The 144,179-nt window shown below is 45.3% G+C and overlaps 1 protein-coding gene across 2 annotated transcripts; it reads left to right on the top strand.

Annotated features, from left to right (window-relative positions):
- Positions 1-75,781: 75,781 nt before the first annotated feature.
- Positions 75,782-136,996, top strand: LOC146782611 (lysophosphatidic acid receptor 4-like). Of its 2 annotated transcripts, XM_085638172.1 has the most exons (5): positions 75,782-76,173; positions 93,013-93,071; positions 95,548-95,649; positions 95,742-95,845; positions 133,657-136,996. In XM_085638172.1, exons 1-5 carry the CDS (start codon positions 76,053-76,055, stop codon positions 133,691-133,693), a joined length of 423 nt encoding a protein of 140 aa, XP_085494298.1. In that variant the 5' UTR covers positions 75,782-76,052; the 3' UTR covers positions 133,694-136,996. The 2 variants fall into 2 exon arrangements, with proteins under 2 accessions (XP_085494298.1, XP_085494297.1); XM_085638171.1 differs by lacking the exon at positions 95,742-95,845 and having other exon boundaries at positions 75,861-76,173.
- Positions 136,997-144,179: the final 7,183 nt, after the last annotated feature.

The raw sequence follows: 144,179 nt of genomic DNA, 5'->3' as shown, positions 1-144,179 counted from the left end.
TTTGTCTATCTTCAATCAGATCCTTAAAATGAATTTGGAGTCTTTGGTCATGCACTGAAATTCAGTGCTGGTGCAATATATCAATGATACGCAGGAACTTTGCAAGGTTGAAACTATTGGCCTGTTAAACCACTTGGCTGAGAATGGACATAAAGTGTCCCTGAATAAATCACATTGAGAAATGTGCAAGAAAAGTGTCGCAAGAGAGAATTTTGACGATCATGCAAATTAATCTGCTAACAACTAAGCCTGGGCAGTGAACTCCGCTCCGCTTGCGGAGTTTGCAGAGTTTTCCGCACGCCGCGTTATGCGGAGTTCCCAAAAACTCCACTCCATGTAGCGGAGTTTTTTTCCTCGATCGCGTTCGTCAACGTCAAGTTGGCAAGCACCTCCCGGCGAGATTTTTCCTCATTCGCGAGCATCAACATCAAGTTGGCGAGCGCGAGCATGGAAAATAAACCTTCCGGCGAGATTTATCAACATGGTGCGGGGTCATGTTTCTCATTGTGAGTGGTCGCGTATGCTCGCAATCGCTCGCGTTGAGAAACTGCCCGTTCACATGAGAAAGCTGCCGCTCGAGCAAAAATCTACTCAAGCGGCAAAAAGGAAAGCAGCACCCGCTTGTGCTGTGCACTGTGCCATTTGCGATGATTGCACAGTGCAGACAAGCATCTAGCACTGAAAATCACCGCAAATTGCATTTTTATATCGCTTGCGGAGCTACGCGGCGGAGTTGTTTTCCACTTTGCTGAGTTTCGAGTAGCGCAACTCTGCAAACTCCGTCCAGGGCTACTAACAACACAGAAAGAAGTCATGATGTTTTTCGGAATGTTGGGCTTCTGTCGTCAGTGGATACCTAACTTTTTTCCTAGTGACCAAGCCCCTACAGAGGCTGACACACAACGATGTGTCAGATCTGGTGCCTTGGGACAATCATTGTCTGGTTGAATTCATGGAGTTGAGAAAAAGCCTCTGTTGCGCTCCGATGCTAGGAATGCCTGATTACAACAAAGCATTTTCCCTCTTTTGTAGTGAATGAGAAGCTTTTTCAGTGTTAACATAGAACGATGGAGGTGCCCGAAGACCAGTTGCTTACTTTTCTGCCACATTAGAACCAGTGGCCGCAGCACTGCCTTGTTGGCTTAAAGCGATGCCAGCGACAGGTGTCAGCCTTGAAAGGTGTAAGAGTATAGTGATGGGTCATCCCTTAACTGTGTATGTTCCACACTCTGTTGAGATTTTGTTGACCAGAACAAGGACACAGCATCTTACGAATAGCCGCCTGATCGGATATGAGCAGATTATAATGTCGGACGATAATGTAAATTTGAAAAGGTGCTCTGTGTTAAATCCTACCACTCTGTTGCCCCTCCCTGACACTGAAAATGAGGAAGGTGATGTGGTGCATGAAGGTCTCGATGTCACTGAAATATGCACTAAGCCTAGAACTGACATACAGGATGAACCACTATCCGAATCTGATTACATAATGTTTGTGGATGTCTCATGTTTACGAGACCATGAAGGAAATTTGAGAATTACTTATGCAGTTTGTACTGTTTCGGGAGTGGTAGAAGCCGCTTGTTTACATGGAGTAGACTTTGCACAAGTGACTGAGTTGACTACTCTTACTAGAGCATGTTGTGTATCAGATCAGTTGAGAGTGACTCTATTTATGGATAGTCAATACGGCTTTGGTGTGATTTATGAATTCGGACAGTTATGGTCCCAGAGGGGATTCATGACGTCTTCAGGGTCCCCTTTCCATTATAGTGAACAGGTGAAAAAACAGTTTGAGGCGTTGCAATTGCCTGGGCAAGTTGCGGTAATGAAATGTTCCTCACATTGTAAGGGAGATGATTATGTGACCGTTGGCAACAGTTATACCAATGAGGTTGCAAGATACTCTGCTTACAATGCGTGTACATTCAACGGAAGGAACGGATGAGATCAATTACAACCTTTTACATATAATTGCTGATACCTGGGAAGAAGTTGAGTGCTTGCAAGAGGAAGTGACTAAGTCAGAGCAACAGAGTTGGGTGCTTTCAGGTTGTGTTAAGAGGGATGAAGATGAAATTTGGGTTTCAGTGCATGGCAGATCTGAGATTTCTGTGTGTTGCCTCCAATGGCACAGCATTATCATTGCCTGACACATGTAGGGAAGGATGCTATGCTGAGGTTGTTTTAGCAGACGTGATTTAACCCAAGATTCAGGCTGATGGCTGAAGCGTTGTGCCACAGATGAGTTGTGTACCAGCAGAACAGTATAGGGAAAAGAGCTGCAGTGACATTGAGCCATATATGGAGGTCAGGTGGTCATTTTAATAGGATGCAGTTAGATTTTATAGAGATGCTTGTGTGTAAGTGCTAGTTGTTGTGTGCATCTTTTCACGATGTGTCGAGGCATATCCTACACGCAGATGTGATAGTCTAACAGTAGCTTAGTTGTTGAGGGTGCTGATTCTGAGGTTTGCCTTCCCAAACTTCTTTGGAATCTGACAGGGGTACACACTTCAATAGTGAAGTGTTAAAGATGTTGTGTGCTGCTCTGCAAATTGACCAAAAGCTGCATTATAGTAATAGACCTCTAGCTTCAGGTTTGGAGGAACAAGTCAATGGAACACTGACATCGAGAGGTGAGTAGTGTGTGCTTCTGCATCATTTAAATGGTTAGATTATTTGCTGCTTATGTTGATGAGTCTGTGCAGCACACCTGATCGTAGGACAGGACTGTCTCCTCATGAGATCCTCAGGGGAAAGGCAATGATATTGCCAGCTGTACATGCCAATGAGTTACAGATAATTTGTTATGCGACTACTGTATGTGACTCGCTGAATGTGATCCATTCTGTCTCACCAGGTTTAAGCTTCTACATTCCCGCCACATCAGAAGCACCTTAGCCCCTGAGACTGGGTCTTGGGGAAGAAGCACATGTGGAAGTCGTGCTTGGAGCCTCAGTGGCGTTGACCCTATCAAGTCATTCTGGTGACCACAATCTCTGGGAAGTGTGGAGGTCTCCCATTACTAGAGTCACGCTGCCACACATTAAGGGTTCAATGGCCCCTTGACAAAATAAAAGCACCACTCCCTGAAGAGTCAGTGGTGGTCGGAAAACCACGGGTGCAGGTTAGTCAAGCCATGTGGGATCAATCAGCAACTGACATAGCACTTGATCAGCCTGAGGAAGGTCTTAGAGAACAGGATGGTGAAGCTGATGAAGGAGAGACAAACCCAGTAGGTGTTGAGGAATCAGATTCAGCCCCCGACGAAGGGCCAAGTGTTATGGAACCCCGAGGGGGCAACAGAAGAACATTGTCCAAAAAGGCAGGAGAGAGGGAGACTGGTTCCACAAGGAGAAAGTGGTCTTCCAGGTATTCCAGAAGAAACAGAGGATTCAGATCTGCATGAAGGAGGTGAAGTGTCAGTACTAAAAAGATCCAAGAGAGCAAGAGTACCAAGTAGACATATTTCCTTGAAAATGACAGGGAGACAGAGTTCTGGGAAATCTGGGATCACTGTGGAAAATCAGTTGAAACTATGGGAACTTGATCTCCAGTTTGAATTTACATTTGAACTTCCTTTATTGGCAAGACTGAGTGCATTGAGGCATCATATCTTGGATGTAGCGGAATTTCCCCTTTTGGATGCAACTGAGTTTCCTCTACTAGTTGATGAACTAAAGAATTTAATTCTGGGACAGATAGTGAATGAAATTGAACCTTATCTTATCAAATACATTGCATACTTATAAAGGGAATGAAGAAGAGTGCCGTGGCCAGAGGCACTGCTGAAGGACAGTAAGGTTGTCTTTTAGAAGAACACGTAGTAGGGCAAAGGAAGCCTCATGAAGAACTTGTATACATTTGGGTTTTGCTGTTTGAATAGGTGGAAATCGACAGAGAAGTCTCTGCAGCTGTTGTATTCTACCGAAGAGTACGATTCCAATGTAGAAATGGAAGCCAATACCAATAATAATACTAATACTGCTGGGTGTAGATACATCATAACAGGCATATTATTAGCTGTAGTCGTTGTATTAATCATTGTACTTACTGGGCTATATTCAGGCACATATAAGACAGCAGAAGTTAGGCCTACTATTACCCCTACTGCTCGCATCCTAATGATAGAGGCCAGCAAGTGTGGGGAGTTTAGGAGTTGCAATCCAAACAGGCTTTATTCGACACATTGGTGCCGATCACGATCCGGTAAAAAATTCCCCCGTGCGACTCGTATCGGGTCTTTTTACCGTACGAATCGTACAAGTGCCGTACGAACTGGCAATCACGATTCGCATGGTAAAAAGTCCATACGAACCGCACTGGGAATCATTCCCCACACGTCCTCGGGTCGGAAAATGTGTCCGACACGTCCTCGGATGATTTACCTTACAAACGTGAAAAGCCAAGTCCGACCGAGGAATCACGATCCATCCCGTGCGTCCAAGGTTACAACCGTATGGAAAAAACACCGTCCGCACCGAACTCCTACAGCAACCATGGAGACATGTGCCCGCATACGCGCCCAACACTCCCCCCAGCCCCCGTACGTCCGACACGTACCCCCCGTATATGTATACCCCCACCCGTCTAGGTACACCCCAGTACGTTCCAGTCGAACCCCCACCCCAGTACGTGTCATAGCCCCGTCTACCCACACCCCAGTACGTTCCAGTCGTACCCCCACCCCAGTACGTGTCGTACCACCGTCAATGTACACCCCCCCACCCCTGTACGTGTCGTACCACCGTCCATGTACACCCCAGTACGTTCCAGTCGTACCCCCACCCCAGTACGTGTCGTACCACCGTCAATGTACACCCCCCCACCCCAGTACGTGTCGTACCACCGTCAATGTACACCCCCCCACCCCTGTACGTGTCGTACCACCGTCCATGTACACCCCAGTACGTTCCAGTTGTACCTCCACCCCAGTACGTGTCGTACCACCGTCAATGTACACCCCCCCACCCCAGTACGTGTCGTACCACCGTCCATGTACACCCCAGTACGTTCCAGTCGTACCCCCACCCCAGTACGTGTCGTACCACCGTCAATGTACACCCCCCCACCCCTGTACGTGTCGTACCACCGTCCATGTACACCCCAGTACGTTCCAGTCGTACCCCCACCCCAGTACGTGTCGTACCACCGTCAATGTACACCCCCCCACCCCAGTACGTGTCGTACCACCGTCAATGTACACCCCCCCACCCCTGTACGTGTCGTACCACCGTCCATGTACACCCCAGTACGTTCCAGTCGTACCCCCACCCCAGTACGTGTCGTACCACCGTCAATGTACACCCCCCCACCCCAGTACGTGTCGTACCACCGTCCATGTACACCCCAGTACGTTCCAGTCGTACCCCCACCCCAGTACGTGTCGTACCACCGTCAATGTACACCCCCCCACCCCTGTACGTGTCGTACCACCGTCCATGTACACCCCAGTACGTTCCAGTCGTACCCCCACCCCAGTACGTGTCGTACCACCGTCAATGTACACCCCCCCACCCCAGTACGTGTCGTACCACCGTCAATGTACACCCCCCCACCCCTGTACGTGTCGTACCACCGTCCATGTACACCCCAGTACGTTCCAGTCGTACCCCCACCCCAGTACGTGTCGTACCACCGTCAATGTACACCCCCCCACCCCAGTACGTGTCGTACCACCGTCCATGTACACCCCAGTACGTTCCAGTCGTACCCCCACCCCAGTACGTGTCGTACCACCGTCAATGTACACCCCCCCACCCCAGTACGTGTCGTACCACCGTCAATGTACACCCCCCCACCCCTGTACGTGTCGTACCACCGTCCATGTACACCCCAGTACGTTCCAGTCGTACCCGCACCCCAGTACGTGTCGTACCACCAACAATGTACACCCCCCCACCCCAGTACGTGTCGTACCACCGTCCATGTACACCCCAGTACGTTCCAGTCGTACCCCCACCCCAGTACGTGTCGTACCACCGTCAATGTACACCCCCCCACCCCAGTACGTGTCGTACCACCGTCAATGTACACCCCCCCACCCCTGTACGTGTCGTACCACCGTCCATGTACACCCCAGTACGTTCCAGTCGTACCCCCACCCCAGTACGTGTCGTACCACCGTCAATGTACACCCCAGTACGTTCCAGTCGTACCCCCACCCCAGTACGTGTCGTACCACCGTCAATGTACACCCCCCCACCCCTGTACGTGTCGTACCACCGTCCATGTACACCCCAGTACGTTCCAGTCGTACCCCCACCCCAGTACGTGTCGTACCACCGTCCATGTACACCCCAGTACGTTCCAGTCGTACCCCCACCCCAGTACATGTCGTACCACCGTGAACCTACACCCCAGTACGTTCGAGCCCCACCCCCACCCCAGTACGTGTCGTACCACCGTCAATGTACACCCCCCCCACCCCTGTACGTGTCGTACCAACGTCAATGTACACCCCCCCACCCCTGTACGTGTCGTACCACCGTCCATGTACACCCCAGTACGTTCCTGGCGCACCCCCAACACAACCTCCTAAGTACGGAGCGCACCCCATGCCCCAACATCACAACCGCATGTACGAGTCGTACAAAGCCACACACAAGGACATAATCGTACAACCAAATGGCCCATGTACACACCGTACACACGCTCAAAACGCACGTACACAACAAGGACAAAACAAAACAACAGAAGAATACACCATTCGAAAGGCACACAGCCACTAAAATAACACAATCACTGACCTGCAACTGTCAAAAACAAACAGAGGCCCAATACACCACCACTCCTTATAACACACCCACCCAAAATTCAAACACTGCCACACCCACCCATGGACCAATGAAAAGGGCCCACACACACAAACCATGAGCCTTTGCAACAGACTCACTGCTGCCAGACACCACAGAACCAGACTACAAGCTACACCACATCTTACACTTGCACACCTTCACACGACCACCCTCACAAACACCCTCTCATCACATTCACACACACACACAACCATCCACACCCCCCCCCAACATCCACACACCCCCCACACCCACACCATCCCCACCCACACCCCTCACCATGCCCACTACCAAGAATCCAAAGTTCAGTCACCGAGAGTTGGAGGTCCTTGTTGATCAAATCCTCAGAGTCGAGCCACAGATCTTTGGAACATTGGTCAGAAGCACCAGCCAGGCAGCCAAAACAGCCATGTGGCAGACCATCGTCGATGCTGTGAATGCTGTTGCGGACACCAGGAGGACCAAGCAGGATTGCCAGAACAGGTGGTACGATCTGCGGAGGAGGGTCAGAGCCAAGAGGCAGGAGGAACACGACCAGGCCAACGCCACCGGAGGAGGGCCCTCCCGCAGAGCCGTACAGTACCATCCCTGGGAGGAGAGGGTGATGGCCATACTGCCGGTGGAGGCAGTTGAAGGAGTAGAAGGACTCCGAGACCCGGGTGAGTACACAAACAACGCACCTCACATGGGGGGAACTGCAACCACAACCAAAATTAATAACAGGCACGCAACCACCACAAGCCATCGCATGACTCAACCACACTCCATGAGCAGGCACATGCCACTGCTGCCACCATGCCCCATGCACCCAGCTGGACAATGTCAAGTCACAGGCCACAGAAGACAACAACACATGACACGGTAACCCGGATGGCGGGAGGCTGGGCACCAAAAATCACATAGTGCGACTCCAAAGCAGACAACAATGCCCTCTGCCCATATGGCCTAGGTCACAGCCAGACAAACACTGTGTCCCAACACAGGAATGACTTGCCAGCAAATGGCGGACGCCTTGCATCAACACATGGGGGTGAAGGCACTGTTTTGCACATGACAGCAGCTAATGAACAGCCAACATTGTGAAAGAGTGGCAGCACACACCACCACAGCAGCAGCGCACAGACACACAGCAGACAAAATGGGTGCCTGGAGATCAGAAACAAACTCACATCAACAGGCCAAGGGCCACTCAAAGATCTGCTAACAGTGTGTGCCCAGGAAGCTGGGCCAAGGTGACAGAGGGTGACACACGGAGGGAGGGAGAGGGGGACAGAGAGGGAGGGAGACACAGGAAGATGGACAGAGGGAGGAGGCTGACACACAGAGGGAGGGAGAGGGGGACAGAGAGGGAGGGAGAGGGGGACAGAGAGGGAGGGAGACACAGGAAGATGGACAGAGGGAGGAGGCTGACACACAGAGGGAGGGAGAGGGGGACAGAGAGGGAGGGAGAGGGGGACAGAGAAGGAGGGAGACACAGGGAGAGCAAATCAGTCCTTTGGTGTGTGGGAATGTCTGCTCGTCAGCAGGTGGACTGCGTGCATGTAGACAAGGGTGGCCAGTGCCAGAACCCCCCCTCTTCATCATGGCAAAACGCAGGGCCATGTCACAACCTGTACACGAGCACAAGGACAGCCACCTGCATCATATAAGTGTGTGGATCCACTCCATGTGCACATGTACAGTGCTACAAGGAAGGCGCAAATGCATGGCTCGCACACACCAGCACACTCCACTGCTGACTGCAGTCACACTTGACGCAGCAAGTAAGACTGTGCCACACATAGTTAAAGGGGCCAAATTGGTGCCCAAGGGACACACCCATGCACAAGTGCACTGTGAGTGGAATGCAAGACAGATCCTAATTCCAAGAGGAAATGTGCCAACTTTGAAACGGATGAAACATGGATGTTGCATGGATCAAAATTAACATTTTCTCTCTCACACACAGGTCAACGTCGTGCTGCACCCCCCAACACTGGGGGGGAACACCCACAGGACCCGGATCTGCCGGAGACCGATCCCACCGGCAGCGACCACTCTCACCAATCTGCGGACGACCCCGACCGACCTGGCCCCTCTGGTGTCCAACCACCTGCAGCACCTGCGTCAGGTACAACCGTGCCAACCACCACCCCCACTCCTGCCACATCCCAGGAGACACCCAGGATCCCTGCCCCAACACCACAATGCAGCCAGGCTCGCCAGGAGGGACACGGTGTCCCGGGCACCCAGGAGGAGGCAGGCGACAACGCCAATGCCACCCCTCAGGCAGTGGCGGCTCCTCCATAGGGGCGTTTGGGCGCCGCCCCCCTGCTTTCACGCAGTGCGAGAAGGCAGAAATATAAATGGTAATAACTACCATTTATGTTTCTGCCTTCTCGCACTGCGAGAAAGCAGAAGTGCCTGGTTGGGGGTGGGCGGTCCTGCTTGAGGGCAGGGGGGGAGTGGCTTGCCCAGTGTTGTGCATAGGGACTGTTTGGTCAGCCCTGGGGCCGATCAAACAGTCCGCATGCACAACAGTGGGCAAGCCACTCCCCCCCTACTCTTGACCAGGACCGCCCACTCTCTCTTTTCTCTATGTAGGCTGCTGCATGCAGCCTACATAGAGAAAATGGCCCAGGTGGGGCGCGCTCAGATTCGCCTGGAGAGTTCTGATTGGTGGAGGGGAGGGAGGGAGGGAGGCTGCGTGTCCCGGCCGATGACGCAAGGAGAGCTGCAGCCGGCCAGCCGGAATTGAAGAACTCACGGCGGGAGTCGGGACCCATCTAGAAGATGGCGCGGGACACGGGACAGTAAGTTTTATTTGTATATTGTTCCACTCCCCCCACCCCCCACGGCACGACGACCCAATTTCAAACCCCCCCACCCATAATGCAGTCCGCGAATGATATCCGGTGATTCTGGGCATAATCTCACTACCGAATACGGCATTGCACGAAAGAGAAGTTAGTGTCTGCCGCCTTGCTGGCTTCAGCAATCAGCACACAAGGACACAGTTGCCTTGGGTGGACTTGCCGACCTAAACTACCATCAGCGAGTAGATTAAGTGAAATAACTAAGTCAGTGTCACTTCTTGTGGCGCATGGAGCAAGTACAGCTTAATTTACGTTAATTAGAGTCCACCCGCTTCTCGCGCCGTGACTGAGGGGATATTTCTTCTTTTTGCTATTTTTTTATAGTGCAAAAACGGCCCGACCTAAAGTTATTTAATCGCTGCTGTCCATGACCACCAATTATATTAAAGAATTTCACATTCAATTTGAAGACACAGGAAGTTTAAGTGATTTGACCAGGATCACAGGATGTTGACAGATGCCGAGACTTGAATCAGTTCCCCAGTTCTGAAGTCAAGCGCCACATCCTTCTTCACGCTTTCACCCACTCCTCCTCTTACGCTTCTTAGGACTGCTCGTGTCTTATTTTAAGAGGACTCTAGGACTGCATGTGACTTATTTTGAGAGGTTCTGGGAGCGACAGAAGGCTCATGTGCTGCTCTGTATGTGACGTATGCAGTCCGTCTTACGTTGTAGTTTGGTAAAATGCCTATGCTCTAGTAGGAGCAAACACAAGAATAGGAAAGTAAGTCATCAAGATCGTAAGTGCTGTTCAAATACTCATTCTGCATCTCAGTATACACTTCGCGTTGTAACCTGACACACATGGCCTCCCGGGAGGAGAAGGAGGGCATTTGCATTTTTCTAGTTTTCCGTTTCCTGTTTCAGGGACATCTCATGCAATCTCAGTGACATCTGCAGCAGAGAAACAGTAGAGGCTTTGAATACTCTTAGGGACAGAACCCTTGACCCTTTCTATACCTCTCACTCTTGTGTCCTTATTCTCTCACCTTAACACAAACTCTCTTTCTCTTCTCTTTCTTGTTCACTCTATCTCTGTTGTGCACCCTTTTCTCTTATCTCTCTCTCAAGTTGCACTGTGCGTCCCTTATTTTAGATCCGGAACAGTGAACACACAAATAATGTGCAGCACTTTTATGTCACACACAAACAGATGACTAAACAGCAATCTAGCGAGCAAGTTTCCAAAGCCAGACAGCTCACTTCAGGCCTGCAAAAAAAGCCCTGCCTGTCAGTGAACAACGAAAGGGAACTGCAAAGTGGGGTGCTTCAGGGAGCATTATTCTTCTAAGCAGAGGGCGGGTCTCACCTGCTCCTAAAATAAGGCCAATATGTTTTTAAACTACCTTCAGACTGCTACTTCCTGATAAATCTCTTTGCACAACGCCGTGGTTTCTCAGCTATGCTTACAGTTAGCATGGCACGTACACATTACCACATACATTGTAAAAAGAGGTACTGTGAAATGAAAACAACACTTTTTGATGTGCAATGAACCACTCCTCCCCATCTTTGACTTATTCATTCAGCTTTTGTCAGGTGTAAGCTATAGAAAGAAGTTGTAATAAGACAATTTGCCACATGCTTTTTTCAAAATTTTCTCTGAGGGTGGAGAGAACGCCCTCTATATTGCTCAGACTCGCTCGCTTCACGATATAACACTCATCTCCAACTTTTACGCCCTACCACTTTGAAATATCACCAGCCGCCACTGCCCTCAGGGGTCCCGGAGACCCGATGTTCCCACAAGTGCAGGCCAGATGCAAGTGGGCAGGGGTGGTGGGAGTGGAGGACGGCGGAGGCGCGAGCCTGACCAGTTGGCTGGGGATCCGGTATTTTCCCATGTCCGTAACATCCTGGACTCATACCGGCAGGACACCACGGGCATGGCCCAGGTTGTGTCCGTCCTCGAGGGGATCAAGGTCCAGCAGGCCCAGCAACATGCGGAGCTAATAGCCTGTCTACAGGTACACCAACGGAGGATGGAGGACAGACAGGCTGAGCAAGTGACGGCGTCCCAGGGGATTCACGCTGCACTCCGTCGGATGGCCGACACCATGGCCGACCCTCCCTGTGCCAGAAGGCGGAGAACATCACCACCCACAGGGAGGGATCATGAGGAGGAGGAGGAAACATCCGACGGAGCATCCCAGACGTCGTCACGGCCTGCTGCTGAGGTTCCCCGCAGGAAGCCGGGTCGTCCACGGAAAGGACCGTGAGGGTGGCTGCTACATCACCATCTCCCAGGACACCTGGCCTGGCACCTGGCCCACTGGAGCAACAGCATCACAGCATCAAGAGACATTCTCTGCCACATGGCCCTGCTGGTCACTGGCTGACCAATGTTGACAAAGACTGTGGCATGGACTCTGAGGATTTCCAATGGCAAGGACACCAACTCCCCTACTGAACTTTGGATTCCCTAATCCCGGAAAGCCCCTCACTTTGTCCCCCCCCCCCCAATAATAAATCACACTATTAAGAGTAGATGCCTGCTGGTAGCATTATTACCTAACATGTGTCTTGTACAGTCTAAACATGCCTGCGTCATCTGTGCACTTCAACCATCCACACCCTGGGGCCTGAGTCTGGCACAGGACACATGGGTCACAGTTTATTAGGCAAGACAGACATGGAGCACCATACACACCCGTGATGGTCAGAACCAGCTGAGGGGGTGGCCGAACAACCGTGCTGACAGACACATTGAGTACAGCAACAGTCATGCGCAGTGGTCAGGGATCCTGGCCCGTGTCCTGGGGGGCACCCAGGTATGTGTAGACAGGTGGCAGAACCATGTCCTGCAAGCTTGAGTCCGGTGGATGCAGAGAATGGGGTCATGGACAACGTTGGATGCATGGGGATGGCACATGTCACAATACCCACACAGTCATGGACATCATGCCCAATACACAGTCTCAGCACACACACACAGCTTGCATCTTGCCACTCGACACATTGACACATAGCCACAATCAGGGAATACCATGCCAGACATGCAGGATGCACCGTGCCAACACACCAGCATTGACTGAGAAGAGGCACCTTGGAGGCATAGGGACACCTTTATTAGTCATGTTTTTGGGATTGCAGAGGCAACTTGAAGTACACATGAACACATCATGTGGAGTAACATGTGGCTCCAACACTGGCACCCCCCTTCTGCAGCACACATGCGTGATAGCCATGGAACTGGCACACAAGCGTCGGCTAACAGCTAAACACCCACAGCTGCTCACGGAGAGCCTGCCATACACCATACATCCGCTGATGTGGAAGTCCCACGCCATGTCAAGACAATGTTAACCGTATGTGTCCGAGGGCAGTGTCACACACATTGATGCCATCATCACAATCCACTATCCCATCACTGATGACTGACAACCAGGCAGCCCATCTATTCAGGTGTACCCAGCTGCATGTCGTGTCCCATGGGGATGCCACATGTCTGCAGGGGAACCAAACCCCGACCGGGGCAGTGTGCACACATCGTGAACAACTGCCACACCCAATACACCCCAGATGCATCCCTTACCCCATGGAGACTTCCAAACGTGTCCGTGCCTGTAACGCTGAGTCAGCCCACGATGTCATGTCCATGAGGAATAGCAGTGCCACAACAATGCAACCAGCAAACGGCATGCGCAGGTACCTGGGGAAGAGAGACACACAAGAAGTCAGCCACAAAAAGCACAGCCACTTGCATGTGCAGTTACTCGACACATGTATGGATGACAACATGCTAGGTCACAATTATGACTGGGGAAATACTACCATCACTGCCACCATCACTCCAGTGACACACCCACACACACCTCTGACCCACGTGCCATACATGCAGGTGGAGACACACATCACAATGCATGCCACACGGGGACCAATGCGTGCACACTCAGACCCTGGTACTCACCACTAAGCAAAGAAGTCGCGTATGAGCCGTGTCCGGATGTCCTCTTGCGGCTCCACATCCTCCACATCACTAGCCCCATTGCCAAGCCCTTCGTCCTCCACGGGTGGATGGTCCTCGTCATGTTGATTCAGGATGAGTGGCACAGCTCTTTCAACTGCCATGTTGTGCAGCATGCAGCAGACCATGAAGATCTTGCAGACCTTCGCCGGGGCATAAGGGAGTGCACCGCCGGTCTTGTGGAGGCACCGGAATCGGCTCTTCAGTATGCCAAACGTCCTCTCTATCACTCGCCTTGTCCGGCCATGGGCGGTGTTATAGCGGAGCTGGGCCGGCGTGATGGGGTTGCGGAGAGGTGTCAGCAGCCAAGGCATGTTGGGATAGCCAGCGTCCCCTACATGGGAAGCACATGGACATCGTTAGAACTGGTGTAGCGGTCGTGCTGGTCGGCTATGCAGAATACAGGACAGACAGACTGTACCCACCAACAACACATGCCCGTTCGTTGCGCAGCTGCATCATCATATCAGGCATCCCGCTACGCCTCATGATGTAGGCATCGTGTGCTGATCCTGGGAAACGAGCACAGACATGTGAAATCACCATATTGGACAGACACACCACAAGGGCATTGATGGAGTGGTAGTGCTTCCGATTGCGGTACGCCACCTCCCGTGCGTGTGGTGGTACCAAACCTACATGTGTCCCATCTATGGACCCAATGACATGGGGCATCCCTCCCAGGGCATAGAATCCACGCTTGACCTCAGTCATCTGTTCAGGGGTTGGGAACTTGATGAAGTCATCCAGGTGAATCAACATGGCCTCCAAGAAATCATGCAGCACACCGCTGAACATGCTCTGGGACATGCCACCAACATGAGCTATGGTATTTTGGAAGGTACCCGTGGCAAGAAAATGTAGGGCAGCCATTACCTTCAGCTGGGGTGTCAGTGCCGTAGGATACCTGTGCTGCGGTTGCAGGTGTGGTGCCAGTCTCGCCGTCAGCTCCAGAATCAACGGTTGGGTGAAGCGGTAGAGCCGGATCCTGTCATTCTCCTGCATGGTAGCCAAGTCTGGAATTCTTCGGGCAACAGGAGGCGCTCTGCAGTAATTTGGAAGTGACAAGGAAGAGTGAGTGCACTACGAGAACAACACATGTCTACTGAGCACATGTAAATCTGGCAATACACACATGCCACATAGGGAGTCAGGCATGTGCTACATGCCCAGGACACGTATGGATGCACGGTGACACTCCTTCCAAGACCCAGCTACACACGGTGATTGAGAACCTCCCCATGCCACGCCATGGAAATAGCTGTGTCCCAGTGCAAGTGCACTGCCCGACGCAAGACAGGAGTGACATACACCCACACATCAGCAGAAGTGTGATGCCGATTGCAGAGACTGGTAGCGGAACACTGGAGCCACAGGTCACATGACATTACACTAGTCCAGCCCACACACCTTGCCATGAAGGTGCACATGTCATGACTCACCACACATTCCTTGTGAGTTTGCTGACATGGCCTTGTCACGCTACTCCGTGTCCCATGCATACATGTGCACCTCACATCCGATAACACATGTGGCATGGTGTTGGGAACAGTGTGCAATGACAATCTACACACAGCCACATGTTGGTTGCTGCAACGGCTGCAGCTTTTGAGGGTGCTACAACATCAACCTGATGTAAATCCCGGACACATATATGACATAGTCACATTGTGCACTGTGGGTAGTGACAAGTCATGTGTCATGACCCCTGTACCGGGCATCATGGGACACTTCCGTGTGTTGGTGTCCGTGCCATGCCAGTGACGCTCACCCCAAGTGCGCAGTCCCACATGCACACATGTCAAAGGAGTCAAGGGCATGCCTGGCACACATTGCACCCTCACACAGTACACATGTACACATCTCATCATACATCTGGTGCCTTCTCCACTCAGGAGGCATGTTCCACATCACAGCCTGTGACACCTGTGCCCCACACATGTAGTAATGCACAGACGATGCCTTGATGTCCATTCCTGGACAAGTATGTCCATCCATGGACAAGTATGTCCGCCCTATTCCTACATGTGTGTCGCCTATCACCACAGTGATGTGTAAAATCCACCGTACTGCTGCTGAGAGGGCCTGTGCATGTTCCCAAATCACTGTGGGAGTGCTGCCGTATGTGTACCCATCGTGATGGCGAGCGTACAGGCATTCGTACGGTCCGTAGCACTACGGGTACGCATACGTGTGCAGACCCATAGTGATAGTGAGCGTAGATGTGTGTGTACGTTCCGTACCACTACGGGTACGCATACGCGTGCAGACCCATAGTGATAGTGAGCGTAGATGCGTGTGTACGTTCCGTACCACTACGGGTACGCATACGCGTGCAGACCCATAGTGATAGTGAGCGTAGATGCGTGTGTACGGCCCTATCACTATGGGTCTGCACGCGTATGCGTACCCGTAGTGGTACGGACCGTACACTCGCATCTACGCACACTATCACTATGGGTCTGCACGCGTATGCGTACCCGTAGTGTTACGGACCGTACACACGCATCTACGCTCACTATCACTATGGGTCTGCACGCGTATGCGTACCCGTAGTGGTACGGACCGTACACTCGCATCTACGCACACTATCACTATGGGTCTGCACGCGTATGCGTACCCGTAGTGTTACGGACCGTACACACGCATCTACGCTCACTATCACTATGGGTCTGCACGCGTATGCGTACCTGTAGTGGTACGGACCGTACACTCGCATCTACGCACACTATCACTATGGGTCTGCACGCGTATGCGTACCCGTAGTGTTACGGACCGTACACACGCATCTACGCTCACTATCACTATGGGTCTGCACGCGTATGCGTACCCGTAGTGGTACGGACCGTACACTCGCATCTACGCACACTATCACTATGGGTCTGCACGCGTATGCGTACCCGTAGTGTTACGGACCGTACACACGCATCTACGCTCACTATCACTATGGGTCTGCACGCGTATGCGTACCCGTAGTGGTACGGACCGTACACTCGCATCTACGCACACTATCACTATGGGTCTGCACGCGTATGCGTACCCGTAGTGTTACGGACCGTACACACGCATCTACGCTCACTATCACTATGGGTCTGCACGCGTATGCGTACCCGTAGTGGTACGGACCGTACACTCGCATCTACGCACACTATCACTATGGGTCTGCACGCGTATGCGTACCCGTAGTGTTACGGACCGTACACACGCATGTACGCTCACTATCACTATGGGTCTGCACGCGTATGCGTACCCGTAGTGTTACGGACCGTACACTCGCATGTACGCTCACTATCACTACGAGTACGCATACGCGTGCAGACCCATAGTGATATAGAGCGTACATGCGTGTGTACGGTCCGTAACACTACGGGTACGCATACGCGTGCAGACCCATAGTGATAGAGAGCGTACATGCGTGTGTACGGTCCGTAACACTACGGGTACGCATACGCGTGCAGACCCATAGTGATAGAGAGCGTACATGCGTGTGTACGGTCCGTAACACTACGGGTACGCATACGCGTGCAGACCCATAGTGATGGAGAGCGTAGGCATGCATGTACGGGCCGTTGCCATGCATTTGGGGTGCCCTAGGGCCCCGAAACGCACCGTACCTGTGTGTGATGCTCCAAATTACATAGGGGACAAGTATTAAGGCCTACATGCATGCTGGTTGTCATGGAGACCAAGTTCAAAATTCGAAATTGTTCTGGAAGGTGCACAGCAGAAGTCAGTTGGAATTCTTCTACTTTGTTGCAATGTGTTTGTGGGGCTGACATCATGCAGGAGAATGAAACCGATAGAGAACCCACAGACTGCTAGGTTTGAAGGGATTGGTGGAAACATAGGATGCAAATGTGAGTGACCAATCACTCTGTACTCCTGTGCATGAGACTGGGCAGAAGGGCACATATAAGGCAGCCAGGTCCCATGAGGGAGCACTTGCCTGCACATCTTTGCATTCGTCGACCCAGCTGCTGCTACTGATTCCCTGGAACCATGTCAAGGGCTGTGGAGAGGACACAGCCATTCACCCTGGAGGAGAACATGGCTCTGCTGGATGTGATCCTCCCACAGTACTCCATGCTGTATGGGCGACCAGGGTATCAGGTGAGTGCATAGGCCACTGCCACAGACTGTCCCTATGTTGTGACTGTGACTTCTGCCATTGCGTCCAGGTGTAACACACATGCCATGTACTGTCGGGGGGTCCCAGGGGGGGGGTGCCTGATGTCTCCCAGCAGTGCCCTGAGACAGGAGGGGTGGGGGCCTATCACTCACAGCAGTGCACTGAGACAGGAGGGGTGGGGGCCTATCACTCACAGCAGTGCCCTGAGACAGGAGGGGTGGGGGCCTATCACTCCCAGCAGTGCCCTGAGACAGGAGGGGTGGGTGTGATGCACAGTGTGAGCCTTGATCATTGATTGTGACATTGCCATCATTCCACCTGTGTACCCACTGTGGCACGTACAGCTTTTTCCCTCACCAGGGGATGATGTCCCTATGACAAAGGTGCAATGCGTTGGCTGCATGACATGCCTTGTTGTAACCAGCTAATTTGTACCCATATGTCTCTCTGTGACATGTGGCTGGTGTATTGATGTGGTGTCACTTGTTCCTCCTCACAGGTAGGCGCCAGTGCCAAGGAGCAGATCTGGCTGACCGCCGTCAGTGCCGTGAGGGGTGTGGATGGTCGGAGGCGGAGCCTGCCCCAGGTGAGAAAACGCTGGCAGGATATCCGGTGCTGGACGCGGAGGATTGCACGGCTCCTGTTGGGGGACTCACCTGAGAGCCACAAGAACCGCGGCCGCCGCCGTCTGAGCCACCTCCACAGGCGTGTGCTGCCGGTGGTCTTTCCAGACCTGGAGAGGCGCTTACAGGCGATGCAGCAGCCGGAAGGGGGTAGGTACATGTGTGTTTGTTGTGTGTCACCGGCATTTGTAAGGGCACAGTAGCATGAATTCACTGGCAGGGTTTAAAGGTGCTGTGCAGATCCTGTTTGCCCCAGTATAGCGCTGTGCCCCTGCCACCCTTCCCCTCCTTGCAATGTGTTCCCTGGTCTGTGTGTAGTCACTCCTTCACAAGGTGATGTAGGCTGGCGCTTTGTCCACGAGAACAATGACTGTAGCATCATGTGTGGGGGTGGTGTGTAACAGGTTGTGGGACCTTGCCTGTGCACTGTCAAGTTCACTGCATGTGGGTTCCATGTCAGTTGGCACTGATGCTGACTCCAGACATGGGAGTTGGTCTCTCATGTGTCATGCCTTACAGCGCGCATGTCCTATGTAGTGGCCTGTGACATGATGTGCATGAGTGTGCGATACACAAAGTGCAGGGATGGTGACGTGTGTTGCAGTCATTAACATTCAGTAACATGTAGTTGCGTGCCCACTACTGTCCCCTGGGGCACCTTTTCCTCAGTGGTGTATGTGTCATCATAAAAGTGGACAATCTCAGTGTCTACAGCGTAGGTTGTGCTCTGTGCCATAGTCCCCTGTCACCATGTATATAGACGTGCTATTTTGTACAGGTGTCCACTGTGCAGCCTGACCTGATTGTCCTTCTTCATACTCACAGTTGCCAGTGCCTGTGTGTCTTGTTATACTCATCTGAGGATGGGCACTGGTACCTCATTATTTGTTCAGGCGCACCTTGGCTGTTTGGCGTACACTCTTGCTTTTTGCCTGCCCCTGTGTGTATCAGCCAGACTATGAGATGTTGGTGCCACCTGTGTCTCAACAATTTGCCTCGTGTAGGGTCTTGTTGGTGCGGGCAATGCCTATGTGTCAAATCCTGATTTCTACTTGCTGGGTCTGGGCAGTGTGTGATGTGTCTGTACACACACGCAATGTGCAGTGACCGAGTCATGTTGGGCATGTTTTCAGCATTACCTATGCAGCATGTGTCTCAAGTTCATGGATATGGTCCCTGGTCATCGGTATTTTCGCCAACGCTGTGTGGTGCAGATGCAGTGCTGGATTGTCCCCAGGGCCTGGGTGCTATGTCAGACTCCGTTTCCTGTGTTTAGCTATTGTCTCATGCTCTCCATGGTATTTCAGTGGCATGGTGGCTCAACCAACTGTGTGTTTCATGCCCTACATCGGTACCTTGTTCAGTAGATGTTAGGGATCTTCCTTTTCAGGCTATGCAATGTTACCTATGTAGATTGGACTCATGTGACAGATGTGTACAGCTGTCTGATTAATTTCTGTCTCTCCACCCTGCCCACAGCATCGTCGGGGGACACAGAGGGAGACATGGACACAGACCAGGCGGAGGGACCGAGCACCAGTGCCAGCCGTGACATCGGGGCTGGCACATCGAGTGGGACAGAGGCGGAGGAGAGTGTGGCCGAGGACCTGTCGACTGGTACATCAGACTACGAAGCTGACAGGTCCGAGGAGGATGTCTCCGAGTGGGCGGAGGCTGCACCAGCAGCTGACAGCGGAACAACACCTCGCCCCGCCCCCTCAGTTTCCATCAGCCACCTCCCACTTGCTCGTGTCCCTTCCCAGCGTGCCCGGTCACAGCATGTCTCCTTCCTGCCAGGCACCGCACCCCCTGCCCCTGTCTCCACTGCTGCCGCCAATGCAGAGTCTGTGGACATCCAGCGGCAACTGCAGGTTGGTCAGGCTGTGATCCTTAATGTCCTCCATGCCCACGGCAAAACCCTCACCAACATCGAGGCTTTCTTGGAGGGCATTCATTCATCGCAGGCTGACCAACGCAACTTGCTGAGGTCCATCGACTCCACACTGACTGCAGCAGTGGGTCTCCTGCAGCGCGACCTCCCCCCACCTACCCCTGCCCCATCCACACTTCCCACTCCCATGCCTGTCCCACGTACACCCAGACGTCGGCATGCACCCACATCAACGGACACGGGCACCACACCAGCAGGGAAGGTCCACCGCACTCCTCCTGACACGCACACACAGGGTGAGGTAGGCACACCCACTGGGTCGGGGGGCAAACGTGTGACACGCAGCCATAGTGGGAGTCCGCATTCCACCCAGTCCACTCCCTCCAAATCCCCTCCCCTCAGCTCTCCTGGCCACATCTCCCCCAAGGACTCCTTCATGGCCGCTCTGTCCCTGAGCCCCACAGTTACACCACCACGCAAGCGGTCAAGGAGGTCCACGGTCAGGGTGGTTGAGTCTCCCCCCCTGTCTCCACCCTCCCCCGGTGGCGCTGCGACCCATCCCTCTGACCCCCCCCCCTCCTTGGGGCCTGAGGTCCCTTCGGGTGCAGGGGACTCCCTGGAGGACCTTGCAAAGGTGTGTAGTGCCATCCTGGCCTCCGCCTTTGGCACTGACCCACCCCCTGTGGTGGAGTCCTCCATCCCTGCACCCACAACGCCGCCCCTTTGCCCTGATGTCCCTGCGGTGCCTCTTGCTTCCCCCCCCCCCTGATGCCCTCACCAGTGTGGAAGACGATGCCATTTGACTGTGCAGGCAAGGTAGGGGACACGCATCCCACTGTGTCCCCCATCCAGCTGAGAATCATTGACTGCCCTATGGGCTTTGTGAAGATTGAACTGCCTGCGATCCACGGACATTGTGCTCATGCTGAATAAAGCTTAATTTTGTTTTCATTATCACACTACTGCTATGCTGGTATTGGTGTTGGTGGGGCTGCTACATGGTTTTGGGTGGTGTGTAAGGGTTTGGGTGTGTGGGATATGTAGTAGTGTACTGCTCATTGGTGGGACCCTGGGATCTGTGTGCCATCACATGGTGTTGGCTAACTTTCTTTGTTCATGTAAGCAGTTACTGCATGGTGCACTTGTCCCAGGGTGTATTCCTTCCTCTGTGTACCCAGCTTTCTTCCCTGCAGGGTGTTCCCAATGTTTAGCGCAGAGCTGTGTCTACATGAGCTGTGTGTAACGGAGCCCTTCTACTTTGGCCATGCATGCAGGGCCATGTCTCCACCTGCAACAATCGTGGCATCCTTGATGATCACTGTACTTGTGTGTGGAGTCTGTTGACATGAGTTCATGGGGACATGTTCCCTTGTAGCCAGTATGCATGTGGATAATTCTGGCCTCACACACATGTGTTACACCCCTCCTGTCTCAGGGCACTGGTGGGAGGACTCTGCACACACCCCTCCTGTCTCAGGGCACTGCTGGGAGTGATAGGCACCCACCCCTCCTGTCTCAGGGCACTGCTGGGAGGACTCTGCACCCACCCCTCCTGTCTCTGGGCACAGCTGGGAGGACTCCACACCCACCCCTCCTGTCTCAGGGCACTGCTGGGAGTGATAGGCCCCCACCCCTCCTGTCTCAGGGCACTGCTGGGAGGACTCCACACCCACCCCTCCTGTCTCAGGGCACTGCTGGGAGTGATATGCCCCCACCCCTCCTGTCTCAGGACACTGCTGGGAGGACTCCACACCCACCCCTCCTGTCTCAGGGCACTGCTGGGAGTGATAGGCACCCGCCCCTCCTGTCTCAGGGCACTGGTGGGAGGACTCTGCACACACCCCTCCTGTCTCAGGGCACTGCTGGGAGTGATAGGCACCCACCCCTCCTGTCTCAGGGCACTGCTGGGAGGACTCTGCACCCACCCCTCCTGTCTCTGGGCACAGCTGGGAGGACTCCACACCCACCCCTCCTGTCTCAGGGCACTGCTGGGAGTGATAGGCCCCCACCCCTCCTGTCTCAGGGCACTGCTGGGAGGACTCCACACCCACCCCTCCTGTCTCAGGGCACTGCTGGGAGTGATAGGCCCCCACCCCTCCTGTCTCAGGGCACTGCTGGGAGGACTCCACACCCACCCCTCCTGTCTCAGGGCACTGCTGGGAGTGATAGGCACCCGCCCCTCCTGTCTCAGGGCACTGGTGGGAGGACTCTGCACACACCCCTCCTGTCTCAGGGCACTGCTGGGAGTGATAGGCACCCACCCCTCCTGTCTCAGGGCACTGCTGGGAGGACTCTGCACCCACCCCTCCTGTCTCTGGGCACAGCTGGGAGGACTCCACACCCACCCCTCCTGTCTCAGGGCACTGCTGGGAGTGATAGGCCCCCACCCCTCCTGTCTCAGGGCACTGCTGGGAGGACTCCACACCCACCCCTCCTGTCTCAGGGCACTGCTGGGAGTGATAGGCCCCCACCCCTCCTGTCTCAGGGCACTGCTGGGAGGACTCCACACCCACCCCTCCTGTCTCAGGGCACTGCTGGGAGTGATAGGCACCAGCCCCTCCTGTCTCAGGGCACTGCTGGGTGGACTCTGCACACACACCTCCGATTTCAGGATATGTACGCTTGGCACATACACGGTGGGGGTACGCTCAATGCATTCGAGGTGAGGGTACGAGTCTACTTACACTGGTGTGGTGGGGGTAGGCTCCATGCATACGCGGGTGAGGGTACGGGTCGAACTTACACTGTTGGGGTGGGGGTACGCTCCGTACGTCCACGGGTGGGGGTACGGGTCGTACTTACACTGTTGGCATGGGGGGTACGCTCCTTGCATACGCGGGTGGGGGTACGGGTCGTACTTACACTGTTGGGCTGGGGGGTACGCTCCTTGCATTCGCGGGTGGGGGTACGGGTCGTACTTACACTGTTGGGGTGGGGGTATGGTCCGTGAGTCCGCGGGTGGGGGTTCGAGTCGTACTTACACTGTTGGCATGGGGGGTACGCTCCATGCATACGCGGGTGAGGGTACGGGTCGAACTTACACTGTTGGGGTGGGGGTACGGTCCGTGAGTCCGCGGGTGGGGGTTCGAGTCGTACTTACACTGTTGGCATGGGGGGTACGCTCCATGCATACGCGGGTGAGGGTACGGGTCGAACTTACACTGTTGGGGTGGGGGTACGCTCCGTACGTCCGCGGGTGGGGGTACGGGTTGTACTTACACTGTTGGCATGGGGGGTACGCTCCTTGCATACGCGGGTGGGGGTACGGGTCGTACTTACACTGTTGGGCTGGGGGGTACGCTCCTTGCATTCGCGGGTGGGGGTACGGGTCGTACTTACGCTGTTGGGCTGGGGGGTACGCTCCTTGCATTCGCGGGTGGGGGTACGGGTCGTACTTACACTGTTGGGCTGGGGGGTACGCTCCTTGCATTCGCGGGTGGGGGTACGGGTCGTACTTACACTGTTGGGGTGGGGGTACGGTCCGTGAGTCCGCGGGTGGGGGTTCGAGTCGTACTTACACTGTTGGCATGGGGGGTACGCTCCATGCATACGCAGGTGAGGGTACGGGTCGAACTTACACTGTTGGGGTGGGGGTACGGTCCGTGAGTCCGCGGGTGGGGGTTCGAGTCGTACTTACACTGTTGGCATGGGGGGTACGCTCCATGCATACGCGGGTGAGGGTACGGGTCGAACTTACACTGTTGGGGTGGGGGTACGCTCCGTACGTCCGCGGGTGGGGGTACGTGTCGTACTAACACTGTTGGCATGGGGGGTACGCTCCTTGCATACGCGGGTGGGGGTACGGGTCGTACTTACACTGTTGGGCTGGGGGGTACGCTCCTTGCATACGCGGGTGAGGGTTCGCGTCGTACTTGCACTGTTGGCATGGGGGGTACGCTCCATGCATACGCGGGTGGGGGTACGGGTCGTACTTTCACTGTTGGGGTGGGGGGGTACGCTCCTTGCATACGGGGTGGGGGTAGGGTCCGTACATATCCGTCCCCACGCTATGTGATGTTTGTGCGGCCCGTACCCAGGCCTTTGCCACGTGGGTGCGATCCGTCCCGCCATTGTTGGGGTGACGTGTGTGGGCGTGGTCCGACTCGTACCCACGCTCTTCAGGCGTGGGTACGGGACGTACCTGTCTGGTTGTGTTGCCGGTTCGCGTGGTGACGGACTTCCGTTGTGGCGGTCGCTGGCTTATCAGGACACGCCCCCACCCCCTCGTGGTGACCAGGGCATGGGAGTCAGGTATGTCCAGGCCATGTGTGGTGTGTGACTTATGTGGTTGTTTTGTGGCCTGCCCTGTTCGTGCCACCCCCACCCCACCCCACTTTCCCCCCTCCCTTAGTTATTCTGACCTTCTGCGGCGTCTGCGTCGTAACCTGTAGAGGAGGTGTACTGCTATGAGGGCAGGGATGACTCGTAGGTTCGGGTCCATGTCTGTCCGTCGCGTACTGGTACTCCTTGCTCGCGTCGTCCTGTCGCATACGGGTCCTCCTTGATCGCGTCGTCCTGTCGCGTACGGGTCCTCCTTGGTGGCGTCGTCCTGTGTGTCCGTCACGTACTGGTCCTCCTTGTTCGCGTCGTCGTCTGTCCGTCGCGTACTGGTGGTCCTTGTTCGCGTCGTCCTGATTTCCCGGCAGTTTTTGGCTGCCGCAAAATATTCACCGTGCGGGGTGACGTCGGTGCGAATCGTGATTCCTGGGTCGTGAATGGCTGGCTGCGAGCGTCCCGACGTCAGGTCGGCGCTTTCCCGGATCGCATTGGTAGGTGTTTTTTTGTTCGGTCGGGCTTTTTTACGATTCATACGGTAATGGTGTACCCGTGCGAATCGTAATTCCTTGTTTGTGAAAATTGACGACCGGGTACGCGTCGGGGGGAGATTGTGCTCCGTCCGACGGTTCGTACCCGGTTTTTGCAGGATCGTGATCGGCACCATTATGTCATAAAAGCACATACATAGAGCAAAATAAAACATAGGTGATAACAATACATCAGCACAGTAAAAAATAAAGCCTGAATGGTAATACCTCGTCACCATATAAGATCTTTTAAACTTTAAGAATTCATTGACTTCAGATATTAAAACTTAATTTAAAACACAATTAAAAATTCATTTTTGGGGAATTGCAAAGCATATTTACACTAGGCTGGTTCACATAATAGGTTGGCTTCTTCCATCTTATCTGAGTTAAGTACAGTTAGACGCTACTTAGTTAGCCTTTGGAAGGCAAAGGGAATTTATTCTTATGGCCACGACCACCACAGGAATTTAGCCATTGCTATGGCAGTCGTTGGTAATGTGTCTGTTCTAAGGATTCGACCAGCTTCACTAGCCCTATGAGCTTCCAAATTGGTGACAACCAAACCCGACGTGGTGCATCGTACCCAGTACAAACAAACAATAAATGGGCCAATGACTCGTTAATAAGATGACATACCGGACAAGTTTCATCAGTAGAATTATCCCTTTTGGAAGTTAATGCTCTTAGTGGCAGTGTGCCCGCTCTAAACTGGAAATATAGTTTCCGGTGGAGTGGCTTTGTAATTAGGTCCCAATAGGGTTCCAGCCTTGGTATTTGTTTATTTTCCAAGAAACGTCCGGTTAGCGAGAACGCCTCACTGTTTCTGAGTATGTTCACCTGGACCCTTTCCCAATATTTCTCCTTCAAGATCTTTTTAGTGGGAAATTTGGCATTTTTTCGGTCCTCCCACAGTGAAATCATACCAATACTTGCTAAACTGTCACTCACCGCCCATAACCATTTTAATCGGTGAGAGTTATCTGCCCTGATTACTGCGAGAAACCCAAGCGCGTACACTTCTAGTCCGGGAGAATTCTATAGCCTCCGCCAGTACAGAAGGGGACGCAGTTTGGCTACATCTGCAATAAATTTCCTCCCAAGATCATAGTGCAAGTTGGAGTGCTCTGTGGTAGCCCGGTGATTTTCATCAAGTATCTATTTTGCGCCAGTGTCAGCGCGGAAAGATTCTCGCACCACCATAGCTCTGAGCCATATAGGGCTGAGCTAATGACTTTCGGGTTGTAAATCTCAACTACCGGGCTGATTGGCCTTGAATGAGATGAATTATGTTCCCTATGCAGGACCCCCGACAGTTGCCTGTGCTTAAGAGATGCCAGGTCAATCTGGTGGTTCCATTTCAAATCATCCTGAATATTAACCCCCAGATATGTAAACTCTTTGACTTGCTCTATGTCAAAAGCTAGAGTTCTTCCCTTACGCTCGGGAGCAGAATGACGAAAGTTCCCAATGCCTCTCCTGGCCTTCCCAGTGCCACGCTCTTATGAACTAGCGAGTTCATCAAGGAATTCCAAGGGGGGGAAAGGGGATGGGACAGAGAAGAGACAGTCACTTGTCATCTTTTTCTTTCTTCAGAGATTACGCCCTTCTATCTTCTTCCTATCTTCTTGTGGGCTGACAGGAGTATATAAACTGAAAGAAACGTTTATTATAAATAGTTATTATTTTCCTTCACAAACCCTCCTTATTCTACAATATTGTGAACTCTTTTTTTTCTGTGTACCTACCCTGTCTGTAAGTGACCAATGCTTCTCTTCTATTCTTCTTATCTTAATTGTGTAAGTCGTCTGTGGGCTGTAACTAGAATGTCATGTGTAATCTTCTGTTCTTTCTCAACACTTATTCCTTCTTTTTTTTTTTACTTTCAGATTTCTCACCCAAATGCCCTGGAAAATGTCTCAACTGGATTCTGTAACGGTAAGTATTACTCCTGAAACTATCCTACAAAAACTGTAGTAACTGACTCAATTCACTTTACTCATGCTGCCCTAGTTAATCTCTGTGTCTTCTGTCTATTGGATATACTTGAAACCTTGTTGTATTAGCGCCGCTAGATATTCCTAGATATGTATCAGGAATCCTAATATAACCTGTGCTGAATGTGAACCTTCCGCCCAATACGGTTGAGCGAGAAAAGGAAACTGCACTTGTCCACTATATTCTTATTACTGTATATACGTGGGTAGTGCGCACCTGTAATTAATTCCGCGCTGCCTCCTAAAAAATCACTGGTTAATGCGCGCCTCTTAAATAATCACTGGGTAATGCGCGCCTCTTAAATAATATCGCACTACCTCATAAATCAATACTGCGCTGCCTCAACACTCGCCGCTTTCATAAGCGCGACGACAATGTGACTCTATTCTTCAGATATCGCTCATGCGTGTGACTGGAGCTGGAACAATGCGCATGACAGAAACTGGAACACTACCTCAAAATGTGCCGGCTTCCAACTTTAAAACTACAATGAACTGTCTTACTTGAACGCCTTATCTCCTCATCTCCTACAAGGCTTGTGAACTCAAACGCGAAGAAACATTTCCCTGTCTAAATTTGCGACGAAAAACTCCGAGCAACCTTCTCTCCACAGTATCTCGGTGAAGTGGGCCACGGTAACGGCCCGCCACCTGCATCTCGGTGAGTGTGATGAAACGCTAGAACGCTAACCTGCTGCTCCAGCGTTACAGTCTCAGCGGCCATCTTAGACTCAGTGTTACCTTTAGGTAATCTCTGGGTGCAGCGCTTTTTCCTTAGATGGTTAGTTTTAGGGACGTTAATCCTCACGGAAGATTTATCTTTTACTCTAGGCCAGACGATCCTGACAGTACCCCCCCTCAAAGAGCTTCCTCCCTGCTTGGGTTTATTTGGAAATCTTCGATGAAATTCCTTAATTAATCTAGGGGCATGGATATTTGAAGATAATTCCCAAGATCTCTCCTCAGGCCCATAATTCTTCCAATCCAACAAATAGTACAGAAGTCCCTTTTATGTTTTAGAATCTAGTACTTGCTGTACCTCAAATTCTTCTCCTTCCTCTGTTTGTATTGGTTTTGGTTTTTTTTTAATTCGTAGATCCTTTGAAACCTTTTTAAATAAGGAGACATGAAACACGGGATGAACCCGCAAACCTTTAGGCAACCTTAACTGATAATTTAGGGCACTGAGTTTTTTCTCCACAACATAAGGGCCTACGAATCTTGGCTGAAATTTTATGACTCCCTTAAGTCTAAGATTCTTTCTTTTCTTCTTTTCTTATCTGCATAAAGTTTGTAACTTTCCTTTGCCTTAGTTAAATTTTCTGTGGCTAATCTATGGACTCGTGTCATGTGTTCAACTAGATCTGTTACTGCTGGCACATCTACTTCCTGGAAATTTAGGGATTGAGGGGGGTGTCTACCTGTGTTCATATAAAAAGGTGAGTAACCTGTGGACATATTTTTCGCATTGTTATGCGCAAACTCAGCAGCCCACAGGAAATCCGGCCAATCACCCTCCTGCTCTAACAAGCACAACCTTAAGTACTGCTCTAATTCCTGATTGGTTAGTTCAGTTTGGCCATCTGTCTCTGGGTGATAACTAGTAGTGTACCTAGTGTCTATACTCAATTTCTTGGTAAAGGCCTTCCAGAAATGGGATAAGAACTGGGAACCCCTATCTGATATCAAAACCTTAGGTATTCCATGGGCTCAAACTATGTTCAGACTAAACGTATTTGCTAAAGTTGCCGCTGTGGGAACCCCTTTCAAAGGTATAAAATGGGCCATTTTAGTAAAGGCGTCCACACACCCCAACATTGTATCAAAATCCTTACTAGATGGTAAATCAACTATTAAATCTAAGGTTATGGTATGCCATGGGTAAGGTGGAGTGGGCAGGGGTTGCACTAACCCCTGAGGAGCTTGCCATTCTGACTTTCCCCTAGCGCAGACCTCACAAGTGGTTACATAATGTCGTACATCCTTAATCATACTTGGCCACCAAAAACGTCATCTCACTAGATCTTCAGTCTTCGCAATGCCCTTATGTCCTGCCAATATGTCATCGTGACTTTCCTTCAGGCCTTTTGCTACATTTCTAACGTATGGCAGATAGAGAGCTCCATGATGATACAGTAAACCTTCTCGAATCTCTCGCCCTGGATCTTCTTTCACCCAAGTTTCTTTTTCAGCCAACGACATCGAGTACTGATTTCTTTCTTCCAGCGATTCTTGCAAGACTGCTCCAATCACTTTTTCAACAGGTAAAATAGTCTGAACCTTGACCTCTTCAAAAACTCCTTCAGTTCCCCTTCTGGGCAAAGCATCTGCCTTACCATTTTGGGAACCTGGACGATAGGTAATGACGAAGTCATAGTCAGCGAAATATAATGACCAATGTAATTGTCTAGGAGTTAAAGCTCTCGCTGACTTTAAAAATTTCAAATTTCTATGGTCTGTATAGATGGTAACCACATGTCTGGCCCCCATCAAATAGTGCCTCCAATCCATGAACGCATCCTTAATGGCTAATAACTCTTTCTCAGTAATGGTGTAGTTGACTTCCGCTGCAGTTAGTTTCCTAGAACGATAAGCCACCGGGTGAAGTTGACCTGTAATCTTGTGTCTTTGGGAAAACACTCCTCCCAAGGCCAAATTAGAGGCATCTGTTTCTACAAAAAATGGCTCTGATGGATCAGGATGAAGTAATATTGGTGCTGTGGTGAAGTCTTTCTTTAATTGATTAAACGATTCTTCTGCTTCCTTAGTCCATTCAAATTTGACACCCTTCTTAAGTAATTTCGTCATAGGAATCAACTTCTGAGAACATTTTTGAATAAACCTTCTGTAAAAATTAGCAAATCCTATGAAACTTTGGATTTCTTTCACTGATTTAGGAGATTCCCAGTCCAACACTGCCTTGATCTTGTTTTCATCCATGGTTACTCCACTAGGGGCTAGCACAAAACCCAAAAACTCCACAGAGGTGACGCTAAATGCACATTTCTCTAATTTTACAAACAGACTGTTCTCCCGCAATTTCTGCAGAACCTTTTTAACGTGTTCTTCATGTTCTCCTACGGTGTTTGAGTAGATTAGTATATCATCTATGTACACAATTGCGTTCCGATCAATGAATTCTTTCAACACATCATTGATAAAATGTTGAAAAGCGGCTGGACCGTTGCATAAACCATATGCCATTACTTGATATTCAAAAAGCCCATGCTTGATCCTGAATGCCCTCTTCCATTCATCTCCTTCTCGAATGCGAACTAGATGATATGCCCCTCGAAAATCTAATTTGGTGTAAATTTTAGCCTGCTTCACCTGATCCAATAATACTGCAATTAAAGGCAAGGGATATCGATGTTTTACTGTTATCCGATTTACTGCCCTGTAGTCAATGCAATTTCTCAATTCTCCATTCTTCTTCGGAATAAAAAAAAGTGGAGAAGAGACTGGGGATTGTGACGGTCTTATAAATCCATTCTCTAGATACTTTCATATGTACTCCTTCAGATGTTTATCTTCTCGCTCCGTCAAGGCATAAATTCTGCTACAGGGAAGATTGGATCCAGGTTCCAAGTCTATTTTACAATCAAAATCTCTGTGCGGAGGAAGCCTTTCTGCTTCCACTTCACTGAAAACATCTTGAAACTCTGCGTATTCCTCAGGCAGTTGAGTTGTATTTATCACACAAATTGTAGATTCTCTTAAATGAAATGCTGGCGTTTTTTCTTTATCTCTGTGGCAATCTTTATAACAATTTTCCTTACAATACTCTGAGTTCAAGGTTATTGAACGAGCTCCCCAATCGATGGTAGGGTTGTGCTCTGTAAGCCATGGCAGACCCAATGTCAATTGGAACTGTGGGGCATCTATCAAATTGAATTGTAGTAGTTCTCTAGGTCCTTCTTCTGTTTCCAACTCCACTGATTCTGTATGACTTACTATGGGTCCTGATGATAGGTTTGTTCCATCAACAGCCCGAACATTAATCATCACGGGAGATTTATCTTTTACTCTAGGCCTGACGATCCAGCCACTCTAGCGGCAATTCATTCATTAAAATACCCCCTTTGTAGGCTCTATGCGGATTAAAGACCAAAAGTTTAGTTTTCAACACATTGACCTCCAAGCCTTGCTTCGTACAGTTAGAGTTAGAGCTCTCTGGAGACCACTAGGGGTCCTGGAGATGATCAATGTGTCGTCCGCAAACATTAGTATGGGGATTTTTTCACCTGATAGATTTGGGGCATCCGTGGGGACAGATCTCAAACACAATACTATCCGTTAATAAATAGGGAAAATAAGGTCAGCGCCATCATGCATCCCTGCCGCACTCCTCTCTCTACGGGGAGAGATTCAGTGAACTCCCCCTGCTTGCCCCATCTAATTTTGGCAGTATTTTCCTCATGCAATCTAATAATGAGTGTAAGTAGTTTAGGGGGCATCCCCAGTTCTTGTAAAGTACCCCACAGTTTGGCACGAGGCACAAGATCAAACGCTGACTTAAGATCAACAAAAGCGGCGTACAGACTAGCCTTGCCCAAAGTCGGTGAGTAGACAAAATATCGGAAATGTAATATCGATATACAGAAATATCGAAGTAAATATATCGATGGGATAAAATATCTCTATTTTTTATATCTATGTAAAAAATGTCGATAATGTTATGTGTAGTAAAATATCGAGGTATAGTATATCGAAAGACATAATATCGTGTTGTGAAAATATCGAAAAAGTATAGTATTCTGTGATTTTGTTAATAGTTAAAAATTATTGTTTATAAGTGTTGGAAAATGTTTATTTAAGTGTATTTAAAATAATAATTTTGTTTATATTAATATTATATTTTTAATTTTTATATATAATTTTAGGAGCGGGATGTTGGGTTTATAGGGGATAAGGGTGGGGAGTGTTTTAAAAATATATATTTTAAATAAAATATTTTAAGAAATATTTTTGGAATTCGAATTTAATTTGTGAACAAAATTGCTATATTTACATTTTAATTAGGAAATAAATTTTATTAGTGGGATGTTGGGTATATAGTGGATAAGGGTGGGGAGTGTTTTATAAATAAAAATTAAATTTAAATTTTTATGAAATAATTTCAAAATTAAATTTTAGAATAAAATTGAAGTTAAAAAAATTTAATAATATGAATAATGTAATAAGTGGGATTTAGGGTTCATAGGGGATAAGTTTTTGGAGTGTTTTAGAAATATATATAAAAATTAATATTTAAAATTTGGTATTAAAATTGAAAATGTACAATTTTAATAAGAAAATAAATGTAATAAGTGGGATTTTGTGTTTATAGGGGATAAGGGTGTGGATTGTTTTACAAATATATATAAAATGTAATATTTATTATTAAAATTTACATTTATAATAGTTTTTTTAATTAAAATTTAAAATTTGTAAGGAGATAATTATTTTAATAAGAGGTATTTAGGATTTATAGGGGATAAGGGTGGGTAGTGTTTTGAAATTAATATTTTTTTTAAAATTTAAAAAAAAAATAGTAAATATTAGCACAAATTTCTAAATTTACCAATGTAATATTATCAATTTTTTATAATATTTTAATTTAGAAGTGTGATGGCGTAGCGCTGGGGGTACGCACCGTACATACACGGGTGGGGGTACGACTCGAACGTACTCGGGTGTACATACACGGGGGTTCGACACGTACTCGGGTGTACATACACGGGGGTTCGACACGTACTCGGGTGTACATACACGGGTGGGGGTACGACTCGAACCTACTCGGGTGTACATACACGGGGGGTTCGACACGTACTCGGGTGTACATACATGGGGGGGTTCGACACGTACTCGGGTGTAGATACACGGGTGGGGGTACGACTCGAACGTACTCGGGTGTACATACACGGGGGGGTTCGACACGTACTCGGGTGTACATACACGGGGGGGTTCGACACGTACTCGGGTGTACATACACGGGGGGTTCGACACGTACATGCGGGGGCTGGGGGGGGTACGGCGCTTACCGGGCCACCTACTCTGGTCGTTTCGCGCCGTACTTCGCATTTGCGGCACTTTTTGGGTGCCGTGAAAATATTGCCGTCCGGACTGCTGTCGGTTCGAATCGTAATTCCTGGGTCGTGAAACGCTGCCTAGAAGCGTCCCGACGTCACGTCGCAGCATTCCCGGATCACATTCGTATGCATATTTTCGTCGGTCGGTGTTTTTTACGAATCGTACGGAAATGGTGTTTCCGTGCGAATCGTAATTCCATGTTTGTAATGTTTTACAACCGGGTACGAGTCGGACGGAGAATACGCTCCGACCGACGGTTCGTACCCGGTTTTTACCGGATCGTAATCGGCACCTTTATATGTTTTTGTTGGATTAATACATTTTTTATATGTATTTTTTGGCAGTTACATTAATTTGTTAGAAAGGGGAGTGGGAATAGTAATTTATTTATGGTCAGTGTCCAGCATCTACTCTAATTTATTGCAGATTGGAGTGGGAATAGTACATTATTTATGGTCACTGTCCAGCATCTAATCTAATTTATTATAGACTTGAGTGGGAATAGTAAATTATTTATGGTCAGTGTCCACCACCTACTGTAATTTATTATAGACTGGAGTGGGAATAGTAAATAATTTATGGTCAGTGTCCAGCATCTACTGTAATTTATTATAGACTGGAGTGGGAATAGTAAATTATTTATGGTCAGTGTCCAGCACCTACTCTAATTTATTATAGACTGGAGTGGGAATAGTAAATTATTAATGGTCAGTGTCCAGCACCTACTGTAATTTATTATAGACTGGAGTGGGAATACTAAATAATTTATGGTCAGTGTCCAGCATCTACTGTAATTTATTATAGACTGGAGTGGGAATAGTAAATTATTTATGGTCAGTGTCCAGCACCTACTCTAATTTATTATAGACTGGAGTGGGAATAGTAAATTATTTATGGTCAGTGTCCAGCACCTACTCTAATTTATTATAGACTGGAGTGGGAATAGTAAATAATTTATGGTCACTGTCCAGCACCTACTCTAATTTGTTATGGACTGGAGTGGGAATAGTAAATTATGTATGGTCAGTGTCCAGCACCTAGTTCAATTTAGTATAGACTGGAGTGGGAATAGTAAATTATTTATGGTCAGTGTCCAGCACCTACTCTAATTTATTATAGATTGGAGTGGGAATAGTAAATTATTTATGGTCAGTGTCCAGCACCTACTCTAATTTATTATAGACTGGAGTGGGAATAGTAAATTATTTATGGTCAGTGTCCAGCACCTACTCTAATTTATTATAGACTGGAGTGGGAATAGTAAATAATTTATGGTCAGTGTCCAGCATCTACTGTAATTTATTATAGACTGGAGTGGGAATAGTAAATTATTTATGGTCAGTATCCAGCACCTACTCTAATTTATTATAGACTGGAGTGGGAATAGTAAATTATTTATGCTCAGTGTCCAGCACCTACTCTAATTTATTATAGACTGGAGTGGGAGTAGTAAATAATGTATGGTCACTGTCCAGCACCTACTCTAATTTGTTATGGACTGGAGTGGGAATAGTAAATTATTTATGGTCAGTGTCCAGCACCTAGTCCAATTTATTATAGACTGGAGTGGGAATAGTAAATTATTTATGGTCAGTGTCCAGCACCTACTCTAATTTATTATAGATTGGAGTGGGAATAGTAAATTATTTATGGTCAGTGTCCAGCACCTACTCTAATTTATTATAGACTGGAGTGGGAATAGTAAATTATTTATGGTCAGTGTCCAGCACCTACTGTAATTTATTCTAGAGTGGAGTGGGAATAGTAAATAATTTATGGTCACTGTCCAGCATCTACTGTAATTTATTATAGACTGGAGTGGGAATAGTAAATTATTTATGGTCAGTGTCCAGCACCTACTCTAATGTATTATAGACTGGAGTGGGAATAGTAAATTATTTATGGTCAGTGTCCAGCACCTACTCTAATTTATTATAGACTGGAGTGGGAATAGTAAATTAGTTATGGTCAGTGTCCAGCACATAGTCCAATTTATTATAGACTGGAGCTATTGTATTCTATTGTACAGTGGAGTGGGAATAGGAAATTATTCATGTTTACTGTTCAGCATCTATCTACTACAATTTATTGTAGATTAGAGTGGAAATAGGTAATAGTTTATGTTTTGTGTTTAAAGTATTTATTATGTTTTGTAGTGATAATAGTATGTAAATTGTGTATATTTGTTATTATTGATTTAATTAATTTAAATAGCATTGGAAGTGTAGAATTAGTTGTTTTTACTTTGGAACATCTAATGTAATTATTGTTAAGTACAGTGGTTATAGTATATTTTGAGGTTTAATGTATGGTATTTTATTAAATTAAATTAAATTGATATAGCAATAGTAAAAAAAAATTTAAGTGTATATTAATTGGATTTTATTATTATATATTGGATTTGTACTACTTAATGAAATATTTATAGTTTAGGATAATAAATATAGTTAAAGTTGTAATGCGATATGTTTATTGATATATTTAATGTGATTAGTAGGAAAAACATTTGAATATTTTGTTTTGGAATAATGGGTAATGGTATTTTGTAATTTTATAATATTTGTACTTTTTTTTTTTTGTAAAAACAATTTTTTTACATATGTTCAATATTGATAATAGAAGGTAAATATAAATAATCACAGAACCAGAATTAATAAGACAAGAACATAGTTTTTATTGTAGTTTTTGTAAATTTTTATTGTTTATTTATTTGAGTAGAATCATTCAGAAATATCATTATTTACATTGTAATTCAATTCAAACATATTGAATATAGGTCAGAAAAAATGTTATGTACATTTACTATATTTTGTACACATTTTTAATACATTTACATTATTTATAATGTAGTACAATTGTGTGTTTTAAATTAAATGTAAAATAGCAATAGGTTTTGAAAATATTTATACCAAACGTTTGGCAAATCTTTTCATATATAAACATTTTTAACATTTTCATATTTGTAGTACAAACATGTGATAAGTTTTTTATTAATATTAATATGTAAAATATTAATATTAATTTTTTTAACAATGTTTTGAAAACAAACACATTTTTAACATAAATAAAATTTTATAATTCATGCAAAATATTTCTAACAATTTTTCATACATTGTTTTGTATTTTATTCTTTTTAGAAATTATAATAATAAATATTTTAATTTTTGAAATATTTATTTTTATAATTTTACACATGATGAAAATTTTTAGTCAATTTTTAGGTACATGAAAAAAAGAGGTCTATTTTAACTAAATAGTAGAAAATATTTGGGTGTGAATTTACATTTTACCTGATTTAATGAGGGTTTTTTTGTTATAGTTAAATGTTTTATTATGTTTTGGGTGCTCTATTTTGTAACCCGGTCATGTTGTTTTGGGTCATTTGGGTTGAAGGGAAGCTCGCGGTTGGGAGTTACTTCGCGTCGTGACAGGTAAGGTTTGTTTTATATGTTTTACATGGTTAAAATTTTATTTTGAGCCTAGTTAGATACTGTTTAGTGTAGCTGTATATATATTAGTTATATTTGGAAATGTTATGTGTTAGGGTTGCGTGTTGTGTTTTTACGTGTTTTTAACGTTGTGTAGGCATGTTTCGAGACTTCGGTTTAAGGTGTTTATTTAGAACTGTTTTAAATCTAGTACTATTGTTAATAAGTGTTTATGTGTTGTTTTATGTGGGTGGGAATGTATGTGGCTTTGTTTTTATAGTTTCTTTTCTAGGTTCTTCGTTTCGGATGGAGTTGTTTTTTTTTTTAAAGAAGTGTGTGTTCGTTTTATTGAACAATATGTTTTTTACACTTCTTTAAATGTTTCGGTTTTCATGGAGCGTTTTTTACTATTTTTATCTATTTTCGGGCTTTTTATGGTTTTCCTATGGATATTTGGTGCATGGATTATGGATTAAATCGACAGTTGTATTTTTCCATTTTTTTTTTGGAACCTTTTTTTTTATGTTTGGATTGTGTAAGCAGGAAATGGATTTTTCAGAGTTTGGAATACACTTGGTAAGTTAATTTATAATTATTTATTGTGGGTGGGTATTGTTTATTATTATTGTTTATTTTTATTTTATTACAAATATTATTAATGTGTGTTAATATATTTTTGACAATATGTATAAATATGTTACACACAGTAATTATTTTTGTGATAAGATAAATATATTTTATGTGTTTGATATGATTGAAAATGAGTAATCAGTCATTTATTTGTATTGGTCTTTTAAAGAAGTGTTTTAGCTATGATGTTTAGGTATTCTAGGCCTTTGGTAGTAGGGTACAATTTTACTTGTTGCTCTAGATATTTATACATTTGTTTAGAGGTTTTTGGAGTTAGCTGAGTTATGGATTGTTCCATTCGGAACTCTTGATAACTCTGTTCTTTTTGTAGGCATGATATAAATCTTTCTAGTGTTGGTTTGGTTCTGCCTGTTGATTGCAGGAAGGCGTTATGCCATCCTTCAACTGCGTTATTAGTTTTTGATTCTCCATTTAATGTGCTTCTGTATACGTTCCACCAGGGAATTAAGAATTTAGGATTTCTTCTTTGGCCAGATCTATGTAGTCTGCCGACCCATGTATCTTCAAAATAGTCCAATAGTGGACTTAGTTTTTCTTCATTTTGTTGGTAGAAGGTGCTGTCTATTAAAATGTTGTAATGTTCTGTTACGTCTGTGTCAGGTACATAAGCTAGTGCTATTAGTTTTTTTATTTGATATGCGAAAGCTGAATTAGTTGCATATTCAATGCTTAGGGCTGATTTTTGCATGTGTCTCCATAGGCACTGATTAAAATGATAGTAACAGCCTTGGATGGAGGTATGGGGGTGTGTTTTTAATATAGTATTAATCATTGCATGTTCAAAATCTAGGATGATTTTTTGTGGGGAAAAGTTGTTTGTTTTTTGTTTTATTGTATTTAATAGTTCAGTGTATGTGGAGTTATGTTTGTTTGGTAATAATGTGTAAATTAATGGTATATTGCAATTGTGATATAGGACGTGTATTGTATATAGTTGGAAAAAGGGTTTGGGACATATGGTAAAAGTCCCATCCATCATCCAGTTTTGTGATTCTTGTAGTTTACAGAGATTATTGGCTGTTCCAAATATTATTATTCTTTTGTCATTGTTTTTATTATCAAATATGACAAATGGTTCTTTGTTTAAAGTTATACTTTGTTCTGGACTTAGAATAACTTCAGTATATGTGTGAGGAATTGGGGTTGAAGTAGTAGTGTTTTTTTTAGTACGTGCTATAGTTCTTTTGAGTGAAGTCACAGATGGCATTTGTGTTGTGGCAGTTTTAGGAATTTTGGGAAGCTGCTCTTTTAAAATTACACTTGTAGGTTTTTGAGAACTTGTGCTAGCTTCCTTTATAGTTTCCAATGCAGATCTGACTTCTATTTCAATAATGTTTGGTGGATGGTTATGTTCTCTAGTGTACAGTACTGTTGTTTGTCGTGTTGTAGCACGCCCATAGCACTTATTAGAGTAGTATTTAGTGCATTTCCAGTTAACTTTTAAACCATACACTTTTTCCTGTGTGTAAGTGTATCCCATATAGCATAGTAACATTTTTCCCTTCTGGCTTGTTATGAATTCTGTTCCTTCAGTCATTTTGATGTAGCTTTATCTATGAAAAATATATATTATAGTTATTATATATGCTCTTGTTTGAATTTCAGTAGAAAAAAACTAAGATTTAGTTGCAATATACTTACATAGTTGGTTTTGATGTGTTTGAGTAGAATCCTTTTTCTTCTTTATTTGTGGAGTTTTCTTCAAGTATTTTCTTTCTGTGGAAAATAAAAGTACATTTGTTTTAAGATTTGTTTCTATATTTTTATAGGGAATGGTTAGGGGATTTGTATTTGGGATTTAATTTGGGTGGTTTCTAATCTATTAGTTGATTTTTGGTTGTGAAATACTTACTTTGTTAGTTGTATCTTTTTTGGTGCTGTTCTGTATTTTCTTAGTTTCTTTTGGAGTTTCCTGTAGTGAAAACATGAAATAGAAAGAAGACATTTATTTATTTATAGTCTATATATAGTGTAATTACAATTTATTAGCTTTGAGTCTTAATGACTATAATATAGTTAACTTACTTGTGATAGTTTTAAATATTTGCTGTATGTTGATTTCCTTATATCTGCAGTTGCAATCCAGTAGACTTTCTTCTTCATTACATTTATTTTTTTTGGTTCTGGAATGTGAATGAAGTAGAACTTCTTTTTATAGTGCTTTGTATGTTTTATTGGTCAGTTTGAATTTGGAGTGTTTTTATTGGTTAGTTCGAATTTTTTTAATTTTAATTCTGGTAGTTAGTTTCCTAATAAGGAAAACGCTAATTAGTGGTTTAGTGGTGTATTATTCTATATGTATTTTTCTAAACATTATATTATGTATTGTATGCATGAATTGATAAAGTATAAATCAATAATATTGTTTTTTAATGTAGGAAGGTTGTTAATAATGTTTTAGTAAATACTTACGTTTTGTAATCTATTTTTAAATGTAGTAAATATATTCTTGTTTAATATTAATTTAGTGTAGAGTTAAAAGACATTATTTGGTGTTTATGTTGTGTGATTTTAGTATTTAATTTAATTTTATATAGTCGATATTAGTAAAATGGAGATATTTTAGTGGTCGATATTTTAGTTTACGATATTTTGTAATGTAGTATATGTTTATTAACGAGCGTCGATATTTCAGGATTCCGATAATTGTGTTTGCGATATTTTGTGTATCTATATTTATGTAGCTCGATATAGTGTGTTCGATATTTTTGTAAAGTTTTAAATAAGTATGTGATGTCGATAATAATGTGATCGATAATTTTGTATCGATATATTTGTAAGTCGATTTTGTGTTTTTCGATATTTTGTCAGTGATTCCCCAAAGTCATTGTGCTCCAATATAGCAGGGTCAACCTAAACACTTGATCAATAGTGCTTATATAAGCCCTAAAACCAGCTTGCAGTGGAGATAAGACATTCAATTCCTCAATCCACTCTTGTAATTTATTAAGCACTAAGCGCCCCATTACCTTCTGTAGGCAGTCAATTAAACTGATGGGCCTATAGTTCCCTGGGCATGATTTGTCCCCTTTTTCATAAACCGGAATCATTTCCGCTCCTTTCCAGGATGCTGGGACTGGGGCTCCCTGAGCAATGGCATTGGAGAACAGTAGGATATATCTGCCCCATCTATCCTTGTCCTACAGGAATACATCCCCGAGGATGCCATCAGGGCATGGAGCCTTTCCTGGCATTATGGTGTTAAGTGCCGCTTCCACCTCTGCCCTGCTTAAGGCCCCGTTCTGATAGAATGATGTGGTTATATGTTGTAGTATGAAGAAGACTCTTGAAGCAATGTAGACGAGGTAAGTACAGCCTTTATTTCCTGTCATCCGCTCTCCTGACACTGGAGAGTTCTCCTGTCAACATTCTACTGTCACGTCTCGGGGGACCATACCAACATGGCAATGGCAGAGGGGTGTGCGGAACATACCAAATATGATCAGAAACTGAGATTACAACACATCTCCCTATATATATATGGAAAACAAGACATTCATCAACTCACGTAATTCGCATTGCACAATTCACCATAACTTAAGGTTGAAATGATGCAGCTATTCTGTCCTTACTCCACATCTGACCATTCTCTAGGCGAACCACATTCTTGCCTTCTTTTTGCACCCTTTGGTGTGCCTGATACTTGCTCAACCCTGGTTGTACATGTGTGGGCTTCTTAACAACCACTGTGGAACCCCTCTTGTACTCTTGAGTTTTGACTCCATGACTCTGGTCATACCACCCTTTGTACTTCCATTGGTGTTGGGATCTCAGCTGCTTACTCACCCCATGGTCTAGGTTCACCTTGTTTCCACCCCTCAACCAGTGCGGGACCAGTTTGGTACACCGTTCCCTTCCTCTTAAGTTAACAAAGGGAGACACTCCCGTGACCAGATTAGGGGTAGTGTGGTATGCCCAAATGCACTCTCCCAACGAATCTTCCACATTGAACCCACTAGAGATGGCCAACTGAATGTGCTCTTTAATGAATCTGTTTGTTCTCTCCACCAAACCATTAGCTCTCGGACAATAGAGTGCAGTTCTCTCGTGTTTTATGTTTAACTCTTCCAGAAAAGTGGTCATAGCTTCTGAGGTAAACTGCACTCCATTGTCTGTAACCAATGTTGCCGGAATGCCTTCATACACGAATACATTCTTCAAGAATGTGATTAGGTTACTCGTGGTAGTCTGCGATGTAAACTTAAAATTTACCCAATGGGACGTGTAGTCTACCAACACAAACATAAACCTCTTCTGGGTACCTAGAACTTCCATGGGACCAATTATGTCTACTGCCAATTTGGTCCAAGGAACTTCTGGCACTTCTACAGGGGATAAAGGAGCTTTGCGTGTAACTTTGCTCTTATCGCTACTTGCACAGCTATTGCATTCCTTTACTTTGAGTTCGATCATGGAGTCCATCCTTGGAAACCAGAAATAGTTCCTGACTTTGTTTTTGGTGAGGCTCCTCCCCAAATGACCCTCATGGGCCAGGTCAATTATCTTGTCTCTCAAGTTGCAGGGAGGAACAGCTCTGTTTCCCCGATGTATCATATCTGACAATAACGACAGTTCATATCTCACTTCCCAAAATTCTTTTACCTCTTCTGGAACCTGAGAACGATGTTCAGGCCAACCATTGAGAATTAACTGTCTGAGGATGCTCATCTCCTTGTCACCCTTTACACCTGCATCCCACTCTTCCTTAGACAAAGAAAAGAGATGCAAGGAAAAAATAGGAGCAGCCAAATGTTCCTCTTTAGCATACTCCAAGAGTGGTGACCTTGACAAATAATCAGCGATTACATTCTTTGGACCTGGCAAATACTCTACTTTGAAGCAATAGTTTTGTAATCCCAGGACCCATTTCGCTATACGTGGGGAATTATTGTGTGCATTTTTTGGCGAAAACATGAAGGTCAAAGGCTTGTGGTCAGTGTGTATAACAAATTGTATCCCCCACAGGAAACATTTAAAATGGTTCACTGCCCAGAAACACGCCAATGCCTCCCTCTCAATGACGGAATAGTTCTTCTCCGCAGAGTTGAGTGACCCTGATGCAAACGCAATAATGGTAACTTGCCCCTGTTCATGTTGAGAAACCATTGCTCCCAACCCTTTGTTGGAAGCATCTGTGGTCAGGACAGTTTTCTTGCGTGGGTCGAATGCACCCAGCGCAAGTGACTCTAGGATGCTCACCTTTATTGCCTTTACCGCCCTGCTGTGTTTTTCCTCCCACACAAATTCTTTTTCCTTTTTCAACAGTTCACGCAACTCGTCACACATATCTGCAAAATTCCGTACATACTTAGACATGTATTCAGCTAGTCCTAGGAATGATTTAAGTTCTTCCTTGTCAGCAGGGTTGTGGGCGTCCATAACTGCTTGAATCAAACTGTATTTTGGTTTGAAACCATCTTTAGATATAGTATGACCCAAATAGTCAACTGAGTCCACCTTGATTTTACATTTCTCCAGTTTCACGGTTAATCCTGCACTGGTTAACCTTTGACACACCGTGTTAAAAATGGCATCATGTTCTTCTTCCGTAGCCCCATACATCAAAATATCGTCTTGGAAACATAATGTGTTCTTGATACCATCCAACACCTGTTGCATCACTTTCTGGAAAATAGATGCCGCCGAGGCTAAACCAAACGGCATCCTTACAAACATGTAAGCCCCAAACGGCGAGGAAAACGCCGTAAGCGGTCTCGACTCAGGGTGTAACTTGACCTGGTGGTAGGCCATGGACAAATCGATGACTGAGAAAAAACACCCTTTACCCATCGTGCTCATCATTTCATTTATATTGGGCAGAGGAAACCTCTCCACCCAGATGTTGTCATTTAGGCTGCGTAAGTCAACACAAACGCGGATACCCTTATCATTGGCCTTTGACGCTAGAACCAGGGGGGCCAACCATTCGGATGCATCTATGGGTTGTATAATCCCCATGTCACATAGTTTGTCCAGTTCGTTTTTCAGGACTTCTCTCAGGCGCAACGGCACAGGGCGCGCCCTATGAACCACTGGTTTTGCGCCTTTCTTAACTCTGATTTTGTGCTGGAAATCTTTCAATTTCCCTAACTTTTCAGTAAATAAGTCAGGAAAAGCGTTTTGTAGACGACAGCATTCGTTGTTTTCGGGAGTGTCTACCAAGATGACTTGTTCTTTGTTATTAGGATCTAGGATAATGCCCAGTACTTTTTGGTGCTGCCATCCTAACAGGTTCGCGCCCTTTTCGACCACATACACCTTACCTACCATGGATCTGCCTTTAAACTCTATGTGGCTACTCAACATCCCCACCAGGGGAATGGGGTCTCTAGTGTACCCCTCAGGAGAAATGTCGGGAGAATGTAGCATGCTTTTACTGCAACCTAGAATTTCCTCAAAGTCCTTTGCATTTATAAGCGTATACGGGGAACACGAATCAGCAAACACTTCAATGGCTTTGTTGTCTATGTGTATAACACATTTAGGATAGTTGGGCTTAGTTGTTTCGTCGCTGTCCTTGACCTGGAAAATGAATCTTGCTTGTGTTTCTCCAACGGGATTGCTGACCCTAGAAGTGTTACTCGACCCCTCCCTGCATACTCTGGCCAAATGTCCTCTCCTATTGCATTTTTTACACATAGCACTGCGTGCTGAGCAAAATGGACTGTTAGCTAATTAGTTACTGCTTCCACACCTGTAACATTTCAAATTTTGACTTCCCTTGTAGGTGGGCAGATTCTTCACGCCTTCCCTATTATGCACTTTTAACACTTCCCCTTCAAACTCCTCACACTGAATGGGAGCGACCACTTCTTCTTTTGCTTTCATTTCTCTTACACACTTGGCTGTGTGCTCAATCGATTTGGCAATAGCAATGGCATCCTTCAAGGACGGATTTTTAGCAAGTAATTTTTCCTGCACCTTCCCACTGTTTGTACACCTTACCAGTTGGTCTCTTATTAACGAATCATTAAGCTCACCAAAATCACACAATTGCGTCAGTCCTCTAAGAGCCGCTATATAATTATTAATAGATTCGCTCTTCCCTTGCACCCTGCTAAAGAATTTGTGGCGTTCAAGCACCACATTGACTTTGTCACCAAAATGAATCTCCAGTGTTATGTCATACACATCTGCATCATCCTCTTCCTCCAATTCTGGCTCGGGTAGAGTTTCGTAAACTTTACGACCATGCACCCCCAAATTATGCAATAGAATATGTTGTTTACGCAATGGAGAGAACCTTTCTCCACCCATCGCAATCAAATAGGATTCAAACAACTTTGTCCAGTCCTTCCAATGAATATCTGGATCGCCACAGTCATTTAAAAATGATGGCGGTTGGCTCATTCCAGGCGTACCCATCTTGTGTGATGGAGGGTTACCTGGCTGACGTAGCTGGCCTGTATTAGTATGAGGATACACCCAAAGGACCTAGGAGGGCAGAGAAGGCAGAAGGGTGCACTTTGCTGCAAGACCACCAAAAGCTAGCGGAAATCCACTCCAACAGGGGCTTACAAAAAAATAATCTAGCACCAAGGGTCTATCACAACTTTCGTATCTCCCTGTGACGGTAAAACAAGGAGAGACAACCCCATGAGGTCATAGATCAAAGGCCATACGTCACCTTCCTGACTGACATGACTTGCCCGACCCTGTGGGATCCCTGCTGGAGCTACACGATAGGGAATATTAGTGGAGTAGCGCACAGTGTGTGCGCATCACAGGAGATATTTCAGAAGGCACGTAGAATGTGTGCCTATCGGCGGCATCTATTTTCCAGAAAGTGATGCAACAGGTGTTGGATGGTATCAAGAACACATTATGTTTCCAAGACGATATTTTGATGTATGGGGCTACGGAAGAAGAACATGATGCCATTTTTAACACGGTGTGTCAAAGGTTAACCAGTGCAGGATTAACCGTGAAACTGGAGAAATGTAAAATCAAGGTGGACTCAGTTGACTATTTGGGTCATACTATATCTAAAGATGGTTTCAAACCAAAATACAGTTTGATTCAAGCAGTTATGGACGCCCACAAACCTGCTAACAAGGAAGAACTTAAATCATTCCTAGGACTAGCTGAATACATTTCTAAGTATGTACGGAATTTTGCAGATATGTGTGACGAGTTGCGTGAACTGTTGAAAAAGGAAAAAGAATTTGTGTGGGAGGAAAAACACAGCAGGGCGGTAAAGGCAATAAAGGTGAGCATCCTAGAGTCACCTGCGCTGGGTGCATTCGACCCACGCAAGAAAACTGTCCTGACCACAGATGCTTCCAACAAAGGGTTGGGAGCAATGCTTTCTCAACATGAACAGGGGCAAGTTACCATTATTGCGTTTGCATCAGGGTCACTCAACTCTGCGGAGAAGAACTATTCCGTCATTGAGAGGGAGGCATTGGCGTGTTTCTGTGCAGTGAACCATTTTAAATTTTTCCTGTGGGGGATACAATTTGTTATACACACTGACCACAAGCCTTTGACCTTCATGTTTTCGCCAAAAAATGCACACAATAATTCCCCACGTATAGCGAAATGGGTCCTGGGATTACAAAACTATTGCTTCAAAGTAGAGTATTTGCCAGGTCCAAAGAATGTAATCGCTGATTATTTGTCAAGGTCACCACTCTTGGAGTATGCCAAAGAGGAACATTTAGATGCTCCTATTTTTTCCTTGCATCTCTCTTCTTTGTCTAAGGAAGAGTGGGATGCAGGTGTAAAGGGTGACAAGGAGATGAGCATCCTCAGACAGTTAATTCTCAATGGTTGGCCTGAACATCGTTCTCAGGTTCCAGAAGAGGTAAAAGAATTTTGGGAAGTGAGATATGAACTGTCGTTATTGTCAGATATGATACATCGGGGAAACAGAGCTGTTCCTCCCTGCAACTTGAGAGACAAGATAATTGACCTGGCCCATGAGGGTCATTTGGGGAGGAGCCTCACCAAAAACAAAGTCAGGAACTATTTCTGGTTTCCAAGGATGGACTCCATGATCGAACTCAAAGTAAAGGAATGCAATAGCTGTGCAAGTAGCGATAAGAGCAAAGTTACACGCAAAGCTCCTTTAACCCCTGTAGAAGTGCCAGAAGTTCCTTGGACCAAATTGGCAGTAGACATAATTGGTCCCATGGAAGTTCTAGGTACCCAGAAGAGGTTTATGTTTGTGTTGGTAGACTACACGCCCCATTGGGTAAATTTTAAGTTTACATCGCAGACTACCACGAGTAACCTAATCACATTCTTGAAGAATGAATTTGTGTATGAAGGCATTCCGGCAACATTGGTTACAGACAATGGAGTGCAGTTTACCTCAGAAGCTATGACCACTTTTCTGGAAGAGTTAAACATAAAACACGAGAGAACTGCACTCTATTGTCCGAGAGCTAATGGTTTGGTGGAGAGAACAAACAGATTCATTAAAGAGCACATTCAGTTGGCCATCTCTAGTGGGTTCAATGTGGAAGATTCGTTGAGAGAGTGCATTTGGGCATACCACACTACCCCTAATCTGGTCACGGGAGTGTCTCCCTTTGTTAACTTAAGAGGAAGGGAACCGTGTACCAAACTAGTCCCGCACTGGTTGAGGGGTGGAAACAAGGTGAACCTAGACCATGGGGTGAGTAAGCAGCTGAGATCCCAACACCAATGGAAGTACAAAGGGTGGTATGACCAGAGTCATGGAGTCAAAACTCAAGAGTACAAGAGGGGTTCCACAGTGGTTGTTAAGAAGCCCACACATGTACAACCAGGGTTGAGCAAGTATCAGGCACACCAAAGGGTGCAAAAAGAAGGCAAGAATGTGGTTCGCCTAGAGAATGGTCAGACGTGGAGTAAGGACAGAATAGCTGCATCATCTCAACCTTAAGTTATGGTGAATTGTGCAATGCGAATTACGTGAGTTGATGAATGTCTTGTTTTCCATATATATATAGGGAGATGTGTTGTAATCTCAGTTTCTGATCATATTTGGTATGTTCCGCACACCCCTCTGCCATTGCCATGTTGGTATGGTCCCCCGAGAGGTGACAGTAGAATGTTGACAGGAGAACTCTCCATTGTCAGGAGAGCGGATGACAGGAAATAAAGGCTGTACTTACCTCGACTACATTGCTTCAAGAGTCTTCGATTACAACATTATAGTACCCACTTCTTCAACTGTACTTGCAGCATATTGGGGTTTGAAGTGGTTCACCCAGTCAGTCTGTGTCACATAATTTTGGGGCTGACTGGCCTGCCCTCCTCTATCCCATTTGAACACATTCCAGAACTGTTTGGTGTTTTTCGTTGCGCAGGCCTCCCTCAGTTCCTGCCATCTTTTGTCGTCCCATGTTCTCTTCGCCTTTATTTGGGTAGCCTCATAAACCTACGGGGCTCTTCGCACAACCAACGGGTCACCTATTTTGATGGCATTCCCCAGATCCACACGTGCTTGACGACAGTCTTTGTTAAACCAATGGCCATCCTTCCAATTTGTGGCCTTTTTATTCCTACCCTGCATGAAGAAATGAGTATGCAAGTGGGTAAATAGATTCTTATGGGTGCGAGTAGCTTGCTCTAGGGCCAAAGAATTTACTACACAGACCTCTAGCTCGCTTATTGCACCAACCATGCCCTTTTCAATGCTTTCCAGCAATTCAGGCGTCTCAATTATTTTAGCCCATTTGAGGCGTCTCATATCGTTGGATAGAATGACTTAACTAGAAGAGCACTTGTTTACAATTTGGGTAGGTATCTTGTGCTTGGTCAGATCCAGGGTCACACACAGGAGATTATGATCACTTTCTAACCTGTCTATGACCAACATATGCTTAAGGGCATTCCAGAGTGCCAAACTAATCAGGACGTACTTGTTATATCCTAAGTATTACATTATATATGTAATCAGCCTAGGTCTCCTAGCTGCTCAGCCAGAGTGACAGATGGTGACGGAATGTTGGTGTGACTGTGATGCGTGGAATGCCTGGGTGCCTGAGTGGATGTGTGGATGACAGTTGGAGATGGGCTGAGCAGCTAGGCAGGCTGCTCCTTGTGGGGCTGGTGTAAGAGATGTAGGAGCTGGTACCACACTAGGCTGGCTGGAGTCAAGACTGATATAACTTGGACTGAAACTGAATAAAGAAGACTTAAATATACATCCTGGCTCCTGGTGTCTACCTTCATAGGACACAACATATTTTTGCGATGAGCGGACCTGGACCCAAGCGTACTTAAGGATAGTACAGAAACCTAGAGACTACAAATAAACTAAAGGAACCAGCAAAACTACAAGAAAAATAAGCATCTACATGAAGCAGAATGGAGTCAAAGGCAAGCCAGCCCCACCAGTGTCCATGTCATCGGACGGCCCCAACAACCATGTGTGTCCAGCCTGAACTTACTCCATGGTTTTGACCACAGGTATGGTCTGTATGTTAGGGTATGAATCAACTCACCCTACCACTTCCTTTTGTATCTGCTGTATGGATGTATCTACAATGTAAAGGAATTGTGGCTGTTCAAGATGTGAGTTATAGTCTAACTCAGCGATGAAATTTCACAAGAGCAATGCAAGAGCGGTCTGGTGTTGATCAGTCTAGTGCTTTGTATCAAGGAGTGCACTATTAATGACATTTAACATAGTGGAAATGTATTTGATTCTCAAAGTTTCCACAAACTGGATTGAAGTTGCAGCATACATTTATAATGGACAGCGTGGAACATTTCTCTCATTTTGTTTTGGTCAGCGTGGTATCTGAGGGTAATCTTCAAAAAGCCAAAGGAAGCAAAGGAAACGCGACGTCTGACTCTGATGCTATCTACTGGTGTATCTCTGCATTCATGAAACACACAGTGCTTTGTTCTATCAATATGGTTTTGGTGCCGGTGGTTCGAGCCGTCTGTGAAGCGAGTCATGCGTGTAATGGGGACTTGTGGTAACACGTTGTCTGTTAGCTTTGACTGCCGGCGGCAGTAGGCACCAGAAGGGGGCAGAAGGGGGCTTCTGTTAAGCGCTCTGTGAAAATTATGGTGAGTTTTTTTACATTATCTTACTACCATTAACAAACTGCCCTCAGCCTTTTGACTAAAACAACCGCTTTCTACAATTTCTAAATGTAAAATATGCGCATGCCACTCACATTACACTTGGAGTTGCGCGTGTTTCCTCTTCGAACTTCTGTGAGGTAGATGATTCCAGTGCGGAGCTCAGTCGTTAGACTCTTTCGAGCTCCAGCGTGCCGTGAGCCATCCGGCACGACGGCTAATGCGTGCTGCCATCTTGGGGCTGGCACATTCTACATTATTGTCCTCTTCCCATCTTAATTGCCAACCACGCTGCTCTGTTTGTGCTGCGATATAGTTAACAGTAAAGTTTGTACAAAGGAGTAAAAGATCGTCGCATGTCAAGAGTGACGGACAGGGCGGCGCGGGCTTGTTTACGACAAGCAGCTGAGTAGCGGTCCTTTCACTTTTCTGTTTTTCCGGACTGTGTGGCGGATGTGTTTTCCATCAAAACGAAGGTACATCTAGTGTGGCAGAAGTGTTCTCCAGCAAAGAAAAGGTTCACTACCCTTTTAAGCTTTTGGCGGTCTTATTCTCAAGTTCCACAATCCAGCGTGTGGTGTGTCCTGAATGGCTATCGTTGTATGAAGAGCTATGGAAAGATAACGCCGGTGACATTCATTTGTGACTTTTGTATTTACAGTGACGAGTTCCTTACTTGTTCTGTTTAACAAGCTTCAGTACGTGCGCAGGTTGAGAGCTATGTATATTTAAGGGGGTTTCATGGCTCTATGTTTGCCAATCCATTGTGCACCGAGTAGTATTTCTGGGGGTGAGATCGCTCACCGGCGTAGGACACAGTTTAGTAGTGTTCTACTGTTATTGGAATTGTACTTGTATTCACCATGCAATGTTATTATATTACGTGATGCCACAGTTTTACGCCCTTTAATTGGTTGCGACGTCCTAGTCTCCTGGTGGGAGGTCATCACAGGTTACTCCTTACATGAGGGTGGTTCTGGTCTTGGTGCGTGGTTTCCCATCTCTATGTACTGGGGTCACATCACATATGTGGTTTTGTGTCGTGATCAATGTGTGTAAGTCGTCTTGCGCTGCACCTCTTATTTGTTAGTATGTGTGTAAGTCGCCCTGTGCTTCAGATGTTGTTGTGTGTAAGTGGACCTGCGCTTCAGGTGTTGTTGTGTGTAAGTCGCCCTGCGCCTCACATGTCATCCTGTGTAAATCGCCCTGCGCTTTAGGTGTTGTTGTGTGTAAGTCACCCTGCGCCTCACTGTGTGTACCCTCTATGTGGTCCCTATTGTGGTACACGTGTATCTTGGTGTTAGTTCACCCTTGTTGTCTGCTTTTGGCCTCGGGTGTTAGTCGTGGGGTGTGTCCACCCCCTACTACATTATTCTAATGTTTTTTTGTGAAGGATGGGGTTATATTTAGTATTGCTTGACAATTTTTATTCCTTCCTAAAAGTACGCAGTCTCTCTGCATTTTAACATTGTTTGTGTTTTAATAATTTTATACTTAATAATTTTCATGAGGGAGGATAGGAGATGTTGATGCATGTTTTTACTATGTGGTATTTTGCCCATTTTTGTTTGCATTGTTCACTCTCTGGTGATGTTTTGAATTTATTTTCATCCCTGAGTTATGAACAGTTCCTCTTTCCTGTGTATAGTTTTCTTCTTTAGAATTGTAAATTTGTTTTCTTCTTAAAAGGAAAGGGATAATGTTATATCCTAAGTATTACATTATATATGTAATCAGCCTAGGTCCTTCTAGCTGCTCAGGCAGAGTGACAGATGGTGACGGAATGTTGGTGTGACTGTGATGTGTGGAATGCCTGGGTGCCTGAGTGGATGTGTGGATGACAGTTGGAGGTGGGCTGAGCAGCTAGGCAGGCTGCTCCTGGTGGGGCTGGTGTAAGAGATGTAGGAGCTGGTACCACACTAGGCTGGCTGGAGTCAAGACTGATATAACTTGGACTGAAACTGAATAAAGAAGACTTAAATATACATCCTGGCTCCTGGTGTCTACCTTCATAAGACACAACAATAATCTAACCTGCTAGCGCAGTACCCGTTGTTAAATGTTTTAGCCCCCAATCTATCAGAAGGTGTGCGTCCATTCGCAGCCCGCAAACCCTTCTCCATACAGAAGGAGTCAATTTGAATAGCCACATCCGTTCACCTGGGAATGTGGTCCAGCTCCCACTTAGGGATACCCCACCTATCATCTTTCTCATCTGTGAGATTGACCTCCTCCCTGGTGAGGGGCTCAAATGCTGAGTTGAGATCCCCCCCAACTACAATGTTTGAGGTTTCCAGGTGTGGATCAAGGAGTTCGTCAAGGGCCGCCAAAACCACCCGACTTCTTCCCTCTGGTACCTCTCACATAGATGTTGTAGATGTCCATAGTCCACTGGGAGCCCATGGTCAATCTAACTGCCAATATGTCATTGCACTGTTGGGGAAGCACCTGGATGTTTAGCCCTAGTTTAGGAGTTGCATACGGATGCATCCAGAGGGGGGTATACTTCAAATGTTTATTTTAGAATGCTTTATGAATATATAGACACTTTGGGCCAGATGTATGACAGTGAGAAAAAGTGACTCTCAATTTGCGAGAATTAGCGAATAACAATTTTTGAGTCGCTAAAACCAATGTACATATAAATCTGGCCCTCAATTTGAGACTCGCAATCGAGTTGCATCTCAATTTCCAACCTCACATTTAGCGAGCCGGTACGTGGTCTCAAATTGCGACAAGGTCACAGTTGTGCAATTGCGGTTGCAATTAGCGACAGCGGCTTTAAAAATGCCCAATCACTTCCTGGAACAGCAATAGGACCCCAAACCAGGAAGTGGTGTCCTTTGTGATTCCCGAATAGAAGTAGGGGCACACTGTGGAGCCAGAACACACTCCAAGATTACATCCAGAAAAGCCTTGCAATGGCCAGTCACCAGAGGGAGAAGGGAGCAAAGGAGCGCAGGAGGAAAATAAAATTTTGAGAAAGAGAATTGGAATTTTTCACTGATGGATGCTGCAACAACCATGAACAGTTGTTCGGGCAGGCCACCCAGATATTTCTTGAGTCTGAAAACTGCAAGATCTGAAGGGAAATGCAGCAACAGATAAATGCCCTGGGAGTTGCAGATAGGTCCATAGATGAGCTGAAAAAAGATGGCACGACATGCGCTCTCGTGTGCAAGAAAGGATTGCAGCACAGCTGGGACAGTCCAGAGCTGGACCATATAATGCTCACCCCCCTCATCTGTTGAGCCACAACAGGATCCTGGACAGGATACAGAGGCAGCGTGTGCCTCAGGGACCGGCCACTCCTCTGCACTCCCCTCTGGTGAGTGCACTATACCTAAAATGCCAAAATACCTGCCAAAACCCTGCAGTCCACAGCCGTGCAACACAGATACCCCTAGACACTCCGTTTCATGCACTAAAAGTCACATCTGCTCAATCATTGGATATGTAATCAGGTACATAAACAGTTGAGTAACTCTCTGACATGAGCTGAATAACATAGTTTGAACACTGAGCTAGTGTCTCACACGTGCATTTATTTTGCTTTACATGTACCACATAGATACACCTGTGGGAGTCCAGAACACACAAGAGGAAGCAGGGGAAGAGCAGGACCATGACCTGATGGAGGAAGAGCTTGATGTCCAGGCAGAGTTGCAGCCAGGTCCATCTGACATCCAGGCTAACACATCCCAGCAGGCAACTGCACCAGCAACAACTTCTGTCACCAGGGTATGGCAGCTGCGTCCAACTCAGCGCGTGCAAAGGCGGGACCAGCAAGGCCTTATGCCCCCTGCCAGGCAGCCACGGGCGACCAGGCGGATGTCAGTGGCATTGAGCAGGCAATGCTGCAAATTCCGCGGCTGCAACAGAGACAGTTGAGGGTGATTAACAATAAGTTGGCCCAGGGATTCACAAACCAATCCCTCCAATGGGCTGACAACCAGACCTGGATGGATGCCAAGTATGATGCACTCACTGGGGTGATTAAACAACTCTGCACCGAGCTGGAGGAGGAGAGAAGTCAGCAGAGGGACATTGAAAGGAGCAGGGTAAGTAGGGTGGGGGTATTGACTGTGCAATTGGTAGCCTGGCCCAGGAAACCACCCTCCACTCTAGATGAACACCTGCTCTGCAGGTGGAATTGGGCCACTACAGTGGAGATGTGGCCCTAGGCCTGCAGCATATGACAGCTGCTGTTGAGGCTATACAGACCTCCAGTCTTGTCACTGGGGTAACGAGAGAGGCTCCTGACAGTGAAGTGTTGAGCCACAGCAGTGTCTCTACTGCAGAGACACACACTGCGTAGGAGCAGCAGCAGACAGCCCACATCCCCACAGGGTAAAACCCACCAAGCAACCCAGAGAGGCAGTAATTGACTGCACATTGCATGTGTACCATGCTATTGCCCACATGGTACTATTGTTGGCGGTAGAGTAACCACCCTTTGTCAAATACATTTTGGTTATGTTTCCCATGAAGGGCATGTTGCTCTGCAATTTATTTATGACTACTCTGATATTTAAGGGTTTCCCTGTTTGTTAAATCTACTACTAGTCTTATCATATGTGGAAGGTGTTATGTAAATGAATGCATCTTACTGTGAAAATAGTTGTCTGGCTATGTGGTCACTGCCATCTCCTTTCTGCTGCTCTACTTTGCTCGGGTGGGAGTCGGGCAGGTGGGCCCGGGTCATTGTCCTCTGAGTCTGAAACAGATACCTCCATGGTTAGGCCCCTCGCGCAGGCAATGTTGTGAAGAATTGCACATGTCCACACAATTATGCATGCTGTTACAGATACATACTGCAAAGCCCCTCCGCTTTTATGAAGGCACCGGAAGCACGATTTCAGGATGACAAAGGTGTGTTCTATCACACTCCTGGTACGTCTGTGTGCAGTGTTGTACCGTCTCTCATGTGGGTTGTTGGTAGACAGGTAGAGCGTGAGGACCATAGGCGCAGGGCATAAGCACTATCACCTGGTGAGACATATATGAGGGTGAGACAACATACAGAGTAATGTTTGCACTGATACATTTCACTTTGTACACCACATTGCATTACCTAGCAGGTATCCTTCGTCAAAGTCCCCGATTTCTAGTCGCATGTGAATGCCACTCTTGCGAAAGGTGTAGGGTCATGGGTACTCCCTGGAAACTTTGCTACAACGTCTGTGTGCATTGCAGACAAACTGAATGTTTAGTGAATGTGTATTTTTGCGGTTCCGGAATATGTATTCCAGGTGAGATGGGGAACATTTGGGTACATGGGTCCCGTCTATGCAGCCAATTACCTGTGGAAATCTGGCTATCCTGTGAAATTGGGTTATTGTATTCTGAATTTCAACAACTTCCCTGTGCAGGTAGATGTGTTTGTGTATGTGGTGGATCATTGCATCAAGGGACCTGCGAAATAGTCACGATATCACACTCTGAGAAATCCCTCCGGCCACTACAATGACATTTCGGTAGCTACCACTGGCTAATAGGTGGAGAGAGCACAATATCTGGACATGGGTGGGATAGTTTTGCTGCGCAGAGTACTGCTCTCAAGGAGTGGCTTGAAGGTGTCTGTTAGCTCCAGGACCACATTGCTACTCAGCCTGTATTGCTCTTTTCTTTTTGTTTAAATTTGTTTATTAGATTTTAACAGTTTAGATACAGAGAAGCATAGGTTCATATATGAAATACATACTGAAATAGACTAACATGAAAGTGGCAGTAGATTGTACATTGGTGGTGATCTTCAAATGTAATCGCCTCTTATCATTTGTATTGACCTGGGAGTACATGCATATTAGGGCGATCCACATAGTCGAGGTGTTTTAAATATGATGTCTATAAGCATGTCCCCTGGTGTAAGAGCTTCATCTGCCTTTGGCGTCATTGGGAGCCGTGGTTTTCTGTCCCTGGAGTTGGGCTATATATCCGCCAACTAATGTCGATACCAAATTGCTGGCAGTATCCCTGACGAATAACCTGGGTGTTGAACTGAGGTATTGATACGGGGTCAGCGGGGAGGGGGTTGGGGGGTTGTGCAGACTGGGGGGGGGGAAGCTGATCTTCTGTCCGTGTTCACCTGGTGATCCGGCGTGCTACTGCTGTGAATGCGGGGGGAGGGGGTGATTCTCTTCCTGAAGCTATTCTGGGGTTAAACTCCTACTTAAGAGTTGCTATGGGGTGTCCCTGGTCTGTACGCGCACCATTTCGGTGTGTCTATCAGGAGGTCCTTTCGGTGTGGCAGGTGTTGCCTGGGTTTGGGGTGCATCGTCCGGTTCGTCCCGTGTAGTTTGTTGTTTAAATTGGTAAAGTAGTTGTGCCCATTACATGGAAATATGATGTTTGCTTGTCCCTTTCACTTCCTCATCCCGTATCGCTTCCTCTTCAGCTACCCCCCATTTCTTAACTGCTCCCACCCAGGCCTCCACTGGGGGTCCCTCTGGGGCTTGCCAATGCATGGATATTCCTCTTTTCACCAGGAGGAAGGAGATTGACATGAATCGGACCTGTACTTTATCAGTTTTTCGTCTTCTGAACACGCCTATTGCTCCGCCTCCCATGACGTGATCCCTGGGACATTCGTGGTGGCCCGGAGTGTCTTGTGAATATAATCCCAGTACTGTTGTAGTGTGGGGCACCCCAGAACATGTGTTTGAAGTCCGCTGCTGGGGCTGAGCACCGGGGGCAGAGGAATTACGTATCTGGATAGAAGCGGTGTAGGCGCTTTGGTGTCATATATGCTCTGTGTAAGAAGTTAAATTGTATATTCTTAAAACGTGCATTTCTGGAGACTTTGTTGGGGTATTCTAAAGCCTGTTCCCACTCCTTGTCGTGTAAAGGCTGACCCATATCTTCCTCCCATGTTTGACGCAGTGCAGTCAGTTGTTTGAGTAGTAGTTCCCGAACGGCCTTATAAAGCCATGTGACTAAGTGTCTGCCTGCCCCCATAAGTAGTATGGCATGTATTACTGGGTGTGTCAGTGGTTCTCCTGCATTTGGATGCCAAAACCGGCAACTATTGGCCACAATACATCTATGCAACAGGAATTGCCCTGGGGGGAGGTCATATTCTTCCACTAGCTGATTATAGGGTCGCAGTTGCCCATCCTCGAAGAGGGATTCCAACTCTGTTAGTAAGCTGTCGGTCCACACCTGTAGAGTTCGGGCTGTGTAATATTTCTATTCGTTGGGGAATGGAAGCAGTGGGGAATACGGAGGTTTCCCCCCGGACATGCAATGTATTCGCAGCATTCAGGTGCGAGCTATCGACATTTGTAGTGGATAGGAGTGTTGGGGCTTGGTGCCAGGTAATAGCATGCGCCGGAGTGCTGGCAATGGTATGCGTCTCACATCAGAGGTTGCCTCGCCCATGTGATGCTCCGCAGTGCAGTGCGAGAGCCATTGCAGCTGTGCTGCTAAAAATATGCTTCTAAGGCTGAAGCGCCCAGGCCCCCTCAGTCCGTTGGTAGGAGCAATTTAGACAGACCTACTCTGTGTCGGCCCGCTCCCCAGATAAGAGAGGTGAGTAGTGTGTCCAACTCCTGGAAAGAGGAGCAGGGAGGAATGACAGGGAGATTAGCAAAGTGGTACAGTAATCTGGGGACAATGATCATTTTGGCCAGCGCCACACGCCCAATGGGGGCCAGGGGTAGCGTTTTCCAAAAGCCCACCGCCGTCCGTGCACCCTTCATAGATGTCCTTGGGGGAGTGGTACAATCCCCTATAATAGTGTCAAAGGGGGCTAAGTGTGAACTCAACTGTTAGATCGTGGACTATCTTCAGTTTACTCAGGGGCCTGAGGCAATTGCAAATTCCCGTAGTGTTGTCCAGATTGGGGTCAAGTCGAAGGTTATGTCGGGCATGTACAATAGCAGATCGTCCGCGTAAAGAGATATGCTGTGGAGCGAGCCCGCTATTGGGATACCCCAGGTCTCTCCTTCTCTGCGCAATCGAATCGCCAGTGGTTCTATGGCCAAAGGAAACAGTAAGGGGGAGAGGGGACACCCCTGTCGAGTACCCCTCTGTACCCGGAGCTGGGCAGATATGTATTTGTCCAGGGGAACCCTAGATGTGAAGTATGGGAGTCATGTATATGCCAATAGGGTCGGACCCAAGCCACTCTGCTGGAGAGCACCAAACAAATATGGCCATGGAAGAGTGTTGAAGGCTTTTTCTAGGTCGAGGATCAGGCACGCTGCGTTAGGGAACCGGGGATGGGCACTATCCTGCACATGGAATAACCTGCGCAGGTTCTGTGATGTGTTGCGTCACGGCACGAACCTGCACTGATCGGCGTGAATCAATGGGGGAAGAACTTGGGACTACCGGTCTGCTAGTATTTTCCCCAGGATTTTACAGACTGCATTTAGTAGTGTTACCGGCCTATACGAAGCTGGGAGCCTCAGGTCTCGATCTGGTTTTGGGAAAGTTACCAGGACGGATTCTCTGAGTGAGCTTGGTAACTCGCCACGCTCCAATGCGTCCTCGTACATGCCCACCAACCTGGGTACGAGCTGACCTGAAAATGTGCTATAGTATTTTAACAGGAAACCGTCCATGCCCGGGTCTTTGTTGCGTGCCAGGGCGCGGATTGCGCTGGAGACATTGGCGGACACAATCTTCACGTCCAGGGTGTCCCTATCTGCTGCTGGGACTAGCAGTATAGTTAGAGGGCTCAGGAATTGTTTGATTGGTATCAGACAGTCTGGTGCTGGGCATCAGTAAATATCTGAGTAGAAGGCGTTGAAGATTTGCAGAATCTGCGAGTATCGGGGGATACCTGTCTGGTCTATCAGTTCTGTGACCGGCTTTGGCTCAGTATCTTCTAGAGCTAACCAGGCTAGAAGCATCCCGGCCCTATTACCCTCTCTATGGGTCCTGGTCGCATGTGCCTTAAAGTTGTATTTACTTAAGTCTCATAGTGTCTCTGCATAGATCGTCTTAGCCGTTGCTACTTGTGCCGCGGTGACTTTGCTCACGTCTGCGTCCTTAGTGAGAGTCGCTAAGGTAGTCTCTGCTCGCAAGAGCACCTGCTCAAGTATTTTACAGACTCCCACTATCTGCTGTATACACTGTCCCCTAGCAACAACGTTGAAAGCATCCCATTCCAGCAATTGGGATGTTGCTGTGTGGGCGTTGGTTGCACAATAGTCGCGAATGCTATTCTCCTGGTCGTGTCTGAACATTTGATCTGTAAGGCACTCTCGCAGTAGCTTCCACGTAGGCACTGGGGGATGAGGGGGGTCTCCATCGGAGGGTTATGATGTGGGCATCATGATCCGATAGGGTCCGCCCCAAATAATCGGAGTGTTGGATTTTAGGGAGCAGTGCTGTAGAGCAGAGGAACCTGTCAAGCCGCACCCATAGTTCATGGGGAATCGAGTGAAAGGAGTACAGCCTAGCGTCAAGGTTCCAGACCCTCCACATATCTGCCAGTGCCCATTGTGTGACCCAAGTTTGGGATCGTTCTGTCTGCTTATGTGCTGGGGAGTGCAAAGGGGGGGGGGATCTATCAAGGTGAAGGTCTAGTGTGCAATTGTAATAGCCCCCTAGGAGCCATGACGTTGATGTGTATTGGGCTAGAACCTTGCTGAGGTGTCCCCAAAACTTGTCCTGGTCGACATTGGGGGCATATATGCTCCCCAGGAGTATTAGCTGGCCTTCTAGGAGCCCCTCTAGGAGTGCATACCTGCCGTCCTTGTCTATGGTGCATTGAAGTTCTCTAGACTGAGCCAGATCAGAGTACCCCGAGCAAAGGGCGAGTAAGTCATGGCACAAATAATCCCCCTCCATTTCCTACGCAGTCGGTCAACTTCCAATGCCGTCAGATGTGTTTCCTGCAACACAGCTATATGCGCTTGTTGCCGTTTGATATATGAGTATATGGCGAATCTTTTGAGCGCTGTGTGCATTCCCCTGACATTGATTGTTATGATTGTGATATCTGTGTTAGGGATTTTGGGAGGCATATGATATGGTTTGTGGGGTTGGAGGTGGAATCTCGCATTTAGACAAACTGGCCATATTTGACAGACCCACCCGTTCGCACACTATTCTCGGGGTGTCTGGGTGTGTCTGCAAGGGGTGGGGGTATAACTATAAACTAGGAAAAACTCCCAACAAAAAGGACCCGTCGCTCGTGGCGACACATCCAAACTAGAAATTGTGTACATACTCTAGTATGGTAAGTTAGGGGTTGTGGTCTTTCTCTCTTACGAACGGTGGTCTGCGGGACCCAGGGCAGCATGAGGGTGGGAAGGTGACGCCGGTCGGGGTCCCTCACTCCTGTGTGTTGAAACCATTAGAAGGATGTGATGCTCTTTTAGCCTTTCCCCAATTAGTCCGATCATGTCATATTACTATGCTACTGTTCAGGTACTAGGCAGTGGGGTAATGTCAGATGCGCCGAGGAGACTAGGTGGGTCCCAACATCCAATATTAGACGAAGATGTCCGTAGTCTGTGGGGTCCCTGTTGAAGATGTGATCAGGTTAATTTGGGGAGAGCTCATGTCTGTGAGTTCCACCCCCAGTGTGATACTGGGTGCATCGAGGAATCAGGTGGTGGCCCAGTGTCTTTTGTTAGATGAGCGTGTCCGCGGTCTGTGGTGTCATTATGGGTGGAGTAATGGAGCCATCTCGAGATGTGTTTGTGTCACTTACTTCCTCCTCTGGTTTGAAAAGATGGGGTCCTTTTTTCTCGTCGGAGCTCTCTGCTGTTGGGCCGATCTTTGTGACCGCCTTCAGTGCTCTCCTGCGTTCTGCTATTATTTGCTCCAGGTCAGGAGAGCTTCGAGTGCTAGCTTGAGGTTGTGGGCTCCACTGTTTGAGGGCAACTTTCTTCTGCCGATACCGCTGACTTCTAGGTTCACGGTTCCCTGGGAGTGTGCCACCAGCCTCGGCACCTTGTAAGTGTTGAGCTACCCAGTCATGTGCTTCCTTGGGATCCGAAAAAAAGTGTGTGTTATCATCACGCATGATTTTGAAGCGCGTTGGGAACAGGAGGGCGTATTGAATATGTTTTTGGCGTAGTAGGCGCTTAACCTCCAGGAAAGTTGCTTGTTGTCTCTGGACCACTTTGGAATAATCGGGGAACAGCGTAACTTGCTTATCTTCAACCCGAATCGGCCTGTGTTGTCTGACCGCCCTGAGTATTGTGTCCCTGCCCGATAGTGAAGCAGTTTCAGCAGGAATGGTCTGGGTGGGGAGCCCAGGGGAAGTCTGCGTGCCGGGACGCGATGTGCCCTCTCCACGGAGAAGAAGCGGGTCAGGTCAGTTTCTGGCGTGAATGTCCTGAACCATGTTTCAACGGACCCTATGGGGTCTAGTCCCTCCACTCCCTCCGGCAAGTGTAGAATCCATATATTGCTGTGACGAGAGCGCCCCTCCAGGTCATCTGTTTTGTCTTCTAGGGTTTTCACTCGCGTCTGGAGGTTGTTCAGGGCGGTCTGCTGCAACTTCTTTTGGGGTTCCATTGTGTGCATTGTTCTCTCCTCTTGTTTCACCTTGTCTGCCAACTTGCGGTGGTCATCACGTAAGAGGTTAAGGTCTCTAGCCAGTGCCCCGAATCTGTCTTCCATAGCGACCCTAGAATGTTCTATGACCACCAGTACCTGATCGAGCTTGTCTGACATTGTCACTGTGTGTGCTGGCTCTCCTCCCATTTGGGTATCAGTGGCTTCTGGGAAGGGCAGCCTAAAATGGGCCGGCGTTTGTCCGGTGGTAGCAGTGCATTGACGCCCCATGTTCGGCGCAATTTTTAAGGGTTTTCTATCCAGCGATCGGGTTTGTACTCTTGAGATTCGTAGCAAGTGGCCCTTCTTATGCTCCTCTCTTTGTGGCCCTATTCCGGTACACGTAGTTCTCTGGATCCCAGTTGGTGCGCTTTCATCACCATCCGTGGTGCCTGCCGGTGGTGTCCCCTCTACCCCAGTCGCGGGGCTTCACAGGATATTTCAGGAGGGGAGGCCCTGGTCAATGTTTTGCAGTGGAGAGCTTCTGACCAGTCATCCCGTTACGCGCCTCGAGGTCTGGCGCCGCAGTCACAGAGTTGGTGATTCTGCGCTGGGGGTGGGAGCGTGACGAGCAGGCAGCTGGCATGGTTATCAAGGTGCTCAGGGCTGCTGAAGAGGGACCCTTCGTTGGAGAAATCAGGCCATGGGATGTCCTCTACTGCGTGTTAGGGGTGCTTCTGTGGGTACCGGCCCTTCGGTTTGGAGCGCTCCCATTCCAGAATCAATCAACTTAGCGTCAATGATTGTCCCAGTATTGAGCTGAGTGCGGACTGTCACGCTGGTTTAGGATTGGAGTGAAGGGCAGTGCGGCTTCATCCCAGTCACATGCGCCCCTACAACTAATTGACCGGAGGCAGAGGGCGTCTCTTCTCGCGTTGATTAGTACCCCAGGCCGTCACAACCAAACCTGATTCTGCAGGGCCGCACTCTCCCTCGGACCACCCGTGAGGCCAGGCAAGATGGCAAGGATCCGCCTTCGGTCACTGTCTCTTGCAAGGATGGCGGTGTGTACACCCCACCTCCAGCCCTCCTGTTGCGGGCCTCGAGGCCTAGTGCCGTGCAGACGGGGGCTGATAGCGGTGCGCAGAGCAGGACGTGTAGAGGAGGAGCAGTTTCCTAACCCCACACAGCGCCAGGGTAGGCCGGGTATGTCTTCCCGCCGAGTCAACTGGAAGGGGGAGGCATCCCTGGAGGTGTCCACTATGCCCTTGTTTAGACTGTAGCACCTGCTCGTATCCCCGCTGGGTCGCTCTTCCTCATGTGGCGCTTAAATAGCTGGGGGAGGTGGTGGATAGCTTACGAGCTCCCGGTTACTCTTTGCGTGGAGGGGGCGGCGGTATGGGCGCTTTTTCTTCAGCCCTCCCGCCGCGCACCTCGCAGCCTGGCGCCGTGCAGACGGGAGGACCGTGGTGCTGCATTAGGGGTTGGGCTGGAGTGGTTAGCAGTCGGTGGCGTGCGCTGGCAGTGCCTCCAGGGCTGGCAGGCTTCTCAGGCCCCGCAGTGGAGTTTCCGGGTAGCAGGGGATGCTGTAATGCACTTCTTAGGGCTCCCTCGGATTCTCCCTGCGGGCCGCACTCTGCGAGGATGCGCACCCACCTGCAGCTGCAGCATAGGCGGGCCAGAGCTTTAGTCAGGCTGCTCCCACCCATCACCCACACCACTGCTTCAGGTCCCTCCGGTCCGTAGCTTCGGAGGGGAGGTCATCAGCGCCGCCGGGACGCGGCTGTTTTGATTGGAGGCCTCGCATCCTCTGTAGCACCTTCCCTGGAATAATCTGCTCCCAATTCGGGTCATCGATTCCCTGCTGATGGAGTCCGCATCGCTGGCTGCACTTTGGGGGGTTCACTGGGACTCCGCCGGCATCTGGAAAGTACCCTTGGACGGGCCGCTGCTCGGAGCCTCAAGCAGATGCGTCCGCCATCTTGGCCTTCGTGGCCATGCCCCTCCAGCCTGTATTGCTCTTATATTTCTTTCTCTGTCTTTTCAAACATGGTCAGCCTGACTCTGAAGATCCTCTCCATCTCTCCTGTCTCTGCCTCATCTGCTGAGGAGCCAAAATGTTCCTCCTCCCTGCTAGCACATACAGGGCAACCATTGCTGGAAAGTCTCTGATGCATTTTGAGCCTGGTTTTTATAGGTTGGGCCCTGTTAACACCAGTTTTCAGTTTGTGGTAAATAGCATGTGCAAAGTCCATTTTGTTACAGATCGCAATTTGCGACTGGTTTGTACATGCTTCTTTTGCGAGTCGCAATGGGGTATCATTATCTGTGAGTAGCATTTTCCGCATGCACCTTGTTTTGCGACTCGGTAATTGGACGCTATCGGTATTTCAGATTTGCGAATGCCTGTCGTACATCACTTCCGCTCCATTTTGCATACTCAAATTGGATTGCGAGCAAGTTGCAAGTCTCAAATCGGTCGTACATCTGGCCCTCTGAGTGATAGAGATTGTTATGTCTGTGCCCAATTGCCTGCTTCTGTTTCAGAGGGTATAACCTATCATCACCTTCCCTTGACATATGGTATTTCTTGTAGTCATCTGTTAAGTATATTTTATGCAGAGGGTAGTTTTGACTATTAATTTTCGAATTATGATGTTGTTCTTTCACAAGTTCCTCTTATTAAACATTTAAATAGGAATCCTCATATTAAGAGTGCTGAGTTTGTAGGCAAGTAGTATGTACCGCTCAAAACATTAGACACCGCATATGCACATAGACATAATTTAACTTGTTTGTTGTCAGAAGAGGAGAAGATATTTTTACCTTCAGTGGAAGACAGATGAAGAAATCTGAAATCACAAACTGAGGAAGATATGAATCTTAAAGTTCATAAGTGGAGTGGTGAAAAAAAGGAACACCAAGAGAAAGGAAATTTCCCATGTTTGACTTTTGATAAGCAACATGAGAGAAAGTTACGTATACATGTTGACCAAAAGTTATTTCAATCCTTTGTTTTCTAGGAGAAAGTGATTGTGAGCATGTTTTTGAAGCCAGGGCTAGACATTCTTGTTACCTGGAAGGACAGGATCATGCGATTCCTGGAGTTTTTTTAATTTGCGGAAAGAATGCTGGCACATGTTATTTAGGCATAGTGTTTCCAAAGATTTATCATGCTGAACATTTTGAAGATCCTGTTTGGGAAAAGAAATGGAGATCTAAGAGAGGTGCTAGTGCAGCGGAGGTAGTAGTAGATGTTTTTGGTGCCATGATTCCGTCTGTGGGGGTAGTTTTGAATGATTTGATGATTAGACAGCTGTCTACTATTGTGGATAAGTTTGCCACTAGTACTGAAAATTCTTTACTGCTTGTAAATTCATAGATGATAGTGCTAAGGTCTATGGCTTTGCAGAATCCTCTTGTGTTAGACCTTCTACTCGCAAAAGATGGCGGAGTCTGTCACATGCTCAAAGTCCAGGAGAAGGATATTTCAGGGGGAGGAATACCTAGGGTGGATGCCAAATAACAATATTCCATTAAGAAACCGATTTGACCCACTGGTGGGAATGGAGGGTTTAGATTGACCATTAGACAAGAAAAAGGAAAGCATTCTATTTACCACAGATTTGGCCATGGGGGAAAACGGGGGGACAAGGCAGAAGGATAACCAGGTGGTGGATGCTTTCGACCACAATGCACAACCTAATATGCTTTCGGACACTCAGACTGTCAGTAACTTAGCCTGTGAGCTAAACCCACCAATTACTGGGCCTGACCTGGCAACTCCAAAAAAGTCTGTGGACGATAGCCTAGGGGAACCTAGGCTGTGTCTAATCTCATGGAATATTGCAGGTCTTGCGGGTAGAATGGAGGACGAAGCTTGGCTGGAGCATGTGGGTGGTCAGGATATCCTGTGCCTTCAGGAGACATGGAGCAGAGCGGGTGGGGAAATTGATGGTTTTCAATCTTTTAATGTTTTGGCGGTCCCATCACCAGCTGGGAGGGCAAGGGGTGGGATAATGACAGCTCTCTCCATCAAACTAAAGAACTTGATAACCTCAAAAATAGTGGATACTCCCTGGTACCAGTTGCTCTTGTTGGAAAATCTGTTCCCAGAGCCTTTGTTATTAATTAATTGGTACCATAATGTTTTTGATAGAAATGATGTATCTACAATTCAGAGTTTGGAGGAAGCAATATGTAAGGCTCGTAGTGATCGACCTTTATTAGTAGTTATTTGGGTTGGCGATTTTAAGTGTACACTGTACAAATTTGGGGGCTCCAATGTTTGTGGCATCGATGACCTAAACGAACAGCCCTTGATGCATTTTAAACACACGCCCCAGGGGGACGCTTTAAATAATATCATTGTTCTAAATGATTTATGCATGGTAGAGCCCTGGGCTGCCCCAAACATATCGCCAATACCAACCTTTCAGGGAACAAGAGGTGCAATGAGTACTATCGATTTTGTATTTGTGTCCAGTAACTTTCTTCATTATGTTAATAGGCTTGAGGTAATAGCAAGTGCCGTAAGCGATCATAACCCTTTAATGTTATCTTTGTGTGCTCCTGCTAGTAGAAAACATTTGGTTTGGGAGCAACCCATAACATATAATAAAAATCAGGGAGTCACTATGAAGTGGGGGAAAATAAATGCTGTAGGCCTTGAGGCAGAGATTCTGAATGTTTGTAAAACTGAGATCGAATCATGCCTGTCGCTGACGTCTGACTCAGACAAGGTCATTGGGAGTTTTGAAAAATTATGTGGGCACGTGGCTGAGCACCTTAAAAAACCGGTGGGGAAAAAGAATTTAAGGTGTTTTAAATGGTTTGACTCCGCATGCTCCGCCTCACATAAATCCTTAAAAGCGGCCCTTATACAAAAACCAAGAAATAAAGAACTGATAAGATCGACCAGAAGGGCTTATAAAGAGGCCATCACAAAGAGGAAGCAGGAGTTGAAAAATCGTGCCTGGGACGATCTAGAGAAGGCCTCTGAGTTAAAAGATATTAGGCTCTTCTGGGAAGTAGTAAATCGTCCCCTGTTTAAAAGTGACACCAAGGAAAGTATAGTGACGCAGATTACTGGTGAATCTTGGGAAGCTCACTTTGGTAAAATTTTTAATCCCAAAGCATTATTACTTTCAGATTTGTTGGATGATGTAGGGGATTTGGTGGTACCATCTTCAGCTTCGCTTCTTAGCTCTTCACTTACACTGGAAGAGGTTGAAGAAGCTTTGAGGAAAGGCATATCATTAAAAGCCCCGGGCCCTGATGCTGTCCCTTTGGACTTTTTTAAACATAATATTGAAGCTTGGGCACCATTATTACTGAATGTTTTTAGGGCTGTTGTTCTTGGTCGTATCCCTGTATCGTGGAAGGAGGCAGTGGTGGTGCCGATTTTTAAGAAGGGCGATAGGTGTGACCCCCGATGCTATCGCCCTATATCCTTGATTGATGCATCATGTAAATTATTGGGGAGGGTTATTTTGGCCAGATTAGAAACATGGGCTGACTCTGTTGGTCTAATTGTGAATTCCCAGTATGGATTCAGAAGTGGGAAGGGGACAGTTGAGCAGTGTCTGAATTTGGCGCTAATTATTGGCAAGTACATGAAGGCAAGGAGTTCTGCAATTTACCTTGCCTTCATGGACTTGTCAAGCGCCTTTGACACTGTTTGCAGAAGTAGGCTGTGGCAGAGAATGGACGATATGGGTTTCGAAGAACCCCTGGTGACACTTCTCCGCAGACTACACGCAGCAACGTCCGTGGCTATAAGATTCGGACCTGGGGGTGAAACAACAAAACCTATTCCCTCAACTGAGGGGGTGCATCAAGGCTGCATTTTGGCGCCTTTCTTGTTCCTAGTATACACAAATGGACTAGAGAAGTACTTGTTGGACCACTGTTGTGATTTTCCAAAGGTAAACGGTAGGAGTATTCCTATACTCTCATATGCAGACGACACTGTTTTAATGACCCTCACTGGAAACAGTTTGCAGGTGTGCCTAGATGCCTTTAACACCTTCATGCTGGATCTTGACCTGAAGGTAAATTTTGGAAAATCTTTTGCAATGGTCTGTGGTCCAAAAGGGACAAAACCAAGAAAATTTGTGGTGAATCACTCTACTATTGAAAAGGTGGAAAATTTTAATTACCTTGGAAATCTTTTCAATAGCAAATTAAGTTGGGCCCCATTAATGAAGGCTCGAGTCCAGAGTGCTACCCGCTCCATAGAAGGTCTTTTTCGTTTTTGTGGTAAGCTGGGTCAAAAACCTGTTGCGCACCTTAAAACCCTTTACATATCTAAATGTTTATCTGTGGCCACCTACGGGGCAGGAGTATGGGGGACCGAAAACCCCTCAGTGATACAAGTGATGGAAAATAAATTCCTAAAACGGGTATTACTGATCCCATCGGGTTCATCAAATAGCTTCTGTCATAATGAAATGGGAATGACCAAAGTGACTGACATTATTCGTCTGTCGCCCCTATTATTATGGGGCAAAATATGGTTATCTGACGATCTGCAGCTCTCGAGAGAAATTCTCTCAGACTGCATGAGCCTGGATAATGCAAAAAAGATCCCCTGGTTGTCATACGTCAGTGACATGTTGAACAAGATAGGCTTGGGTTATGTTTATGAAAATCCTGCAAATATCCAGGGAAACATAAAAACCCAAATTAAGTCAAATTACTGGAAATTTTTAGGTTCACCTTGTCTGGGAGGCCCAACTAGCTATGTACCTACGTTACAGCACCAATTTTATCTAACTTTTACAACTAATGTCCAATGGCGGTTTTACCTCACGAGGTTTAGGCTAAATATCCTTCATTTTCTTTTTGCCTTTCCTAAACAAGGGGGTTGGTGTGAGCGGCTACCCCCTTGTCCCTGTAATGACAGAGTTAGCCAAAGTACTATACATGTTGTCCTGTTTTGCTCCTTATATCAAGAACCAAGGATTAGATTTATTAAGCCTATCCTGAAGGGGCGGCAACCATGCACCTATAAAGAAGGCTACGATTATTTGCTGTCATTATCTTCTGTTGATACTTGCTGTGCCATGTTAAATTTTATACGAGTTTCACTTCAGATTAGGAAACGCTATGGATAATTTAGCTGTAGAACTGTGCTTTGCCATCGGATTTGTATTTATGCTGTATGATGGATTTTTCGAATTGTAATCTTTGTTTTACAGATGGATCACCTTAATTGTGTATTATGTTTTTTAACTTTGTGCTTTTATGATTCATTGTATGAATCGAATAAAGATTTTGAACCGAACCGAATGATTTGATGATTAGACAGCTGTCTACTATTGTGGATAAGTTTGCCACTAGTACTGAAAATTCTTTACTGCTTGTAAATTCATAGATGATAGTGCTAAGGTCTATGGCTTTGCAGAATCCTCTTGTGTTAGACCTTCTACTCGCAAAAGATGGCGGAGTCTGTCACATGCTCAAAGTCCAGCAATGCTGTATTTATAGTCCGGATGAGAGTAAGGATCTAGAGAAAGGAATTGGAGGAAGGCCAGAGCAGCTTCTACAATTACATAAGGTGTTTAGAGGAGTCGAGATGCAAAATCTTTTAAAACCATAATGTTTTGCTTGGTATAGTCTGATAAGGATCTGATAGTTATCTGTGATAGGTTGATCGCCATCAGGGGGGAGATTGGAGTAGCATGATTTGGCACCACCCTTTTATATTGATATGGTGACATATATGCGGGTGAACCTTTGGCCTCATGTATTTGTATGATACAATTATAATCAATATACGTTAAGCACTAGTATAGAAAATGAAGTAAAGGGATGTTTTAAAATGTGTGTGTGTCTGTGTATGATTATTAATCTTTTTCCTTTTAGGGACAACTGGATTGTCAACAATACTCATCTATAGGCTAAGATTATATGGGGGCGCTAACATGCAATTTAATGCAGTGCAGTCACCAAGGATTAAAAGAGAATGAATCATGTGTGTATTGGTGTTATCCCTATAACATAGACAGTTGTTGTTCCAACTAAGAAAAGTGTATCAATGCGTGAAAGTGCAATATATATAAATAATCTTGCATGTTCTTGATGTATTTACAGGATTGTATGTGTGCTGCACAATTTATATGCTTTTGGAAGTACCATGCTAAGTTAGCGTGACTGTGGGCCTTATGCTTACAGTTGGAATATTTAACATTGAACGTGAAAGCTGTTTTCAGTATGTTTTTCTGCTTTTGCATGTGAAGGAACATTGTATTTTAAGATAGTGAGGCAAGGGAGAACTGGCAAGGTCAATTAAATGTAATAAGACATCAACGATATCTGTAGAAGGGATCAATTCAAGGATGCCTCAGAAGCGTGGACTGGAACAGTGGCATACTACAGGCCCCCGCAGCCACCACGCTGCGGGGGGCCCGAGCTGTAGGGGGCACAGTACTTTGGCCCGAGAGCTCCTGATTAAATCCGGAGTGGGGGCCCCTCCAAGTACCTTGCGGGGGAGCACCCTCAAGTTTCATCATGCCACTGGACTGGAAAATGGGAGTAGAGTACCAGGGACTGAGACTCTTCATAGGAAATGGAAATAACAATGTTGAATGATTTGAGGTCATGTGTTTCGAACTTTCTGTGTGTTTCTTATTAGTGAACTTACTTCAAAGTTAGACAGATGCCTTTAGACTTTGAGAGGTACAGATCTCTCCTGACCTCTAATTGTGTGGCTTCAGGCTATACATGATCTTTTGCTTAAGGGACTTCCACTGAGGTTCAGATGCTGACACCTTTTCCTGTTTTGGTTCAATAGGGTTTCCTCAATTCTTAGTTTAGGGTAGGGAGAGGTAGATGATGCAAACCTTTTTCACGTATCGGGAGAAGGATCGAAGCCATTCATCCACCCACCAGATTTTATTTTCAATCTTTTGCATTGCAATCACAGATATTTTGATTTGTTCTTTGTTGCTAAGGGCCAATATTGTACGTCGATTTTGTCTTCCCCTAATAATCCTGTCATCTACTGTATGTTTTTGTGATTGATTTAAGTTACTCTGGCTTTGAGTTTGTAATAAATCCTTTTTCAACTTTAATATACAGACTCCAACTTTCAATGTGTGGTCAAATTGGTCACACTGTTTCTGAGATTTAAAATTGCCAGTAACCTCTTTTCCTCTCGGTCTACAACAAAGCTCCATCAACTAAAGGAAATGAAAAAGATTGGCCCAGAGCATTCACAAGTGTCTGTATTCTGCCTACAACAGCAGTCCTAATCCAGGGCAGCTTCTGCACAAGAAAACTGATCGGGCAGAAGGGATGGCAGCCCAGGATGGTCACCCTTGTTCACTGCGTCTGCGAGTGTCTTGTCACATACCGTTAAATTCATCCACACTGCAAACACTCAGGGTTTGATGCACAACGGGCCTCCGCAGTCTTGGAGGTGATTCTGTCGTGATTGTGGAGACTCCCCCACGGCTGCGGGGCCTCCAACAAGACTGCGAAGGTCCTTTGTGAATCAGGCCCTGGCTGTTCACCTTGCTTGTTCAAAATCCTAATTTACAACACTAGTTTACATCAGATTTCAGTGCTGAATTTGAGTCTGAGGTTGCAGGTGGGGCTCACTGACATTCATCTTTGCTGATCAGTACTTTGTTTTCCTCATCAGATTTTTACCCAGAGCAAGAGAGAGAAAAACACAAATGGCGGAAAGAAGGAGGAAGAGAAATACGGAAAACCTGTAACAAAGTGTGAATGAAAATGAACTTGAAAGAGTAGGATACAGAGGCAGGCAGTGTGTGTTGGTGGATGAAAGAAGCATGAGCTGGAATCAAGACTACAAAGCCTTGGTATTTGCACCCGGGCATCCAATAGCATCGACATCGGGCTTCTGAGCAAAACTTTGGACCTCAGCACTTATTCTTTTACAACTAAAGCACTGAATTGAGGCTGTGTATCTTATCGACTCACTTCTGATGTTTTCAGTCAACATTGTATGTAAAAGGGAGCCTACAGGGCCCAGAATGCAACAGTATATTAGCTAAGAAAACTCATACCTGACTGAAGATATCACAAAAATAGGACTACTTTTGGCAGATGTGCAGGAAAGCTGCTCACCTGTTTTGTGATAGTGTCATATTGTACTATAGCCACCAGACAGACATTCAGCTCCCAGCAATAAAAGTGAGTTGCTTGAGTCATAACATCTGTGCCCAATCTGGCTGAGAACAGAAAAACAGTTCTGCAGGAGAAGTATGACACACTTCTCCCAGCAGGCCTTAATGTCTCTTAACGCATTTTGAGTAAATAGAAAACATCCATATATGACATTATTTTATTAGGAACATCATTGAATGTGAACCATTTATAATTCTTTTGTGTGTCAGGGGGAGGTATAGTAACTCCATGAAATGGCTGCTAAATGGATCCATCGTATGTGACGGACACCTTTGGCCTGTCATGGCATTTTACCTAAAATCAATTTCCATTCTGGGACTAAGATGCATTTTGCCAAGTTCGGCCTACCCACTAAAATTTAAGTGGCTGAATTAAGGCTTTAGGGATGGTGCTTGCTGGTATGGGACTGTCACACTGCATGTGATGTGCTGCCTTCATATTAACATTAATAAAGGTAAACTTGATTTTAAAGTTGTATGTATCTCCATAGTAGCTATGCACACAGGGCCGGCTTTAGGAGTGTCTGGTGCGACAATCATGGTGCCCCTAGTGACCTACGTCTCCACGGATTCCCCCACTACCACCCTCCAACAGTGCCCTTCATCTCTCCGTAGCCCCTCCCTCACATGCATTTAATTTATTTTCATGGTGTCAGAGTACTTTACATCACACATATTATACAGAGCCAATGAATCATGTGTGTGTAAATCAATGTATAGGAAATGTTACATAAGACAACGAGTACAATAAGGTGTCGGAGTCACGTGTAATTTAGGCAGGTAAGCAATATATTTTTTGAGTGCTTGGTCTGGAGAAGCACAAACTCAAGATTTAAAACCAAGCACAGAGGTTGGGGTTGGCTTTACTAGTAAGAATATATTTCTTCGCAGAGGAACTTTTTTTTTAGCAACCTTAAGGTAATTCATTGCTCACTGTGCTGTATGAGGCATTGTAACTTATGAACTGCAAAGTAACAAAAGGATCTCTGTGACAAAAGCAGTAACCTACTGACCTATCTACATAAAATACACTTCTGTGATCTGTAAGGTACACATGCTTTGCAGCAGGCACACTAGCCCTCTGCACTACTTTTTAGTGAGTCAAAACTGTGACTAGACAAACCTCTATCTCTCTCCAGCAGGTACATCAATCCCCAGAGTTATCTTGACATTTTTATTATTGCTTCAACATTGCTGAGCCACAAGGAACTCTGCAGCAGGTGCTTTGTGCTCTGTAAGACATGTCAAAATACAGCCCCCCCCCCTCCCCTGAGCTCAGTGTGGTGTCACCAGTCGCACTGCCCTAAAGCCAGCCTTGTATACATCCCAGTCTCCTATATAAACAGGTATGGGCATGCACAGACACATCCACACTTTCTGATACTAGCCCAATGGTCTCTTGTCATTCCCCAGTTTATGAGAATGAAATGTGTCAAAATGTCCGGAGTGAAATAGAGAAGGTTGTAAAGGAGCCTAGATTATCACCTTGTATAAGTACTTCAGTAGCAATGCTGCTGTTTTAGGGCCATTTTTACACCATAATATTGCACTTGAGGTATAGTATCTGCACATTACATCATTTTGTGGACATAGATAAGGTATCACACATAAGGTGCTGAAATGTCAACCATCAGCACCCTGAAAACCACAGAAATGTCACACATGCTCAAACTGAAAACGTGGCTGCTATGACTACACCAACCAAAAACACCCTATGGTTTCGGCCAAAACAACCTCAATCACAGCATCAACCCAAACCCAATAAACATGGGCCCAATCATAGCTCCTAATAAAATACACCAACCAAAAAATAACCTTTTCTCGCTTCCACCCAAGCAACTCCAAATGCAGAATATGGCCAAACCAAAAACCCACATGCTCCATCACAACTCAACCAGAACTATGCCAAACAAAAAAAGCCTATTCTCACATTTACCTAAGAAACTCCAATCACAACCCTAATGACTCCAACAACCATAACTCAGCTATCAGAGTACAAATAGAAACCTTATCTAGAACTACAACTGTAACAGCAACCACAAAGTCACAAAACACTTAACCACAGTCACAACAAACTCACCCACCACAACTGCAGTCAGAACGCTATCAACCCCAAACCCATCCACAAAACCTGTCACAGCTACTTCAACACCCAATATCCAAACCACGCTTCCATCCCAAATTACATTAACATAAAAAAATACAAAAATATACCAAACACATCTCTTTGTTTTTTAAATTTCAAAATCGTTTTTATTGAGATGCTATAAGACAAAACATACCGACTAAATACAGAAGGGAGAGGAACAATCGCTTAATTGCATATGATGAATCTGAGAGGGTATGGCACAATTTGCTATGGAGTTATAGTGTCACGATATCATAGTGGCATAACATAGCATAATGACACTGATTCATAGGCACCCTCCCCCCAGAAGTATATCATAGTCTGGACAGTAAAGGTTGTATTTTATGGGACATATTTGTTTCAATCGGTCTTAAAGCTATTTTGTCTGAATGGAAAGACCTCTCTAAACTCTCAGTCCACCCCTGGTGGGATTGCGTCCCATTTAAAGGGAGGGGGTGGATATCTTCTAAACAGCTACCTGAAACCCCCATTAACATTTATTTTAAAAATCTGCTCAAAGCTCGACTAGTACATTGCCAATCATGTATTACCTTACCAGCCAATACCCATACCCACCTCTAAACCTTAAAAACTCCTTTACCACCAATAAACCCTAAAAATAACCTTACCACCCTATATCCTTCCCCACCACCAAACCCTAAAATCACCCTTACTACCAAATGCCCCTACCCACCCTTAAACCCAAAAAATACCCTTACCGCCCAATACCTTTACCCAACCCTAAAAGCACACATACCACTCAGTATCCTTTAGCCACCCTAAAACACCCTTAACACCTAATTTCCTTACCCAACCCTAAAGCCTAAAAATACCCTTACCACCCAATACTCTTACCGACCCCAAACCCTTAAAATACCCTTACCACTCAATACCCTTACCCACCCCTAAACCCTAAAAATACCCTTACCACCCAATACCTTTACCCACCCCTAAACCCTAAAAATACTTTTACCACCCAATACCCTTACCCACCGCTAAACCCTAAAAACACCCTTACTACCCATCAACCCTAAAAACTCCCCTACCACCCAATATCTTTGCCCACCACTAAACCCTGAAATCAATCAATCAATCAAGGGTTGGTAAATGTTGGTACTCACACGTTAGGGTCTCAAGGCGCTGGAGGGAGGTGGAGAGCAGATCTATCTAAGTGCTGGGGTCATTCGAAGAGCCAGGTTTTGAGGTCCTTCCTGAACTTGGGTAGCGTGGGAGTTAGTCTGAGGTGGAGGGGTAGGGTGTTCCAGGTCTTGGCTGTGAGGAATGAGAAGGATTTTCCTCTGGTTCTGGTCTTTTGGATCCGTGGGACGGTGGGCTGGGCAAGCTGGGTGGAATGGAGGTCTCTTATGGGTGCATGAATGGAGTGGAGCCAGTTCAGGTATGCTGGTCCGACGTTGTGGAGGGCCTTGTAAGTGTGGGGGAGGAGTTTGAAGGTTATTCTTCTGTCTGCTGGAAGCCAGTGGAGTTTGCTGAGGTGTTGAGTGATGTGTCTGTGCCAGGGGAGGTCAAGGACCAGTCTCGCTGCGCAGTTCTGGACATTTTGGAGCTTGTGTGGTTTTTCTGGGTAATACCAGCATAAAGTGCATTGCCGTAGTCGGGTCTGCTGCCGATGAGTTCGTGAGTGTTGGTCTTTCTGGATTCAGTGGGGATCCAGCTGAGGGTCTTTCGCAGCAGGCCGAGGATACTGAGTTCATAGTGAGTGATGCGTCTAGTATGATGCCGAGGTTTTGTGCGTGGTCCGTCGGAGTGGGAGAAGTTCCTAGCGCAGAGGACCATCAGGTATTGTTCCTTATGGAGGATCCCAGGATGAGGACTTTTGTCTTGTCTGAGTTAAGTTTAAGACAGCTGTTCTGCATCCAGGTGGTAATGGCTTTCATCCCTTCTTGGAAGTTGTGCCTGGTGATGTTGGGTTTGTTGGTGTGGGAGAGGATCAACTGTGTGTTGTCAGCGTAGGTGACGATGTTGAGACTGTGGTTCTGGACGATGGTTGCGAGGGGGGCCATGTAGACATTGAAGAGGGTGGGCTTGAGAGGGGAGCCCTGGGGCACCTCTCACCCTTACCGCCCAATGCCTTACCAACCCAAAACCCTGAAAATACCCTTACCACCCAATACCCTTACCCACCCCAAAACCCTAAAAATAACCTTACCACCCAATACCCTTAACCACCCTTAAACCTTAAAAACACCCTTACTACCCAATTCCCTTCCCCACCCCTAAACCTTAAAAATACCCTTACCATCCCATACCCTTACCCACCCCAAACCCTAAAAATACCTTTTACCACCTAAACCCCCTACCTAACCCTAAAACCAAAGAAACACCCTAACCACTGATTCCCTTGCCAATGCCTAAACCCCCAAAAATTCCCTTACCATCCTATACACTTACCCATCTCTAAACCTTCAAATACCTTTGCCACCTTATATCCCTAGCTATCGTTAATCCCCTACCAACACCCTTAAAACTAAACCCTATTATGTGTGTGTGTGTATATATATATATATATATATATATATTTATACATATATATTTATATATACACACACACAAACATTTATACTTACCTTAAATATATTTACCATGCATGTTAAAGGCATGCATGGTAAACTGATATACGCGGTAAAAGCTGCGTGGTAAAGGCACTGCTTGCTAATTCCTGCATTGTAAAGGTTTCCACCCCAGCCTCCCATATCAACTTACTTGCCCCCTCCTCCCCCTCACCCTGTCTCCACCCCTCACCCCCTTCCTCCATTGTTTCTTCTTTCTGTTTCTGTCTCTTCGCTTGCTATCCTCTCATCTCTCTTTTCCCTTTCCTTCTCCATATCTTGTTAGGACTTTGGGGTAATCCACTGTTTGATACCCTGCTTAATACCAAAACACATCTGTACAGCGCTGGCTGACAGTAGCCCGGATGGCAGGTGCTTCTCAGAGCAGGAAGACGTCTCACTCACGCCCTCAGCGCCTGCTGTGAGCCTCGGTTCCCCCAGACCAGAGGAAAGTGCGCAGGGGCTCTCTGGCTCGGGTGGAGAGGATGTTGTCGCATGACGTCTCGACAAAGCAACAACCATCGGCCACCGCAGCTGTCAGCAAACACTTACACTGCATCTCGCAGCAGCAACAACACCAAACCCCACGGCTGCGGAGACATTGAAACGGGCACAGGTAGGATGGGGAGTGGGACCCAGGGGGCGAATGGCGTGGAGTCCTGACGAGTGGGGATTACTGAAAGCGTGGGGTATTGGTGTCTCCACGTCCTGCAGGAACTGGCTGGTAGTGTCTGCTTAAAAATGGCTTGGGTGAATCAGCACAGTGACTTTAAAAGTATGTGAGGTGGGACTGCACCGTCACTCTAAAAGAGAGCCTGAGTCAGGGTTACTCAGAGGAGCTTCCCTCGCTGCTGAATGTGGTGATGTAAACACCTTGGGAGGGAGACCTAGCAGGATGCGGTGTCTCGTGTCCCAGCTTCTGGGGCAAACAGCAGCAAATCACGTCTTTTAAAATACACTAGGACTTACAAGATGTGTTACAAGTTATTTGGGCAATCTCCCCACGATGCTTTAGAGCATGGTGCAGTTTTAGTAGATTTGTTTAGCTGGTGTTCTGTTCATACTTTATTGACAGAATGCAACAGCCACTTTCCAGTATTTGCAGGATAGGATGATGGCGCATGCAACAGCTCTCTTAGTGCTATGAAGAGGACGCCTCATCTCCAGGCACTGTAACACAAGCAGTGCTAAGTATGTATCTACTGCATACCAACCCTTCCTCACAACTCCCATCCTATTGGCACTTATCTTCTCCATATTTTGGTCTTCGATATTTTTGGTGCCATGACCCTGGGACAGGGTGTTATTGACTAGATTCAGGCGGGCGGGGCCAGATCAGGAGCCAGTTCGATCCCAAATGTATTCTGGTTTGCCCTTGTGACGATCACTCCCTGCAACCACTGGCACACTTTGTTTTTAGTAGGTTTTATTGTATATACACCAGAAGATTTTTAATTCCGCTTCTCAGAGGCGCTTCTGTCTCCAAACGTACTTCAGCGCTTATTTTTAGAGATGCTCGCCACACCTGAGGTGTGTGTGGTTGCTTTTCTTAAACATGCTCTTCAGTGCAGGCAAACACTCTTGTTTTAGTTGTTCTGAATACTGCTGCTAATTTTGTAGTCCAGCCTGAAGGTTTCACTGAAATCCCTTTGTTGAGTGAGCCCTCTGTCTCCACATAGTTTTTAGTATTCTGTGATTGCACTGTATTCTTTTCTTTTGTGCTGGTTCGCAGTTCTGCCACTTTTGCTGTAGCCACATGGGGGTTTGGTGCCAAGAAGGATGGTTCTGCCCATGGGCTGTGTGGTCATTGGTATTAACCCTGCACGTTGCACATTTGTCCACAGTATATATTTTTAATGTATTATTTTTCTATTGAGCATTGTCATGTAAACATTTTTAGTGGTCATAAAATAGACTTTTTGTATTTGTACTAATAAGGGAGTTGCCCAAGTATGCCACGCGACAGACTTCTTTGCAATCCTTTAGTCTGCTGCTGAAAACGTCTATAAGATTTGGAAATTCTGTGTCTTGCAAAAGCTCTTCCTCATACACACTATTTTACATCTTATATTTAAATATTTCTTTCATTGTTTTTGGTACATACGCGGTTGTATGGTCTGTTGTATGAAGCAAATAAAGGGCCATATTATCAAGGAACGGCGATAACATTATCCTGCCGTTAAAGCGGCGATAATGGGTTTGATAATATGCCCTTGTGAATTCCCGTAGAAGCCCAGGTTCACATCAGAACCTAATATGGCCCAAAGTTTGATTGATTGATTGATTAATCGTCTTCCATCCAAACCTGTTGCTCAGACGTAGCCCTTCCTCAGCCCTCATCCATCTCTCATCAACCTTTCCCCTTCCTGTGGTTCTTCCTTCAGCACTTGCCCCCAACCTTCACTCCAGACTGTCCATTCATTCCCCTAACCTTTTCCTGTCAGTGGTTCCTCCAATCCTCTACCACAGCACAGGCTTTAGTGATTGTCCTTCCACCCTACAGTCCTTCTCTATTCAGAACTAGGACACAGGACCGAAGCACGTTTTGGTCTTTTACAATCAAATTCTTCAAATTGTCTTGAGAGAACAGATATTTGAAGTGTACTGCAAGTGCATTTTAGATCCGAGATGCCCCACAGAATTACCCCAGAGCAGGTTTGTGGTAAGTACAATAAGTAGCAACTATATGGAAAAGTGAAAACACTAGTGAGATACCATCCTGAGCAGAACTCTTACTTGAAAAGCATGCAGGTGACCACACATCTCCTCCCTTTAAATAAAAAAAACAAGAAGAAAGAAATACAATAGTAAGTAAATACAATAACATGTTGATACACACTACAGAACCATCAAATCTTTTAGAACTTATTTTCACTCTTGAATATAGCGCTTTCTCTAACAGGAGAAGACTGTGTCCAAATTGACACATCCAAGGGATTATAGTGAGATAAAGAATTAGCAAGACTTGTGTTTCAAAAACCTGGCAGAAGGAGCAGAAACATCATATCGACCAATGTCTTGTTGATTTTGATAAACATCTTTATCAACTCTGGCAAGCCTAGGACAACGCAACACTGTGTAATCCCCGTGCACTCAGAAATATGTGAATGGTTCAAGATAATAATTTCGGCGCTCCTTGTGTCACACGGAGTCCCAACGTGTCTTACAAATGAAAATATATTGTGAGAAGGAACGTCTTCTCACTGACAAGGGCGCCCTTGTCAGTGAGAAGACGTTCCTCCTCACAATATATTTTCAAGCCTAGGACAACGCCACCAAGAACCATTATTGAGTAAAGCTGATATTTTACAAGTCCGAGCAATTTGAACACTTTAGAAATTTACGAACATATTTAGTAACTTGCCAAGGCAGCTTTGCTTTCATACAATTTTCCACTTGCAAAGTGCCCAATTTCTTACCATCAGAAACATTCTTATGATGTTCATTCAAAATTTGTTATTTGTATGATACAATTTCTTTAGCCTTAGTGTAAGTGAACTTCTCCTAAAGACACTTCAGAAGACCGTCCAGTAAGCCCAGTCGAAATTGAATCATTTCTTGAGTTCCTTCCTTTCAGCAACAAAAAATGACAGAATCTGGTAGAGTTCAAAGGAGTACAATGATATCACGATATCAAATCCAAAACGTGTTTTTCAGAATCTAATTGGCCTTTGATGACAAGTTCCGTCCATAAGAATTGTATTGAATCTCTCCACCAAACCATTAATATATGCAGAATACAAGGCCACAAGTAAATGTTTGATTGGCAGGTTCGGGAAAAAGAAATCAGCAAATTGAAAGATGGAAATTGGCCACCATCATGTGATGTAATAGAATCTAGAATCCCTTCCCTTTTAAAATACTCAATTAGAAAATCAATAGCTTCATCCATGTTAGGTTTTGATATACATTTAAGATCAACCCACTTCGGATAGTAATCAATAACAGCAAAAGCATACAAGCATAGCACAAACTATGCTGTGTGGTGTGGTTGAAGAACACACATGGATGGGCGCACACTAGGTGACAGAACAAAAGGTTGGCAAATATTACTTTAATGAGTGCATCAAAAAGGCACTACATTTTGACATTGGCGCTGTTTGCTCATGGCGCAAATGTGCTGCTCCATGAACTCAGACTTGACTGATGCAGCCAAAGGGCGGACCATTTTGACGTTGGTAATCTGTCCTGTTTTCAGTGTTTATTTTTTGTGGATTGCAGTAGTATTTGTTCAGATTTTCCAAAACTTTTGAAATCAGTGTTTGTCAGTGTTTATTCAGCTGTGCAACCCGAACAATTGACAAAAACTGTGTTTTTCAAGTTTTTACAGAACATGTTACTTTTTGCAATGATTATTATAAGACATATATTTAACGTAAAAGAGAAGTAATGCAGGGTATGTAGTGCCTTCCCATTGGCAGTGTGTCCAATGGAATAATGTTAGACTGTTTTCAGCATAAGAAGTCTGTGTACTCCACTGTCACTCACCCTCACATATCATTACCTGCTCTCAAATCTCATTACCTCTCAAACTCACACTGTCAGGAGTCTGGGCGTGAATTATACTTTTGCGGAGAGGGTACTTGTGATGTCCTCTCATAGAAGTGTCGGAGCCAACAAGAGTTAAGAGATACCTTTATTAAAACCTTCACCAACGACGACATTAACTGCCCCTGCTGTCGCATAGATTCTAAACATGTCATCAAACACTCTGAGGTCATCACATTCTAATAGAGAGAGAGGAGATGACTAAAGAAGCCAATCTGTCACACTTCTCCCTCCATATACAATTATCGAAATATTGGAAAAACACAGACAGGTAAAATGACCTAAGAGATATACAAGAGAAACGGAAAGTGACCTAAGAGTGAATGCAAAATGAAAGATAAAAGAAAAAGAGAAAAATATTGAGAGTAAAACCAAGGGAAAGAGAACAGAAAGAAGATAAGAAAAACAAGCATATTTCATTCTACAACATTTCTAAGATATGCAGATCTTTTATTTGACTCTAAAACTCTTCCTTTGTGCTACATGATCACCCTCATGATTGGTTTGAAAACCTTTTTTATGCAAATCATTAGACACTTGGCCACTTCCGTAAATGGCACCAGAAATTTCTTTAGGACCAGGAACAATTACCACTCTGTTTTTGTTCCAGAATGGTCTGTCTTGCGTCTTGACAGCATTTTTTAAAAATGTCACCACTTGCAATCTCCTGGTGAACTTTGACCAATCAGCACAACCTTTAGGAGCCTTTATCTTTACAAAGTCTCCCACTTTAACAGACACATTCTTAACATTATTAGACAAGTCAAACATAACTTTCCTCTTTTTCTATGCAATCAACTCTTTGTTTCTCCACTCACCAATAGTATTGCCAACACACCCTTTAGACCAGTGCATCCAACCAGGATTAACCTTGGTTGAAGGTGCCCTTCCTTTGAACAATTCAAATGGAGATTTTCCAGTGGTTGTATGTGGTGACATGTGATACCCAGACAATCTTTTAGATAACTCAACCTTCCAATCTAAGTTATTGACTCTTGCTAATTGAATACCTTCTTTAAGCGTCGTGATCACCCTCTCAATAGCACCATTGGTCTCAGGATGATATAAAGCAGATGTTTTGTGCACAATACCGCACTCATTCAAATAATGGCCCATCTCACTTGAGCAAAACTGCTCACCATTGTCCGTTAACAAGTAACGTGGAAAACTTTCACGTCTAAAAATAATATCCAAAATGTTTATCACTGAAGAGGAAGAAATATCATGGACACACGAAACTTCTACCCATCTTGAGTACAGATCCATAAGAACTAAAACATAGGGTGTAGGGTGTTCACCTCTCACTGGTCCCATGAGGTCCATGGTGACTTCCTCCCAAGGATATTTAGGAAGAGTTCTCCAAACAATGGGTGTCTGACTAGTTCTCAAACCTTTGCCACTACAACACACTCAGAACAGTCTCTAATCATATGCTCTACATCATGATCTAGGCCAGGCCACCAGAAATCTCTATGAAAACCTACCCTAAAATTTTTACAATGCCCATGTGGCCTTCATGAGCCAATTGTAAAATCCTACTTCTCAATCTCTTACGAGGAATTAATCTTGTGCCTCGCAGTAAAAAACCCTTCTCCACTGCAAGCTCACCCATGATTTCCTCCCAACCTCCCTCACATCCCGTAAGCTCAGATCTGTTTCTTTTACCTGAACCAACAAATTTGTCACCTTACACAAAAAAAAATCCTTCTGTAGCTCAGCTAACCAATCGTCTTCATTTATGGTTCCTTCTATCACCTCACAGACACTCACCTCATCTTCCTCACCCAGATCATCATCAACAACCAATGGAGGGGTAGACGTATCAACCAGCCTGGATAAACAATCAGCAGAATAATTACCTGCCCCTGGAACGTATTGAACAGTGAAAGAAAAATCCTGCAAACCAACAATCCATCTGTGAATACGTGATGAAATCGAATGCAGCCCCTTCTTCTTGATTGCATTGATTTCTGTAGTATTTTCTTTCTCTGAGGAATTTAAATTTTTCCCCGACTTTAACTCACCAACACATTTCATCATGTGCTCCACCTTTTTTGCAACAATGAGAACTTCCTCAGGGGGATCATCTTTCATCCACAATTCTTCTCTAATTTTGTCACTGTTGCAATGTAACACAATTTGGTCCCTAATTCTTTCCTCAACTGCACCCCCAAAATTGCATTTCGAAGCCAATTTCCTAAACACAGTCACAAACTCCTCTACAGATTCATCCTGCACCTGTCCCTTCAAACCAAAATGATATCTTTCTAAAAGTGTGCTAACTCGGGGCAAATAATGACAATCCAATTTTGCAATAGAAATTTCATATTCATTCAAATCACGCGCTTCAGCATGTGGAATCTCAGGTAAAGTTTCAAGAACATCTTGTCCTTCTGCTCCCAAACAATGTAATAATAAAGCATGCTTCCGGTCTGCACTAAGATTAGTGCCATAGACAGGTGCATAGTTCCCAAAAACCTTTTTCCATTTTGATCAAACAATCAAAGATTCTCCTGGAGAGGGTAAGAGAAACTGTGGTGAAGTAACATCCTGCATAATACTTAGACTGTATCGCAAATTGTATAAAACCAAGTATGACACGAATTAACACAAAAAATATTTTTAAAAAACAATCCAGAAGATCACAAAAGGTCATTTTGAAAAACAAGAATATAAATCAAAGTTAAAATAAGATAAAAATACACACAAAAAAATGATATAACTTCTCAAAGTCACAGTTCCATTGTGAATCCCATAGAAGAGAATAGCAGAATAACCAGTCTCTTAGCTTCGGTTATCGCAGTCTTCTTTTTTTTTTGAAAGAGAGAAAAAAAAAAAAATCCGTAAAAGTTACGATGGTTCCACTCACTGAAGAGGACAAACACAACCTCGATGAGCTGTCTCCTCCAAAACAAGACACAGACACTTTTTTTTTTCAAATGACAAAACTGCAGAGAACAGGCGCAGGCTCGATATAATGACTCCTCCTGATGAGGCCGACACGAAATTGACACGAAACTGCCATGAGCTGACACAGCCTCATTAACACGCCTCCTCTTGACACAGTACGCTGTACGCTGTACGCTGCACAGCCCGGCTTCGGTCAGAACCGACAACAGAAGACCAGGAAACTGGATACCTCATGGATATTATCCAGTGAAAGGACACACAGGAGCCAGGGAACACTTCACTGTTTACAGGAAGCCATGACCGCGTCAGAAAACAGCCGAGCGGATCCTTTCCTCATATAAAACTCTGCTTCTGCGTCATGAAACATCCCGCAGAAAACTGCTCCTCCGTTGAAACTCCGCAGTGGAAGGCACCTAACACTTGAACCGTTAGGTGAAATCGCTCAACAGACTTGACAGTGATAAGCTGGGACACTGTAAACAGTCCCAAGAAGAAACAGCCATCTGTACCTTGAGCGGTAAAAGTCAGCTCCTAGTTCCAACACAGCTCCAAACCGCCAACGTGTCTGAAATGGCATGTGTGATCTTGTCGCCTCGTTAAGGTGCTGACAGACTCCAGATCCCATCCAGATCGCGCCAAAATTGTGATGTCTTCTCGTAGAAATGACAGAGCCAGCATGAGGTAAGAGATACCTTTATGAAAACCTTCACCAACTACAACATTAACTGCCCCTGCTGTCGCATAGATTCTAAACATGTCATCAAACACTCTGAGGTTATCATCAGAGCTAATCTGTCACAGTACTCCATAGCAACCGTGACGGATTACACTCTCTGCCAAACTGAAAGTCCGCCCCCTCCTTAACAGTCGGATGGACCTTCAGTATGGTGACAGTGGAGACAACTCTGTATCTGCCGCCGACATATAACCCCGACGGCTGACAAAATAAAGGTCGTCTGAGGTTTGGCCACTGATTTAAAGTGGGTGGACAAATGGCCAGTTTTCACTGTCCATCACTGCCAGGTAAAACCTGCTTGGGAAGGGGCAGGAAAAACTGTAAAATGACCCCCACACAATGGGGAAAACTCCCATGCAGAGGGGGTCACTGTGTTTTTTTATTTTCAAATAATCCAGATTTGGGATTTTCTTTTTGAAAATAAAAAAACATTGAAAGTTTGCCATACAGCAGAATCATGTTGACGGACCGTCTGTCAAACTTTCAGTAAATTTACAGGAACCTCCATGACAGTGGTTCCTGTCAATGCAAGAGATGTCTCTGGACAATATAGGCTAGTGGAGGGGCTGGAGAAGTGGTAGTGCACCAGCCCATGTAAAACAGAATAGCTTGGAAGTGATTTTTCAGGTTTTCTCTGCTTGCACAGGGCACCTACTTAACGTGAGTGACCATGCAGAGCAGTAGAGAGTCCTATTCCTGAGGGCTTTGGGGGCCAGCCCAGGAAGGAGGTGAGGCCCATGAGATTAATTGTTTTAAAAAAGGCAGAGAGACAGCCTGCTAGGGGCTTCGAAAGGAGACCTCTGAGGAGGGGGAGAGACACGGTGTCTTCCTTTCTTTCGTTCATTGATACAGAAGAGAAACTGCTGAGGCCCTCAGAGAATTGTCTTGAGGATGGCATGGACAGAGGCATGCTGTACAGCACTGCCAAGTGTCCAAGGTCCATGTATGAATAGTTGCCATAGTCCAGGTTGTTTTCTTTTTTCTCTTGTAGTATTGTCTCTAAATGAAAAATAATGATCCCAAGCAACAGCTGTCAAAATGGAACAGGAAGACTTGCTGATGCAGAGAGGTAGGGTCACTGAAGTTCAGGAGCGAGGATGATAGAAGGTCTTGGTTCAATTGTGTTAGGCTGTATCTACCACGTTGCATCTATAACGCTGGTTGCTACCCATCATCCTAAATCCATTATACACTGCACTATGTTGCACAATATGATGCATTCACACCTATGTAAGCTCATGCTGAAGGGCACTTTCTAAATGATGACTACAGGATAAACCTGACTTTGGATCCCTGTGTGTCCCTACATAGGCCAGTGCGCTCCCATGGTTCAGTGGAGACTTCTCGATGGGAAAAAGGAGCAGTTTCAGGATTAATGTCCTCATGCATTCAGTACTGTAATTGAGAGCATGTTTGCTTTCAATGAAGGTGCCCCTGTGCAATGACAAATAAGTGTAGTACTGTATGTCTTTTGTCTCTTGGTCTGTCTCCTTCTCTCCGTCCACTTTTCAGCCATATAAATAGATGTTCATGTGCTCTCTGTATAAATGCAATTGCAAATGAATGGTGAATCCTTCTCAGAATTTGTCTGTTTTATACTGTCTCACTTTCTTCATTACAATCTGAGAAGAGCTTGCATCTGCCTTTTGTTATAGTCAGAGTGGTACAGGGCACCCCTGCTGCATATTTATGGATACGGTATGGATGTTGCAATAGCAGGTTTCCTCCCTGCTGAGTTATCGCTGGATACTTGATGTAGCCCATGGTTGCTGAAGGCTACCTTGCAAGTGGAGGGAGGTTGGGAGGAGGGGACAGAAAGGAATAAACAAGCACTGCAAAACCAATTTGTATACCTTATAACTAAAAGTGCCTCTTCCGTGACTAATGGATAGAAACTCTATAAGTTATCGTAGATGCACTCTGCCACTCTTCTTTGCGCTACTACATCCATTCATCTACTCACTGATTCATTTTTACATTCACCCACTTAACCCCTTCAATGCGCGTGACGGAGCGGTTCTGTCATGCGCGTCGGTTGCGCTGTGCGCATGACGGAACCGCTCCATCACGGCCCGCCCGCTCAATAGAACCTTCAGCACGGCGTGGTAATCCGTGCCACGCTGAAGGGGTTAACGAACAACAATATAACAGACACACAGATTCAACAACAAAATGGACCATACAGAGAAGGAATAAACATAGAAAAAAACATCTAAACTTGGAAGGCATATGCTTGTGACACAAAAATAAAATTAAACATAGCACTGGGCAGCTGTCTTGCAACACTACGAAGAAGTGAGAAGCTATGATAAGGTGAAACCCTCAGCCTTCCAAACTGTCTTGTGTAACTACACTATGGAGGGTTAACCTGTCATTCTTAAATCCTGTTTTTTACAAGGCAAGTTGTGTGGCCCTTAGTATATGTAATGAGAATCTACACCCAGGTGAATTGATGTGATCAGCACATTTCTAGGATATTTTTGTTGGGTCCTCACGCACAGGTCCCACCGGTGGCCTGCTTCATCATCGGCCCCGCACCCCCATTACCTAGTTGAGTGGGTGGGCTCAACGCGTTTGTAAGCAGAACGCTTAAACTAGAACCGAAGGATTGAAAATGGAATTAGAATTGCCCACCGGATCCTAATTTGTATTTACTCAGAAGGTCCTTAGGCAAGGTTAAAAGCAGTGGAATGTCACAATGGTATTATAGCCCCAGACATCTGAGTTCAAAATGTTCCAGCCATTAAATGCCCAGTGGGTCAATCTCATTTCTTCAGGACCCGAATAGAATATGTATTCCCTATATGGTGTGATTGCTAATTCCAACTAATTGTACAGGCATTCGTAAACAATTCAGTAAAGCATGCACACAGCTATACAGACCATTATTAGGACTCTTTCCTTGATATGGTGTGTACAAAACATTAATATAAATGGGCATTGCATTTATTGGTCTCATGATTTAGCACAATATCCCTATTATGTGCCGAAAAGCATGCAAACATGTGTAAGACACCCCTCAGTATGTTGCATAGTTTGTAATGGGTACATGTATATACACTTAAAAGGCATATACGATGAAAGGTAAATCAAATTGCATAAAATCAAAATTAAAAATACAGTGTACAGCATGCACACACACAAGTGGCAGGAGAAAAGGTCTTAAAAGTACCTACATGGCCTACATATCAGTTAGGCATCATAAGGTTAAGGGGAGAGACGGGCCCTGTAGTCACACACTGTTGAGTGAAATGAAATCTTTGACTATAAAGCTAGAGTTATTTCGCTGGGCATGAAATAAAGAGGGGTCTTCGTTCACTTACTTCTTCAAAGGGCACCGTCCATGGAAAAACCTACTTGCTTCCCCACAACCCTGCTTGTTAGCCCTGCTCGCGCTGAATGGCATATATCAAGAGGGTAGCTGGAATCATGTGACCACATCAGGGGTCACTTGATGAGAGGCCGTAAGTACTAGGGGCCACATAGCTGGCTTATTTCCTGATTATGTGACACAATTTGAGTCACTTGGCATCTTTGTGCCAGCTCATTGGCTATGAGGCCAAAAGTCCCCCGGGATCGTTATGCTGGTAACCCAAATCGTCCTAAAGTTGCTTAGGATGGTGATTCATAAGATGCCTTGAGAGTATGATGTATTTACCCAAAGCAGTGCTGAGAGACGCGTAAGTGCGTCCTTATCATGTGTAGTTATTGGTCAAGTAATCGCCAGGGGATGCGTGTAAATGTATTCTCGCCTTTTGCGTGGGCAATGGTCGTTCAGAATTGGTGTGGCACGCCTTACCACGGGGAGTCACTTTCGGGGGAAACCTCGTGGAAGGCTGGGAGGTGCAGTTTCGTCTCTCCAGTGGAGAATAGTCATTCAGTAGGTGTTGGGCTCAAGTGGGCATGCCATTGAGGGTGTTATTTGGTTAGATTTACCTAAAGGATTAGGAGATGTATGCAGTTGGAAATGGTATGCTCAATGTCTCTATGTACTTAAGTTAAACTCAAATTTTATACGACCCCGAGACTTTCATTTCCGACGCGGAACGGATGCTTTCAAATGGGTGGATAAAAGCTTATGTGCTATAAGATATTCCATCACGGAATATCAACATTCAGACCTACAATGATATAAATAAAACACAATGCCAGCAGCATTCACAACATATATAAGCTCCAATATCTAAATCTTCACACAGCTCATCTATACAGGAGCTGAAAGGTTTGGTCTTAACATGCACAATATGTATCGAGTTCCCAACTTCCTTTATGGATCTCAACCCGACTGCCTCCAATTTTGGGATTCCTCTTTTCCATCACAGTCCTTACCTATTGAGCATCAGCTCATCCCGCCAGACAAGACACCAAGCCTAAAATATATAGTTTCCCGGCCTCCCAATATGGCGTCCGGCATACATCCTGCCACCTGGTATAGAAAGCTGGAGGCTAGGGCAACCACCTCACATCCTGCCAAATCAATCAAGTGAAGCCGAAGAACAGGGATTGGGATGATTGGAAACCTGGACGGTGTGGGGGAAGAGTAGAACTTGGAGTAATGAAGATTACGGGCAAGTACCAGCCATTATCTCCTCTTCCCTCTTCCACCTCATAGTCCTTACCTTTTGAGAGGATACCAAAGCAATGAAAGGGCTTCACTTGGGTAAATGCTCAAAAATGTTTATTTAGTCATATGTTGAAACATGAAACAAAATAACACTTGATCCTAATATTCACTCATGCTCTATCAATGATCTCAAGACTGATTCACCAAATGAGAATATTAGGTGAGGCCCATGTAGCCTCATTGCTTATCTCACAAAAAGTAAAACTTTTGAAAGCAGAACAGGATGGAATATAACCCATTCCACTGTGCTGAAAGGGGACCTGTACAATGGTCTTCTTTAATAAGAGGTTCTGTATCCTTAATAGCAATTCCTCATTTTAGGTCTCACCCCTGACAGCATGTGCACTGCCGCTCTTGCGTGTGAGAGACATTGTTTACTAGAAGGGACTTCAGGTCCGCCCACTGCTTACCATTCTTGGACTTCATTGTGGCTCTCATTTGCTGCTTCATACTTGGGCTGCGCGTGCCAGCTTCACTTCCTCTTCCTTAGGATAGAGCATTTACTCCCTCCCCCCACCCTTCTCTTGTTTGGATTGCTTTTTTTTCAAACCTCATCCCAGTTGTCCATGTTGCTCCTTCATGCTCACCCTCTCATTGTCCATGTTGCTTCTTCTCTCCCACCATCCACTCTGCTGGTGTCTGTGCTGCCCCCACCATAAGGACAAAAAAGCACTATGACGCGGCCAGCACCATAGCGCGCTTTTATTTTAGCTTTCCATTATCGCATCAAAGAACTTGTTTTTTCATAGCTTTCAGTGTTATTGCATAGATGCCACACTGCTCTACAACATGACATAGGCGAGACCTATTGACTTTGCCAATGTTTGTTTTACTTTGCTGCAATCTGAGTCATACACAAAAGTTCTGGAGGAACTAAATGGAAGTTTATTCTAAATCTTTCCCGGATGACCTGAAGAACCTGATTGTCTCAAACTGAAGGCTCCCATTAGTTTACAACAAATTTCAGTCTTCTCCCGGCCGCAGATCCTCTTGAAGTGTCATATAGTAAGGCTTTTAGATTGCCTTAACCCTGAGTAGTGACTCAAGTCTGATCGTTCTGGGCTTTATCCAGGTAGGGTCACCCATACCACGTCCCGGCCTTCTAAATGGCTAACCACCTCCCCGGGATTGCAAAAGACTGAACAGGAGCCCTCTTGAACCCTGAAAACCCCCCTTTAGATGTCTGCTTTAACAGAGCCACCAACTTCTTATCTTCAGCAAACTTCTTAATCATTGTATCTAATTGATCCCAAAACGCATTGTTGAATGAGTAGATTCTTTTGCGCGGCGTCCGCCTTTCATGGCCCCATCCACAGTTGGCAATGAGCAAGGAGTCGTCAGACACATCTGAAAGAAACCTCACCTGCTGTTCGATTAGCACAAGGTTTGGAGGCACTTCAGTCCCTTAATCCAGAAGCTGTGTAAGACACCAAGGGCAATGTGTACGTACGTTCGAAATTGCGAGTTCTTAATTGTGATTCCATGTGAATCGCAATTAGGAAATGCAATTTCAAATGCACAAAACTCTATTAAGTTTCATTTGCTATTCCCAGTGGGTAACAAATTGACCTACCTGATTAATATTCATGAGGTAGGTTGCAATTTGCGACCCATTGTGAATCACTAAAAACACAGTGATAGTGGCCTGCTGGGGAATGCAGACCACCATGTCTGTGTTTGCTTTTTAAAAAAAGCAATGTGTTTTTTAAAATTTAAAAATGCAGCCTGTTCTCCTTATAGGAAAACTGGATGTGTTTCCAAATTAAAAATGAAATATTTCAGTTTCATTTTTTATGAGTAGGCACCACTGCCTGCTTTAAAAAAATGTTTTGCATGTATTCACAAAGGGCAAGGAGTTCCTTGGGGACCCTTTCTGTTTGCGAATGGGTTACCACCAAATTGAATTTGGTGGAAAAATGTAAATGTTTTGCAACCGCATTTTGGTCACCAAACATTCGTACATGGCACAGCGAATGGCTATTAGGAAGGGACGCCCTTAACACGCCCCTTCCTAATACATAATCGCAGAACCCAAATTGCGATTTGGTAATGTGTTACCAAATTGCTATGAGGCTTTGTACCTTTGTACATGCCAAAAAGCCTTTTTGTGTTTGCAAACGGGCTGATTCAGTGAATCGCCTCGTTTGCAACCGGCAAAAAGATTTTTACATGTGGCCCTTAAAGTCTTGTAATAAAGTTGGCACAACCTTATAGTGTTTGATGTTTCCTTATGAGCATTTATATATTTTCATGTGCAGTATTTAGCTGTTTGTAGAATAAAGTACTATTTCCTTTTAGAGCACTGGCTGGATTGGGAGAGTTATTCAGTGTTATTATTGTCTTTGCTGAGTTTTGAGTAGCTAGACTATACCAATTTCCTGAGTAAGCCTTTTACCGCTCTGCTTGGCTATAAGAATCATGGGGTTCACTTGTGCTGAATTTTAGGTCCAATAATAGGGTGGCCCCTGGATAGCAGAAGTTAAAAGCTCCAATTGATACAGTTGAAGCCCATAAGCACCCGATGGCCCGTGGACTCACGGAGCCAGTTTTCACAGTCCCAAATATTATGAAAACTAATTCACAGGGATGGGACAAACTAGGACGAGCCAGCTATTACACAGCATGTCTTTACAGTTTTATAGATGAATGCATTCAGAGATAACATGATAGGACCAGCTCTTAAATTCATGAAAGACATCCACAGACACAAACTTAATAATTACCTCAGGAGCCTTAGAAAAAGCACGTTAACCTGCAAAACACAGTAATTTTTTTACTAGAAAATTAAGACCATGTGCTCAAGGCCTCAAAACTGAACAGGCTTTATTTCTATGATTTATTGTGATATATTCAAGATTCCATTCAAAGTACAAACAAATTAGATTTTGTGTTTTAGTAATAGCATTGAAAGGTTAGAGGGGGTCTATAAAGGGGTGCCTTGCTATATTTTGGATAAAGCTTGAATGTGTTCCAGATGTATATTTCCTAGTCCTATGTGAACTAAAACTGCCCATAAGAATTGACAGAAAATTCAACTAAAGGCATTGTCGATTTCAAGTAATATCCTGCCGGCCCTGGATTTTCTAACACTAGCCATATTAAACATTACTATTGCATGGCTGTCTCTCAACCTGGGATGTAACTATGCTGTATTGAATGAACTGATTGTGTAACAACTTTAGCAAGCTTTAAGGCCAAGTTCACTAGTCTTTGGAAAGTTGCTGGCGCCTCATGTAGGCCAAATGGCAACACTGAAAACTGGAACAAACCATCAGAGGTGGAGAATGCAGTTTTCTCCTTGTCTCTGGAGTTAACAGGTTCAAAGCCTAAAGTAGTAATGCACTGGATTCCTCTAGCTGTTCTATCATTTCATCAACTTGAAGATGAGGGTACGTATCAAATTAAGAGATTTAAACAGTCTTCTGGGATGGAATACTTCTAGGAGGTTTGCTTAGTGCACCGGCTCTTCCTTTATTAGCCCTATCTTCCCTATAAGTTCTAATGCAGTGAACCAATGAACAATCAGAGGCCGTCTCGATAGCAGAGTTTAAAGTTAAGTTACTTTGTTGCTTCACCCACTCCTGCACCAGAGGCTAGGGGCATTTAAATATTGCTATAAATACATCTTCTATAGAATATCCAATTTAGAGCATGTTCTGGTCTGAGACACTTATCCGCTGGGTCTTTAATGTAACAAGGCTCTGATCAGTTCGCCAACACCTTTGCATCTGGACTGTATCTATTCCTAGGCTTTCCTGAGTAAAGACTTCTCCATATCTGCTGAAAATGCCAGCTTTCAGACTGGCATCGAAGGGAGGAAAATCACTCACAGTGATAGTCTCAAAGGCATGGAATTACCTTCCTCTACAGCTCCGCCAGATCACATCTAAGTCCCTTTTTAGGAAGGCCCTAAAAACCTGGATTTTCAGTGCTCCTGACACTCTCTGCAAAACTCTGATCCGATTCACTGTTTCTTACCGTCAGCAGTTAACCAGGCCTTTTGTTTCCATCTCTGGGTTCTGTTGTAGCGCCATGATGCTCCTCGGAGTGACAGTTGCGCTCTATAAATGTGCTATTACATTATATTTACATTACATATGGGTTTGTACCCCAAGGATTGGCCGTCTGGTAGGCTGCGTGTAATTTATCCAATAGGCGTGGAGCTAAGTCCTTACCGCATCTTTCAGTAGACCATGCGACACTTTTGGCTATTTGTTAGAAGTTCATTAAAAACACAAATTTGGGTCCTCTACAGTATATATTTTTATAACACTATAAATAGCATACTACAATCACCCCTCTGTTGGCCAGAATGTCCCCTAGTTTACCCAAAGCAGAGACGTGACTAATATCTTGCAAGTGAGTCTCTAGAGTTTGTTACATAATCTCTCTCTTGCTGAGCCGTCGTTCCAAGGGCCTTCTACAAGCTGGTAAAATATGGGCTCCATTTATGGACTCCTAGGTTCCTACTTCAGCTACTATTTTGTGGGGGTGGGTTTTAATTAAGTAAGTAAACCTTTGTCAATACAGAATTATATTACATTTTTAGATCTTAAAAGGAAATTACATTTTTCTATTGTATCTGGTAGAGTTTATCTAGGTTATCTTTAACTCCCAGTATTTCTTTTGTATTTTAGGTACTCTTCCTGTCCACCTTACAGGTGTTCCTCTGAGAAATAAAATAGCCAATGTCCAGGTACATATGGGATTAATACAAAGGAAGAATAAACAAACAAAACATTCTCTCCTCTTATTTCTGTTTTCTTCTTTACTTCTTCTTATTTTTCCTGTCATTGCCTTTTTATACATGAAAAAAATGGTAGTGATGGTTTAACAGGATTGCACATCAATCATGGACAGTAAATTGTTTTGATTATTCAATAGATGCTAATAGTATTGGTGCCCCTCAAGGTAACCGAATACAGACACCCCACTACCACAGATGTCACCCCACAGGAGTTCCTAAGAGCTCCCGTGCAAGACTTAAAAAAACAGTCGTCACTCTTTAGACTGAGAGACTGTAGACATTCAATAAACTCCTGTGCTAGACTGAAAAGTCTGTATATATATTTTTGATTTAAGGTACTTTCTTTTTTTAAACATAAAAAGGCAATAAATAAAAAAACAATGTATCTCGGCACTCTTTAAATATCTCACAGTTGTCAAGTAATATGACACAATTACAGTTCAGCAAATGGTGTGATCACTCACAGGAAACCAGTCCATACAATCAGTCTACTGCACAATATCGTTTAGTATCAAAGGTTGACATTTCATACAGATATACACAACCAATATTTGGGGTGTGATCCAAAACACAAACATATGTTCTTTAAAAGTCCACGGAGGTCAAGATCATACGGCCTCTTCGTTAGCAGTGATGGAAAAACAGCCGACACGTGTTTCGTTACAAGGTAACTTCTTCAAGGCTTTAAATATAGATGAATGTAGATTTCAAGAAGATTTGGATTTTTCCAAAATGTTAGTATTCTGTTCTTGGAGGTATTGAAAACATTTGAGACACCCTTAATTATGAAATCGTGTGAGTCACTGGTCAGTCGTATGAAGTAACCACAATTGGGGCAATATTTAAAGGAGGGATTTGTTCGGTATTTTGCTTACCCCCAATGACGCGAAGCACAATGTGATAGTCACTCACTTGTATTATGTAGATATCTCACAGTAGCATTCGTCTATTAGTCTTGTATTAGATGATATAAGAGGCTATGATATGCCTCTCTGGAAATGGCGCGTCCCAAGGGTATACAGCGTCAGGATACGGCGGACGCGCCGTTTCCAGAGAGGCATATCATAGCCTCTTGTATCATCTAATGCAAGACTACTAGACGAATGCTACTGTGAGATATCTACATAATACAAGTGAGTGACTATCACATTGTGCTTCGCGTCATTGGAGGTAAGCAAAATACCGAAGGAATCCCTCCTTTAAATATTGCCCCAATTGGGGTTACTTCATACGACTGACCAGTGACTCACATGATTTCATAATTAAGGGTGCCTCAAATGTTTTCAATGCCTCCAAGAACAGGATACTAAAAATTGGGAAAAATCTGAATCTTCTTGAAATCTACATTTATCTATATTTAAAGCCTTGAAGAAGTTACCTTGTAACGAAACACGTGTCGGCTGTTTTTCCATCACTGCTAACGAAGAGGACGTATGATCTTGACCTCCGTGGACTTTTAAAGAACATATGTTTGTTTTTTGGATCACACCCCAAATATTGGTTGTGTATATCTGTATGAAATGTCAACATTTGATATTAAATGATATTGTGCTGTAGACTGATTGTATGGACTGGTTTCCTGTGAGTAATCACACCATTTGCTGAACTGTAATTGTGTCATATTACTTGACAACTGTGAGATATTTAAAGAGTGCCGAGATACATTGTTTTTTTTATTTATTGCCTTTTTATGTTTAAAAAAAGAAAGTACCTTAAATCAAAAATATATATACAGACTTTTCAGTCTAGCACAGGAGTTTATTGAAAGTCTACAGTCTCCCCCCCTCTAAATGAAGTCACTTTTGTGGAAAATGACTAAATAAATGACAGCACTCTTTAGCAATGAGAGTGGGGCACATTTTTGATCTCCTCTCAGGAAAGAAATAAGTGATTATATAATTCCCAGGATTTTAATTTCTGTAGAAGTTATTTAGTGTTTTAGCACTTTCAGACAATGGTTTAAGATTTCAGATGCCCATGTCCCATTGCTAAGCCTTATCTTTCCAGGTGCACCTTTTTATCCTCTATGTGCACCACCTTCCCTCTTCTCAAATCCTACCTGGCCCAACCACAGTCTTGCTGGCCTATGGCAGGAGTACTGCCTCCACCAGCACTACAAGGCATCCACCAATCCTCTGTCGACTTGCCTGTATGTTCATTAGTTTCTTCTTAGAAGCTGTCTGCCTCTTCTTCCCTCTGTCCCATCCTGGTTCGGCACTATGGCAGCCCCACCAGTCCTCTCGTCTTCTAATGGACCTTAAGCCTCCTCCTCTTCTCTCTGGATCTTTCCATCCTGCATCTGTGGATCCAACATCATTAGCCCTTCTTGCCTTTCTAGTCTTCCCTCCTTTCTTTACTACCACTCCTCTAGATTGCATTCTCTTTTCTTTTTTTCTTGATGCTGGTGTCATTTTTTTCCTTCCAGGACCACCATCGGGACACAAGAAGAGCTAAGACATCACAGGACGTTGTAAACAGAAAAGTGAACCCTGCTACAAGAAAACGTGTGCCCCCTAATCTTGCTAAGGTGAGACTTATTTGCACATCTTGTATCTTTGTTCAACAGTCTAGTTACAAAAATCAAAACTTATAAAAATGTCTCCCCATCATTGGTTTCAGAATAAGGTCAAGCATTTGAGTAAATTGCCTGCCAAAGCAAAAAGTTGCCAAGATAAACCAAAATGGCACATGGGCAGGGACATGTTTAAAGACATTCTGAAATGGTAAGTGGCAAGAGTGTTATATGTGTAAATCAAAATCCAGTCATCAAGATCAGGGAAAGCCTTCTGAAATAATTGAACAACAAATTTACATACATCAGACCTTTCCAACCCTTCTTTCATACCAAGGATACCCAAATTATAGCATTGTTGTCTGCTTTTGAAGTCTTTCACCTTTGCCTGTAGCTCTTGAATTTGTGTAGTTTCTCAGCCGCTGTCAAGTTTCAGTATGAGTTCCCCTGTTTCAGTTGTTCTTTTTCAAGTTCATTCCATCTGATTTATGTCAGTGCTAATTGAGTCTACAATTGCACTTACAGAAGCTTGAGTCCTCAAATTATCAGACAAAAAGTTTGCAAAGTGAAATTCTGCCTCAATTTTGTGAGCCAGGAGAAGATGGTATATCTCTCCCAAGGAAAGCTCTCTCTTTTCAGCTATCTGTTGATCAGTAGATTTATCAAAAGTAGTATCTCTTCCTAAGGCAGAATTTAGCATATTTTCTCTGAACAGAGATTGTGTTTGTGAAGTGACTCGTCAGTTCTCCCCCTTCCAACCACATTTACTCACTGTTGACCAACTCTCATCTGACTTCCATAAATTCTTAGTTGCCATAGTTTCTTATGGGCCTTATTTAATTTTTACCTTGATCATTCAGCCCTCTTTTAGTTAAGTGGATGAACTTTTTGACACACTAGGGCTTAATTCTCATTTTTTCTCGTTGCCATTTATCTGAATTACAGAGCTAGAGAGTTCCAGTAGCTCTTGATTACCAGCACATAATTTTACTGTACTTAATTCTTTACACTTATGGACCGATTACGATGCGGCTCGGAAGGTGAGCTGCATCGTAATGGGCCCCTAAGTTTACTTTCCGACTGCCTGAGTGAGATATAGGCGGTCAGAAAGCAAACCGGACGGTCATTCCGCCTGGCTTACGACAGGCTCGGAAAGCCTGTCGGGCAGTCGGAACCCAGCTGTAATCTCAAGGGCAGTCCTTTCTGTCCTTGAGATTACAATGCACTGTTTCCGACATGGTTTCCATGCCAGCCTATCTGACATGGAAACCATGTTGGAAAGCATGTTTGGGGGCCCCCTTTGGTGCACAGCCTCCGGTTGGAGGCCGAGCGGGCACCTATGGTGCCCCCCTGTTGATCCCTGCAGCTTGTGGTAGGCATCTTGATGTGCATGCCACGGGGTGCAGGGATGAACACACCTCCCTTTTCACGATGAGAGCATGCATTACGGCCAGTTTACGCCCGTAATGCATGCTCCTATGGTGAAATGTATATATATATATATATATATGAAACATAGCAAATATTAACAAATCAACTGTAAAACATTAAATGCAGTACCAAATTATTTAAATATAAAAAACTATAAAATCCCAGAAAATACATTTACTAAAAAATATAAAAAAATGTAAAATATATATAAACAAATAACAGAAATTCAAAAAAATTACCTGCTAGATATATTTAAACAATATTAAGAAACGTATTGAAGTATGGGAATCCAGTTTATGCAACAGTAGTGACAGCATAGACTTTCAGAGGAGTTAAATTTACTATTCCCACTCCAAACAGGTCAAAAGTAGGGAAAGTATTGGATTTAGGAAAAGTATGATTTACTGTTTCATCTCCAATCTGTGTAACAGTAGGGAAAGCAATGGACTTTGGAGGGGTAGAATTTACTATACCCACTCCAGTCTGTGCAACAGTAGGGAAAGCATTGGACCTTGACGGGGTCAAATTTACTATTCCCACTCCAATATGTGCGACAGTAGGGAAAGCACTGGCCTTTAGAAGGCTAAGATTTACCATTGCCACTCCAGCCTCTGCTACGGTAGTGAAAGCGTCGGACATTGGAGGGAATAACTTTACTATTCCCACTCTAGTCTGTGCAACAGCGGAGAACGCACTGGACTTCGAAAGGGTACGATTTACTATTTAAACTCCAGTCTGTGTAACAGTAAGGAAAGCATTGGACTTCAGAGGGTTAAGATTTACTATTCGAACTCCAGTCTGTGCAACTGAAGGGTAAGTGTTGGATTTTGGAGGGGTTACATTTACTATTCCCACTCCATTCTGTGCAAAAGTAGGGAAAGCATTGGACTTTGGAAGGATAATATGTAGTATTCCCACTCCAGTCTTTGCAACAGTAGTAAAATCGTTGGACTTTGAAGGGGTCAAATTTACTATTCCCTCTCCAGGTTTTGCAAAATTAGGGAAAGCACTGAACTTCAGAAGGGTAAGATTTACTATTCCCACTCCAGTCTGTGCAACAGTAGTGAAAGCGTTGGACATTAGAGTGATTACATTTATCATTCCCACTCAATCTATGCAACAGTTGGGAACGTGTTGGACTTTGAAAGGGTAAGATTGACTATTCCCACTCCAGTCTGTGCAACAGTAGGGAAAGCGTTGGATGTCAGAGGCAAGATTTAGTATTCCCTCTCCAGTCTGTGCAACAGTTTGGAAAATACTTCACTTCAAACATAGAACATATTTGAATAACCCTATTAATTTAGAACAAATATAAAACTCTTAAGATGAACATAATTAATTAACCTCTAAACAATTATATGTATATAAAAAATAAAATATAATTAAACAATTTACATGATTATTATACAATTTAATAATTATCAAGTTACATTTTGTTTTCTTTATTTATTACTTAACTTCCCACACTATACCCCCACAAACCTAGCAGCCCAAAGTTAAAATATAACTGAAATAAAGAAGTATAACACAATTTACAAAACTGATACTCAATTAACTAATTAATTTATAATTAATAAATATTTTTTAATCAATTATTGCTTGATTAACATGCCACCCTATACTGCTACGAACCAAGCAATCCACGCCTAAAATAAATCAATATTACATAATGCACATGTTAATAATTGTCAATTAAATAATCTATAATAAATAAATAATTGATAATTATTACTTACCTAACATCCCACTCTATATCCCTACAAACACAATAGCCCACACCTACAATAATACGAATATATAAAGTTATTACACAAATTACATAATTAAGGATTAATTAAATAACTAATAATACATTATTACTTAATTAACTTACCCACCCTAGCAGCCCGCACCTAAAATATAATTAGAAAATATAATTATTACACAATTTACACAATTAATAATCAATCAAATAATGATTAATACATTAATAATTAATTGTTTAATTAATTATTACATAATTAACTTCCCATCCAAAAACCCTCTGAACCTAGAAACTTGCTACAACACTATAAATTACTATTAGCAGTTAAATTAAAATTATAAATCACTTATAATTGCAAACTATACTTAAAATATCATTAACAATTATACAATCTATAATAACACATGAAATTAAAATATGAAATAAACACATTAAGGTAATTAAAGAAAACAATATTTTTTACCACTACATTCTTGAAAGCGATATTAACAACAACGATATTCTTAACAAGGGAGCACCGAAGGTTGCACTTTGTCGCCTGACACTCGTTGCCTTCCCTTCAGCAATGCCACAGTCCCTTGGTTTCATCTTTGCTGAGTAGTACGGACCTGGCAACTTCATGTTGCACCCGCAACACCAACCACCACCAGTTGCCACCATTATCGGCTTCAACTCTGCTGAGTTTGGCAATACAACAACAACTAGCACTGCAAAAGGGAGGACTTAAAATACCATGCTGTAGTGTGAACTGTTTTTAAGCCCATGATATTTCAGATCGTTAAATCTAGATGGCAGCCCATTCAAGAGATCCATGAGCCCAATATCGCTTTCCTTCTCAGGATTAAGCAGGGATAGGAGACGAGATGTCAACTGACCACCGTCTACACCTGGACCCCAGCGTCCACTGTTTTTCAACTTTACTTTCCGGAGACGAGAAAAAAATGGCACGTTAGCTATAGTGTTTTAGGTTCCCACAAACACGGACATTATATTCACAGGAACTTCGTTGTTTTTCAAGGCTGAGCTCACTTTTCCACAAGTCAATGACGTGAGATGAGCGGGCCCTATAATGCAGGATTCCACATAAGGGTGGGTGAGTGCCCAGCGTCCTTTTAAAGGGGGAACTTTAACTGATACTGAATTGTTTAGGAGGGACTATGGCAATATTGCCCGAGGTATGGCCTTTCAATGGATGAGTTAATGTTTGCATTTCACCACCATTTTCCAAGAGTATTGGTCTCTATTTCATTTACTGATTGCAATGAAGGTCTCCCTTCTTCTCTCAGTGTTTGATAAATGAGCTGGAAAGCCATGCTTCTGTGGTGAAGGGGCATACATGTCTTCTGTATCAACAGGATTGCCTATTACCTTCAGGGGATGGGCATTGATCAACATGCAAATTTAGGGAGTTTAGTTTGAAAAACCACGGAAGACTCTATGGTACCGGTGGGAAAACTTTGGCACTGTGGCGCAGCTGCAGGGTGTGTTTGTTTGGCTTCCTCTCATGATCAAAGGAGTGATTGAGAATTTGGATTGGGTCTCCCTTGCATCTGGTTATAGAGCAAGTTAGGCCAGATGTACGACCAGTTTTTGCGAGCGCAAAATGGGTTTGCGACCCGTTTGCACACGCAAAAACCTACAATGGCAGTGTACACACACTATTTATTTTATTGTTATTTATTCATTTGAAACGTTTTGTATAGCGCTGGCTAGACCCGGAGGTATCAGAGCGCTTTACTTGAGATAGGACATTGTTTCAGTACATTGTTACATAGCTATATCAGTTACAGTTGCAGTTACCAGTACATGCTTAGGAGAAAAACGTGAGCTTACACAATAATATAAGATATTAGTGCAAAGCATATCCAAGACACACGTCTTATGGGGAGTGGAAGGTAGTAGGGGGAAAGGTAAACAGAAAAGGGGAGAGCAGACAGAGTCAGGTAGGCCTATAGTGGGAAATTACTCCAGGGGGAATAAAGTAGTCAAAGCAGTAGATGAGAGAGACAGATAAAACCGCGAAGAACCGTGAAAAACAATGTCCGATGTCCGGCTGGGTAGGTGACGGCCGAGGGGGTGTCCCAGAGCCAAAGTCCTCTACAGCTGCATAGGACAGCTCCACCAGGCATCGGCCAAGGGTACTCGGGCTCTGCGGTAAGTATAAATAGTTAAAGTTTCAGCCTGTGGGGCATCGTCATAGTTCCAAAGAAGGCATCAGTCCCGGTGTTACTGGGAGGCGCCGTCCGCCTCGTCCTCCAGCTCACCTCCATGTCAGAGGGCGTAGGGAGAGATCACTGGCGACATCAAAGGGAAAAGGTTCCCTAGCTGTGAAAGTAGTGAAAACGTCTTGCTCAAAGGGGTGTTTTGTATGTAGAGGGACAGTGCTTAGCCACGGCCAATTAATACAATTCAGGTGCAGCTACAGGGCATTTAGGACACCGGAGTTTGATGGGACGCTGGGTTATCAGCATGGGATCCCGCTAACACAATGCATCAAATGCTGTAGGAAAGACTGCTGTATGTAAAGTGTGGTCTTAACGTATGTTTGGCGCCATCTTGACTGCCGAGCACTAGTATTGCTAGTATTACTCACTTGGGTGTTGTTATTAGGCCGAGTTATCATACCTACTAATCTCCTTTGTTGTGCGTGAAGAAAGCTGCCCCCGTCACTGCTGCTGCACCCTTTCCCCAGCATCTGTGGCTCACCTAGAAAGGCAGCTAGTTTAGGCTTCTGCCATTTTGAGGTCAGGCAGGCCACGTGGTAGCTTCCTTGAGAATCTCGACCTGGCGCGAGGTGTGCTTGCTGGTCACCTGTGAATAGCCTGCAGATAGCCCCCCCGCTCCTGTTGCTGCCGCTACACCCCTGTCCTCCGCCTCTGTAGCTCTCGTGGTTAAGACTGCTTATTAAGAAATCTCCGGCTGCCATTTTACGGTCAGGCAGGCCATGTAGTTGATCCCCGGTGAGTCTCTGATGGGCGCGGAGGGTCCTGCTGGACTCCTGGGATAAGTTTGTTGCTGCGCCCCTGCCCCAGCCTCTGTAACTTGTGTGTTTCTCAATTAGGCTACGCTAACTGCCATTTTGGGATCAGGCAGGCTGCGTGACAGTGTCCCGGTGAGTATTTGCTTAGCGCGGGGCAGGGGGCGGCACTCCTCCGTTCCCTCCCGGTGCATGGACCGGCCGAGGCCTGTCCTTTTATTGCTTTACCGTGCGTTGGTGATACGCACAGCTCTCTGTCCCGCCGTTTCGGTGTCTCCCCCGCAGCTCACCTGGAAGCATGCACCGGTCTACGGGTTCCCCCCACCAGGAATGTTTTGCCGCTGGGGGCCAATGCTGTACTGACAGGCACTGCCCTGCACCGGGCTGCTGCTTCTCAGGGCTCATCAGTGCTCACCCAGCTTCGATGTCGTCGCCGCCAGGTCCTTCCACATGGCAACGTCTCCTGATATTAATTCTCCCCCCATGTTGAGCCGGGGGAAGCTACGGGTTTGCTGTATTCAGCGCTATGCTAGGCCTCGGTAAATTTGGGCTAGATTGCCTACTTTACTCCGAGTAATCTCTCGGTTGCAGGGGAGCCGAGACGGACTATGTTCTCTCCGCCGTCTTAGATGCCACGAGACCCAAAGACAAAACATTGCAACTCGCAAAATAGTGTTTTGCAACTCTCTATTAGGAAGGGGCGTTCCCTTCCTAATAGCGAGTCTCTTGCCATGTATGAATGTTTTGCAACCGCAATTGCGGTCGCAAAACACTCGCAAATTACCCCCCTATTCAAGAGGGTGGTAATGGAGTCATAAATGGGAAGGTGTGACTGGCTCTAAAAATATTTGATAGCGGCAGGCAGTGGTCGCAGGGACCACTGCCTGCCCTTTAAAAATGAAACGAAAACGTTTCACTTTTTTTTTTTAAGTGCATCCCATTTTCCTTTAAGGAAAAAACTGCTTTACTGAAATGCAGTCCCAGGCATGGAGGTCTGGAGGTCTGTTGAGCCCAGCAGGCCACCATCCCTGGGAGGGTCAGCCATTCCCAATGGGCTCGAAAATTGCAAGTAGCTCATTATTATTCATGAGCCTCGCATTTTGCGACCCCATTGGGAATCATAATCAGTGTCTCTGACACTGTTGTACATTCCAAATTGCGATTCACAATTTACGACTCGCAATTGAGCACAAATTGTGAGTCGCAATTTGGAATGGTCGTACATCTGGCCCGTTGTCTTTATAGAAAAGGAGTCGAGAAGACAGTGATAGATCTTGAGATGACTGAGGCCATTTTAGAATGACTACTGGAAGAGCCAGTAGGGAGAAGCGAAGACTCCTTCAATCAATCAATCAGGTTTCTTATAAAGCATCAAGACTCCTTGCGAGGAGATGCCCAGCAAAGATCCTTCTTTCCACCCCATGGGATCTGCCTAGTGTCGGAGGAGTGAGCTCTCTTCTGCCTCTGGCAAGCTTACCTCATTCTCCCATTTATTCTGCCAAATGGAGGTGGAAGCATTGATCTATTCAAAGCCAGACTCATTCTAAAGATGCCCTAAAGCAGAAAATATGCAGGGTTTTCTATATCTGTACCACTCATCTTAATTCACAGCAGAGGTTATGGAAACCTACTAGTGAAAAAAATCCAGAGAACAAAGTGAAATATTATGTCTTCCAAGAGTCCCCCAAACTTAGCGAAAGAAGGGGATGTGCCAACAGCAGTGCAGAGAGATCCTTTCCTGGAGCTCTTAGTTCTTACATATGGAGATTAGGGATTAGGACTAAGCAGGTGGAAGGGTCTGCCTCTGTCAACTACCCAGTCAGAGCACTGGATAACACAAGCACTGGTGCATGTAGTACACCGCTGACAAGTTACATATGACACGTAACTCACACTAGGACTTGAAGACACAGCCATGCACCCTATAACCCAAAGACAAGACCCACACAGAATGAGGTTCCTAAGACATTCTCGTGTGCCAGACACATTGAGGTGAGTTAAGGAAGGAGTTGGCCAAACAGGTAGCCTTCACTCCTTCCGTAATTGCAGAATTGGGGGTAGATTCAAAGGATGGGGTGTTTTGTTAGGCTGTCTGTTGCCACACACTGTCAAAGAGCAGGTATGTTTAGCTGTAAATTCTGGGCTTATACCGTAACAGAATTTGGCCCTGGAGGGGTCTGCGTCTACCCATGGTGGACAGCTTGTAGCCCTAGAAGGTCTTCTGTGTGGTATGGAGAAGCACACGGATCGGTGTGTCTTTCAATCACTCTGGCGTGAGAGGGGACTGACTTATCCGGGTTTGGCCCAGATGGCAATAGTGGTTTATTTTGCCAGAGGGACGTTGTTCACAACATTACGTGGCGCACTACTGGCCAAAGTTGGGCGCTCCTGAGTTTTGGTGCATCAGATACAACAATTAACAGCACTATTAGGACTACATTACGGACATAGCGGAGGACTTGCCAGCTATTCAAGGAATTATACTGCCAGCAGTGTATACTTGGACACTACTAACAAGGAGGACCCGTTGTGTCGTGGAACCCTGGCTTACGTTTCATCCATTCTGCCTTGAAAAAGTCTGAATACTGATGTGTACAGACGAAACACGTGTTGGCTTCAATAACTGCTGGGAATTTGTCGTACATGAATGAATTCAATGGATGTGATTCGTGGATGGTCCTTGAAAACCTATACATGATCTGAATAAGATATACTCGCCTGTGGACTAAAGAACTTCAATACATTTTGTCAGGACATATATACATTTGATATATGCTTTTGTTGAATTCTTTGTGACTAGTAAGGGTGTGCTACGACTGTGTTTTTAGAGAGGATGCTAGGTGTAGGGGTGAAGTGCAAGCCAGAGTAGATACCTCAGGATGTAGGTGACGTCACATTTATTCTGGTCTGTGACCCAGATTTATGCAGAAGTCTGGGGCATGTAAAAAGCAGGGGTGGCTGAAGTGCAGGGGTTCTTGGTGAGTTAAACGATGTATTCACGTGCATGTACTTGGAATAGCGCTTCACAGAGTGCTTGTAACCCCCTTATTCCAGGCACTATCTATGAAACAAACGTGCATGGTGGGGGGCGCCAACCAGAGCTCATAAATTGTGTCAGAGTGATAAGTCCCTTCCATTCCTGTCTTCACAGCTCAGCGAGGCGCGATCCCTCTAGTCACACATGTGACACACACTTCTGGGGCCTGTGAAAGGTGCCAGCACCCCTAGCATGATTGGAGGAGGTGTTTCCGTGCTGCCTATGGTAGAAAAACACAACACCACAAAACGAATAGAAGCAGAGAGAATGACTCTTTAATAATAACACCAAGGTTTACATTGTAGTAATTGGAACAATCCGATCCTAACTATTTCATTAACAGTGCACCCAGAACTTGGAAGAATCGAAATAATGTGTATTTTACGGTCAGATTTCCTCTAATGTCTAGTTAGGTTTGAGTTAGACACACACCGTCGTCTTTTAATTGTCACTCTTTGATGATGGACTGTGTGCTGTGAGTGGGCATTGATACCAGAGGTACCACAGGGTGAGCTCAGAATACCCCCCCTCCCTCCCACCGCCATCCTCCACGGAGCAGGGAAAAAAGCACAGGGGGTTGGTATGTTAAAGAACGACATCCTTTATTGTCAGATATTGTAAGAACAGCATAGATACAGGTGTCTGGTCATCTTAAGGCAACATTGACACGTTTTACCTTTAAGGAACATCGAAAACCTTGCCCCCCCCAACCTCTCTCAACTCTACCCTTCTTTCTAAATGACACACTTTATCTGTTGTTCACCACTTGAGAGCAACAGACCTTTCAATAAATCTTTATTCGGATGAATTATCCATAAATGAATCACACAGATAAAAAATTACAAAAATCTTAATAAAAACATTTATATTTAAAATTCATACAAGGTGACCTCATGACATGTACAAGTTGAATATACAAAACACAGCACACCAAGCTCTAAGCTGGGGAACCAGGTTCAAGTCTCGGCAGGGACGCTCAACATCCCGTGATTGAGGGTAAATCACTCTATCTCCCCGTGCCTCATAAAATGAATGTGTCCGTCTGGTGCTCATGTAAAGCGCTCTGATACCTTCAGGTCGAGTTTACGCTATGTAAAACTACCCAAAAAAATAGCCAACGAATATAAAAACATTATCAGAAGCACTTGATAGGAGATAATTAATTCACATATAGCAGCAGACATAAATTGATCTCCAGGGTATTCTAATAGTGTTTCACTATAATGTAGAGATAGTGCAAGAGCAAAGACAGCTGGGAAACCTGAAGAGTCGCAGATGTCAGGAAAACAGGATATGATGCAAGGCATATGGGTCTTTTATACCACTTCCTACATATTTCATATTCACTATTATTCACTAAATAAAGATTGTTAAAGAGACCTTATGGATCACAATGAAGAACAGAGACAAATGCTGCAAAGAAACTGAAGGATTCATTTTAAAGCTTCAGTTGAAGAGATGCTATGGCTACCATTTCAAGCCAAATACCACTGAAATTGGATAGCTGTGGTTGGTTATACAGTCATAACATCTTACCACAAAGCACTGCTCATGACTATATAAGATGACAGATGACATAACAAATAACGCCTATGCTGACATTATAGCTTGACTGAGGTCTTGGCAGGAGTGGCATCATTTCATCTGCCACCAGTAATGAATTATCTTCATTCTTTTCTACAAACTGGTATAACATGTTGGAGACTCATATGCCAGGAATAGATTCATATGGGCAGGTATGACCTCTCATGCCCGCGTATTAACACATGAGCACATATACGACTTGATTGCCCATTTACAACCATGAACTACCATTGTGTGCTACAAGAGTTCTGGATGCCCAGGTTTAAACTTGCACGCCCATGCATAGCCGGAAGTTTGCATGTACCACTATCAAATGCCAGAAAGAGCTCTATCTACTGCTTTTTAGGCTCTCATGCGCTCTTATAAACCCATGCTAACGCAATTATTATTATTTACAAAACGCTTTATAACAAATGCTACGCTCAGAAGTTACGTTTAAAAATGAAGTGTGTTAATGCAAAAATTGTAGTAAACAACCATTCTTAAATACCATAGGCATGAAAAGTAGTAATGAGGGGAGTGCTATTAAATTGACATTACTGGAGACGCCATAATAAACATGAAGGCCCATTAATACTGAAATGCTTCTTTTTCACTATTAAACGATCATTGTGCAAAATTTTTTTCTTCTCTTTGCCGCAGACTTTGCCATTTTGGAAGCTACTATTTATTAGTTAATGAATAGATATTTGTTGCATTAGACAACTGATAGTGAGGTTCTCACCACAAAAGATTTAAACAACGGGGGATGATTCATGGGAAGAAGGTTTGGGAAACAAGAAAGCATGTGTCGCAACATTTAAGGACACTTGGTTAAAAGACAATTGTACTCTAGTGAGAAGATGAGGAGTAGACTTGTTCCAATGAGCGTGCTAAAATCTTATTGGTGAACATGAAGAAGAAAGAATATTAATGTTGCAACATAGAAAACGCGCGTTTATATAAGTGCATGTTTCCTAGTCGGGCAGAGTTTGAGATTTTGGGCAGACTGATTCCTTACTGCATTAGTTTGTGCCTTTTCCCCGACTCTCTGAAAGGAGACTCTGTACTGAGTTTTCTTGGACATCTCTTTATGATAAGTCTTAGTTTATTTCTTGATCTGCTGTTTTCTCTGGCCCGGCGGCAGATCAGCCCAGCACCATGTGACTCTGGGCAATAGCTTGCTTATTCTTCCCAACGACCCCCAGTGCCTTGACACCCTCGGGTAATTGTTTGTGCTTTACAAATACTGGACATTTACATTTTTAAAGCTGAGAATGCTTTCCAGCTTATTCTGCTAAAGCTTTATGCTAATGCATGATTCTCTCATCAGAACCCTTCATGGGTAACTGAACTGACACCTTTAATCCTTCATTTATCATCTAGAAATACCTCCAGGACCATCAATCACATTTTTTCTTAGTTGAAGAAACCAAAATATGGTTTCTCCAAGTAATCGATGACTTAAACTAATAATATTTGATATTTTAGCAAAAGTGTACACTTAAGTATATCACGCCAGAATGCATTCATCTTGTTATTCTAAGGAAATGACTCAGGAGTCCTCTTTGTTTATTCATTGCTTTTTGTCATTGCTTTTTTTTTCTTAAAGAAACAAACATGAATACACAGAGAAAAACATTGTACATGTAGTGATTTACATCTATTTAAAGAAATATACATTCGTAGACACATTAATTAAGGACAAAACTTATACAGACTAAAAGCCGTACATGACATGAATTATCAAATATATACAAATAATTAATCAAAGAACATACAGAAGAAAACATATAGAGTTACATGTCTAGTGTCCTATTTTGTTGTGTGAAACAACAGAAGCCAGCAGCCCCAACGTGTTCACAAAGTTGACAGCCCTGAAGAAGACTTTCTCTGAAATACAAAAGAAGCCCACCTTGGAAGGTCGAAACACATTGGCGCATTAGAAACGGGGTCAAGAGCTACCATTCAGTGCTTTATTTGCGCATAACATTGTGCATTACGGGTGATGTAATTCAGGATCTTACCTGTCCACAAATTCACGCTCTGACCACCAGTGGAATAGGGCTTAGTAGTGCTGTTTAGCACTACAAAAAAAGAGGACTAAATTGATAGATGTCCAACCAACACGATAATATAGGACAGTAGACATGTAATTCTGTATGTTTTTTATGTATGGTCTTTGATTAATTCTTTGCATATATTTAATAATTGATGTTATGTACTGCTTTTGGTCTGTATATGTTTTGTCCTTAATTAATGTGTCTACAAATGTATATTTCTTCAAATGGATGTAAATCACTACATATGCAATGTTTTTTCTGAGTATACGTTTGCTTCTTTTTAAAAAAGGCAATGACAAAAAGCAATGAGTAAACAAAGAGGACTCCTGATCCATTCCCTTAGAACAACAAGATTAATGCATTCTGGCGTGATATACCTAAGTGTACACTTTTGCTAAAAATATCAAATAATAATAAGTTAAGTCACTGATACTTGGAGAAACAATTTTTTGGTTTCTTCGACTAAGAAAACATGTTATTGATGGTCCTGGAGGTATTTCTAGATGATAAATTATGTACTGATCTCAGCCTCCAAAGCCCACAACTGGATCACTCCCCAGTACGATACACCTTTAATCCTTCATGCATTTCTCTTGACTTAGCTTAGCATAGGGAAGTTTCTTTATGGAACGCGCTTGTTATATCCCATTGTATTAATGCTTTATTCTGATTTGAGAAATTGACTTATCTTAATATTTCAAATTGAATATGCTAACCTTTGATGACAAAACGTAGAAAATAATATGTTAAGAAAAGAAGGAATACATAAAAGATTTGAAAATAAAATCCTTTAACTCAACTACATTCTCTTTATTGACTGACCTACGATTACTGAAAATTGATAACGGTTTATATTGACTTCAGCTCCTTATGTCTTAAGTTAACATCAAAGATCCATCAAGCTGTTAAGCGCAAGCTTCATGGTGATGAGTAAGTGATAGGGGAACCCCTTGCCCCAGCACCCGTCTGCCCAAATATGCCATCATATGCCAAATTCCACCTAACATACCGAAGCACTCTACCCAGAGACAGACATGTATTGACACACATAGGTACACACACACATATGCATAAACAAGCCAACAAAAAACACAAACACCTAAAAATACTCAAGTTGCTCATGCTCACCCAAAGGCCAGATAATGGAGGATGAACACTATGATACAATCTTTCCAAGGAGAAAAAGAAGCTTTTACATCAATTCAATGCATACTTGGAACTGAGAAATCTATGTTTTCCTCACAGATATTGTGTCCTGCCAGAACGTTATATCTGAGAGGCCTGATGATGAGGCTTCCTCGTGCAGACAAGCTATGGAATGGGAATCCATCCTGAAGAAAGAGAGAGCAACTTCAGGATCGTTGTATGTCTAATGGCAGTACACTAACTTTGCTTGTTTCTAAAAAACATGTGAATTGAATAACATCTCACGACACAGGCAGAGAAAGCATCTGAAACACCTTACTTACCTGCACCTCTGGATATAAAGAGAGAATTTGCCTATATCTGCTCCTCACTGTATACTTAGGAGGCTCTCCTTGATGAGACATCTGTGAAGGCATTTATGGACCAACTCTCTATCCCATGCTGGCACTGGAATCACATAATGAACAAGAGCGGATATTTCAGATGAGGAAACAGCAGAAGTGATTAGAACAATGACAATCAACAAGGCCTCATGAGAGACAGCTCCTCCCTAGACGTTTACAAGATAACAACCTTAATTTTGATCCTGCTTTTGGAGAAGGTTTTCAGGGGGACCATGGAGAAGGGTAGTCTATGCTCCTATTGTAAAAGAGCATTTATCGCCCTGATACCCAAAACAGGGAGATACCCACTGTTTAGAGGATCAAGTGGGACATGAAGATTTGTGGCAATGCCCTTGCTAAAAGGTTACAAAAGGTTGTACCTCTGTTGAGTCATAAAATTCAAGATGACTTTATACCAGGACATTCCTCAAGCAACCATAAGCACATGCTCCTCCAGCTTGTCTCACAGCACACGCAGCAAAGACAAACAGATGCCCATCTCCCAGGATCGCAAAAAGGCTTTTGAAAGAGTGCAGTGGTGTTATTTTTTTGGTACGATGGCTAGGATGGGAATAGGAACAAACCTATGAACATGACGAAATGGTTCTATCACACACCCACTGCTGTGGTAACCTGCAACAGTTTTTTGCCTGACAAGATTGAGATAAAGAGATGCACTTGTCAGGGCTGTCCTTGTCTCCCCTACTCTTTCTGACTGTGTTGGAACCCTTAGCTATTGTAATTCTCACCTCGACAAACATCATGGGCTTATCCTCCCCAGCGGGTAACCTTAACTTAATGCTAGATGCAGCTGGCATTTTATTGACTTTATCTACACTCAGAACTTCGATTCTGGTCCTAATGGCAATAGTTTCAGATTTCTCTCTGTTTCTATGCTCTAAAACTAACTAGAGCACTAGCAAGCCCTCACAATTACAAAATATACTACGCCCCAGTCCCCTTGGAGGTCAGCCAATTGTATGAATGCAATCAAAACCGAAATATCTGGGGATGGTGGTGAGTGCCAGTATTAATTCAATGGAGAAAGATAACCTTTATTTTCTTGTAGACGGTTCCATGATGGAATATCGTTAACATAAATATCGTCAGAAATAAATATCGTCACTAAAATATCGCTTACATTAATATCGTCATCCTATACTTAAACAAGGATTCACACAAATATCGATTTTTTTTATCGACAACCCTAATATCGTTCACACTAATATCGACAACATAAATATCGACTACTACATTATCGACTTTATTTTAAATAACATTACCTTAGACATATATATCGACTACACTAACATCGACGACCTATCTGCTTATAGAAATATACAAAAAATATCGTCTTTTTATTACCAACTCGATATGCACTATTCTTTTATTTTACTCACTTTTTTTTACTATTTCACTTTACAAAACTATTCACACATATAATTATGTAGTTTTCCTAATACTTATTGATATAAAAATATATAATATAGGTTAAAAAAAATTACATTTACTGATAGTATCATACACTCCGATGGCCTAAATGTGAAACACATTTCATTATTTTCTACATATAAACTATTTACATATAAAACAAAAAAGCACATATAAAACTTTTTACTATGTACTTTAACAAACAAATAGTGATGCAACCAACTCTTAAGAAAATAACGGTTTTCTAATTCAAAATAACGTTCTCGACCAATGATTTTGAAATTTCACTAATTGAACCAATCAAAAGCTACCATTAATTAACTCACTAATATAAAAACAATTAAACACTTAACGTAATTTACCATTTTTGGCCCAAACTTGGAGAAAAACGGTTACCTTGCTGAGAGAAGAGAATACAAACCTACGACTACAACTACAAAACGTCATACTACACTTCAAGTAAGTAAAATCCCATTGCTTTTTTCATTCGAACTTAGCAAAAAGTAGATAAACTCCCTAATTTAAAAACTGTTCTTCTTTAGAGTGAAAACAAAACATGTTGAACTTATCAACAACGACCAGAAACTTAGATGTAAAAACATTTATAAACTACCTTATCCATGTCTACTTAGATAGCTGATAAAAATTATTTAAACTTGCTAAGTAAATGTACAATTTACTTCATATGTTAACAACTACTATCATCCAAATACTATAAGTAACACAATGATTATTTTTTCCACAGACTCTACAAAATTATTTGCCTATCTACAACTACACTACCAACATCTTCTACTACATCAAGTAAGTATAGTCACTGTATGTATAACAATTCTGAAAGTAAAATCAAACACCTATAACACTAAATCATGTCTTTCAATTATTCTTTAACACTACTACAGAACTTAAAAAGAAGAAAATTCAGAAAGAGAAATAAGAATAAAAGAATTACCAGTGAAGCCACATAGTAAGTATATGTTCACGCTTTTTCCTGCTCTTATACACATCTCTGTAAATCGTGTTCAATGTTCTTAAAAATACATATATATATTTCCACAGATCTACCTTAGACATGGCAACTGGAGCTACTTTCATTACTTCGCAAAAAGGGAAACTAATGCTGAACTACATGGGTTACACCTACACCCAAGAAAGAATAAAAGCGAATAAGACCCATTGGAAATGTAGCAAATATTACTCGAGTGCATGCTATGGTAGAGCAACAACTGTTGATAACAATGTGGTAAATGTACGTGAGCATAACCACCCACCAAATGTAACAGAAGTGGAAGTTAGAGAAGCACTGGAAACATTGAAAGATGCTAGTACAGGATCACAAGAAACAAGCACTAGTATTTTGAAAAATGTTTTAAGCAAAGTGCCAGAACATGTGACAGGACAGCTACCTTCTATTCCCAACTTAAAAAGATTAATTGCAAAAACTAAACGTGCTTCAGATCCAACTCCACCAACGCCAGAAAGTTTTCAGGATATAAAAATATATCCTGAATATACCATTACACATAATGAGGATACATTCTTAATGTATGACAACTACAGTCATGACAAACGATTTTTACTTTTTGCTACTAATAGTAATTTGCAAAAACTTAAATCATGTGAAACATGGATGATGGACGGGACTTTTAAAGTTTGTCCCAAACCTTTCTATCAACTTTACACCATCCATGGGGAATACCAAGATACAAATATCCCTCTAATTTATACTCTGCTGCCAAACAAAACAAATACTACCTACGTTGAACTTTTAACAACGATCAAAGAATTAACAGATAATTACTATCCTCAAAGAATTATAATTGACTTTGAAATGGCCATGATTCAAGCTATCCTTAAAATATATCCCCATACCTCAATACAAGGTTGTTATTATCACTACAACCAAAGTATATGGAGGCACTTACAAAAATCTACCTTAAACATTGAATATTCTACAAACAGTCACTTTGCTTATCAAATAAAAAAGTTGATTGCATTGGCATATGTACCAACAACAGAAGTAGCTAACTACTACAATTTATTAATTGACAGCCCTTTCTACCGCACCAATGAGAAAAAACTAACTCCCTTCTTGGACTATTTTGAAGATACCTGGGTTGGAAGATTACATCGTTCAGGCCACCGTAGACAACCTAAATTTCAAATTCCATGGTGGAATGTGTATGCTAGTACAATAGCACAGAAAGCTAAAACTAACAACGCAGTTGAAGGATGGCATAATGCCTTCCAAGCCACTTTAGGAAGAAGTCAACCAACACTTCACAAACTAATCCAAAGCATTAAAAAAGAACAAAGCTACCAAGAACTCAGAATAGAGCAATCCCTTTCTAAAATTGGCCCTAAACTAAGTAAACAAACATTAAATATGTACGAATATCTCCAGCAAAAAAGTAGAATGTACCCAAGTATAGAAGGTCTAGCATACTTAGACCTAATAGCTAAATTCATCCTTTAAATATACATACCTAAAAATTAAGCAAAGCATAACAAAACATACTATGTAGTTAAATTTAGTAACATTATGTCATGTAAAAATATAAGTAATATATTATTACAAGACATAATAACATTACATTTTACTAAATAGTACACTATAACACAATGCAACCCAAAAGTAAATATCACTTTTACTTACGGTTCTACTGCTGTAGAATATGTTCCACGGTGATACTTTCCACAGCAATAATAGCAAACGCTATCCATATAGTGTTTAAAAATCCCAACAAAATGGAAAAAATACAACTGTTTGATAATAGTCCCCCGTCGCAATCCTCTCGAAATTGAAACCATTAAAAAGGTGATAAATAATCACGAGTAAAAAAGTAGAAAACTCGAAAAAGCAGGGAAAGTAAAAAAGTATGTACCTGCTTTAAATAAAAAAGCGTTACAATCCATCTGCTCCCCAAAACGAACACCTGTAAATAATCGAAACAAAACGCACCCTCAAAACATAGGAAATACACATAGCCTACACATAGCATATAAAACATAAGACAACATCTGAATTCATCCATTAATACAACAGTAAACGTTACTTGTGTTCGAACTACCTCACAAAGTACGTTCTCCATAACGATGCTAAATAACACGTAATTCGCACATAAAGAGTAAAGTACTACACATATCGACAAGTACACACTACAACTATCACTAAAATAAATTTAAATAACTTTAAAAATAATGTAAAATAAACTTACCTTCACCAACAAGAAGCAGCTCCCAACCGCGAGGTTCCGTTTTCTAAAATGACGCAAACAACGATGTTGATAGAGTAAAAAGTGAAGTTCCAAAAACAAAATGGATGCATAATAAAAACTAAAATAGGACTAAATACCCTTTTGATCAAAAATAAATTGTATTAAATAGCATAATATTTACCATGTTTAGTAATAATTTACTTTTTATTGTTAAAAAACAAATGAATATTGTAAAATATACATTAATATGTTCAATAGAATTATGTATTAATTGTTTATTGTATATTAAAAAATGTTTTTCATTGTTAAATATTTTTCTCAGATGTTAAAAAATGTAAATTTATGTTATGTACATATCGTGATAAAATCAATGACATAAAAAATATGTAATATATTAAATTTTTATAAAAAATATTAAAATTTAATATACTAATTTATGCATAATTGAAACTGTATTTATGTACAAAACTGCAATATAATTTGTTAGCAAAAATTATGTTAAATGTTTTATAAAATGTTCAAAATCTTTGCAGTAACAAATTAAACTATGAATAAAAAAAAAATTAAAATTTTTTTATTTCTTAATTTAGAAACTTGTCATATGTATGTAAAAATGTTATAAAAATGTTTTTAATTTATATTGTTGAAATGAATATTACAACATGACATATATTATTCTTATTAAAAATAGTAAATAGATAATGCTGGATAATAAACCATAATAATTAACTATTCTAACTCCAATCCTACGTAAGTCAGGGTAAATGGTGGATAGTAAACCATTATAATTAACTATTCTAACTCCAAACATAACATAAGTCAGGGAAAGTGCTGGATAGTAAACCATAATAAATTACTATTCTAACTCCAATCCAACATAAGTCAGGGAAAGTGCTGGATAGTAAACCATAATAAATTACTATTCCAACTCCAAACATAACATAACTCAGGGAAAGTGCTGGATAGTAAACCATAATAAATTACTATTCTAACTCCAATCCAACATAAGTCAGGGAAAGTGCTGGATAGTAAACCATAATAAATCACTATTCTAACTCCAAACATAACATAAGTCAGGGAGAGTGCTGGATAGTAAACCATAATAAATTACTATTCTAACTCCAATCCAACATAAGTCAGGGAAAGTGCTGGATAGTAAACCATAATAAATTACTATTCTAACTCCAAACATAACATAAGTCAGGGAGAGTGCTGGATAGTAAACCATAATAAATTACTATTCTAACTCCAATCCAACATAAGTCAGGGAAAGTGCTGGATAGTAAACCATAATAAATTACTATTCTAACTCCAAACATAACATTACTCAGGGAAAGTGCTGGATAGTAAACCATAATAAATTACTATTCTAACTCCAATCCAACATAAGTCAGGGAAAGTGCTGGATAGTAAACCATAATAAATTACTATTCTAACTCCAAACATAACATAAGTCAGGGAGAGTGCTGGATAGTAAACCATAATAAATTACTATTCTAACTCCAATCCAACATAACTCAGGGAAAGTGCTGGATAGTAAACCATAACAAATTACTATTCTAACTCCAATCCAACATAAGTCAGGGAAAGTGCTGGATAGTAAACCATAATAAATTACTATTCTAACTCCAAACATAACATAACTCAGGGAAAGTGCTGGATAGTAAACCATAATAAATTACTATTCTAACTCCAATCCAACATAAGTCAGGGAAAGTGCTGGATAGTAAACCATAATAAATTACTATTCTAACTCCAATCCAACATAAGTCAGGGAAAGTGCTGGATAGTAAACCATAATAAATTACTATTCTAACTCCAAACATAACATAACTCAGGGAAAGTGCTGGATAGTAAACTATAATAAATTACTATTCTAACTCCAATCCAACATAAGTCAGGAAATGTGCAGGTTAGTAAACAATATACATTTTTCTATCTAAATTATTTTTTAGACCCTATTCCCCTATAATACCAAAATAACGCTTCTTCAATATTAATTTAATAATTTTTATTAATATTAAAAAATAAATTTCGTGTAAAATTTTAAATTTCGATGTTAAATTTTGATTTCATGATAAATTTCTAATTTATTAATATTTTATACAATTTTTTAACACTACATTTTTAAATTACTACCCACCCTAATCCCCTATAATACCAAAAACCCGCTCCTAAAATTTTTATTTGAAATTTTAAAATTTAATTACAAATTTAATTTCGTGAACAATTCGAAATTTCAAATTAAAATTTCAATTTCTTAATTATTTTCTAATTTGTTTATATTTTATAAATTTTTTAAAAACCAAATTTTAAATTACTACCCACCCTTATCCCCTATAATACCAATAACCCGCTACAAAAATTTTAACAATTCTTTTGTAGAAAATATTTTTTAACACATATTATTACTAGTAGGAGTTTTGTAAGTTTTTTAAAAACATAATACATATTTTTTTATAAATTTTATAACACCTTATATTTTTGTGTCGATATTATATAAAACGACATTTTGATCAACGATATTCTGTTCATCGATATTTTTTTATGACGATATTTTTGTCATTCTCACGAAACAATATTTTTTACAACGATATTTTCTATTACGATATTTTTAACAGTCGATATTCTTACCACGATATTAATGCTAGTAGATATTTTCCCGTCGATATTCTATCTTTATACCCTTGTAGACAGGAACTGCCCATGCAGGTAAGAGCGGTGGGCTGGGTTGGGGGGGGGGGGATTCAGCAGACAACCAAAAGGGAAAATAAAATAAATAATTAATTTTCCCTCATCGTTGTTTGACAAAATCTGCCCCCCCCCACCCCCCAACCTGGCACCACTGCCCCATCGCTCTTACCTGCACAGGCGGCTGCAGCTTCTAGATGAGATGTAAAGGGGCTTCTCCAAATGGGAGAATTTTCTGCTCTCTCACTTGGATGCAGCCAATAACAATGGTGGTGACTCCTCAATTTAATTATCTACTTAGCATGCTTCTGACCACAGTATCTCATTCCCTTCCTGCACTGCATTAATAAACACTTTGAAGTCTACATCTCGCAGTTTAAGATGCCAAGACTGGTTGTGTTAAAGCTTCATGCTGCCACATCATCAGGTACACCAAGGTGCCGATCACAATCCGGTAAAAACCGGGTACGAACCGTCGGACGGAGCATATTCTCCGTCCGACGCGTACCCGGTCGTCAAAATATACAAACATGGAATTACGATTCGCACGGGTACACCATTACCGTACGAATCGTAAAAAAGACCGACCGAACAAAAAACACCTACCAATGCGATCCGGGAAAGCGCCGACCTGACGTCGGGACGCACGCAGCCAGCCATTCACGACCCAGGAATCACGATTCGCACCGACGTCACCCCGCACGGTGAATATTTTGCGGCAGCCAAAAACTGCCGGGAAATCAGGACGACGCGAACAAGGACCACCAGTACGCGACGGACAGACGGCGACGCGAACAAGGAGGACCAGTACGTGACGGACACACAGGACGACGCCACCAAGGAGGACCCGTACGCGACAGGACGACGCGATCAAGGAGGACCCGTACGCGACAGGACGACGCGAGCAAGGAGTACCAGTACGCGACGGACAGACATGGACCCGAACCTACGAGTCATCCCTGCCCTCATAGCAGTACACCTCCTCTACAGGTTACGACGCAGACGCCGCAGAAGGTCAGAATAACTAAGGGAGGGGGGAAAGTGGGGTGGGGGGGGGTGGCACGACCAGGGCAGGCCACAAAACAACCACATGAGTGACACACTACACATGGCCTGGACATACCTGACTCCCATGCCCTGGTCACCACGAGGGGGTGGGGGCGTGTCCTGATAATCCAGCGACCGCCACAACGGAAGTCCGTCACCACGCGAACCGGCAACACAACCAGACAGGTACGTCCCGTACCCACGCCTGAAGAGCGTGGGTACGAGTCGGACCACGCCCACACACGTCACCCCAACAATGGCGGGACGGATCGCACCCACGTGGCAAAGGCCTGGGTACGGGCCGCACAAACATCACATAGCGTGGGGACGGATATGTACGGACCCTACCCCCACCCCGTATGCAAGGAGCGTACCCCCCAGCCCAACAGTGCAAGTACGACCCGTACCCCCACCCGCGGACGTACGGAGCGTACCCCCAGCCCAACAGTGTAAGTACGACCCGTACCCCCACCCGCGGACGTACGGAGCGTACCCCCAGCCCAACAGTGTAAGTACGACCCGTACCCCCACCCGCGAATGCAAGGAGCGTACCCCCCTGCCCAACAGTGTAAGTACGACCCGTACCCCCACCCGCGTATGCATGGAGCGTACCCCCCATGCCAACAGTGTAAGTACGACTCGAACCCCCACCCACGAATGCAAGGAGCGTACCCCCCTGCCCAACAGTGTAAGTACGACCCGTACCCACACCCGCGGACGTACGGAGCGTACCCCCACCACACCAGTGTCAGTAGACTCGTACCCTCACCTCTAATGCAGTGTGCGTAACCCCACCGTGTATGTGCCAAGCGCACATATCCAGAAATCGGAGGTGTGTGTGCAGAGTCCACCCAGCAGTGCCCTGAGACAGGAGGGGTGGGTGTGGAGTCCTCCCAGCAGTGCCCTGAGACAGGAGGGGTGGGTGCCCATCACTCCCAGCAGTGCCCTGACACAGGAGGGGTGGGTGCAGAGTCCTCCCAGCAGTGCCCAGACACAGGAGGGGTGGGTGTGGAGTCCTCCCAGCAGTGCCCTGAGACAGGAGGGGTGGGTGCAGAGACCTCCCAGCAGTGCCCTGAGACAGGAGGGGTGGGTGTGGAGTCCTCCCAGCAGTGCCCTGACACAGGAGGGGTGGGTGCAGAGTCCTCCCAGCAGTGCCCTGACACAGGAGGGGTGGGTGCAGAGTCCTCCCAGCAGTGCCCTGACACAGGAGGGGTGGGTGCAGAGTCCTCCCAGCAGTGCCCAGACACAGGAGGGGTGGGTGTGGAGTCCTCCCAGCAGTGCCCTGAGACAGGAGGGGTGTGTGCAGAGTCCTCCCAGCAGTGTCCAGACCCAGGAGGGGTGGGTGCAGAGTCCTCCCAGCAGTGCCCAGAGACAGGAGGGGTGTGTGCAGAGTCCTCCCAGCAGTGTCCAGACCCAGGAGGGGTGGGTGCAGAGTCCTCCCAGCAGTGTCCACACCCAGGAGGGGTGTAACACATGTGTGTGATGCCACAATTACCCACATCCATACTGCCTACAAGGGAACATGTCCCCATGAACTCATGTCAACTGACTCCACACACAAGTACAGTGATCACCAAGGATGCCACGATTGTTGCAGGTGGAGACATGGCCATGCATGCATGGCCAAAGTAGAAGGGCTCCGTCACACACACAGCTCATGTACACACAGCTCTGCGCTAAACATTGGGAACACCCTGCAGGGAAGAAACTGGGTACACAGAGGAAGGAATACACCCTGGGACAATTGAACCATGCAGTAACTGCTGACATGACCTAAGGAAGTTAGCCAACACCTTGTGATGGCACACAGATCCTAGGGTGGCCCCAAAGAGCAGAACACTACTACAAATCCCACACACCCAAAGCCTTAAACACCACCCAAAACAATGTAGCAGCCCCACCAACACCAATACCACCATAGCAGGAGTGTGATAATGAAAAAAAAAATAAGCTTTATTCAGCATGAGCACAATGTCCGTGGATCAAAGGCAGTTCAAAGTCAACAAAGGCCATAGGGCAGTCAATTATTCCCAGCTGCATGGGGGACACAGTGGGATGTGTGTCCCCTACCTTGCCTGCACAGTCAAATGCCATCGTCTTCCATACTGGTGAGGGCATCAGGGGGGGGGGAAGCAACAGGCACCGCAGGGACATCAGGGCAAAGGGGCGGCGTTGTGGGTGCAGGGATGGAGGACTCAACCACAGGGGGTGTGTCATGGCCAAAGGCGGAGGCCAGGATGGCACTACACACCTTAGCAAGGTCCTCCAGGGAGTCCCCTGCACCCGAAGTGACCTCAGGCCCCAAGGAGGGGGGGGGTTCAGAGGGATGGGTTGCAGCGCCACCGGGGGAGGGTGGAGACAGGGGGGGAGACTCAACCACCCTGACCGAGGACTTCCTTGACCGCTTGCGTGGTGGCGTAACTGTGGGGCTCAGGGACAGAGCGGCCATGAAGGAGTCCTTGGGGGAGATGTGGCCAGGAGAGCTGAGGGGAGGGGATTTGGAGGGAGTGGATTGTGTGGAATGCGGACTCCCACTCTGGCTGCGTGTCACACGTTTGCCCCCCGACCCAGTGGGTGTGCCTATCTCACCCTGTGTGTGCGTGTCAGGAGGAGTGCGGTGGACCTTCCCTGCTGGTGTGGTGCCTGTGTCTGTTGTGGTGGGTGCATGCCGACGTCTGGGTGTACGTGGGACAGGCATGGAAGTGGGAAGTGTGGATGGGGCAGGGGTAGGTGGGGGGAGGTCGCGCTGCAGGAGACCCACTGCTGCAGTCAGTGTGGAGTCTAGGGACCTCAGCAAGTTGCGTTGGTCAGCCTGCAAAGAATGAATGCCCTCCAAGAATGCCTCGATGTTGGTGAGGGTTTTCCCGTGGGAATGGAGGACATTCAGGATCGCAGCCTGACCAACCTGCATTTGCCGCTGGATGTCCATAGACTCAGCATTGGCGGCAGCAGTGGAGACAGGGGCAGGGGGTGCGGTGCCTGGCAGGAAGGAGACATGCGGTGACCGGGCACGCTTGGAAGGGACACGAGCAAGTGGGAGGCGGTTGGTGGGAACTGAGGGGGCGGTGGCAGGTGTTGTTCCACTGTCAGCTGCTGGTGCAGCCACCGCCAACTCTGAGACATCCTCCTCGGACCTGTCAGCTTCGTAGTCTGATGTGCCAGTCGACAGGTCCTCGGCCACACTATCCTCCGCCTCTGTCCCACTCGATGTGCCAGCCCCGATGTCACGGCTGCCACTGGTGCTCGGTCCCTCCGCCTGGTCCGTGTCCATGTCTCCCTCTGTGTCCCCCGACGATGCTGTGGGCAGGGTGGAGAGACAGAAATTAATCAGACACCTGTACACATCTGTCACATGAGTCCAATCTACATAGTCAACATTGCATAGCCTGAAGAGGCAGATCCCTAACATCTGCAAAACAAGGTACCGATGTAGGGCATGAAACACAGTTGGTTGAGCCACCATGCCACTGAAATACCATGGAGAGCATGAGACAATAGCTGATGACAGGAAACGGAGTCTGACATAGCACCCAGGCCCTGGGGACAATCCAGCACTGCCTCTGCACCACACAGCGTTTGTGAAAATACCTATGACCAGGGACAATATCCATGAACTTGAGACACATGCTGCATAGGTAATGCTGCAAACATGCCCAACATAACTCGGTCAATGCACCTTGCGTGTGTGTCCAGTAACATCACACACTGTCCAGACCCAGCAATTAGGAATCAGGATTTGACACATAGGCATTGCCCGCCCCAAGCAACCCCCACACGATGCTAATTGCTGAGACACAGGTGGCACCAACATCTCATAGTCTGGGTGATAAACACAGTGGCAGGCAAAAGGCAAGATTGGACGCAAAACAGCAAAGGTGCGCCTGTACAAATAATGAGGTACCAGTGCCCATCCTCAGATGAGTATAACAAGACACACAGGCACTGGCAACTGTGAGTATGAAGAGGGACAATCAGGTCAGGCTGCACAGTGGACACCTGTACATAATAGCACGTCTATATACATGGTGACAGGGGACAATGGCACAGAGCACAACCTACGCTGTAGACAGTGAGAGTGCCCACGTTGATGATGACACAAACAACACTGAGGATAAGGTGCCCCAGGGGACAGTATTGGGCACGCAACTACATGCTACTGAATGGGAATGACTGCTACACACGTCACCATCCCTGCACTATGCGTAGCGCACACTCATGCACATCATGTCACAGGCCACTACATAGGACATGCGCGCTGTAAGGCATGACACATGAGAGACCAACTCCCATGTCTGGAGCCAGCATCAGTGCCAACTGACATGGAACCCACATGCAGTGAACTTGACAGTTCACAGGCAAGGTCCCACAACCTGTTACCCACCACCACCACCCATGATGCTACAGTCATTGTGCTCGTGGACAAAGCGCCAGCCTACATTACCTTGTGAAGGAGTGACTACACACAGACCAGGGAACACATTGCAAGGAGGGGAAGGGTGGCAGGGGCGCAGCGCTACACTTGGGCAAACTGGATGGGCACAGCACCTTTAAACCCTGCCAGTGAATTAATGCCACTGTGACACACAACAAACGCACATGTACCTACCCCCTTCCGCCTGCTGCATCGCCTGTAAGCGCCTCTCCAGGTCTGGAAAGACCACCGGCAGCACACGCCTGTGGAGGTGGGTCAGACGGCGGCGGCCGCGGTTCTTGTGGCTCTCAGGTGAGTCCCCCAGCAGGAGCCGTGCAATCCTCCGCGTCCAGCACCGGATATCCTGCCAGCGTTTCCTCACCTGGGACAGGCTCCGCCTCCGACCATCCACACGCCTCACGGCACTGACGGCGGTCAGCCAGATCTGCTCCTTGGCAGTGGCGCCTACCTGTGAGGAAGTACAAGTGACACCACATCAATACACCAGCCACATGTCACAGAGAGACACTGCTGGGAGACATCAGGCACCCCCCCCCGGTACCCCCCCGACAGTACATGGCATGTGTGTCACACCGGGTCACAATGTCACACTCACTCTTCCTTGTCACTTCCAAATTACTGCAGAGCGCCTCCTGTTGCCCGAAGAATTCCAGACTTGGCCACCATGCAGGAGAATGACAGGATCCGGCTCTACCGCTTCACCCAACCGTTGATTCTGGAGCTGACGGCGAGACTGGCACCACACCTGCAACCGCAGCACAGGTATCCTACGGCACTGACACCCCAGCTGAAGGTAATGGCTGCCCTACATTTCCTTGCCACGGGTACCTTCCAATATACCATAGCTCATGTTGGTGGCATGTCCCAGAGCATGTTCAGCGGTGTGCTGCATGATTTCTTGGAGGCCATGTTGATTCACCTGGATGACTTCATCAAGTTCCCAACCCCTGAACAGATGACTGAGGTCAAACGTGGTTTCTATGCCCTGGGAGGGATGCCCCATGTCATTGGGTCCATAGATGGGACACATGTAGGTTTGGTACCACCACACGCACGGGAGGTGGCGTACCGCAATCGGAAGCACTACCACTCCATCAATGCCCTTGTGGTGTGTCTGTCCAACATGGTGATTTCACATGTCTGTGCTCGTTTTCCAGGATCAGCACACGATGCCTACATCATGAGGCGTAGCGGGATGCCTGATATGATGATGCAGCTGCGCAACGAACGTGCATGTGTTGTTGGTGGGTACAGTCTGTCTGTCCTGTATTCTGTTTGGCCGTGCAGCACTACCGCTTCGCCTGTTCTAACGATATCCATGTGCTTTCCATTTAGGGGACGCTGGCTATCCCAACATGCCTTGGCTGCTGACACCTCTCCGCAACCCCATCACGTCGGCCCAGCTCCGCTACAACACCGCCCATGGCCGGACAAGGCGAGTGATAGAGAGGACGTTTGGCATGCTGAAGAGCCGATTCCGGTGCCTCCACAAGACCGGCGGCGCACTCCCATATGCCCCGGCGAAGGTCTGCAAGATCTTCATGGTCTGCTGCATGCTGCACAACATGGCAGTTGAAAGAGCTGTGCCCCTCATCCTGGATCAAGATGACGAGGACCATCCACCCGTGGAGGACGAAGGGCTTGGCAATGGGGCTAGTGATGTGGAGGATGTGGAGCCGCAAGAGGACATCCGGACTCGGCTCATACGCGACTTCTTTGCTTAGTGGTGAGTACCAGGGTCTGAGTGTGCACGCATTGGTCCCCGTGTGGCATGCGTTGTGATGTGTGTCTCCACCTGCATGTATGGCACGTGGGTCAGAGGTGTGTGTGGGTGTGTCACTGGAGTGATGGTGGCAGTGATGGTAGTATTTCCCCAGACATAATTGTGACCTAGCATGTTGTCATACATACATGTGTCGAGTACATGCACATGCAAGTGGCTGTGCTTCTTGTGGCTGACTTCTTGTGTGTCTCTCTTCCCCAGGTACCTGCGCATGCCGTTTGCTGGTTGCATTGTTGTGGCACTGCTATTCCTCATGGACATGGCATCGTGGGCTGACTCAGCGTTACAGGCACGGACACGTTTGGAAGTCTCCATGGGGTAAGGGATGCATCTGGGGTGTATTGGGTGTGGCAGTTGTTCACGATGTGTGCACACTGCCCCGGTCGGGGTTTGGGTCCTCTGCAGACATGTGGCATCCCCATGGGACACGACATGCAGCTGGGTACACCTGAATAGATGGGCTGCCTGGTTGTCAGTCATCAGTGATGGGATGGTGGATTGTGATGAAGGCATCAATGTGTGTGACACTGCCCTCGGACACATACGGTTAACATTGTCTTGACATGGCGTGGGACTTCCACATCAGCGGATGTATGGTGTATGGCAGGCTCTCCGTGAGCAGCTGTGGGTATTTAGCTATTATCCGACACTTGTGTGCCAGTTCCATGGCTATCACGCATTTGTGCTGCAGAAGGGGGGTGCCAGTGTTGGAGCCACATGTTACTCCACATGATGTGTTCATGTGTACTTCAAGTTGCCTCTGCAATCCCAAACACATGACTATTAAAGGTGTCCCTATGCCTCCAAGGTGCCTCTTCTCAGTCAATGCTGGTGTGTTGGCACGGTGCATCCTGCATGTCTGGCATGGTATTCCCTGATTGTGGCTATGTGTCAATGTGTCGAGTGGCAAGATGCAAGCTGTGTGTGTGTGCTGAGACTGTGTAATGGGCATGATGTCCATGACTGTGTGGGTATTGTGACATGTGCCATCCCCATGCATCCAACGTTGTCCATGACCCCATTCTCTGCATCCACCGGACTCAAGCTTGCAGGACATGGTTCTGCCACCTGTCTACACGTACCTGGGTGCCCCCCAGGACACGGGCCAGGATCCCTGACCTCTGCGCATGACTGTTGCTGTACTCAATGTGTCTGTCAGCACGGTTGTTCGGCCACCCCCTCAGCTGGTTCTGACCATCACGGGTGTGTATGGTGCTCCATGTCTGTCTTGCCTAGGAAACTGTGACCCATGTGTCCTGTGCCAGACTCAGGCCCCAGGGTGTGGATGGTTGAAGTGAACAGATGACTCAGGCATGTTTAGACTGTACAAGACACATGTTAGGTAATAATGCTACCAGCAGGCATCTACTCTTAATAGTGTGATTTATTATTGGGGGGGGGGGGGCAAGTGAGGGGCTTTCCGGGATTAGGGAATCCAAAGTTCAGTAGGGGAGTTGGTGTCCTTGCCATTGGAAATCCTCAGAGTCCATGCCACAGTCTTTGTCAACATTGGTCAGCCAGTGACCAGCAGGGCCATGTGGCAGAGAATGTCTCTTGATGCTGTGATGCTGTTGCTCCAGTGGGCCAGGTGCCAGGCCAGGTGTCCTGGGAGATGGTGATGTAGCAGCCACCCTCACGGTCCTTTCCGTGGACGACCCGGCTTCCTGCGGGGAACCTCAGCAGCAGGCCGTGACGACGTCTGGGATGCTCCGTCGGATGTTTCCTCCTCCTCCTCATGATCCCTCCCTGTGGGTGGTGATGTTCTCCGCCTTCTGGCACAGGGAGGGTCGGCCATGGTGTCGGCCATCCGACGGAGTTCAGCGTGAATCCCCTGGGACGCCGTCACTTGCTCAGCCTGTCTGTCCTCCATCCTCCGTTGGTGTAGCTGTAGACAGGCTATTAGCTCCGCATGTTGCTGGGCCTGCTGGACCTTGATCCCCTCGAGGACGGACACAACCTGGGCCATGCCCGTGGTGTCCTGCCGGTATGAGTCCAGGATGTTACGGACATGGGAAAATACCGGATCCCCAGCCAACTGGTCAGGCTCGCGCCTCCGCCGCTCTCCACTCCCACCACCCCTGCCCACTTGCGTCTGGCCTGCACTTGTGGGCACATGGGGTCTCCGGGACCCCTGAGGGGTGGCATTGGCGTTGTCGCCTGCCTCCTCCTGGGTGCCCGGGACACCGTGTCCCTCCTGGCGAGCCTGGCTGCATTGTGGTGTTGGGGCAGGGATCCTGGGTGTCTCCTGGGATGTGGCAGGAGTGGGGGTGGTGGTTGGCACGGTTGTACCTGACGCAGGTGCTGCAGGTGGTTGGACACCAGAGGGGCCAGGTCGGTCGGGGTCGTCCGCAGAGTGGTGAGAGTGGTCGCTGCCGGTGGGATCGGTCTCCTGCAGATCCGGGTCCTGTGAGTGTTCCCCCCCAGTGTTGGGGGGTGCAGCACGACGTTGACCTGTGTGTGAGAGAGACAATGTTACTTTTGGTCCATGCAACATCCATGTTTCATCCGTTACAAAGTTGGCACATTTCCTCTTGGAATTAGGATCTGTCTTGCATTCCACTCACAGTGCACTTGTGCATGTGTGTGTCCCTTGGGCACCAATTTGGCCCCTTTAACTATGTGTGGCACAGTCTTACTTGCTGCGTCAAGTGTGACTGCAGTCAGCAGTGGAGTGTGCATGTGTGCCGAGCTATGCGTTTGCGCCTTCCTTGTAGCACTGTACATGTGCACATGGAGTGGATCCACACACTCATATGATGCAGGTGGCTGTCCTCGTGCTCGTGTACAGGTTGTAACATGGCCCTGCGTTTTGCCATGATGAAGAGGGGGGGTTCTGGCACTGGGCACCCTTGTCTACATGCACGCAGTCCACCTGCTGACGAGCAGACATTCCCACACACCAAAGGACTGATTTGCTCTCCCTGTGTCTCCCTCCTTCTCTGTCCCCCTCTCCCTCCCTCTCTGTCCCCCTCTCCCTCCCTCTGTGTCCCCCTCTCCCTCCCTCTGTGTCCCCCTCTCCCTTCCTCTGTGTCCCCCTCTCCCTCCCTCTGTGTGTCAGCCTCCTCCCTCTGTCCATCTTCCTGTGTCTCCCTCCCTCTGTGTCCCCCTCTCCCTCCCTCTGTGTGTCAGCCTCCTCCCTCTGTCCATCTTCCTGTGTCTCCCTCCCTCTGTGTCCCCCTCTCCCTCCCTCTGTGTGTCAGCCTCCTCCCTCTGTCCATCTTCCTGTGTCTCCCTCCCTCTCTGTCCCCCTCTCCCTCCCTCTCTGTCCCCCTCTCCCTCCCTCTCTGTCCCCCTCTCCCTCCCTCTGTGTGTCAGCATCCTCCCTCTGTCCATCTTCCTGTGTCCCCCTCCCTCTCTGTCCCCCTCTCCCTCCCTCTCTGTCCCCCTCTCCCTCCCTCTGTGTGTCAGCCTCCTCCCTCTGTCCATCTTCCTGTGTCCCCCTCCCTCTCTGTCCCCCTCTCCCTCCCTCTCTGTCCCCCTCTCCCTCCCTCTGTGTGTCAGCCTCCTCCCTCTGTCCATCTTCCTGTGTCTCCCTCCCTCTCAGTCCCCCTCTCCCTCCCTCTGTGTCCCCCTCTCCCTCCCTCCGTGTGTCACCCTCTGTCACCTTGGCCCAGCTTCCTGGGCACACACTGTTAGCAGATCTTTGAGTGGCCCTTGGCCTGTTGATGTGAGTTTGTTTCTGATCTCCAGGCACCCATTTTGTCTGCTGTGTGTCTGTGCGCTGCTGCTGTGGTGGTGTGTGCTGCCACTCTTTCACACTGTTGGCTGTTCATTAGCTGCTGGCATGTGCAAAACAGTGCCTTCACCCCCATGTGTTGATGCAAGGCATCCGCCATTTGCTGGCAAGTCATTCCTGTGTTGGGACACAGTGTTTGTCTGGCTGTGACCTAGGCCATATGGGCAGAGGGCATTGTTGTCTGCTTTGGAGTCGCACTATGTGATTCTTGGTGCCCACACTCCCGCCATCCGGGTTACCGTGTCATGTGTTGTTGTCTTCTGTGGCCTGTGACTTGACATTGTCCAGCTGGGTGCATGGGGCATGGTGGCAGCAGTGGCATGTGCCTGCTCATGGAGTGTGGTTGAGTAATGCGATGGCTTGTGGTGTTTGCGTGCCTGTTATTAATTTTGGTTGTGGTTGCAGTTCCCCCCATGTGAGGTGCGTTGTTTGTGTACTCACCCGGGTCTCGGAGTCCTTCTACTCCTTCAACTGCCTCCACCGGCAGTATGGCCATCACCCTCTCCTCCCAGGGATGGTACTGTACGGGTCTGCGGGAGGGCCCTCCTCCGGTGGCGTTGGCCTGGTCGTGTTCCTCCTGTCTCTTGGCTCTGACCCTCCTCCGCAGATCGTACCACCTGTTCTGGCAATCCTGCTTGGTCCTCCTGGTGTCCGCAACAGCATTCACAGCATCGACGATGGTCTGCCACATGGCTGTTTTGGCTGCCTGGCTGGTGCTTCTGACCAATGTTCCAAAGATCTGTGGCTCGACTCTGAGGATTTGATCAACAAGGACCTCCAACTCTCGGTGACTGAACTTTGGATTCTTGGTAGTGGGCATGGTGAGGGGTGTGGGTGGGGATGGTGTGGGTGTGGGGGGTGTGTGGATGTTGGGGGGGGTGTGGATGGTTGTGTGTGTGTGTGAATGTGATGAGAGGGTGTTTGTGAGGGTGGTCGTGTGAAGGTGTGCAAGTGTAAGATGTGGTGTCGCTTGTAGTCTGGTTCTGTGGTGTCTGGCAGCAGTGGGTCTGTTGCAAAGGCTCATGGTTTGTGTGTGTGGGCCCTTTTTATTGGTCCATGGGTGGGTGTGGCAGTGTTTGAATTTTGGGTGGGTGTGTTATAAGGAGTGGTGGTGTCTTGGGCCTCTGTTTGTTTTTGACAGTTGCAGGTCAGTGATTGTGTTATTTTAGTGGTTGTTGGCCATGTTTAGTGGCTGTGTGCCTTTCGAATGGTGTATTGTTGAGTTGTTTTGTTTTGTCCTTGTTGTGTACGTGCGTTTTGAGCGTGTGTACGGTGTGTACATGGGCCATTTGGTTGTACGATTTGGTCCTTGTGTGTGGCTTTGTACGACTCGTACATGCGGTTGTGATGTTGGGGCATGGGGTGCGCTCCGTACTTAGGAGGTTGTGTTGGGGGTGCGCCAGGAACGTACTGGGGTGGGGGTACGACTGGAACGTACTGGGGTGTACATAGACGGTGGTACGACACGTACAGGGGTGGGGGGGTGTACATTGACGGTGGTACGACACGTACAGGGGTGGGGGGGTGTACATTGACGGTGGTACGACACGTACAGGGGTGGGGGGTGTACATTGACGGTGGTACGACACGTACAGGGGTGGGGGGGTGTACATTGACGGTGGTACGACACGTACTGGGGTGGGGGTACGACTGGAACGTACTGGGGTGTACATAGACGGTGGTACGACACGTACAGGGGTGGGGGGGTGTACATTGACGGTGGTACAACACGTACAGGGGTGGGGGGGTGTACATTGACGGTGGTACGACACGTACAGGGGTGGGGGGTGTACATTGACGGTGGTACGACACGTACAGGGGTGGGGGGGTGTACATTGACGGTGGTACGACACGTACTGGGGTGGGGGTACGACTGGAACGTACTGGGGTGTACATAGACGGTGGTACGACACGTACAGGGGTGGGGGGGTGTACATTGACGGTGGTACGACACGTACAGGGGTGGGGGGGTGTACATTGACGGTGGTACGACACGTACAGGGGTGGGGGGGTGTACATTGACGGTGGTACGACACGTACAGGGGTGGGGGGTGTACATTGACGGTGGTACGACACGTACAGGGGTGGGGGGGTGTACATTGACGGTGGTACGACACGTACAGGGGTGGGGGGGTGTACATTGACGGTGGTACGACACGTACTGGGGTGGGGGGGTGTACATTGACGGTGGTACGACACGTACAGGGGTGGGGGGTGTACATTGACGGTGGTACGACACGTACAGGGGTGGGGGGTGTACATTGACGGTGGTACGACACGTACAGGGGTGGGGGGGTGTACATTGACGGTGGTACGACACGTACTGGGGTGGGGGTACGACTGGAACGTACTGGGGTGTACATAGACGGTGGTACGACACGTACAGGGGTGGGGGGGTGTACATTGACGGTGGTACGACACGTACAGGGGTGGGGGGGTGTACATTGACGGTGGTACGACACGTACTGGGGTGGGGGTACGACTGGAACGTACTGGGGTGTACATAGACGGTGGTACGACACGTACAGGGGTGGGGGGGTGTACATTGACGGTGGTACGACACGTACAGGGGTGGGGGGGTGTACATTGACGGTGGTACGACACGTACTGGGGTGGGGGTACGACTGGAACGTACTGGGGTGTACATAGACGGTGGTACGACACGTACAGGGGTGGGGGGGTGTACATTGACGGTGGTACGACACGTACAGGGGTGGGGGGGTGTACATTGACGGTGGTACGACACGTACTGGGGTGGGGGTACGACTGGAACGTACTGGGGTGTACATAGACGGTGGTACGACACGTACAGGGGTGGGGGGGTGTACATTGACGGTGGTACGACACGTACAGGGGTGGGGGGGTGTACATAGACGGTGGTACGACACGTACAGGGGTGGGGGGGTGTACATTGACGGTGGTACGACACGTACAGGGGTGGGGGGGTGTACATTGACGGTGGTACGACACGTACTGGGGTGGGGGTACGACTGGAACGTACTGGGGTGTACATAGACGGTGGTACGACACGTACAGGGGTGGGGGGGTGTACATTGACGGTGGTACGACACGTACAGGGGTGGGGGGGTGTACATTGACGGTGGTACGACACGTACTGGGGTGGGGGTACGACTGGAACGTACTGGGGTGTACATAGACGGTGGTACGACACGTACAGGGGTGGGGGGGTGTACATTGACGGTGGTACGACACGTACAGGGGTGGGGGGGTGTACATTGACGGTGGTACGACACGTACTGGGGTGGGGGTACGACTGGAACGTACTGGGGTGTACATAGACGGTGGTACGACACGTACAGGGGTGGGGGGGTGTACATTGACGGTGGTACGACACGTACAGGGGTGGGGGGGTGTACATTGACGGTGGTACGACACGTACTGGGGTGGGGGTACGACTGGAACGTACTGGGGTGTAGGTAGACGGGGCTGTGACACGTACTGGGGTGGGGGTGTGGCTCGAACGTACTGGGGTGTAGGTACACGGGGGGTACGACACGTACTGGGGTGGGGGTGCGACTGGAACGTACTGGGGTGTACATAGACGGTGGTACGACACGTACAGGGGTGGGGGGGTTTACATTGACGGTGGTACGACACGTACTGGGGTGGGGGTACGACTGGAACGTACTGGGGTGTACATAGACGGGTGGGGGTATACATATACGGGGGGTACGTGTCGGACGTACGGGGGCTGGGGGGAGTGTTGGGCGCGTATGCGGGCACATGTCTCCATGGTTGCTATTGGTGTTCGGTGCGGACGGTGTTTTTTCCATACGGTTGTAGGCTCGGACGCACGGGATGGATCGTGATTCCTCGGTCGGACTTGGCTTTTCACGTTTGTAAGGTAAATCGTCCGAGGACGTGTCGGACACATTTTCCGACCCGAGGACGTGTGGGGAATGATTCCCGGTGCGGGTCGTATGGACTTTTTACCATGCGAATCGTGATTGCCAGTTCGTACGGCACTTGTACGATTCGTACGGTAAAAAGACCCGATACGAGTCGCACGGGGGAATTTTTTACCGGATCGTGATCGGCACCCAAGTCTGCCAACAACAGAATACTGCTATGTAGCACAACACATCTCGCACACGGCCTATCCTTTCAGCTCTGGTTTTGAGGTGCCTGACTTGGTTACACTGGAGACTCACATCCAAGGATGTGGTAAAGGTCTACAAGTTATTTATAAACATCAGCTGACTCATGGGGGTAAGGATAATCCAAATATAGTCAAATATATTAGTGTGAGGTCCCAGGGCCATAGATCTCTGGGCCATTGAATTTGCAAGTACCTATCTGGCACGATGATGTCATGCTTATAGCAGACAACTAAAGGACTGAGATGCATTGATTTACAAAGTCATAACGACCATTAGTCATTCAACCTCAAAAGACTCTCTGAAATCCCTCAAGGGTCTGTGCAATGAATTGCAGATGGACATCGATCAGCATTGGTGCAATCCGCAACGCAGAGCTAGTATAATCAGAAAGCTAGGAAAACAACAACTTTAGCTGAAGACTACCACTCTGCATACTTAACTAGTAATGTGGGTGATCTAAAGGAAATTGGTCTCTGGGCTTCATTTGACTTAGGAAATGTATTCAAAGATCACTGCCAGACACCTAGACAAATAGCAACCAAGACTTCAGAAGCAATATACAGAATGGGGGGGTGAGATTTATTTGCCAATTATTACAGAGATCTTTGTGATGCTCATTTGAAATGTATTTATTACAAAATTGGTCAATGTTGGCACTGGTCAAACAAGCGCCCACCACAAATTTCTGGAGGTGCCATACTGCTGATGGGGACATGGTACATATCATTTTGTCCTGTCTGATACTGCAACCCTTCAGTCTCTCTGGTGACAGCTCAGAACACACGTGAGCTGGGTTTTTAGAGTCTGGCTACAGATAGCTTAAGCTGTCTGAAAGGGGCTCCTGGATGCACCTCCTCTGCAATTGGCTGTTGCCTGGCATTTCACGGATATCTACATTTCTCTAAAGTTGGAGTTTGCACCACAAACACATACTCACACACATCATTGATTTTAACTATTAACCCAGAATCTAATACATCTTTCAAAATCGAAACTCCAAGTAAATTTGAATGCAAATGTCCTTTACTGAACTGGAATAAAAAGTGAAATAACTTTAAAAAGTCGAATATTCAATGAACAACACACTGAATATTGGAAAATGACATCAAAATGACTGATCATGTGGGATGAGCTTCTTCATATGAAATCTTACCAATAACAAGGTGCCTTAGTACTAGGCAATTGCTGTACTAACGGATGTGTCTTTTCTTTTTTTCAGGGCAATTCAAGATTTTTGTCTATTGCATGGTACCTAAGATGACAACCAATACCACCGTCCAGGAACTTACATTCATCTTTGTTGGGTTTTATACCATGATCTTCTGCCTGGGCTTGATACTTAACATGGTGGCACTATGCATCTTCTGCTGGGGCACCAGGATACATTCCTTGACCACTACATACATGAAGAACTTGGCCGTCTCTGATCTCCTGCTAGTTTTCTCCCTTCCCCTGAGGATTCATTATTACAGCACCAACGCTGAACTTCCACAGAGGGTATGTGAAATGGTGGGGGTGATTTTGTTGGTGAACATGTACGCCAGCATATTTTTCTTGACCTGTATTAGCTGGGACAGATGTATGGCTGTCTGTTTCCCTATTAACCCTCGAATAAAGACTCTGAGGAAGGGGGCCAAATGCATTTGTTTTGGTGTCTGGACTTTGACAATTGGGGCCAGCATTCCAGCGTACTTCTTTGGGACTGTGAGCAACAACACCGAAACAAATTCTTGTTTCGAAAGCCGACCTTTGCACGTTACCCAATATGGTTCTGTGTCTTCATCCTTGACAATTGGCTTTGCCATCCCACTTACCATCATGGCAATTTGTTCTTGGGCACTCATACGGGCCATTAAGAAGAGTGTGGTTGCCCAAATGGAACTTGTTGACAGCAAGAAAATTCGGAACATGATTGTGACCAACTTGACCATCTTCTTGCTGTGCTTCCTGCCCTATCACAGCATGCTGCTCCTCTACCTGATCGAAAAGGAGCCGAGCAAGCTGGATTTTGCTTATAGATGCACACTGTTGGTAGCCTGCTTTAACACCATTCTGGACCCCCTGGCCTATTACTTTGCTACAGAGACATTCCAGAAGACAGTGGTCATTGACAACCTACGCAAGGTTTTTATCTTTAACAGTGATAATACAGATACCCAATATCATTCCTAAATACCATCTGAAGCCTAGTGCCGGCTAGGACAAATGATTGGGAGAGAGGATCCTCGTCTCTGCAAGGTCTTGTCCAGAGTCAATAAGAGAGAAGATGGTAGGAAAACCAAGATAATCTTCGAGGGATTCATTTACAGTTCATAAATCCAAGCTGAAGAATGGAACAAAACTGGAGCTTGTTGTACAAGACTTTACCTTGGTAGATGGAAAGGTTTCCTGGATCTGTTTTGATTGGAGAACCTTTAACCCTAGTCTTTTGGTGAACTCTTACTTTGAGTCAAGCATTTAAATTTGAATGGAGGAAGGAACTGGCCAGAGTATTAAGTACATGACATGGGTGAAACAGCAGATAATACTCAGGATTTAACTTCTAGCGCTAGGTGCAAAAGATCCACATTCACCCTACTTTGAGCAATGGGAAGCTCAGGTCACGCCAGTTAATTTTCAGACTAATATTTTTTAACTTTTCAATGCTTATTGCTGATTTGTTAGGCAAACATTGACACTGTTACCTAGGACATATGGGCAGATGACCGAAATTGGCTCATAGTGAGGAAAAGGCTGTCTACCTGAGTATTAGTGAATGTGCAACTCACCCTTGGGAGGGGCATAGGTGACAAGGACGAAATAAAGGAATATTGCACTCTCATAGGGAAGGACACATCCCTTTCCCCACCACCAATACCCAAGAAGGATGGGCAATATTGACTAACTCTACATGGAATGTCAGGGAGCAATGGATAGTCCCTAAGTGGGAGAGCTGAAGAAACCCCCAAGAGGAAGGGAGTAATACATGTCCACAGATGGAGAAAATGGAGTCTGCCTCAGAAGAAGGCAGAGTCGAGAATTTCCTCAGGGAGATAAAAAGGAAATATTTATTTTAACATGTTACATAACTTGGATTCAAAATCCAGGACCTGTTGAGGGTGTTTATAAAGCTTCAAATGTTAATGAAACAACATAAGAAGTCTATGCCAATACGATTGTCATTTTTGTAATGTTTTTATATATTAAAACATAATTTGCCTCATGTAGTTCATTAAATATTCAAATTCACCTTTTTAAATAATTGGATAAATAATTGGGATGGGTGACTACCCACCTCCAGGAATAATAACAACCCATGCCAGGGTGGATCCTAAGAAGTGACTAAATTTACCTGTGTTTAATCCCCTGGTAGCTGTGGCACAGAGCAGACAGGCTTAACTTAGGGCAATGTGTAAATTATCTATGCAGTACCAAAACAGAAATCCAAAACGATAAAAATCCAAACCCAAATTTGAAAAATAGAGTAACTTTTAATAAACAAACCAACACCAAAATGACACAAAATCTAAAAACGGAAACCATTGATCTGAATTGTTAAAGTTTTAAGTAGAAATAGCACTAAAAAGCACAAAGTGCCAATGTTAGTTAATTGTTGCTGAAGACTGGGACCTAGGTGCAATTGGGGGATGACCGCGATCGAGCGTGGGTAGATACACTAAAAAGGTTGATCCTGGTCAAAGATTTTACCTTCTGACTTAGTCTTATAAGTTTCAATCACCCACAGGTGTACACTTCTAAAGTCCACGTGACCTCAGGGGAGGCACTAAGAGACTCAGAGGCTATCAGGCAGAGGCCAACAGCAGGGTCCAGTCCTGGTCTAGTTGCTACTGGTAAGCTGTGTATTTCCAGGAAACTCTTGCAGCTTTCTGTCTCCTTGTAGCCACACAGCAAGTTAGCCAACTGTCCCTTGGAATCCACATAGTTGTCCTGGGTAAAAGAGGGAGCAGTCCCAGTCCTTCAGGGCTCCTCTCAGGACACAAAAAGCAGGCCCGGTCCTCTTCTGATCTTCCGCAGGTTCAGAAATTATTCTGAAGTGGGCACCTGGAGGTACCACATTTGTACAGTTGTACCAGCTAGGGTGATGAAGTGACTCCTGGGCACACCTTTGCCAAAGAGGCAAAAGTACCTAGCACCATCTATGCCCACTTTTTCAGTTGTTCCAGTTTGCATTGCTGCACACTGCCCCAAAACGAAATGTGTAGGTCATTTTGAAGATGGCAATAGTCTTTCACTACACTAAACTTGGTCCCTGAGGGCTAGGGTGTGAGTGGGGAGTGTACTATGGTACTTTTAGCTTCCTCCTACATCTAGCATTAAAATACAGTTTGGGTAAGGTACTGTACACACAACAAACCCAGAGACTGGGCAAGTGGTAGGACTACTATGATCTGTCCTTCTTGATGGCCACAAACCCTGGGAATATTGAGTTATCCCTGTAATGTATTGCTTTATGAGGTGGGAGGTGGTTTGGGGGGCTCATTTGAGATGCAATGTTTTCTGTTATTGTACTGTTTGCAGCTTTATTAAGACCAATAAAATGAGTTTATAAAAAAAAAAAACAGAGACAGACGTTTGTTAGGACAAAAGCAATTAATCAACCAGACAGTGTATACACAAGAATTGTCTTGGCACCCTGTTCTTTCCCTTTAAAGCTTGCCCCAAGTGTTATATGTAAACCCAGAGTATGAAGTCTGGCAGGGTAAAACCAGAGTTCTTCAGCAACCTGACCGGGGATCCACAATAATTGCCTTAACACCCTATTCTCTACCTTTCAAGTGTCTCCCAAGTATTATATGTGGGTCAACAGACGTGTCAAGCAGGATTTGACACAGACTGTCAAGAGGAGACCAACAGCCCCATTTACATATTCTGTTAAACTCAGAGGAGCCATCTCTGTCCATTTAGGCCACACTATTGTTTGCTCCTGGACGGTATTTCACACATTTTACACACCTGTTCAAGAATGATAACTGACTGGAAGCAGCTGGAGAACTAATGCAAATTAGCCTACCTGAACTTCAGGAATGGAAAATGTAAGTTTCTAGAGGTTACATTTTGTTATAATATATTAAAAATCCAACCACACCATTGAACTGAACTTGTAATACATATTACAAATAGTTGAGTAATTATATGTGTAGCTGGTCCCATTCCTGAGATGCAGTATTAGTATTTTAATCTGCACTCTGGTTTTCTGCATAGGATATGTAGGTCTGCCACTGTGAAAGTAGCTATTTTGGACCATTCAAATTCCAAGACCTGTGTACACTTTGTACCAAAAATTAGGGATTTATAGGCAAGGTTAATTATAGGTAAGGTCAATTTGTGATATGTCAATTATTCTTTCCATGTGGTGTGCTTTTCATTCCTCTTTCTCTTGCCAAACTTGTTAAAGCATGGTAGTGATATCCGCTGTGCTTCACCAACTTATTAGAACACACTGCTGGTTGTTGACATGCGCAGTGAGAGCCAGGTTTTTATTAACTTTCAGGGACACTTCCATATTCATATTCTATGTTTTTAACGTTGAACATTCTATAGACTTCTGCACATTCCATCTTTTTATGGATATAGAGATGGACGCTATTTATCTTGAACGCTACATTTCTATTTGTGATTGAACAATACCATAGCCATTACAGTTTGAAGATTTACCATTATGTTGTTTGGTTACAGAATTAATTTCCAGTGTTATGGCTCAATGCCTGTATGTTACCATAGGCATTTGCACGCAGAGTTTTACAACTATTTTCTGGGTCGCAGAATGGGATGCAGTCTTACATTGTTTTAACCAAATATTTGGTACCGTTTACATGTAGTACTTTTTTATAACACTTAGGGGGCCATTAGTATAGCGGGCGGATCGCCACCGCCCATATGGCGGTGGCGATCCACCCGCTAAAAATCACCGGCCGCTTTCAAATTCCCCCCGCCACATTGCCATGGTGGGGGGGACCCCAGCGGACGGGAAGACCGTCCACCGGTTTTGCGCCGGTAGGCAATCCGCCCGATTGCCTACCGGGCGGAAAAGCATTCCATATGGTGGCGGTGTCTGGTAGACACCACCATCCATATTACAATGCAGGCGGTTTTTTACATTGGGGTTCCGTAGTGGGCCCCCAGGGATTCTGGGGGGTGGGTGGTGCACATGGGGGGTACCTATGGTACCCCCCTGCAGTTCCATGCACAACATGGCAGGCACCGCGCGGTGCCTGCCATGTTGTGCATGGAAGTGCACAACATGCCTTCTTGGCATTCCGGTGGGCGGTGTTGAGAGCACCGCCCGCCGCAATGTCAGGAATGCAGGATGCACCCGCCAGTGTGGCGGACGCATCCTAATTTCACCTACGGGACACCCGCACCAATGGTGGGCGATCCCATTCCATGCCAGGATGGCGGGCGGACAAAGTCCGCCCACCCTCCTAATGACCCTCTTAGTTATAAATGTGTGAAATACTGACATAGGTGTTCTTGATACCATATAAGATGCTTTGTATTTTTGGGTACATAATGTACTCTGCATTTGTTTCCCTCATTCTCTTCCTTCTAATTATAAAATTAGTACCATGAAACAACAGTAGTGTAACTAATGGTGATACACATTGTTATATGAAAAGGTTTTGCACTTTTTCTTGCTTTATGGAGATCTTTATGTTTTATTTTCTCCCGATATATTTCCTTACAGACACTTGTGAGAATGTACTGGTGATTCGCGGTGTAGTAATCCTTAATTGGAAGTGGTCATTTTCTTGAACATTGCAACCTTAAATTAAGGATCTTCATATATAATAACAATAGTAAATTGCTAAATCTTGGAAAATAATTCCTTTGCGTCCAAATGTTGTTTGGCTGATATGCCTTATTTCCTTAAATTGATAGAATATCTCCTCTTTCAGAATGGTGCAAATTTGTTTCACTTTGGTTACTTTTCAACCAGCCTTTGATGAGTTCTATAACATACAATACTACAAGGTGATATGCCAATAGTTGTTTTGGCTTATCTTTTAAGGTCTTTAGGTCTAATGTGGGTTTTAATGTAATACCACTTTTGGGTGTATTTGCTAATGTTCACTCTTTTGGTTTTTGGGTTCAGTCTTTTCAACACTGGGCATTGATTGCTTTATTCTGTCATCTTTTTAATGATATTTGGGTGATGTTTTTGAAGGTGGCACTGTTTTTATGCAAAAATATTTTTTCTTTTTGAGTCTTTGAAATTTTAAAGTGATTTTATGGATGACTAGATGGTGGCATTTTTAGCATATCTTTTTGTTCTTAGCAGTCCTGAAGAAGTCTTTCTAGACAAAACACATACTGGCTTGATTATCTAATTGGACATCAAATAAGAAATGACCAATCGTAGCTCAGGGTGTCTTCCATTGTCTGTTTGAACTATTCATACAGTGCCTTTAACTGTATACATTTGATACACTGGTGTTGTACTGGGGGCACATGTATTAGGTTAGTACATGGTCTTGTGATCTATGTTCTGCATCATGCTTGATACATCATTATTGATCTCTACACTTAAAAAATCTTTTTGTATATCAGTACATTGGAATAAACTTAGTTATATTGTCTGTAATCAAACAATTTTGGTTGATTTGTTCATGTGGAGGGCTGTAGATGAGCATAGAATAGTGTATTTGGCAATCACTGATGTAATTTACATCTCTTACACTTTTTTGCAGCAGGAGTGAAGTGTGTGATAGCACCCATCATCAGACTGATTGATAGCGGCTATATGCCGGGGCTGGAATTGTGCGGGTGTGTTTTTTCCACTGCTACAATTTGTAATTTTTGCCAATTAGACCATGTTTAAAGGGGGGACACTGGCACTCTACTACTGGTTATGGGTAAAGTGCAAAGAGTTCTAAAGCCAGCAAAAATATAGGATCCAGCAGAAGGCAAAAGATCCGGGGTGACCATGCAGAAAGGTGGATTTTCCACAACCTTGTTATAATATAATATATATATATATCCAAAGTATGTATAAAAATTCTTTATATATCCTACAATAATATCTTAATATTGAAAAATCATTCATAATTTGCTAGCCTTTGTTTGATTTTTGTTGATTGCATTCACAAAGTTCTAGCTAGCAATGCAATGTAGTCTACTGATAAACTTTAAAGCTCTCCATTGTCAGAGGCATTACACACCAATGCATTACTTCCTTCACTAAAGACAAAACCTTTCCTAAAGCTGATGACACTTCTAACCACTGTTGCAATATATCGCTTCCATAGTCGTTCATTTAAACAATGGGACATAAGCAGCATCTTGACGCACGTATAAATACTGGTATTACAACATATCATGCTCCCCACATAGCTGCTTGCTGGTTTACCCCTTAGCTTAGGGAGCAACGAGACTGAACAGGAGGATAGCAGTGCAGTGGTTAATGTGAACAAGGCAGCTTACGCCCACCAATGTGATATCCCTGTTCCACCTCATGGCCCGGCCCTGCAGGGATGCCTGAGAGAACCTGAAGCTTATAAACACAGAAGTTGGCCTCTGCACCCTGATATCCGGTGAATCCCTGGGATACACCCTACACAGATGTGAAAGCACAGATATACGAGGAGAAACCAAAGGGCATAGGGCTGACCTAGAGCTTACTATTGTGCGCCAGGTTGTGGGGGAGGCTCATGTCCCATTCACTATGGAGTTCCTGAGGTTTTTTTCCCTTATAGTGAGAGCCATTTATGACAGTCTGGTAGGGAACACTTGGCTACTGCTAGGCCCATTTGCCACCTTATTGCCATCCTGACTCGCCATCTATCCATGTCAGTATCGGACAGCAAATATTATTACACTCTTTGACATGGTTGGTGCTTGACGGGTCCTTCCAGCATTAGAAGTGGAGATATTGCCAATTTCCACATCCATGAATCCAAGTCGCGACCCTGGAGCAGATGGTGGAACTTAGGAGTTTTGAACTCCTGCCAAGGTTTAAATGACAACATAAAATCCCATTCTGATCTAGGCCTGTTAGTGGAGGAGAATGTTGTGTGGATCTAGAAATTGGGCTTTAGAGTTAACCTGCTCTGTGCCCGCATTCCTATCATCGGTATAATTCCAATGCCTCACAAATACTTTTCCTCTGGTATACTTCATGTTTGTCCAAATATAAACCCATGGGATATGGCTGGTGGTTTGCTGTCTGGTGGGCATGGCCCGAAACCATGCATAAAAGAAGTTGGCTGCATGATGGTTTAGTCTTAGGCCAGTGACTAAGCTGTGTTATGTTCATTGGTGTTGCCTGATTGGTGGGTATAGGGAATGTTTTGGGGAGAAGCTTGCTCTGCAGCGGACACCAGCTGCACTTAGAGGAAAGCTGTGCACTGCGGGGGTTGGTTGCACTGTAGGTTATGAGCAGGTCCATGCCCTGTGACCAACACAAGCTGCCCTTGCCCGAAACCTGTTTGCAGCGTGGGGTGGTTTCATAGCAGGTTGAGTGCAGGGCCTGGAGACATGCAGGGCCCTAGTGCCAACCCCTTATGCACATGACTGAAGGTTGTGCACCGTGGAGGTTATCTGCACAGTGGTTTGAAATAGTGAAATATAATAACATGGAAGTTGGATTCAGTGCCTCGTGAGAGGCCAAGAGTGCCCTGAGGCTTGAGCTCTGGTGGGTTCTTGGGTCCTTTTTGCTTGTAAAGAGTCTGATAGTCTTGGTGATAATGGCATTGTAGGCATTGCAGAATAGACTGAATATAGCTCTGGCATCCACACTCTGCCAATATGGAATGCAGAAAAAGAGGTGACATAGTAAACAGGTCTGGGACAGCAGAAAATACCAGCTGCATTTTTTGTGTGGTTTAACTTTACAGTCAGATGAGGAAGATTTTTGAAGGTCAATGTTTGTGTGTGGCATTGTTGTAGTGAGGGCTGGAGTGGAGCAGGGGTTACACAGAAACTCTGAAGTTTGCTCCGAGGATGTAAAATTTGAGTTTCCTAAGAATTGCAACATTGGGAAGGGATTTTCTGTGCTGCTAGGACTCCCTCGGCGTCAGGGAGAGGATATGTCAACTCCGAGTGATACAGAGATGATGGTCACCTGAGAGACAGGGTGTGAAAAAACACAATATGCACTTCAGAGGTGGCTAGCTAGATTGTAAACCGAGGAACACATTTACTTGTATATTGCAGCACATTGCTACCAAGAAGGAAGGTGAAAGCTAAGCCATGCATGAACCCAATACTTGGAGGAAATATAAGGAAAAAATATATAATTTGTTTAGTCAAAGAAGCGAAGATTTTTAGACATTTTTTGGACATTAAATATATAGCATGCAGGGAGCAGGAAACACGGAATCCCAGAACTGCAAGAGGGGTGCACACAAAGAGGAGCAATAGGATGTAGTTGAAGGAGGATAAATGCATTGATTTATCTTAAATCAATTGCTTGGGTGTTGGACGCAGGCACTGCCCCGGAGAAGGTGCAGTTTAGCCAATCGATGGGCCAAGAGAGGAAAAAGAACTGTTTATGAATCTAAAAGGGGTTCAGAAGGATGCGATTCCAGGAGAATGAAAGCTTCACCAGGTGGAGTCCCACCAGGGCCAAGGAGACCTTCTTGGAGGCCATCCTCCAGTTCCAATGGAGCGAGGACCCATCGCAGTCTCAGCCTCAGTAGAAAACCAGCAACCACTGGTTTACGGTGGCCTTCGATGACTGGAGCTCGAGGAGAGGAAGATGGCGGCTGAGCAAGGGAAGAGAAACATGGGCATAAAGTTGGAAGAACAAATGAGAAAGGTGGAGACAGAGGTAGACTGACGGGTGCTGCAGCAGCAGCTCCAAAAGAGGTGATGGTGCTGGCAGCCTGTCCTGAGATTCCCCTTCAGAATGTGAGTGATGGTGAGAGGTCAGGTATAGATCAGAGCGATGGCTGGGTGGGTTTAAGGAGCCTTCTTACATGTTCATAATGCAGCATGTTTATAAATCAGTAGCGCCCTTTCCCCCCCCCCCCCCCCCAGCGCCTTGAGACCCTCACGGGTATGTATTGCGCTCTACAAATGTTTGATTGATTGATTGATAGACTGTGAAGGACTGATGCAGCATGTGAGATTGGAAACCACATCCTGTGAGGTGTTCAAAACGGCTTGTTCTGGGCAGGAAGGAAGTCCTGTATTGGTTGTTTGGGTAAACTGCTGCTCCCACGCTTTGTTTGGTATTTCATTACAGTAATATGCAAGCAGCCTAGAAACCCTCTCAATGAGCTAGACGGAATGCTCTTTTCGCGAATTGGCAAAAAACGTTAAATACATATGATGTGTTACGAGACTTCCAATATGTCTGAACAAATATTTCACTTTATAGATAAATGGAATGTGAGTTAAGTCAACTACATCTAACATAAAGCTTTGCAGGAGAACTGGTACACAGTGTGAGAGTGTTAAACGCTCCCTGTGAGACTGTTAGAGCTCAACCTGACAACCTTGGGGCTGGAAGTATTAGCAGGGACGGGGGACCACACACCCACACATACGCACACACTCACACCCATGCATTCACACATGCTCACATACCCAATCACAACACTCACTCATAGATACACATACATACACACAGGTACCCACCAAACATCAAAAACTATACATTTACCTTCACTGCAGCTCTCTGGGAGAGAATCCTCGGTAGTCCCAGAAGGGTCCCAGTGCGGAGATTACACTTCGGGTGCTGACTGAGTGGAATCTCCGCACTATCCTGCCCCAACTGCAAACGTAAAGCTACTACTCGTA

Source organism: Triturus cristatus, chromosome 12 (genome assembly GCF_964204655.1).
Source record: "Triturus cristatus chromosome 12, aTriCri1.1, whole genome shotgun sequence".
In the NCBI taxonomy this organism is placed as follows: Eukaryota; Metazoa; Chordata; class Amphibia; order Caudata; family Salamandridae; genus Triturus; species Triturus cristatus.
The sequence above is the reverse complement of the archived record's forward strand: the minus strand, read 5'-3'. Positions and strand labels throughout refer to the sequence as shown.

What these genes read in the sequence shown, in the direction of transcription:
- LOC146782611 (XM_085638171.1), top strand. Translation starts at nt 133,683, where the DNA reads ATGGTACCTAAGATGACAACCAATACCACCGTCCAGGAACTTACATTC.